Source organism: Nomascus leucogenys, chromosome 21 (assembly GCF_006542625.1).
Source record: "Nomascus leucogenys isolate Asia chromosome 21, Asia_NLE_v1, whole genome shotgun sequence".
NCBI classification, from domain to species: domain Eukaryota; kingdom Metazoa; phylum Chordata; class Mammalia; order Primates; family Hylobatidae; genus Nomascus; species Nomascus leucogenys.
In genome coordinates, this window is record NC_044401.1 from 47,885,813 (window position 1) to 48,007,708 (window position 121,896).

The following is a 121,896-nucleotide window of genomic DNA, read 5'->3' on the forward strand; positions in this document are numbered from 1 at the left end:
CTCCGAAAGTGCTGGGATTACAGGTGTGAGCCACCGCACCCAGACTTACAAGCTTAATTTTTTTGTACCAATATACCAGGTTTCATGCTTGAGCTGACTAAGCACAGTCCCGGATCAGGAATGTTTTTCAGGGGTCAGTCCTTTGAGTTCCTGACAGTCACCACTGATGAGAAGTGGCCGGGCAGGCAGCAGTGGATGAGGACCGCCTGTGGCACTACAGAGATCCCTCTGGTGGCAGGTGGGATGTTGACTGTGCACAGTTGCTGTGACTGAATCTGAAAGGTGACAGTGGTGCCAAAGTTACCTTCCAATAAAATTTCAACTGTTGCACATTTTTGAATGGTTGTGAAAAAATGATTTTGTAACTATAAAAATGTGTTACTACAAAGAATCTATAAGCTTCAGTGGCTGGCAGGTTAGGGTTGGAAAGCTGGGAGTTTGAGGGCTCCAGGGCCTGGGGTGCTGGGGCGTAGATCGGGAGGCAGGGGAGGAGCACATGGGGGCCATGCCAGAGGGGAGTCGAGGGAGGGGGCTGAGCCACCGAATAGATCTGTGTGTTTCAAAAGTCTCTGTGACTGAGTGTGCAAATGGAATAGGATGGGGCAGAATAGAAATGACAGTGTTGGCCTAGAGGAATGGGAATGGCAGCGTGGACCAGGCTGGCAGAGGTGGGAAGGGACAGGTAGATTGAAGCCACATTTTGGAAGTAAAATGCACACGACTTGGTGACAGAATGGATGTGGGGATGAGAGAGTAGGGGGTGTCACAAGAACTTCCAAGGCCGGGCTCCTGGAACTGGGCAGGCAGGCATCCCCATTGGAGTGGTAGCAGAGCCGCTTTCCTTACCCAGAAGCCAACTGGGGTGGGGGTGAGGGGTGTCACAGGTGAACGCACCTCCCAGTTTTCTGGGAACAGTCCTGGTTTATACCTATCATCCCTGAATATGTACCTATTGCCCCCTTCCACTCTCAAAAATGTCCCGGTTTTCCTCTGAATGATAAATAAAAATAAATGTAAATAAATTTTAAAATAAATGAATGGATGGGGAGAAAAGAATGCCCTTCCTAACAGTGGAAGCTAACCAGTAAATGTGGAAGGGGTGGAGTATGTAATCTGAAAGTCACTATTTGGCCGCCAGTTGGGGAACAATTGTTTCAGGCAAGAATCAAAGGATACTAAAACTGGCAAGTAAGGGCCAGGCACAGTGGCTCATGCCTGTAATCCAAGCACTTTGAGAGGCCAAGGCGGGTGGATCACTTGAGGTCAGGAGTTCGAGACCAGCCTGGCCAACATGGTGAAACCCCATCTCTACTACAGTAGAAAAATTAGCCAGGCATGGTGGCACATGCCTGTAATTCCAGTTATTTGGGAGGCTGAGATAGGAGAATTGCTTGAACCCAGGAGGCAGAGGTTGCAGTGATGAGCCGAGATCACGTCACTGTACTCTAGCCTGGACGACAGAGCGAGACTCTATCTCAATTAAAAAAAAAAAAAAAACTGGCAAATGGAAGGTGGAGGGAGAAGAGAGGATGCACCTGGGTTCAAAGCACTGCCTCCCCACAGAGGCATGTTACTCACAAAGGGGAAGAGCACATTTCCCACATTTACAGGGAAGAAGGCTCCTTCCATAATCAAGTGATAAGATGAATTGCCACTGTGGGCCCCAATAGGGTGCAGTGAGGAGAATGCAACATCCCTTCTGTGCCATCCCTCTGAAAACACAAAACCTGATGTAATCATTAGGAAGCAGCAGACGAACCCAAATTGAGGAGCATTCTATTTTTTTAAAAATGCTGGAGGAGGCCGGGCGTGGTGGCTCACGCCTGTGATCCCAGCACTTTGAGAGGCCAAGGCAGGTGGATCACGAGGTCAGAAGATCGAGACCATCCTGGCCAACTTGGTGAAACCCTGTCTCTACTAAAAAATACAAAAATTAGCTGGGCGTGGTGACACGTGCCTATAATCCCAGCTACTCGAGAGGCTGAGGCAGGAGAATCGCTTGAACCAGGGAGTCAGAGGTTGCAGTGAGCTGAGATTGCACCACTGCACTCCAGCCTGGGTGACAGAGGGAGACAGTCTCAAAATAAAAATGCTGGAGGATAACATTCAAAGGCATCCAATTGATGAATGTCAAGGAAAGACTGAAGAATGTCCCAAACTGAAGGAGACTCAGGAGATAGGATAACTCAGGGCACCGTGTGGTCCTGAACTGGATCCTTTTGTTGCAAAGGATATTCTACAATTGGCAAAACCTCAATGGGGTCTGGGGATCAGATACTGGTGTCCTCTCAGTGCTACTTTCCTGATTTGGATGGCTGTGTTGCAGAGAATGGTCTGTTGGAGGGAAAAACACACTAAAGGCTTCAGGGTGTTGGGCATCATGTCAGCAACTCTCAGATGGTCCAGGAGATAAAAGTTCTTTGTAGGCCGGGCGCAGTGGCTCACCCCTGTAATCCCAGCACTTTGGGAGGCCAGGGTGGGTGGATCACCTGAGGTCAGGAGTTCAAGACGAGCCTGATCAATATGGTGAAACTCCGTCTCCACTAAAAAAATACAAAAATTACCCAGGCATGGTGGCAGGTGCCTGTAATCCCAGCTACTACTTGGGAGGCTGAGACAGGAGAATTGCTTGAACCTGGGAGGTGGAGGTTGCAGTGAGCTGAGATCATGCTGCTGCACTCCAGCCTGGGCAACAGGGCAAGACTCTGTCTCAAAAAAAAAAAAAAAAAAAAAAAGTTCTTTGTAATATTTTTGTGCCTTTTCTATACATCTGAAATTATTTAAAAAATATATCTTTAATGTTACCCCAAAAAGGTGTGCTGGTGATTTGGACAATAAATTATATGGCCATCCAAACCACAAATACTACAACGCAGCCATCGCACCCCTTTGACCAGACTCTGCTGGGGACTGGAAGGGAATGGTCCCCAGAGGCCCTTTATATGATACTTGACATGGGAGGTCAGGAAGAGAACACTCCCCTTTCCTACCCCAGGCCCCTTACCTATGCCCACCTGCCCCAGAGCTCTAGCACTTCCTGAGGATGCACTATACCCTCAGGCATTGCCAGCTGGAGCATCTAATCAGGCCAGGCACATTCAGGATGGAATGCTCTGACCAGCCAGCCCTGGTCAGAGCATTGGCCCTTCTAGCCATCAGCGTGGCCTATCTCAAGCTGCCCCAGGTTGACATTCCTGGTCCTGGATCAGAATCTGTCTTCCCTGGGAGCCATCTCAGTGGCCTCAGCCCTGAGCTCCAGCCACACACCCCCAGCTATCAGGACTGTGCTGCTTGATTTCACTGTCAAACATCAGATATAGCCTCCCATTCTTCAGCATTCCCCACCCTACAGCACCCACAATTCATTCATCCATCCATTCCTTCAACAAAATTGCTATTGAGCACTCAATAAGACCAGTCACTATCCTAGGCACTGGGGAGAGAGCAGTAAACAAAGCATACCAAAATCCCTGCCTTCGTGGAACTTACACAATAAGGGAGATCAACAAAAACTGTGTTAACAAACAAGTTAGCACAGTTAATTTGTGAACAGGAGTCTCATGGGTAAAACAACAGCAGGACTCTATAGTTATCATTCCTGTGCACTTACTGTTTCCTCTGAACTTACAGTATCCTAGCACTTACTGTTCCACCATCACTTACTGTTCCCTGCACTTCCTGTGTCCCCAAACATCCTGTGCTTACACACCTCTGTTCCCCTGCACTTCCTGTTCCCTTGTACTATTTCCTCTGCACTTCCTGTTGCCCCTACACTTCCTGTTACCCCTGCATTTACTGTTCTCCCGCATTTGCTATTCACCTTTTGATTACTGTCCCCTCACTTACTGCTCCCCCTGCACTTACTCTTCCCGTGCACTCACTGTGCCTCCTTGCACTTGCTATTTGCCCCTCAGTTACCGTTCTCCTGCATATACTGTTTCCTGCACTTACTATTAATCCTGCACTTCCTGTTCCCCTACACTTCCTGTCCCCCTGCACTTCCTAATCCCCCTACAATTACTGTTACCCCTCAACTTACTCTTCCCCCATACTTACTGTTCACCTGCCCTTTTTGTGCCCCCACACTGCTGTTTCCCTGCTCTTCCTACTTCCCTGCCTTTACTATTCCCCCACTGTCCTTGTTCCCCTTGCCCTTCCTGTTCCCACTGTACTTCCTGTTTCCCTTACACTTATTATCCCCTTGCACTTACTGTTCCCCTGCACTTACTGTTCCGTGGTGATATATGTTCCCTCTATACTACTATATTCTCGGCTGCCCACTTCTTTCCCCAGATACCCACAATGGAGCCCCCTCACTTTCCTCATATCTTAACTCCGAAGTCACTTTTTCCTAAGTCTTTCCTGCACAGTTTATTCACACTTTCTGCTTCTTCTCCCCACTCCAACAATTCCCCTTCCCCTTCTCTGCTTGTTTTTCTTTCGAGCACTCACTGCTGTCTAAAGCTCTGCAGATTCTATGTGTGTCTCCTGGATAATCTACCTCCCACACCAGAATATCAGCCCCTTCAGGGCGGAGATTTTTGTCTGGTTTCTTCACTGCTGTTTACTCTGTGTGGATAAATGAACAACAAAAGGGGCTGTTTTCTAGTGTGGTTGTTCAGCTGTGTTGCTCTGGGAAGGTGATGCTGAGCAGAGAAGGAGGTAAAGAAGGAGAATCTGGCCGGGCGCAGTGGCTTGCGCCTGTAGTCCCAGCACTTTGGGAGGCCGAGACAGGCAGATCACAAGGTCAGGAGATCGAGACCATCCTGGCTAACACGGTGAAACCCCGTCTCTACTAAAAATACAAACAAATTAGCCGGGTGCCGTGGCGGGCACCTGTAGTCCCAGCTAGCTACTCAGGAGGCTGAGGCAGGAGAATGGCATGAACCCGGGAGGCAGAGCTTGCAGTGAGCCGAGATTGCACCACTGCACTCTGGCCTGGGCAACAGAGTGAGACTCCGTCAAAAAAAAAGGAGAATCTGCAGAAGGAGTGAGAATTCAGGTTCTGTGATGTCACCTCACCATTCCCAATGCAACGCTGATTTTCCCCTTAGATGTGCCTGCTCTGTGGAGCCACCACTGTCTATTACAGCTTTAGGAACCCAGCTGCTCCCCAGGCTGGCTGCAGCAGGCCCTGGAGTGGCAGACCAGACCTAACATGGCCATCACACTCCCCGCTGTCTCACAGCCAGGTGGAGCAGCCCCATATTCCCCACCCCCTGCTGCCTGTTCCATGGACTCACTGCCAGCTTGGGCCTTTCCATAGAACAAGTCAGCCTGTGACCACTTTGGACCCTCTTTCTTCACATAATATGCTCTATCGCCAAGTCTTCCCCATCCTGCAAGTCTTCCCCATCCTGGACAGATTGCTGACTTATTCTGGAAGAGAACTTCACCTGGGTCCCTGCCCCCTCAGCTGGCAGTGAGCAGAATCATTCCTAGCAGCCGAGGCCTGTGAATGTGATTCTAGCACCAGGATGTTGGGGAAATAAGCCAAGTTCTCAGTCTCTTTGGAGAACCCACAGTTCTCAAGAGCCTTCTGAGCAACGGCTATTTTATAGATCGGCTAATCCCCAACAGGAAGAGATGTTATTGTCCCTATTTTACAGAAGAGGAAACTGAGACCCAGAGGGTAAAATGACTCACCCAAGGTCACTCTTAGAAGTAGAGTCTAACTTGCAACCCAAGCATCTGACTTATTTCCCTCACACGGCTGCCTCCCTCTGCATAGTGCTGACCTTCCCAGCCGGTCTGTTCAGATCTGGCACTGTCCTTCTGGCCTGAAAATCACAGTTTTCCAAATTGGGATGGAATCAGAGAGGTTGGATCAATGACACACTGTTAGCAACCCCCAGGGGCCAAATGGGGTCGGTTGGAATGGCTCTGAGATAGGCCCAGAATGTGAGGAGTGCACCCCAGCAAAGTGGTTCCCAGAGCTCGAGTTGCCCCCTGAGGATCCATGCAGCACGGGCAGTCGACAGAACAAGGGCCTGTTTCCACCGGCTGCATTTGAAATCACTTTGTCTCAGCATTCCAAGAAGTAAACCCAGCAAGGAGGAACAGCAGCCCTGAAGCAACTCGCCCATGGACTGCTCCTCGTGCTCCCCAGCTCTATAGGTCTAAATGCCAAGGGTCTGTCCCTTGGCAACCCTAAAACTTTTTGGTCTCAGGACCCCTTTACACTCTTAAAAATTGAGGCCCTCAAAGAGGTTTTGTCAGGGAGAGTTTTATCGATCAACATTTACCATACTCATTAGAATGGAGAGCTTCAAAAGCACAAGAAGCCATGAGCATGCATCTCACTGGCTGTCAGAGCTGTGATGTCATCACATGCATGCCTGGAAAATTCCACCGTGCACTGTGATAGAATGAGTGAGAAAGGCAGATCATAGCTTATTGTGAAAATCATTTTGACCTCATAAACCCCATCAAAGAGTTTCAGAAATCCGTAGGGGCCAGGGCCCAAGTTTGAGAACCCCTGGTCTATGTCACATCCTTGTTTCAAAAGCTCCAGGGATTGCTATGACCACTTGGAAGAAAACTTTGGCAGCATCGAGTGAAGTTGAAGATGTGTATGCACATGACCCCAGAAAATTTGTTCCTCAAGATACACTAGGAAGGGCTTCAGAAAGTCAGACACCAGATCATGCATGGGGATGTTGTTTGCTGTCACAGTTTGCAAACAATCTGAATTGTCAGAAGAACTGACAAATAAATGATGCTGTATTTGTATAATGGAATACTATGCAGTAGCTGCAAGTATCAACATAGATGAGTCGCTAAAACAAAATGAAATGAAACATCAAGTTATGGAAGAAAGTGATCAGTATGAACTTATTTGATTAATTTAAATGCACACAAGACAATGCCACATACTGTCACAGATACATACTGCATGGATAAACACAAATTTTGAGAGAGTGGGAGAGTAGTTGCCTACTGTAGGGGTCAGAGGAGGGAAATAAGGAAGGATTACACATGGTGGGGGGTGAATTGTATCCATGATGGCTTAATTTATAAGGTAACATTGGAAAGACCTATCTGAATGACTGTGGGAAACTATGACAAGCCTGTCATAGTACAACACCACTACCACCAGCACTACTATCACTACCAGCACCACCACCACCACCATTACTACCACCATCCTACCAGCACCACCACCACCATCACCACCGCCAGCACCACCATCACCACCACCAGCACCACCACCAGCACCACCACCATCACTATCAATACCACCACCACCACCATCACCACCACTATCACTACCACCAAAACCACCAGCACCAGCACCACCACCATCCCATCACTACCACTACCACCACCAAAACCACCAGCACCACCACCACCACCACCACCATCACCACCACTACACTACCACCACCACCAAAACCACCAGCACCACCATCACCACCACTATCACTACCACCAAAACCACCAGCACCACCATCACCACCACCACCACCATCACCACCACTATCACTACCACTACCACCACCACCAAAACCACCAGCACCACCATCACCACCACTATCACTACCACTACCACCACCACCAAAACCACCAGCACCACCATCACCACCACCAGCACCACCACCAGCACCACCACCATCACTATCAATACCACCACCACCACCATCACCACCACTATCACTACCACTACCACCACCACCAAAACCACCAGCACCACTACCAGCAGCACCATCATCACCACTACCACTAGCACCACCATTAGCACCACCATCACCACGACCATCATCAGCACCAGCACCAGTTCATTAACTGATTCTTTGTATATCTTAGTACATGTAGCAGAGATTGCCAATTGCATATCTAATATCTGTTTTCTTTCTCTGTTACTGATTTATGGGAGACAGCATGTGCCCAACCCCTCAAAAAAGGAAAGCTTACTTTTTCCAACCTCCCTTGCAAACAGGGGTGACTTGATCAGCAATTTTTGGCCAACGAGGGGAAAGTGAGCGTTATTAAGTACAGCTGATGTGCCAGCTCCTCACATGGAAGGGCTGCTGGCCCAGAGCCCCAGGGACCTAGACAGAACAGGACAGCGGGAGCCACAGCTGCCATCCCAGGACTATGAGGCCACCTTTGGGATAGGAGCCAGGGCTGAGGCCAGCAGAGCACAAAGCCAGAGGGAGCCTGGGGCATGGACTGGTTGGCCTGCCCCCTTCTCACCTCAAGCTCCATCCCCTCTTTATTTAAGGTCCTCTGGTCCAGCTGTGTGTGTCCACAGCAGCGCACCCTCATACCCCCCTCACTGGCTGAGTTGAACAATTGCACCTCCCCAGGCACATTCAGGGGGCATGCCGCTCACCGACGGTGCAAATGGCGTGTGCCCCAATTCTCCTACTGACTCAGCCTAGCTTGCTCTTCGCCTTTCTGTAGTCTGAGTTGTAAGCTTGTTGAGCCTGCTTTTTTTTCTCCTTTTGGTGCCAAATAATGACATTTCAACAGTTAGCCTTGAGAACTCTAAGCCTTTCTTATCTCCAGTGAAAGAAATCTCAGCAAGATAAGAAGGAAGAAATGTCCCCCCTTCCCTAAAGCTGCAAAAACACAGGCGCTCTTTGGAATCATAAGGCTTCTGGTAACGTGGGGAATTGAAAATGTTATATACATATATATATATATATATATATATATTCTCTCTCTCTCTCTCTCTCTCTCTCCAGTGTGGAGACTGATGAGAAAATGTAAAATCCCATTCTATTTTCTGTTAGTATAAAAGTGTCTGCAGAAGGGTTATTTGGACAAAGGAGTCTTTAAGGTGCCTGGACTTTGGGCTTTGCCATCACGACCTGCGATGCTCTCCGGACTGCAAGACCCATGAGGAGGTGTCTTGTATGATCATTTCTTGCTCTGCTAAGAATATTTAATTTTACATCTGTCACTTTCTGAAATTTTTTGGTCAAACTATAAGAAGATCATTGCCATCTGCATGAAGGAAAAAATTAGTAAAAGCTAAGACGCTATTTCATTCCTTATTTGAACCAAGGTTCCAAGACTCCTGTCTTATTTCAATCCACACTGATCTAACAGTCTTGTGCTCATGGCTTCCCCAGACTAGAATGCCCTCCCTTTCCACTCCTCCCTTCATTTCCCTGACATCTGCTCACCCTTAAAGCTTGCCGTTTGGAAGGCCCCTGCCCTTAGCTTGGAGCTGGGTCTCCTCCCCATGCCCGCAGCCCCTGGGTATCCCTCTGCCTGGCTCTCCCCTCACCCACATAAGACAGGGCTCCTCTAGTTACAAGTGACAAGACCCAACTCAAGCTGGCTTAAGCCAAAAAGGAGCTGTGTTGGCTGCAATGCCTGGAAACCCCTGCCATGCCCCGCTCAGGCTCGGATGGGTCCAGGTGCTGGGCAGAGGGCTTGCTCCTGAGGCCTGCCCCTCTCCAAAGCTCTGCCATGGCCCTGATGGCCTCATCCTCAGAGGCTCTCATAAGGGAGCTAGAGCAGCTCCAGAACCACATTCCACCAGCTCTGCAAACCCTGCAGAAAGACACTTCTTGTTCTCAAGAATTCCAGAAGCAGCTCAGTGATTCCGATTGGCTCAGCCTGAGTCACATGCACGTTTCTCATTGGCTAGGCCTGAGCATGTTCCCACCAAGGAGCCCAGGCAAGGTCCTGTCCCCAGAAGGGAAGTTGGGGGCATCTTAGTAGTCTGGGCAGGCAGGCCGGGTATGATGGCTCACGCCTGTGATCCTAACACTTTGGGAGGCTGAGTCAAGAGGACCATTTGAGCTCAGGAATTCAAGACCAGCCTTGGCAACATAGAGACCCCATTTCTATTTTATTAAAAAAATTTTTTTTAAGAAGACTGGGCAGGCAAAAAAGACTGGACTCCATGGCAACACGAGGTTGTAATTTGTTTTATTGTCTGCCTTCTATATCTAGATCACCATAGAGCATGGCACAGGCATACTAGGTAGGTGCTCAGTAAACATGTGCAGAATGCTATGAGTGGGAAGGACAAGATGTAGCCTGGGAGAATCCTCCTGATTGATGACAGGGCCCAGGATTGCACGGATTTCTGAAACTCTGATATGTGCAGGAGCCAGGCAGGAGACACGATGGTCCATGCCAGGAAGACCGGTCAGAACTGGGGGCAAAATGTCCCAATCTGAGACTGTCACATCTTCTGATTTTTTTATGAGAAGCCTAATATTTGGACAATATATGAAATCTTGTAATATTTAAAATCTGACAACTAATATTTTAAACATTGTGCAAGCCCACAGGACACCTCCATTTATGAGGATGATGAGGGTCAGCATTTGGAATGGGGAAGAGCAGGAACCTTCTGGAAGGCCACCGTCACAAGGGCTGCATCAATGTCTAGAGGAGGGTGCTTGTCACCCACTCCAGTCTGTAGTCAAGGGTTTCAGAGCCAGTCCCCGAGGCAGCCCAGGTGCCCACAGTGGGGAGGCCAATGGTGTGAGGGGGTGTGCCCTGCAAGCCCATGGCCCAGCTCCAGCCCGGGCAAGCCCCAGCCCATGGGGAGGGCCAGCTCCTTGGAGTGGCTCTCACATTTTCCACCTCAAATTAGGCCCTGTCTTCCCCAGAATACCATTCGGCCCCAGTCAAGCAGAACTGATCTTGCATCCCAGAGCCTCCTGGAGCCAGCTTTAAACACTCTTCACAGCAGGTTTTTGGATCTTGATTTGAGGAATGCATTCAGCTGAGTCACCATCCCCAAACAATATGAGAAATAAATCGCTGGGCACGCTCCTGATCCCAGAGCCAATTACACGGGCCACTCCCCACAAGCAGCCCCTGCACCATCCGGAGAAGGTCCTGCTGAGAAACATAGCGTGGACAGTTCCCCAGACAGAGATGCTGCACTGGGCCAGGCCCTGCACGGGATGGGGTAGGGGCTTCATAGAAGCCAAGGAGGCACAATCAGCCCCACATTATAGGTGGGGAAACTGAAGCACAGAACACAGGAAGCCTGCCAGCTCACTTGAGGAAGTGGCAGAGCTAGGAGTGGAAACGAGTTAGTTCTATGCTCCAGAGGTGTGCACTCCAGACCCTGCTCTGCTATAACCGCCCCAGGCGGTCTCAGTCCCATCCTGGCAATCCTTTGGGCATTTTCTCTGCATCCTGCAGACTGGCTTTGGAGTGGCTGCAGGCTCCTCATTTTGATGCAATGGCCCAAGAGACAAGGCTCGGGGCCCTTCCAATGCTGAGGGTGTTTCTGTCAGATGTGACAGTGCGGTGCAGTGGTCAGAGGCCTGGACTCAGCCAGACTGCCTGGAGTCAAAACCCACCCTACCACCATGTATTTGGCCATGTGACCTCACTCCCTCAGGTTTCCCCGTCTGTAAAGTGGGGCTGTATAACCCACGGCGAGTGTTTAGAATGCTGCCAGAACATAGTGTTTAGAACTACTTTCATATCCCCCTAAATAATCAACCAAAAACATGTGCGGTGCCAGATGACCCTGCCTTCCTCTCCGATGTGACATGTGAAAGCCAGCTCCTCCCATTCACACCTTTCACATCTGATGTTGTTAAGGGGGGCAGTTTGGTAAAATTGCTCTCCCTGAACCCCTCCACTGACCTGGGTCCCCCTGAGAGGGGTATTGTGTCCCGGGTAAAGTCAGGCTGCAGATTCAGGCGGACCTGGGCTTAACACCCAGCTCTGCTTCCCATGAGGTCTAGGATCTTGGGCAAATAACTGCACCTCTCTGAGCCTCGGTGTCCTCATCTGTAAAATGAGATAGGTAAACCTGTCTTGCAGGATAATTACCAGGACTTTAGCAGAATGACCTCTTGTGGATGACCCATGGGTGTGAAACAGGATTGCCAGCTTTGAAGATGAGACTGTCCTCTGAGAGGCTGCAGCATGGGAAGTCCAGAAGACCTCACGTTTGCTGTGCCCGGGACTGAGCCTGAGTCCCAAGGCAGAACTTGTGCACGCATCCCCAGGGACATGGGAAGGTTGGAACCTACATCCTTTTGGCCTCACTCAGTTGTTGCAGCCCTGGAGAGTGTGGGTCCAGTCTCCAGCCCAGCTCTGTTACAAAGCCATGGGGAGAAGCAAGTGGCCACTCACTCTAGGCCACTCACATTAGGTCTATTCACCAGGCTCAGTGCTGAGCAGGTGCCTCTAACCCCTTGCAGCTCCCAAAAGGCATTTCTGAGATCGAGGAGAGGCATGCTCGTGGCTTAGCAACTGCTTCTCCAGGCTGGCTCTGCCGCATCTTGATCACCTGCCTGGGGCAGAGGGTGGGCTCAGGTCTCCAGGGAGCCCATCTGCCAATGGGTTCGGTGCCATGGTGTCTGACATCCAGGCACCAGGTGCAGGCCACCTGAGCATCTCTGGGACAGCCCATGAGGCCGGCTGGCTGCTCCAAGAGGTACCTACCCCATCGTCACTGGGAGAGGAGCAGGCTCACTCCTCCTGGGCTCGGGCACAGGCCTCTCTCCCAGGCCCGGCCCCTTGATCTGCAAGTGGCACAGCAGGAACAGTTGGTCAGAGAAGGGGACAGTGCTTCCTAGGCTGGCACTCCAGAAGGCAGCTCGGCGCTGGGTGCCCAGCACACACTTAGTACATGGCCTGTGCCATCACAGCACACTAGCTCCTCCCCAGATGCCTTCACCCCTCCACAGTCACCCCAAAGCACAGAGATGAGGCCACTGGAAGCTGAAGGGAGGTGGAAAGACTAGGGCATTCAGGTTATGACCCTGGCACAGGCATCCCTAAGGAAGCTATGAAGGGGAGGAGAAACTAACAGAATGATTCATGGAGTCTGAAAATGAGCCCAGGAGCTGTTTTCAGGGGCTGAGGGGTGACCCTTTGAGCCCAGGAGCTGTTACTTGTCCCTAGCCCAGGCCTTGCTCTCTCTACTTGGAAATCAAATTAATTGCAGCTACTGTAGCAGGTGTCCATCTCAGCTAACCCTTGGAGAGGTTGACACATGCCAGGATGTGCTGCAGTAACAAACAGCCCCCAGTCTTGGAGGCTTAAAGGGCAGGGTTCACTTCTTGTTCTGGTCACATGTTCAGTGCATGCTCAGCAGGGGGATTCTTCCCACTGAGCCCCCTCAGGAACCCAGGCTGGCAGAGGCTCTATCTTTACCACATGCTTCTGCCATCACCGTGGCTGGCTGGAGCAATGTACTGGCCAGTAAATTCTCCCACCTGGAAGTGACTGACGCATGCCACCTCTACTCACATCTCAGTAGCCAGTGTTAGTCACGTGGCCTCATCCCTCCTCTAACGGGGCAAGGCAGGGCGATGCTCCTCCAGCTGTCCAGAGGGAAACTGCAGAACCTGGGGCTGTCCTCGAGAAGACCCAGCCCCACACAGCGCCGGGAATCCCACCATAGCACACCAGGAATTTCCTAGAATGTTGCTGAGTTTCCACCATGGCCCCATTCTGCTGAGCAGGAGGAAGACGTAACCTCAGTTATGCTCAGGGCTTTTCTGCCTGTTCCATGGATCTGGAAAGGTCTCCGGACCTTGCACGGTGTCAGGAGGTCAGAGGGAGAGAGGCTTTAATGCCATCCACATCAAAAGTGGTTTGAACAAGATAGCCACTCATTTGTCTCATACGTTCCAAAAGTCATCTGAAGGTAGGACGTCTGAGGTCGTTACAGATGCACTACAGTGTCCATGACACGGGCTCTCTCTATCCTGTCACACTGCAATGAAAAACTTCCATTCCCCAGATTACCCTATGGTTCAAGATGGCTGCTGTCACTCCAGCCATTATAAGCACATTCCAGTCAGCAGGAAAGAAAGGCCACCTCTTAACCCTAAGGAAGTTGCATGCGTACTTATATCCATTGGCCAGAACCCACCTGCAAGGAAGGCTAGAAAAGGCAGTCTTTATTCTAGACAGCTGTGTATCCAGCTAAAAATCAGGGATTCTCTTCCAAAGGAGAACAACAACATATATTGGAGGACAACTATTAATCTCTGCAGAAGACTAATAAGAGTAATTAAAACTAATTAAGACTGTGTCCTCCAGCAATTCTACTTGCATGAGTTACCAAAAGCAAATTTATAAGGATTGTTGATGTTGCCTTGTTTGTTGTTGCAAAATCTTTCAGAAACAAAAGAGAAGTGGTTTATAAATTGCCATATATCCATATATATGTAGCTGCAGGGGTGAAGCAGTCCTCCACTTGATATGGAATGATCTCCAAGATCCACTGGAGCAAGCTACAGGACATTAGCATTACAGAAAGAGGGATGATATACACATCTGTTGGTGTGAACACAGGATGGCTCTGGAAGGTTATGGAGACCCTGGGTGCTTCAGGAGGGGGATGGAGGAATTCAGTGCCACATAGGGAGATTTATCGTTCACCAAAATACCCTCCTGTACTGCATGAACCTTTTTTTTTCTTGCCATGTACATATATGACCTATTTTTTAAAAACAAACTTAAAAATTATAAAAATGGTCTCTTTTCTTCTGTTGATGCCTCTCTGCTCATTCACTGCGCCCAGCAAACTTCGGCTGACACTGTGCCGTCTTGAACTGCATGTGGATTTGATGGTCAAATCCCTGCTGGCCCCCAACCCTTACCCTGCTCACTCAGAATGCCATAAGCTTGCCCTCCCTGATTACCAGGCTTTTACATGAGCTGAGAGGCCCCAATAAAGTATGCCATTCAGGGGCACCCTGCAGTCCCCCCTGCAGCCCAGCAGTCCAGCTCACTGTCCGTACTGTCGGCCCTGCCCACTACCAGCCCTCCGGGCCCTGGATCCCAGAGAGCCTAATACATTGGCCCCACAGACATGAGCTGTATTGGAGCTGGTGCCCTCGGCACCCCATTCCCCCCTAAAAAAAAAGGTTGATCATGGAGGTGGCAACAGCCTGATCCTCAGGGTCCCCAGGGCCAGGGCTGAGACCTCCCCAGGCTCTGAAGCATGCAGTTGGCTGTGTCCTGAGTGGGCTCCTCCTCTCCAACACTGGGGATTACATAACTGGCAGCAACTCCCTTTTGCTCTGGCTGCCAAAAAGCTCAAAGCCGAACTCAGGTACAAGGGCAGTGGCAGGGACACGTGGGCCCCTCTCCCCTACTCACGCCTTATGATCCCAGGGCTTTGCTCTGATTTACTCTCATTTTCAGCTAACCACACCCATCCTTATGACAAACATCAGTCCCCGTGTCCTGTCTGCTGAGGGCCTACTATGCACCAAGCACTGTTCTTGAGGCTAAAAATAAGAGCTATCCTTATCGTTCATTACTGTGCGCCAGCCACTTGCACTTAGTGCTTTCCAATCCTTACAAAAGGCCCTGCGGGATGGGTCTTCTCCGCATTTTACAGATGGCAATAGTAAGTCCATTCTGAGTTTTACTGGAGCTGAGCAGAGAGAACCGGCTGCCCAAGACAACAGTGTGTGTCTCTGACAAAGCGAGAGGGGCTGGCTCACAAAACATAGTTCTCCTCTCTCTCCATGTCTGTCCCCCCTACTCAGATGGGCCCAGGGGCAGGGGCAGCTGGGATCCTGTTTCTCTCCACCTCCTCAGCAGCCAGCCCAGGGCTTGGGCACTAGGGACTGTTCCTTGGTTGAGCAAACAGAGGCCCCCTGAGCCTCCCAGCCCCTCACCCAGCCCTCAGGCTCCTGAAAGGAACCAGTCCCGGTATTCCTGCAAAATCTCCACATTAGCACCTTCTGCTCCTTTCTTTTTATTAAAAAATAGATCAAGAAAATATACACACTTCAGTCCATCCACCATGGTGGATGCTTTGAGGAGGCCAAAGCACCATGGGGATGGCATGGAGGCATTGGGAGAGCCAGCCCTGCCCTCGTGCCAAGGGTGCAGAGAAGGAGGGTGCCCTCAGCCAACCTTGCCAAGCATGGCCCTGGAAGGAAAGCCTGAGCCATGTCACTGAGCAGTATGAGAACAGGTGGGAAGGGGAGGAGGGTCCCCAGTGACAGCAGAGATGGCGAAGGGGATTGGGAGCCCCAGGGAGGTGGGGCCTCCAGACTCACGGTGGGAACAGGGCCACACAAGGCTTTCGCCCGCAGAAGGTCCCTTGACTTGGTCCTCCTCCCCCGGGAACTCTGGGCCCGCTGGCCTCCTCTCTGGCCTGTCCTCCACAGGCCCTGGCAGCCGCTCTCAGGCATTGATGGCCTTCCAGCGCTCGCTGTCTGTGCTGTTGATGCTGCCAGTGTGGCAGGGCATAGAAGCGATGTCATCCAGGTAGGCCACCCCCCCAGCAGAGTCAAACTGCGTGCTCGAGTAGCTGGCAGCTGAGGCCCCAGCAGCCCCTGCAGCCTCCAGGCCCTCCCGCCGGGCCACAGCGTAGGGCTGGGGTAGGTGTACATCTGGCTCCTCTGTCTCGTCCACTTGGCATTTGTAGGAGAAGAGGATCTTGGGCTCCGAGCTGATAAAAGGAAGAGAGGGGCACAGGAGCCTCACTGAGTGATTCAGGAAGAGCCTTCCCCTCCAGGCCGATGGGGCCACCACATAAGGAAGGAATCGACCAACAGTTGCCTGACACTCACCCCGAGTGGGCCTGTGAGCTGGACCCCAGAGCCCATCTAGACTTGTTTTGGAACCCAGCCCTCCTCCCCCTGGCTGTGGGAGCTCAGGCAGGGGGCATCTGTGCCTACTTCCTCATGGTGAAATGGGTGCGTGGACACCGTGTGGAGGAAGAACGGACATAAATCATAAGCCTTCAACAGTGCCTGCCCAAGCACTCAGGAGACATTGGCTGTGGCCTCCATCCCCACTCCTGTGACCCCTGCTGCTCATGTTACCACCCACTCCACTCTGACCTGGTCCCTCAGCCCTCAGGGCAACTCTCCAAGGGGGACACACTACACCCAATTTACAAAAAGGAGCCTGAGGCTCAGGGGAGAAATTGTGTGCACAGATCCAAGCTGGGGCCATGCACCAGTCTGGCCCTCTCCCAGCTTCACCCAGATGGGAGGCTGATCCCCTCCCCGCAAGACCTGGCAGGTGAGAAAGGGGGGACAAAACACCCACATTCCGACCACATTAGAGGCCTCGAGTGGGACCCCCAATCCCACGACTTCAGCATCCCATCTCGCAGATGCTTCTGTAGATACACATGTGCACAGCAGTGTACTCACCCCCAGAGAATCCAACTGACTTCCCACCCCAAACCTGCTCCCCACTTAAGTCTTCCCCCAGCAGGGTACAAGCTCCGTGAGGACAGGGATTTGCATTCGCTGTGGGCCTCGCATCTTCTGGCTCTAGCAGTGTCTGGCACACAGTAGGTGCTCAATGAATGCTTTCGAATGAATGAGTTAATATATTATTAAATAAAAACCAGCAATGTAGAACAACGTGCATAGTCTCTCTCTCGTGGGGAGAGTATGTCTGTGTGTACTGTACATACAATGTGCATACATATGTATATGTGTATATATGCATATATCTACGTGTATGTATATGTTGAGCACGTGTTCATGTGTGTATGCATGCATGCGGGTGTGCATGTGCATGTGCCCGTGTGTATCTGTATGTGCATGTTTGTGTGTGCATGTGCATGTGTGCATGCTTGTGCATCCGTGTGTGCATGTGCACGTGTCCATGCACATGCGGGTGGGTGTGAGTATATCTGTGTACATGTGCATGTGTATCTGTATGCTTGTGCCCATGTGCATGTACGTATGTGCGTGCGCATGCGCATTGTATGCATACACAGCCTCTCCGCTTCAATCCTCACATCCATGCTGGAAGAGGGCGCAGTTCCGACAGCAGCCACGCGGGGGCGCCGGCGGCCACAGACTCACCCGAAGAAGCCCCGGAGGAAAGCCACGTAGATGAGCGGAGCGAAGAAGCTGAAGTACAGGAAGGTTGTGGCATCTACACAGCTGCGGAGAAGGCGGGTCAGCGCGGGGCCTCCCAGCCTCATGCTGACTCACACCTCCCCATGCCCCCAGTGGGTGGACACCCTGCCGCCCACTTCCCATGCCCCCACGAGGTAGATACCCTGCGGCCCCCACGCACCAGAGCCCCTCAATGATGTCGAAGCACAGCAGCACACTCCCCAGCCCCTGCAGTAGGTTGAGCAGTGCCAGGATGCCCGCATACACGTAGAAGCTCCTCCGAGCTGGGGGCCGGACAGGGTGGATCGTGAGGTCCCACCCTGGACAGGCCAGGCTCTGCCTCCAGCACCTACCACCCTCAAGCCTGGTGTGTCCCCCGGGGCCCCTCTAGGCCTCCCTCTCACCCAGGGCTCTCCAGCTTCCAGCCACAGTGGCCCAAATAGACCCCCTCCCATCCCCGCCTGTCCCAGAGCCGCCAGCCAGCTGCTCACAAGGCAGGGAGATGCGCTCCTTCAGCGGGGTCTTGGGAAGGACGACCACCAGAGAGTAGACCTACAGAGACAGGCAGGGCTGAGAAGGTGCTGGGGGCGCCAGCCCAGACCCACAGCCAGAAACCCAGGAATCCAATCCCTACCTGGCCCTGAGGTCCCAGCCCCCCCAGCTACCCCAGCCTGAACCTCACCAGGAAGAAGAAGCAGGAGCTGACCAGCCAGAACTGGCGGCCCCCATGGCCATAGATATTAAAGTCCTCAGCTGAGAGATGGGCATCAGGGTACAGGATCTCCAGGGTCCCCTGCAGGGGCAAGCAGAAAGGGATGAAGGGAGAGGATCTCAAGGCTTCTTTCTCCCAGGGGCTTTCCCTGATGCAAAGCCCCCTAAGCTGTCCACCACACCAAGTCCAGCCTCTTGGCCTGACCCTCAACTCACCTGCCCCAGCCTGCTCCCTGGCCGTGCCCTGCCCAACTGATTGCAGCATCCAGAGCCGGCCCAGTCTTGGGCTGAGGCACATGGGGAAGGGGGTAGAGATGGACAAGGTGCAGTCCCTGCCCCCAATCTAAGAAAGGGGCCTCTAGATGCATGCCTCTCAGGGGGGTCTGCAGACCTGCACTGTCCCTACCTGAACTCCTTATTAAAACGGCAAGTCCTGAGCCTCCCACCCTGGCGCCCTGGCCCACTGGATCCAAATCTCCAGGGGACCCCAGAATGTGCCTCAGTAACAAGCACCCCATGTGATTTCTCAGGTGCAAAGTTTTGAGAACTCTGAAGGTGATAAAGACTGGAAACCTGACCCAGACCCAGAAGCAGTGGGTGCCTGGTGCCCTGACTCCTGGCATCCCCTGCCCCCACCCACCCTCTTACCTGGGTGACAGAGTAGGCCAGGGACAGCACTGTGGTGATGGCCAGCACCCGCTTGATGCTGGACTTGCTCTCCAGGTGGCCTGGAAGAAACATGCTGGTCAGTAGGCAGAAGCCAGCCCAGATGACCACGCCTGAGTCAGCCCACAGCCAGGGAGGGGCAGGGGAGAGCTTCGCCAGGGCCCAAGAGCCCAGCGGTACACACACCAAAGGCCAGGCCCAGGATGATCACACTCAGCTCGATGGCCAGCAGGAAGAAGCGAGTGATCTCCCACAGGATCTGCACGCAGAGTGGGTACAGCGTCAGCCCGGGCCAGCATCCCCAGCCCACCCCAGGCCAGGCCTCCCCGGCCTCCCTCAGAGGGCCCAGCCACACCTTATCAGCAACAGTTGCAGCGTTCGAGGTGCTCACCGTCATGGATACCACGGCCCGGGCAATGCCCACCAGCGCCACCACAAACACCTGGTGGGCAAGGGAGTGGCGTGGCAGTCAGGGAACAAGAGCCTCTGCGTCGGCAGGGGCAGCAAAGCCCACCCCCATATCTACAGGAGCCTTTGATTCCTGAGGTCGAAAAGGAGGAAGGGGCAAGTCAGGGTGGGACACAGGGAGGTGGGGATCAGGCTCCGGGAAGCAAGGCTCACAGAGTTGTAGACCCTCAACTTCGGGTGACTTCCAGCCTGGCCCTCCCCTCTTGGGGCCCCAGTTTCCTGGCTAGCACCAACAGCCTTGGGCTGGTGAGTAGGAGTGAGCACGGTGGAGCCAGATGGGCCAGATTCACATCACAAGCAGCAGGCTGCTGCTTCCTGGCTCTGTACCTTAGCTTTCTCATCTATAAAATGGGGGCAGAAACAAAACCTACTGTGTTTGATTGTTGGGTCAAATGGGTTAACAGATGCAGCAGAAGCCTGCCTGGCACCCAGGAAGGACCAAGTATACATTTGCTGTTATTATCGTATTCATGGTTTTAATTCTGAGGCATGCGGGACCAGGCGAAAGATCACCGAGAAGAGGTGCGGAGACCTCCAGGGAAGCCACCGGCCCAGCAGGTTTCGCAAAAGTGCCTGCTCAGCATCTGTGGCACTTATTGGCCTGGTATATCCATCCCCTTGCTCTCCCTCCTCACCCCCACTTCGGTGGTTCCAGGTGAGGCTGAGTCCACCGATCCTGGCTTCAGGGATGGGCCTGGGACGCAGCACTGGCCAGTGGTGTGTGCCATTCCCCTGGCCTCAGGGCTGGTTCAGGGAAGGGCATAGGACCCAAGGGAGCCTCATGAGAGAGACCCAGGATGTCAGGTACAGCTGCTGGGAAAGGCAGACGGAGGGCATGCAAGCCTGGCACCATGGACACCACCCTGCTGCCACAAGGGCAGATGGCGAGCGAGCAGGGCCATCGGGGAGATCCCAGGCTGAGTGGGAGATGGAGATGGTGCCCCAGCAGCACTGCTGTGCCCCCAAATCCTGCTGTGCCTGAGGCCCAGGAACTGCCCAGTTTCTCAGTCAGAAACCGGCTTCTGTGAGTCTCAGTTGGGTTTTCTGACACATGCCCAGATCCATATACACTCTGTCTTTTGTGCCATGAGAAATTGTGTCAGCAGGGCAGGCAGCAAAAGCAACAAACTGCCACACGCCTACTGTATGCCAGGCTCCCACTGGGCTGCAGCTACGCAGACGACTTCATAGGTGCTCACGTGAACACCATAGCTAAAGCACATCAACATGTTACGCAGAAGGGCACTGGGGCACAGAGGACAAAGCCACTGGCCCCAGGTCACACAGCAGCATGACTGGGGTTCAAAGCTGGACTTCCTGAGTCCACTCTTAACACTGCCTCCTGAACTCTTTAGGACAAAGTCCCCAAAAGTTGATGGGCTGGGCCCTGTTATATGTTCCTGGACATTTAGCCCTGGCTCTTTCTCCCTGCCTGCACTCCCCCTTACCCGACAAAAGGACATCTGCCTAGCATACAGTAGGTGTTTAATATCTGTTGAATAAATACACAAATGAATAAATGGTGAGAGAAGCAATGGGAGAGAAGCAGAGAAGAAAGCAGGCCTCAGTTCCCAGTCCTGTCCACCACCATCTTGCAGGTGTGAGGGACATCACACCACTACAGCCTCCAGGCTTCCTCAGCCCCTTGTCTGTCTCTCTGCCTGCCCACAGCCCACTCCTCTGACTGGGAAATTCTGGGCTAGACCACAAAGAGGGGACCAGGGAGCCACTCAGCTCTCATGTGGTGGTATCTGAGGGCCACAGACAAGGGAGGACTCCAGTCAGGCAGGCCCTGCAGGTAGGCGAAGGGCGCCCTGAAGGAAGGGAGCTGGACAGCCCACACCCGAAGCCCACACCTGGACAGCCCGTACCCGAAGCCCACCTGAGGACAGCCCGCACCCGAAGCCCACCTGAGGACAGCCCGCACCCAAAGCCCACCTGAGGACAGCCCACACCCGAAGCCCACACCTGGAGAGCCCACACCTGAAGCCCACACCTGGACAGGCTGCACCTGGACAGCCCTGAAGCCCACACCTGGATAGCCTGTCCCTGAACAGCCCATATCTGAAGCCTACACCTGACAGCCCCCACCTAGACAGCCTGCACCTGGGCAGCCCCCACCTGAAGCCCACACCTAGACAGCCCATACGTGAAGCCCGCACCTGGACAGCCCATACCTGGATAGTCCACACCTGAAGCCGTCTGCAGCCCACACCTGCACAGCCCAGACCTGCAGCCCATACCTGGAACTTGCACCGAGACCGCCCACACCTGGAGCCTATACCGGACAGCCCACACCTGGAGCCCACACCTGGAGCCTATGCTGGGACAGCCCACATTTGGAGCCCACACCTGGAGCCTATGCTGGGACAGCCCACATTTGGAGCTGCCTTCTCAACCACAGCCCTGACACCTCTCCCCAGGCAACATGTGCCAGGACCACCAAGTGGTGAGAATGCAGGCTCTCCCAGCAAGTAAGATGTCTTCTCCAAAGTGGCTTCACAGAATGGACAGATGGGGGATGAAAGGATGGAGGATGCAGTGGGCATTTTCCCCACCCAGCATCCATTCCCCTCCCCTCTAGTACCAGCTCCCCAATTCTGATGTGGGCTCCCTCAGTCCATATGGTCCGGCTGAGCTGATGCTGCCCTCCCAGCTTCACAGTGCCCCTTTCCTTGCTAGCCACAGTGCTTGGCTCAGGGATGAGGATGGGATCCTAGGTGGGCCAGTCAGAGGAAATCCCAGGTCTACGCTGGCACTATCAGCAAACAGGCACTGTCTGCCTGAGTTGTAGAGGCAGGATGTTAGCTCAAAGTTGCTCTTGGCCATCTTTGACACCATATGAGGAGAACTCATCTGAGATAAGTCCCAAAGAGAGCAGAGATGCAGAAACAGATCCTAACGATATCACTTAACTGCCTGGATCCAGCCATACCTGAAGCTTACTTATTTTCATTCTAGAAGCAGTTAATTCCCTTTTGTTTAACCCAGTTGGAGTTGGCTTTTCTGTCAACTGCAGTGAACTCACCAGGATGTAGAAGGTGATAAAAATGGGGCTGGAGGTGATGCGGATCTTCGCCCGAGCAGATGGAAGCTTCCAGAGCAGGAAGATGAGGAAGAGCACATTGGGGATGAGCAGCAAGAGGTCCCAGTACCGGACCCTGGCGGATGGGCACAGGAGCTGGCTCACTGGCGAGGCCACATATGCACCCCCTCTCCAGCACAGAATCTGCCCCACCCTCACCACTCCCCTACACCAGGAAAAGCCACTGACACTCAGCGAGCCTGCCCAGCGTTGTGACTGCCTCACCTGGAGGTGCCAATGTCTTCGTAGAGCAGCAGCAGGCAGCGATGAGGCACACTGATGTTTGGTGCCAGGGGTGGGGGTAGCGCTGTGCTCCCATTGGCCCAAGTCGCCTCCTCCAGCGTGTCCATCCCGCCAGCAGCCAGCCCTGGGGGAGTGAGAGCCGCCCGGTGAGCTGTGTGGCCTGGGCCACTGTCCTCCTTCGTCTGGACCTGGGACTCCCAGGGGAAAATCAGAGGGGCTGCACAGAGCATCCCTGTAAACCACCCTCCCCACCCACTGCAGCTCAGTGTGGGGCTCCGCACAGGTCACGACCCAATCCCCCAGGCAGGGGCCCAGTCCCCCATCTCAGGCTCTATCTCACAACCTGCAAACAGTAACAAAGCCACCCCCTCAGCTGAGCATCTCCATGTGCAAGGCACAGCCACTTGGCTCCTTTCAGTCCTGAGGGCCCATGAGAGCAGCATAGGTGAGAGCATAGGCTCTGGGTTCACAGCCCAGCCCTGCCCCTTCCTTCCTGTCCTCTCCGTGCCTGTGACCCCCCACCATGGAATGGGTGTAACAAGTGAGGCTGTGGTGATGCTGAGTGCCTCAAACAAGGCACACACGTGGGGAGTTCTTGGTAGCGGTCAGCCATAGTTCCGACCCGCCACACCATGCAGAACTCAGAGGCCACTGACTCGTGTGAGGCCACAGCGCTGCTGAGGGCCAGAACTAGGGCACCATGCCCTCCTCAGTTGCACCCTCTGGCCCGGCCCTTGTCTCCCTCTGCCACCACAGACAAAGATGGAGGGGACAATGAGCTGTACCTGGGAGATGCACAGGAGGTCTCCAAGTGGAGATGGCCATGGGGGAAGAGGCTGTACCACAGAGGGGCAGAGCAAGTGTGTCTGCAATGGCCAGGCTGCAGGATGAAGCCACGGACAGGGTGGGCCCACAGGCCAGGGGCCCACATGACACTCTGAGCACAAGAGGTCGAGTCTAGCCTGGAAGATAGGAGAGCTGGTGGTCTGGGATCCTGGGAACCACTCTGGGGTTGGGGGACTGAGGGTCTGGTCGGAAAACCAAGACTTCTAAGCTAAAGGACTCTCAGGGGACAGCAACAGGTGTTCGGGGTGATCCAGATGTGGCCTGGGGCACCAGAACATAACAGATGCCAACATTTAGAATGATTTGAACAGATTGGGCCAGATGCCTGTGACTCCGCTTCACCAGGAATGCTTGTAAAGGCCGTGGATGACAGCCCCAGGCGGGGAGCAGCCCCACAGCATGGGCATAAATGGTGGCAGGTTCCTACAGTTGACACTGCGCAGCATAAAAAGAATGACCCACTGCTACAGGCAACATGAATGACTCTCAGAAGTGATATAGCGTGAAGCCAGGCACAAGGGCCAACAAGCGTACGATCTGTGGAGAAATGCAGACAGGGAACCTTTGGAGAGATGAAGAGCATGGTAATTGGGGGAGGCCTGCCAGCTTCTGGGTGTCAGATCCAGGTGGTGGGTACACAGGTGTGTTCACTGTGTGGTAATTCATCGAGCCACATACCGATGACTCCTAAGTCGTAGGTGCACTTCAGTAAATTTTACAAAGTAAAAAAGATGTGGCCAGGCATGGTGGCTCACGCCTGTAATCCCAGCACTTTGGAAGGCCGAGGTGGGCAGATTGCCTGAGCTCAGGAGTTCGGGACCAGCCTGGGCAACATGGTGAAACCCCATCTCTACTAAAATACAAAAAAAAAAAAAAATTAGCTGGGCATGGTGGCATGTGCCTATAGTCCCAGCTACTTGGGAGGCTGAGGCAGGAGAATTGCTTGAAACCAGGTGGCGGAGCTTGCAGTGAGCCGAGATGGTGCCACTGTGCTCCAGCCTGGGCGACAAAGCAAGACTCCATCTCAAAAAAAAAAAAAAGATGTGTCCCGACAACACATCAAGGGCCCAGGCCTCCCCTTCAGCAAGGAGCCACCCAGTGAGCTGCGTGCCTGACAGCAAGGTCTGCAGAAACACAACAGGAGCCCTGCTTGTGTTGTCGCCAAAGCTATCCCTAAACAACAGCAGCCCAAGATAGGGCTGGGGGACTTAGGAATATTCCCATTGCTGGTCCAAGCCCTTAAATACCAGAATACCTCTGGATGAAAGGGAGGGAAGACTCCAAAGGGGCAGGCCATGGGCTGGGGCTCAGGTTGCTCCAGTGGGCCACTCACTGGCTCTGGGATCACGTCCCCATCTAAACAATAAGGACAGCAGGGTGCAGTGACTCACACCTGCAATCCCAACATTTTGGGAGGCTGAGGAGGGAGGACTGCTTGAGCTCAAGAGTTCCAGACCAGCCTGGGCAATATAGCAAGACCTCATCTCTACAAAAAATACAAAAATTGGCCGGGCGCGGAGGCTCATGTCAGTAATCCCAGCACTTTGGGAGGCCAAGGCAGGCGGATCACTTGCAGTCAGGAGTTCAAGACAAGCCTGGCCAACATGCCAAAACCCCATCTCTACTAAAAAATACAAAAATTAGCCGGGCATGGTGGCATGCAGCTGTAATGCCAGATACTTGGAAGGCTGAGGCAGGAGAATGGCTCGAACCTGGGAGGTGGAGGTTGCAGTGAGCTGAGATCGTGCCACTGCATTCCAGCCTGGGCGACAGGGCAAGACTCTGTCTCAAAATAAAAAAAAGGCTGGGCGCAGTGGCTCACACCTGTAATCCCAGCACTTTGGGAGGCTGAGGTAGGAGGATCACCTGAGGTTGGGAGTTTGAGGCCAGACTGACCAACATGGAGAAACCCCGCCTCTACTAAAAAAAAAAAAATACAAAATTAGGGCCAGGCACCGTGGCTCACACCTGTAATTCCAGCACTTTGGGAGGCCAAGGCGGGTGGATCACCTGAGGTCGGGAGTTTGAGACCACCCTGACCAACATGGAAAAACCCTGTCTCTACTAAAAATACAAAAAAATTAGCCAGGCATGGTGGCATATGCCTGTAATCCCAGCTACTTGGGAGGCTGAAGCAGGAGAATCCCTTGAACTCGGGAGGCGTAGGTTGCATTTAGCTGAGATCACACCATTGCTCTCCAGCCTGGGTGACAGAGCAAGACTCCGTCTCAAAAAAAAAAAAATTAGCCAGGCATGGTGGTTCATTTCTGTAATCCCAGCTACTCAGGAGGCTGAGGCAGGAGAATCACTTGAACCCAGGAGGCAGAGGTTGCAATGAGCCAAGATCGCACCATTGCTCTCCAGCCTGGGCAACAAGAGTGAAACTCCATCTCAGGAAAAAAAAAAAAGAAACAAACAAATACAAAAATTAGCCAGGTATAGTGGTGCATACCTGTAGTCCCAGCTAATAGGAAGGCTGAGGCGGGAGGATGGCTTGAGCCCAGGAGTTCAAGGCTGCAGTGAGCTATGATTGTGCCACTGCACTCCAGCCTGGGTGACAGAGTGGGACCCTGCCTCAAAAAAAAATAAATAAATTAATTAAAAATAAAAAATGAGGCCATAGCTGCAATGTTCAAGTGATGGGGAATATTAAAGCGAACAAATGCCTGACACCTAGTAGATCCTAAGAAAGAAGATGGCTCCTTCCATACTGTTGGCAAGGGGGCAAAGAAGCCCACCCTGCATTCGCACATGGTTTTGTTTTTTTTTTTTTTTTGAGACATTGTCTTGCTCTGTCACCAGGCTAGAGTGCAGTGGCGTGATCTTGGCTCACTTCAACCTCTGCCTCCCAGGTTCAAGCGATTCCCCTGCCTCAGCCTCCTGAGTAGCTGGGGCTACAGGCACGTGCCACTATACCCGGCTAATTTTTTGTATTTTAGTAGAGATGGGGTTTCATCATCTCGGCCAGGATGGTCTCAATCTCCTGACCTCGTGATCCACCCACCTCAGCCTCCCAAAGTGCTGGGATTACAGGCATGAGCCACCATGCCCAGCCCACACATGCTTTCATTTGTTCGGCAGACCTTAACTAGCACCTACTGGGTGCCAGGCACAAGTCTAGGTGGTTGGACATGGCAGGGAACAGAGCAGACAAGGCCCTGCCCTCACAGCGAGGTGAAGCCAACAATGAGCATGAAAACCCTATTTAAAAAGCAAACTTGACAGGGCACGGTGGCTCACGCCATGATCCCAACACTTTTGGGAGGCTGAGGTGGGAGGATCACTTGAGCTCAGGAGTTTGAGACCAGCCTGCACAACACAGCAAGATGCTATTTCTACAAAAAATTTTAAAAACTAGCCAGGTATGGTGGTGCATACCAGTAGTCTTAGCTACTCGGGGGGGCCGAGGTGGGAGGATCACTTGAGCCCAGGAAATCCAGGCAGCAGCAAGCTATGATCACACCACTGCACTCCAGGCTGGGCCACAGAGTGAGACTCTGTCTCAAAAAAAAAAAAAAAAAAACAAAGCAAACTTCTAGAGATAAATGCTAAGTGAAGAAAACAGAGAATGACAAGAAACACAGCAGAGACTGCTGGGGTCCCCCAACATCTACCCTTCCCTTTAGTGATGGAACCCATGGAGTTTAGCTTACACATCGCTTCCCAGCACAATGGGGACCTTTCCCAGCTTCCCGGCAACTGGGTGTGGCCATGTGGCTGAGTTTTATCCAACTGGACACAAGCTCAGACAGGCTGACAGTCCTTCAGCCTGTCATTTGATCTAATCCCATGGTGTGAAGATGTAAACTCTACAACAGAGGCCCAACAAAGATAAAAACCCTGACTTGTCTTTAAAAAGAACTGTTTTTTGTGATAAAAATATGACACGAGCAGAGTGAGGTCTGCTAATTTCAGGTCATGCCCTCCTCCCTTCCAGGTGGCTGGAATATAGATAAGACAGTGGGAGCAAGAGCAGCCTCCTCAGACCACGAGGCAGAAACCTTGTATGAGGGTAACAGAGCAATGAGAAAGAAGGTGTCTGGGTCCCCAGCACAATGAGGGCTCTCTGTGCATGTACTGAACAGCTTGCACAGAGGCTGTAATGCATAGATAAAAATAATCTATTTTATTATCCTAGCCTTTGTTTCAACAGCTAGCCCAAATCCCAATGAATATAAAGGTATTGCTTGGACTGGGTGGTCAAACAAGGTGACATTTTTTTTTTTTTTTTTTTGAGAGGAGTCTCGCTCTGTCGCCCAGGCTGGAGTGCAGTGGCGCAATCTCGGCTCACTGCAAGCTCCGCCTCCCGGGTTCACGCCATCCTCCTGCCTCAGCCTCTCCGAGTAGCTGGGACTACAGGCGCCCGCCACCACGCCCGGCTAATTTTTTTGTATTTTTAGTAGAGACGGGGTTTCACCGTGGTCTCGATCTCCTGACCTCGTGATCTGCCCGCCTCAGCCTCCCAAAGTGCATTTTGAGCCGAGATCTCAATAAATAAGTAGGAGCCAGCCTTGGAAAGATCGAGATAAAAAACATTCCAGGGAGAATCACCTGAGAACCAGATGCACAGGTCCAGAGGTAGAAACAGGTTTGGCCTGCCCAGCATCCAGGCTCCTGCCAGTTGGTAAGAGCACCATTTTCCTGAGGTGGAAACTCAGCTCCCAGACTCTAGACTCTCTGGAAGTTTAGGGATGCCTGACTCTAACCCTTCACAACCCAGGGAATGCACCTGTGATCTAAGTCTGGCTAGTCAGGATGTTCTATCACCCTGGCCAATGAAAATCTGCCCTGAGGCTTTTGATCTAAATTATTATTAGAATAAATTATTAGAGTAAAAGTCTCAGGGCAGATTCTCATTGACAATTGAGGAAACACTCTCTGCTGAGCTCAGTAAGTCAGGGCTATACCACCTTGACCTCACGCTCAGGGACCTGCCTCAGAGTAAAGCCGACACAGAGGAGTGAACAGCTGAGACACAGCTGGAGACAGATCTTGATGAGCTCACTGGAGCCCCTGGATTCAGCCACCCCTAAAGCCAGTCCTACCCGCTTGGACTTTTCAGTTATAAAACCCAATAAATTCCCTTTTCTGCCTAGGCCAGTTTGAGTCTGATTTCTCTAATTCACCACTGAAAAACCTCCAGCTAACACAGGTGATGGAGTCAACAAGACAGGGCTGCACTGCTGGTTCTGCCACATGCTTGCTGTGTGACCTGGGGTGAGTCACTCCCCCTCCAAGTATCATGGGGACAACATCTGCCTAATAAGGGTGCCGTAAGGATCAAACAAAACCAGGGAGGTAAACATCTACAAAAGTGACACATGTACAAAGGTGGTTGCTGCTTTTCTTTTTTTTTTTTTTTTTTTTTGAGACGGAGTCTTGCTCTGTCGCCCAGGCTGGAGTGCAGTGGCACGATCTCGGCTCACTGCAACCTCTACCTCCTGGGTTCAAGCAATTCTCCCACTCCAGCCTCCCAAGTTGCTGGGATTACCAGAGAAGGGACTGAAGGGCAAGGAGAGAAAGGAATTGGTTCCCAGGTCCATGGACCCCTTGTGAAGCCCCCATTGCTGTGGGGTCTGAGGAGAGACAGAGGAGGTGTCAGCTGCTCTCCCTGCCCCCACTCCCCTGCCAACAATGTAGCAACCTCTGTGCCCAACCTCTGCTCCCTGACCTCCAACCCTGGGAGGGAGGTACTTATGTTATCCGCATTGTGCACGTGGAGCTCAGAGGGGCAGCCACTTGCCAGGCTGGCAATCCAGGCTGCCTGTCTCCAGAGCCCAGGCCCCCAGTCAACAACTTGCCAGGTGCCCCTCTCCGGGCCTTGGTTTCTCCACCTGTGGGTCAAGAGCACCAGGCTTGTTCTAGAGCTATCTTCTCAGACCTGATGTGGGAAATACCCTGGTGTTGTTAACATGCAGATGCTGTTCCCAACGGCAGGGGTAGGGCTGACAGTCTGTGTTTCCCACGGGCTCCCAGGTGGTGTCCCTGATGCTGCTGCTTGATCCAGCAACCACACTGGGGTTATGGGGCTGCTGGCCATACCAGGATTGCCATTACGTATCAAAGCTTATGAAATAACTGAAGCACTGACTTTTTTTTTTTTTTTTTTTTTTTTTGAGACAGTCTCACTTTGTCACCTAGGCTGGAGTGCAATGGTGCATCTCGGCTCACTACAACCTCCGCCTCCTGGATTCAAGAGATTCTCCTGCCTCAGCCTCCTGAGTAGCTGAGATTACAGGTGTGCACCACCACACCCAGCTAATTTTTGTATTTTTAGTAGAGATGGGGTTTTGCCATGTTGGCCAAGCTGGTCTCAAACTCCTGACCTCAGATTATCCACCCACCTCGGCCTCCCAAAGTGCTAGGATTACAGGAGTGAGCCACCGTGCCTGGCTAGCACTGACTTTTAGTTAATAGGATGCACACTTCCTATGTGCAGACACGGTGCTCAGTGCTTTACACGTGGTGACACACTTAACGATGGCATCGCCCTCTAAGGGAGAGAGGACAATTACTGTCCCCTTATACAGAGGAGAGGAGAGGCAGAGAAAGGGTCAGTCCTCAGGCTTCTCTACTTAGTTCTCTTAGACTCATGCTCCCAAGCACTGACAAGGAAGTGGGAGGGGTTGGTCAGCTCACGATAGGGGCCTAAGGGTGGTGAGAAGGGGTGGAGCCCAGGGGTGATTCCCAGAGGAGGAATTCCTGGGGTGCAGAGCACCCTGGGCAAACCCAGGCCTCCCAGGAACAGGGAAACTGGGACAGACTGTTTCTTCCACCTGGGAGGAGTCTCCCAGCCTCACAACATTCCAGGGGCCTCTGCCTTCTTCCCTCCCACCCAGTTGGGGGACAGGATGCTAGGCTCAGGTCATGGTCATGAAATGCAGGACCCGCTGAGAACGCCTGGATAAGGCCTTCTCTTTCCTCTCTGGGACTCAGCTTTCCCTGCTCTCATCTGTGCAACAGGATTGACCAAACCGCACCCACGGCTACCGGATGGGAAACCCTGGGGAGAGGGGCCCTCAATGCTTCCCACACCAACGGGTTGTTGAGCTTACAAACCCTGGGGCCTAAGGGTGGTGAGAAGGGGTGGAGTCCAGGGGTGACAAGGTGGGGAAGGCTCCATAGGGCAGAAGCCAAGTTACTTTGCTCTCCCCTGCTGTCTTTCGGCCTTGGGGCTGGCAGGCGTATGGTCCCTGTCCTAAGCCGGAGACCCCAGTAAGATGGGGAGGCCTGGGCCCAATCTGACCTACACCGTGCCCTCCCTGGTTGCCTTCCACCTGCTGAGCTGGTCCGTTCCTCAGGGCCTTTGTGCCGGCTCTCCCCCACCTCTCTCCTGACACCTCCTCTGAGAAGCCTTCCCTTCTCAGCTGTCTCCAGCGCCCGAGCCGCGTTTGGGTGTTTACTACTTTCTATCCCGGGAGTGCTCAGGACTCGGTCCCCTAGAACACGGCCTGGCACGACACGAGCCCTCAACAGGTTGTTATGATGGGAACAACTGAATCTCCAGCACCGCCAAGCCCCGCTGGGGACTGGACGACCCCGCGGCCCCTCCTCACTGCAGAGAGGAGGGCAAAGCCAGCCCCCACCCGCCTTCCCCGAGTTCAGCGGGAGCGCAGGCTTCGACACGGCCCCTCGTGGGGCAGCGAAGCCCCGAACCGGCGGCAGGCTTGGCTCAGGAGCACCTCGGCCGCTGCGGGCGGCCACCGTGGGGCTGGAGCCCGTGCCACCACCCCGCGCCGGACCGGGTCGCCGAGGTCCGGATCTCCGCCTGCACTGCCTCCAGCCAGGGCCGAGCCCGATGCCGCTGCGTGCGGCTCCCTCCCGGGCCTCGCGTGCCCCCGCGCCCCGAGCGACTCCCGACTGCCCGGCGCTCCTCCTGTGGGTTCCCACATCCAGGCCCTTCCTTCTCAAACGCCGCCTTGGCCGTCCGAGCTGCGCCCGAGCGGGAATGGGCCGCTCGCGGAGCAAGGAGGCGGACGGCGGCTGGGCTTCCCGCCGGGGCGAGGGACGGGGCTCCCCCTCTAGCTGCGGCAGGAGACGGGGAGAAAGCCCCTCCTTACCTGACAGCCCGGGCCGCGCTCAGGCCCCGCCGTCCCGGCCGCCCATCCGCCGCCGCTGAGTGTGCGCGGACAGCACAGGCCGCGAGACTCCGGCCTCCAGGGCCAGACCAGGCGGCCGGGGCCGGGGAGCGTCGCGCAAGGACCGCGCGCGACCGGCTCCGCGGAATGAGCGCTACGCAGGAAAGGAGAGGCGGGGTCAGCTCGCCGGGCCGCAGGTCTCGCGGACACCCTGCAGCCCCTCCTGACAGCGGCGACCCGGAAAGCAGGACCGTTTTTTCCGTCCAGCCCAAACTGCGAAAACGGCCACAGTCCCACAAGTCCCAGAGTCCCTGTTATCACTCGGGGCCGCCCTCCAACCTCCAGCAGCCTATAGGAATAAGCCATCACTGGGGAAAAAAAAAAAAAAGTGGGAGAGACCAATCAAATTCCCAAGAGGCGGGGCAGCCCACTGACCTCTTAAAGAGACAGCACAGAGGAGGTGCGGAAGAGAAGACGCTGTTTCACGGAAGAGAGGCCTGCGTTTCTCACTCGGAAAGTGGGCGGAATAGAAGACTGGAAAGTTGAGGACGCGCCACTTCTCGCCCTGTGCGCCTTCCAGCTGGCAGCAGTTGTCAGTGGACCAGCTGGCGGCAGCCGCGCTCCACCTCCCGGCCTGGGCCGCGGCCGGACCGTCGGGGCGGAGCCTCTGGGGACCGCCCCTTCGCGTGCGGGCGCTTCGGGCGCCCAGCAGGGGTGACCTGGGGTCAGCTTGGGGGAAGGCAGGCAGGTCGGGGACCGTCTCGGCGCCACGCGCTCCCGCCGCGCCACGCCGCAGGGCCGCCGCCTCCCAGCGCGCTGCTCCACGCGGCGCCGCCAGGCCTCGGGCACTCCTCTTAATAACCCTGCTGGGCAGTCATTATAGTCACGTTTTACAGGGCCACCTGAGGCTTGGAGAGGTCAAATAACTTGCCCAAAGCCGCGCAATGAGGAAGCGACACAGCCAGGACGCCTCTCCCCAACTCTAACTTCCACAGTTCGTCAGGCCTCTTCCTCTGGAAAGCCCTCCCTGATTGCGCCTGTCTTATCCCCTGGCATCGATGCTGCATTCACCATACTCAAGCCATGCGGGTCTCTGTTTCTATCCCTCGGCTATTCCAAGCTTGTTCCTGCTCCTGGCTCTAGGCCTGATCCCCTGCCGAGCTGGCTCCTTGCCATATCATGTCCTTAAGAGGGTTTTGTGGGCACCCTCGCTGGAACGGCTGTCCAGTCTCATTTCCTTCCAAGCATCTTAATTCTCGCCCGATTGTCTTCATTTACCTGCCTCCCCGTACAGTCTCCCCACCCTATTATAGAATTCCAGCGTCATGAGGATGGAGCCAAGAGAGCCAAGCTGCAGGATGTCCCCTGCAGCATCCTGAGGCTGACTCAGAGCCTGGTGCAGATTGTAGGCACCCAGTTATTCCAGGCACCCCAAGACTCACACCTCATGACAGCACCGCTGGGCTGGAATGAGATTGGGTCCCATTCTCCTCCTTACTCCTGTCCTAAAAACACAGGGAGATTGGGGAAGAAACCACCTTGTGACCTCTGGGAATTTATCTGGGACTTTCCCAGCCTGGACCACACCCAAATGTGCATAGCCTAAGTTTCGGCTTCTGTATTCGCCAGAGAGGCTGGGCAATCACGAATTGTATTCTGTATTCGCCAGAGGGCCGGCCTGCGTAATCACGAATGACCATAGCTACAATGAGCTGTGGGGAATCAAGTGGCTCCTCAAGTTCCTGCCAGAAAGTTATACACATCACTCACATTCACATTCACATTCAATTGGCCACCGCTTCTAGCCTCGAGGGCAGGAAACTGCCACCCTACCATATGCCAGGAAGTAGAAGTCATGGGACATGTGTGACCAGGCCTAATAACTACCCTCTGTAAGGTTCTTGTATCGGTTCGAACCCTGAGAGCGCGCCGACACACAACACGAGTTGGTGTGGAGCAACATGCTGTTTTAATGAGCGCCTGGGTGCAGGTGGGCTGAGGCCTAAAATGGCATCAGCCCCAAGTGAGGATGGGGCAAAGGTTTTATAGTCTCTTGTAAACAGGAAGTGTCCTAGTGTGGCATAACTGCTACATTGTACCCGGATGGCCTCTTTCTTGATCTTCACGGGTACGTGTCTTCCCTCCAGGGTAGGTGTCTTCCGGCCAGCTCTTGTCCTGCTTCTGCTATCTTGCTGGCACAAGTAGCCTTGCGACTTGGAACTGGGCCTGAGAAGGGAGGAGTTATTCATCTCCTTAAGCTTTCAGGCCCCAGGAAGAATCTCAAACCTTCTATTTTTCTTTTTCTGCCTTTTGAGACTTGGAGAATTCTGCATTTTCTTCTCTTGAGTTTTGAACCCCATATCTAGGTTTCTGTGGGATTTTGTTGTATTTGTGAAATAACTGAAGGTATCTCCATTTGAGAGCTGAGGCAGTGGCTAATTCACTGCGGTATCCACTACACACAGGACAGAGCATAGCATCTGCAACATTAAATGAATAGTAGCTTAATAAACAGATCTGACTCTCAGGTTCTTCATCGCCCTACAGCAGGCTCAGGGGTGGCCATGGCTGACAGTAGGAGATGCTGTTACAGAACTGGGCTCCCTGATAGCCATGGGGATGACAACAATCCCCAGATAACAGAAGCCAGATGGTAGTGCTTAGGCGTGAGAAGCAAAGTGGGTACGACTGTCATAGGACCATCAAGATCAAGCTCAATATATCACTGGGATAGACATCCTGTGTAGTAAACAAAATGCCCGCACTGGTTCCTTGGCCTATGGGGTGAGAGTGATAGTAGTAAAAGTCAAGTGAAAGCCTCTGAGACCCCACTATCACCACCACCCACCCTGGCCAAAAGAGCAAGCACATAAACAACATCACACACCAGAGAAAATAGCAGAGATTGGTGCCACCCTTGAAGACCAAAGACGTGTGGGAGGGTATCCCCCATGTACCTATTTAATCATCAGTCCGACCTTATAAAAATAAACAGAATGGCAATGGACTGTTGCAGATTCAGCCAAGTGGTAGCCCTGACCACAGGTGCCGTGCAGGTGTCATTGCTAGCACAGACAGATCAGCACGGCCTCCGCTTCTCAGGGTATAGCCTTCCATCTGATCACCATACATTTTCATCCCTATCAGGGACCATTTGCATTCATAGGAAGGGCCAAAAATACACACATATGGTCTTGCCCCAGGCCAATGGTACCTTTCCCATCCTTTGTCACCACAGTCTGAAGGGGACTGGGCCATCTGAACATTTTGCAGAACACTGCACTGGTTCACGGTGTCAATGACGATGTGCTAATCAGGATAGATGAGCAAGAAGTGACAAGTGCATGGAAAACTTGATGAGACATATGTGCCCCAGCGGGCAGAAGATTAAACCCTGTAAGAATTAGGGGCTTGCCACATCAGTGAGGTTTGTAGGGGTCTGGTGGTCTGGGGCACACCAGAACATCCCCCCGCACACTCCATCACAGAAGAGCCAAGCACAATGCTTAGAGGCCTCTTTGGGTTCTGGAGGTAGCAGATTCCACACCTGGGAGTGCTGCTCTGACCCACATATCTCTGGGTCACATGACATCAAAGGCTGTCCCTCAGGCTATGGGACCCACAGACCCCATGATACTAGAAGCATACATGGTGGGAAGACATACTCTGTGAAGCTTACGGCAAGCTCTGATGGGAAAACCACAAAGTAGACCCCCTAGGGTTCTGGAGCAAGACCAGGCCATCTATAGTAGAGAACTAGACACCATTCACAAAGCAGCTCTGCCAGGCTACTGGACCCTGGTAGAGATGACTGGGGGACATCAAGTGACCATGAGGCCAGAGCTGCCCCTCGTGAACTGGGTTCTGTCAGGCGCTCTAATATGTAAATTCAGGTGGGTGGGCCCAGCAGCAATCCACTGTGAGACTGTAAGCAATCCATTGTAGATCCACATCACCTACCACTGCCACAGCAGCTCCTCTGCCTCAGTTCACAACCACACCAATGGGTGGTTCTTACGGAGGAAAAAGGCTGCGCTTGATCACAGCTGAGCTGGCTCAATACATGGGTCAGATGCAGTACCTGGATGTGCAGCGGTCGCATGGAGCCCTTGAGGATGAAAGCCACAGGCTACAGATGGTGGAAGCAGAGTGGGGAGGAGACTTATCCTCGGTGATGTCCTGAAGCAGCTGCCCCAGTGCTGGATGCTTACTGATGTGGGAAGAGCAAACCCCAAGGTGATGTGTCCTGGAGCAAGTCCAGCATGACTGTTGGCCGGGGTCCCAGCTCCTCACTCACCAAGCCTGTCCCAGACTGCCTGAGTGTCCTCAAGACATGGATGCTGCCTTCTCTCAGAGTGAGCAAGGCTGCAGTCTTTTTGTAACCGAATCTCCAAAGTAACATCCAACCACATCTGTCCTATGCTGTTGGGAGGAGATCACACAAGGGTGTGAATACCAGAAGGCAAGGGCCATCAGGGCCATAATAGAGGCAGCCTACTCACCCCACCCACCTTTCCATCTCTCCTACCCTACCCGCTGACCAGTGTTTAAACATGCCCAAGAACCTCTCATCTGAGAAAAAGCCATATCCCACTCCAGTGCCTGTCCAAGCTCTCACAGTCCATTCCACACCTGGGAATGCCTCTCTTACCCATACATCTCTGGGTGACATAAAAGCGCTCCAGCCTCCAACTAGTACCTCACATTCACCCTTCTCACTTCTCTGCATCCTACCTGTCAACACACTTCAATGTGGTGCCTGACTCCAGTCACACCAGCCAGCCCAGATCTGCTATCGCCAGGGCCACCAACAGCTCCTAGTCCTTACCAGATGACCTCTGGGCAGCCAGCTGACCCCATCTACCATCTTGACTGCTCTCTTCAGTGGCGTTTGGGAGGGCTCCTGATAATCCCCAGCCCTGCTAGGATCTCCTCTCCTTCAGTGTAGGCCGGACCTCAGGACTCACTTCTAGCTAAGAGAATATGGCAAAAGTAATGGAATATCACTTCCAAGACATGGCATCTGTCTTGTGTGGCCTCTCTCTCTTGTTCGCTTGCTCTGAAAGAAACCAGCTGCCAGGTTGTAAGCCGCCCTGTAGAGAGGCCCCCACCCAAGAGCCAGTGGGAAACTAAGTCTTCAGTCCAATAGCCTGTGAAGACCTGAATCCTATCATGCGAAGAAGCTTGGAAGGGGATCCTCCTCAAGATGAGCCTTCAGATGAGACAGCAGCCCTGGCCAATACCTTGCCTGCAGCCTTGAAAGACCTTGAAGAAGAGGCACCCAGCCGCATCATGCCCAGATCCCTGACCCACAGCCACCGAGATAATGGGTGCTAATTGCTTCAAGGTGCTAAATCCCAGGATAATTTTTTTTTTTTTTTTTTTTTGAGACGGAGTTTCGCTCTTGTTGCCCAGGCTGGAGTGCAATGGCACAATCTCAGCTCATCGCAACCTCCGCCTCCAGTGTTCAAGTGATTCTCCTGCCTCAGCCTCCTGAGTAGCTGGGATTACAGGCACGCACCACCACACCTGGCTAATTTTGGATTTTTAGTAGAGACAAGGTTTATCCATGTTGGTCAGGCTGGTCTTGAACCCCTGACCTCAGGTGATCCGCCCGCCTCAGCCTCCCAAAGTGCTGGGATTAGAGGTGTGAGCCACCATGCCTGGCCATCCCAGGATAATTTTTTATGCAGCAATAGATAACACAAGCCCATGCAGAGTCTCTTCAGCTTTCCTGTCAGCAGCTCCCAGCATCCAAGGTGCATCCTTCACATCCTTTGTTGGTGTCTCTTAACTGTTGGGGTTTCTCAGGTCCCAGGCTTAGACCTCATCTCCCTGCGCTCACTCTGGATTATACAAACACTCCCAAGGCAATCTACAGCTGCAGGCCAAACTCCCCCTCGAGTCCCACACATGGATATCCAACAGCTTCCTGGATATGTCCCCTCGGCCCAAATTCAGCACGGCCAGAAACAAACTCATCTTCTTCCCCCTTAAATTGCTGGTCTTCCTGTGCGCTCCTATCTCAGCTATCATCCACCTAGCTAAGCCAGGATCCTGGTGTCATCCTGCATGCCTCTTGTGCTGTCCTCAATCGCCAACACCAATAGACCCCACCTCCTGGCCGGGCAAGGTGGCTCATGCCTGTAATCCTAGCACTTTGGGAGACCAAGGCAGTCGGATCCACTTGTCAGGAGTTGGAGACCAGCCTAGCTAACAATGGTGAAATCCCATCTCTACTAAAAATACAAAAATTAACCGGGCATGATGGCTTGCATCTGTAATCCCAGCTACTAGGGAGGCTAAGGCACAAGAATCACTTGAACTTGGGAGGTGGAGGTTGCAGTGAGCTGAGGTCGCGCCACTGCACTCCAGCCTGGGTGACAGAGTGACTCTGTCTCAAAAAAAAAAAAAAAAAAAAGAAAAGAAAAAAAAGATCCCACCTCCTAAACATCTTGTATTTCCAGTTCTTTCCATCACTCCTGCCTCCCTACCCTGGGTCCCATGCAAAGATGCTTGTTCACTGCACAAAGTGCCTGGCTAAGAGGGCTGCGATTCAGCCCTGCCTCTGCTCACTAAGGCTGCCTGGAACCAGACAAGAACCACAGCAACCTCCTCATTTGCTGCCTTCAACCTCGTTCAATCCACTTCCACCTGGTAGCAGCCGGAGGGATTCTAAAACCCACACTAGTTCACGTCTCACCCTGCTCAAAATGCTTCCATGGCCTTCCATTACCTTCAGAATACAGAATAGTCAAACTCTCTAGAAAAACATCTAGCTCTTTTTTGATCCGGATTTTCTCTCCCTCAAGTCTTGTCCGTTGCCGGGCATCATAAGCTCCTAGCGTTAGTTCTTAGAGAGGGGCTTGCACATCCGGGCCCTGCCATGACCTCTGCGGCTTTGCACATGGCATCCTTCTATCTGTAACATCCTCCCTGCGTCTTCGCTCCCCTGGGCAAGGATAACTCCTACTAAAGCCTCAGATGTGACCTCCTACAAAATCTGAGTTGTCCAGCTGCTTGAAGCATTGAGGCTTTGAGCTTTGGGAGAAGTTAAAACATTCCGCTCCTAAGACGGTAAGAAGCGTCAGAAAACCAGGCTCTGAACCTCTGTTGTCTTGTCAGCAAAATGGCCCTGGTGTGACCGAGGTCACGCAGCCAACAAGTGTCGTCGGGGCCCCTGAAGCCTCAGCTCCTACCTCCGCTCCAGCTCCCACAACAGAGCAGGCGAGCGCAGGCGTACAGCGCCCGGCCGCACACCTCCGGGCTCTGGGCGGAGCGCCTCGGGCGTTGTGGGCGGAACCTCCGGACCGCGTGGGCGGGACCGGACCCTCTGGCCCGCCCCTCCGTGTCCCTGCTGGTCGCCAGTGGACGCCGACGTCATGACGTCGCGTTCCGTAGGGCTCTTCCCGGGCTTTGGTGGGTCACGTGAGCCACTTTTCGCGCGAAACCTGGTTGTTGCTGTAGTGGCGGAGAGGATCGTGGTGTACTGCTATGGCGGTGAGCGCGCTGGCGCGGGGCGGGCGGTCGCCGGGGACATGGGTGCGGAGGCTGCGCGCTTCCCGTACTCTGGCCCCGGCCCGGGGCGGCGCTCTGGGTGAGGCTGGGCCCCAGGCTCTGGGGCGCAGCTCCTTTCTGGCCTGCACCCTGCGTGAGGCGACTCGCCTACCTACCACTGACCTGGGGCCCTGGGCTCCCTAAGGCGAGCCCGGCCCGCTCAGCCGGTGTCCTTTATTCACCCCACAAATGCTTATTGGGCGCCATCTATGGCGCTGAGCGTACAAAAGACAGGCCCCCATTTCACTACACTCCTTTAAACTTTTTTTTTTTTTAATTTCCCAATGATCTTTGTTCCGAACACTACACTTACTTTTGTATTACCTTCTTGTCCCTTTGTCTTGTATACTGTCTGTTCCACATCTGAGTTCCAGACCTCTTGTTTTGGTGGCTCTAATTGCCATCTCTATCACAATACCTTGCCCACTGTGTGTGCTGAAATAGGTCTAATGCTTAAGGGGGAGATAATGACAGTAAACAGGTAAATAGGCAAATGACATAACCTCAGTGGTTTTTCATGGAGAAAGCACGGTGATGTGGGTGACCCCGTATTTGAGCTGGCTTCTATTTGTTTGGAGGCCACTGACTCAGATTGCTCAGCAGAGAGCATTCCAGATGAGAGAACAGCAAGGGCAAAGATCTGGAGGCTGGAAGGGGTTTGGTGTGTTGGAGGACAAGAGTCACAGGTGGAGAGAGAGGAGGGAGGGCCCTGATGGTAAAAAGGAAGCTGTATCATGCCTCACCAGCTTCCTATGTTTCTGACAGCGGCACCTTCTCTTGCAGGAATCATCAGAGTCCTTCACCATGGCATCCAGCCCGGCCCAGCGTCGGCGAGGCAATGATCCTCTCACCTCCAGCCCTGGCCGAAGCTCCCGGCGTACTGATGCCCTCACCTCCAGCCCTGGCCGTGACCTTCCACCCTTTGAGGATGAGTCTGAGGGGCTCCTAGGCACAGAGGGGCCCCTGGAGGAAGAAGAGGATGGAGAGGAGCTCATTGGAGATGGCATGGAAAGGTAATTTCATTCAAGGCCCCAGACTCAGCAGATAGTTTTGCAGAGAGCCCATTGTGTGTCTGGTGGCCTGGCTTTGGGAGCTGGGGGCAGATAAATCTGATGGCATTCGTGCCTTTGAGCACAGCTTGTTCCAGGGTTCTGGGGAGACAGGTTTACAGAGTCATGACATAGGTCTCTTTAACTTACTGTATGTAACTTGGAAAGACTAGACCCTAAGCTGAGGATAAGCCCCAACTCCATAAGCACCCCAGAGAATGCAGGGATCTCTAATCTGGAATACTCCAACTCAAAAAGACAGGAGGCAAGAAGCCCAGTGTTTCACAGTAACTTTTCAAAGGAAAGGTGCATGAGGGAGGAGGGATCTGATAAAGTTTCAGAGTCAATCAGCAAACATTTATTGTACCTAATGTGCACCATGCCCTTTGTTAGGAATGGTCTTGTTTATTAGTAAACGTGTTGGCCGGGCATGGTGGCTCACACCTGTAATCCCAGCACTTTGGGAGGCCAAGGTGGGCAGATCACCTGAGGTCAGGAGTTTGAAACCAGCCTGGTCAACATGGTGAAACCTCGTCTCTACTAAAAATACAAAAAATTAGCTGGGCGTGGTGGTGCGTGCTTGTAGTCCTAGCTACTTGGGAGGCTGAGGCAGGAGAATCGCTTGAACCCAGGAGGCGAAGGTTGCAGTGAGCTGAGATCACGCCACTGCACTCCAGCCTGGGCGACAAGAGCAAAACTCTGTCTCAAAATTAAATAAATAAATAAATAGGTTATCAAGACTTAATGCTAGGAGAGTGGAGTAAGCTCTGCGCGTCAGCAAGGCTAGATTTCTACTCCTGCCTTACTTGCGTTTCCAGCTGAGATCTGGTAGATATGTCAGTAGTGGAATTGTGTGAATGTCCAGGAGCCTCGTGGAGATGCTCCTTTTGTGCCTTTCCAGCCTTAGCGTGTGTGACAGTACTGTGCAGGGCATCCTGCGGTCCCTAGGATGTCAGACAGCTGAGGGGCTTTCAAGGGCACTCCAGACTGGATGGATCTTTGCTGTTATCAGTACCACCCCCAACGATGAGACTGCATGTGCTCTAGACTGTAGAAGGAATGAGGAGTGTTTGGATAAATCCGCCCTGGACTTGGGGTCAGGGCATGGGGCCTGGACAGCTTCCCTGTTCTCCCTGGTGGAGTTGTTCAGGCCAGATGCTGCTCCTCTGCTGCATCCCCTCCCTGTCTTGACCCTTTCTCTTTGCTTCTCTTTTCCTTCAGAGAGTGAGAGACCCTTGGCAGGGGGCTTCTGGGTAGAGGTATCTGAGGGATAGCTAAGCCCAATTACATTTGTTTTTGTGGTTTTATAAAAAAAAAACTTTATTGGGCTATAGTTTTTTAGAGTTTACCCCTTATGAAAATACAATTCCATGCAAATTCAGAGTAAATTTCCTGAGTTACGCAGCCTTCACCACAATCCAGTGTTAGAACAGGGCTATTGTCTCATTGAGGTCCCTTCTGCCTGCTTATAGTTCATTCTCAGTTCTTACCCGACCCATGGGTAAGAATAAAAGACCTGTCTCTAGATTTTCCAATCTGGTCATTTCATGTAAATTGAATCATATAATATATGCCCTTCTGTAATGGGCTTTTTTCTCTTAGTGTGGTTTTAAGGTCTTTCTGTGTTCTTGCATGTGCAGCACTCCATTCCTTTTTGTGGCTGAATCATATTTCTTTGTATGGAGATACCACATCCATTCAGCAGTTGATGGACGTTGGGTTCCTCAAGCTTTTTGGCGATTATGAATAATGTTGCTATGAACATTCATTACAAGTGGGTTTGTTTTTTTTTTTTTTTTTTTTTTTTTTAGTTTTGCTCTTTCACCTAGGCTGCAGAGTAGTGGCACAATCTCAGCTCACTGCAACCTCCGCCTCCCAGGTTCAAGCAATTCTCCTGCCTCAGCCTCCCAAGTAGCTGGGATCACAGGTGTTTGCCACCACACCTGGCTAATTTTTGTATTTTTAGTAGAGACGCAGTTTCAGTTTTGCCATGTTGGCCAGGCTGATCTTGAACCCCTGACCTCAGGTGATCCACCTGCTTCTGTCTCACAAAGTGCTGGGATTACAAGGTGTGTGTGAGCCACCGCACTCAGCCCGTTACAGGTTTTTATGTGAACAGGTCTTTAATTCTGTTGGCTATGTAGGAGTGAGATTGTTGGTCTTGTGTTTAATCTTTTGAGGAACTGCCAGACTGTTTCCAAAAGCAGCTGCACCATTTTGCATTCCCACCAGCAACACGCGAGGGTTCCACTCCTCCGTGTTCTTGCCAACACTGGTCTTTTTGATTCTGGCCATCCCTGCAGGTGTGAAGTGGCATCTCATCCCTGATGGCTAATGATGTTGACATCTTTTCGTACACTTGATTGGCTATCTGTGTATCCTCTTCAGAGAAATCCTGGACTCACTTTTTTTTTTTTTTTTTTTTTTTTTTTTTTGAGATAGAGTCTCACTGTGTTGCCCAGGCTGGAGTGCAGTGGCATGATCTCGGCTCACTGCAAGCTCCGCCTCCCGGGTTCACGCCATTCTCCTGCCTCAGCCTCCCGAGTAGCTGGGACTACAGGCACCCACCACCACACCTGGCTAATTTTTTGTATTTTTAGTAGAGACGGGGTTTCACCATGTTGGCCAGGATGGTGTTGATCTCCTGACCTCGTGATCCGCCCACCTCAGCCTCCCAAAGTGCTGGGATTACAGGCTTGAGCCACTGCACCCGGCCCTGGACTCACTTTTTAATTGGGTTGCTTGGCTTTTTATTATTGAGTTGTAAGAGGTTTTTTATGTATTCTGAATATAAGTCCTCTATCAGGTATGTAATTTGAGGTTATTTTCTCAGTCTGGCTTATCTTTTTCATGGTTTTAATGTTTTCTTTTGAGGTGCAAAAATTTTGAAGTTTGATGAAGTCCAGTTTACCTTTTTTTTTTTTTTGTATGAACCAATTAGAAGTTTGCTAAGGGCATTTTGTGTGACTTGAGATCCAGGGAGAATTGGACCGATACCTTTTCCCCGAGAACATGGAAGAAATCAGACCTGGTCAACTCTGATATCTACCTGGCTGGGTTCTGCTTGGGGCATCAATAGCATAAAAAGATTTGTTCTGACAGTAGTTTGACAATGTTTATTGCAGAAAAATAGTAGCAGTTTCTCTCATCACCATTTAACCTGAAAAAAGGAGAATTCAAGGTGATTGTCTTGGGGAGGCAGTATGGCATGGGGGAAGGAGCTCTGGGCTTGGACTATATTTTGACACCCAGGTCTGCAGAGTGACCATAGGCAAAAATTACATCTTCCCCTCAACTACCCATTTCCTCATCTTTCAGATGGAATGACAGTGTCTCCCTCTCAGGGAAGAGAGGACTGCAGGGAAGAGAGCAGAGTGCTTTGCACTCACTGGGTGCCCTTTTATTTTTTTTGAGACAGAGTCTCGCTGTCGCCCAGGCTGGAGTGCAGTGGCGCGATCTCGGCTCACTGCAGGCTCCACCCCCTGGGGTTCACCCCATTCTCCTGCCTCAGCCTCTTGAGTAGCTGGGACTACAGGCGCCCGCCACCTCGCCCGGCTAATTTTTGTATTTTTAGTAGAGACGGGGTTTCACTGTGTTAGCCAGGATGGTCTCGATATTCTGGCCTTGTGATCCACCCACTTTGGCCTCCCAAAGTGCTGGGATTACAGGCATGAGCTACCGCCCTGGCCCAGCATTTACCATCTTAACCTTTTTTGTTTGTTTGTTTGAGATGGAGTTTCACTCTTGTTGCCCAGGCTGGAGTACAGTGACGCTATCTCGGCTCACTGCAACCTCTGCCTCCCTGGTTCAAAGTGCTAGGATTACAGGCATGAGCCACCGTGCTCAGCCGTTTTGTTTGTTTGTTTTGTTTGTTTGTTTTGTTTTGTTTGTTTGTTTGTTTGTTGAGACAGGGTCTTACTCTGTCACCCAGGCTGGAATGCAGTGGCACGAACATGGCTCACTGCAGCCTTGAACTCCTGCGCTCAAGCAATCCTCCCACCTCAGCCTCCTGAGTAGCTAGGACTATAGGCATGTGCCACCAGGCCTGGGTTTTCTTTTTTTCTTTTTGTTTTTTTGAGATGGAGTCTCGCTCTGTCGCCACCAGGCTGGAGTGCAGTGGCACAGTCTCTGCTTGCTGCAACCTCTGCCTCCCAGGTTCAAACGATTCTCCTGCCTCAGCCTCTCGAGTAGCTGGGACTAGAGGCACATGCCACTACGCCCAGCTAATTTTTGTATTTTTAGTAGAGATGGGGTTTTACCATGTTTGCCAGGATGGTCTCGATCTCTTGACCTCGTGATTCATCCTCCTCAGCTTCCCAAAGTGCTGGGACTACAGGCATGAGCCACTGTGCCGGGCTATTTTATATTTTTTTTTTTTTTTTTTTTTTTTTTTTTGAGACGGAGTCTCACTCTGTCACCCAGGCTGGAGTGCAGTGGCGCAATCTCGGCTCACTGCAAGCTCCGCCTCCCGGGTTCACGCTATTCTCCTGCCTCAGCCTCTCCGAGTAGCTGGGACTACAGGCGCCCACCACAACGCCCGGCTAATTTTTTTGTATTTTTTAGTAGAGATGGGGTTTCAGCGTGGTCTTGATCTCCTGACCTCGTGATCCGCCCGCCTCGGCCTCCCAAAGTGCCGGGATTACAAGCTTGAGCCACCGCGCCCGGCCTATTTTCTATTTTTATAGAGATGGGGTCTCACTATGTTAAGGCTGTTCTTGAACTCCTGGGCTCAAGTGATCCTCCTGCCTTGGCCTCCCAAAGTGCTGGGATTATAGGCATTCGCCACCGCGCCCAGCCATCTTAACCATTTTTATGTGTATGGTTCAGTGGCATTAAGTACTTTCATATTGTTGCGCAGCCATCACCGCCATCCATCCACAAAAGTCTTTTCAGTTTGAAAACTGAAACTCTGTCTCGGTTAAACACTAAGTCCCCATTCTTCCCAGCACCTAGCAACCATCATTTTACTTTCTGTTTCTGTAAATTTGACCACTCAATGAGTGGAACCATACAGGATTTGTCCTTTTGTGCTTGGCTTCTTTCACTCAGAATCATGTCCTCAAGGTTCATCCACATGCCAGCATGTGGCAGAGTTTCCTTCTATTTTAAGGCTGCATCGTCCATCATATGGACAGATCCTGTTTTTGTTCATCCATTGGAGATCTTTTCTGAGCCTTCTGTGTTTCTGACATGGAAGCGCTGAGCCTACCCACATTGGAGCTCCTGAACCTCAGGGAACAGGCCCAGTTCCTGGATGGGGTTTGGTGCTTTGGGTTTTTCTTTTCAGCAGTAACCACATCTGTTTTGGTGCTCCCTCAGGGACTACCGCGCCATCCCAGAGCTGGACGCCTATGAGGCCGAGGGACTGGCTCTGGATGATGAGGACGTAGAGGAGCTGACGGCCAGTCAGAGGGAGGCAGCAGAGCGGGCCATGCGGCAGCGCGACCGGGAGGCTGGCCGGGGCCTGGGCCGCATGCGCCGTGGGCTCCTGTATGGTAGGTCCAGTTGTCTGCCTGCCCGAGGGGCTGGGAAGCTGGGAAGGAGTCTGGGATGGGAGTAGAAGGTGCTGGGGATGACTGCAGTAGCAGGTGTCTCTTGCCTCCCCAGACAGCGATGAGGAGGACGAGGAGCGCCCTGCCCGCAAGCGCCGCCAGGTGGAGCGGGCCACGGAGGAGGGCGAGGAGGACGAGGAGATGATTGAGAGCATCGAAAACCTGGAGGACCTCAAGGGCCACTCTGTGCGCGAGTGGGTGAGCATGGCGGGCCCCCGGCTGGAGATCCACCACCGCTTCAAGAACTTCCTGCGCACTCACGTCGACAGCCACGGCCACAACGTCTTCAAGGAGCGCATCAGTGACATGTGCAAAGGTGTGGCTTCCCTGCACCCCCGCCTCAGCCCCTATAGCGCCTCCATAAATCCTCCCCAGAAAGTTGTCCCAGCCCGAGTGAACACGTGAAGCACAGGGCATGTGGCTGAGAGGTTTGTCAGAGAAACCAAAAGTATTGAGTTTTGCACCAGGGCTCTCCTGCTGGCTGTGCAGTGACCACATCTGGGCCACCAAAGCGTTTTTTGACAAGCTTGAAATTAGACAGATTTTATATAAAAATCTGGATTACTACTTTGATCTTTGTAATAGGAATTGACTCTTTTTTTTTTTTTTTTTGAGACGGAGTTTTGTTCTTGTTTCCCAGGCTGGAGTGCAATGGCGCGGACTTGGCTCACTGCAACCTCTGCCTCCTGGGTTCAAGCAATTCTCATGCCTCAGCCTCCTGAGTAGCTGGAATTACAGGCATGCGCCACCATGCCTGATTAATTTTGTATTTTTAGTAGAGATGGGGTTTCTCCATGTTGGTCAGACTGGTCTCGAACTCCTGACCTCAGGTGATTTGCCTGCCTTGGCCTCCCAGAGTGTTGGGATTACAGGCGTGAGCCACCGTCCCCAGCCAGGAATTGACTTTTAAAAGGGACATGTAGATCTTGATTCCTGCAATTCATTCCACTGCTTTTTGTCCTATGTTTGACAGTTTATTCATAGGTTTTCTTCCTGGCTCTTGTAAGGCATTTCATGTTTGTAGCTCTGTAGGCACTCTGCTCATATTTAATTTAACCCCCCCAGCAACTTTGTACACTGTGTGACAGGCCCATTTTATGGAGTGGGGAGTTGAAGCTCAGGCTGTGTCACAGCTGAAGTGTGGTAGACCTAGAAGTGAAAGCTGGGCTTTCTAGGTCAAAGTCAGTGGTCGGGGTGGGGTGGGTAGGCCTTGCTTCTCACACAGGCATTGTTGCAGTCCAGCCCGGGCCTCACGCTTAGTTAACTCTCTTCCCACCATGTCCCCGTCTAGAGAACCGTGAGAGCCTGGTGGTGAACTATGAGGACTTGGCAGCCAGGGAGCACGTGCTGGCCTACTTCCTGCCTGAGGCGCCGGCAGAGCTGCTGCAGATCTTTGACGAGGCTGCCCTGGAGGTGGTACTGGCCATGTACCCCAAGTACGACCGCATCACCAACCACATCCATGTCCGCATCTCCCACCTGCCTCTGGTGGAGGAGCTGCGCTCGCTGAGGTGAGCTGAGGGCAGGTGGGGATGGCAGGTCCGAGCTCAGTGCTGGGTGACAGAGCGGTCACGGTGTGGGCGGGGAGGGTGCAGCCAGCAGCATTCTCATCGCAGGTGAGTTGTGGTTGCACAGGAGTGTGATGGGAGGGATCTTCCCGGCCTGGGGGCTGGGCCCAGTTTCCAGGACAGTGTGTTGGGACACTCGTCTGCAGCCTGGCCTCACCCTGGCTCACGGCTTCTGATGCACCCTCTGCCTCTGCAGGCAGCTGCATCTGAACCAGCTGATCCGCACCAGTGGGGTGGTGACCAGCTGCACTGGCGTCCTGCCCCAGCTCAGCATGGTCAAGTACAACTGCAACAAGTGCAATTTCGTCCTGGGTCCTTTCTGCCAGTCCCAGAACCAGGAGGTGAAACCAGGCTCCTGTCCTGAGTGCCAGTCAGCCGGCCCCTTTGAGGTCAACATGGAAGAGGTGAGAGAGGACACAGGGCCTGCTGCCGGCTGTCCTTAGGGGTGCCCAGTATGCAGGGCCTGACTGGCCTCTCAGGCTGTGGAAGACCAGTGTGGGCAGCCGCAAGAAGCAAGATAGAATTGTGTGTTGGCCACACCCTGGGGTGGACCCAATCTGTCTGGCCAGTGGGCTTAGTTTGGCCCACATGACGTTTTTAGGAATTCAAGTCAATATTTAAGTCAGGCGATTTTGTTTAAACAATACAAGTTTATGGCTCCTCTTGAAACATGGGAAGATCTGGCAAACAGGGCCCGCTTCTTGCCGGGTCACTCCTTCAGGATGTGTGCTTACCAGTCTCCATGGCGCCATCACTCACGTGAGGCAGCTGCAGTCCCATCAGGACTTCCCCTCGGCTTGTTTCTGGGACCTGCCTGGCCCATGTGGGGCCCCTGGACCATACCAACCTCCTGCACCATATTCAGGAGATGCTGCCAAAGCCTCTGGCGTTAAGGTCTTAGGCACATGTAATGTGCCTTTGTACTTGAGCGTCCCTGTAAATGGGCTCGTCGCAGTCCCTGTGGTGGCACCCAGGCACCTTGACTGCCCTGTTGCTGTGGCTGTTGGCTGTCCTCTTCTCACCACTCTACAGTTCTGAGAACTGTCCCAGCTGGAGCCACCTTGCCAGAAAATGCCTCAGAGGTTCCACCTGTGGCCACCTACAGTCAAAGGCTGACCCCTGTCTCAGGTGGGGCAGCTGCAGGCCAGATGCCGGCTGAGCCACATCTTTGCTCACTCTTCCCATGGCCTGTCTGTCTCCCTCAGGCCTTGCTTCTAGGGACCTGAGATAGTACCTGGTAGAGGGTTAACAGTTACAGCTATCATTCATGGAGTACTTATCAGTGCCAGGTGGTGGGTGGTTTATTACCTGGTCCTTTTTCACAGCTCATGAGGCAGGAACTTACTGGCCCCACTTTGCCGAGTGTTTAGAGAACTAGCTGAGGTCACCCAGCCAGAATGTGGGTCAGAGGTCCACAGCTCAGGCATCTTGATCTAGGGCATGTGCTTTTAACTGCAGTGCCGTGTTGTGAGATAATGGGCACGAAATGACATGGCACAGTGCTGGCCTGTGATACTTGACAGTGACAGCCAAAACTTCCTGTAACTTAACATTTATCAGATGCTGGATTAGGTTGATGTATGTATGACTTGCTTTAATTCTCATTGGGAGGTTGCAGAGAAGGCATAAAGAGAGGAAGTCCGTTGCCCAAGATCACACAGCTTAGACACAGAACCCAGGCAGCCTGGTTCCAGCATCAGTACTCAAGATAGCTCAGCTGTACAGCATAGAGCAGGTGCTGAGTCTGGCAGTCAGAAGGCATCCCAGAGGGATGGTGGCAGGAGTGGGGACTGTCCACTGATGTGCTGAGTCGCCATGAACTCATTCCTTGCTGTCTTTGGCTCTCCATTTGCCACTCAGGTGTCAGAATCCTGCCTGTTCTCCCTCCTGGTCGGGGGTCAAGGTTGGGTGACATAGTAAGTCAGTGCTTTGAGGCCTTCTGTGTGTCCCTCGCAGACCATCTATCAGAACTACCAGCGTATCCGAATCCAGGAGAGTCCAGGCAAAGTGGCGGCTGGCCGGCTGCCCCGCTCCAAGGATGCCATTCTCCTCGCGGATCTGGTAGACAGCTGCAAGCCAGGAGACGAGATAGTAAGTGGCCAGGGGCAGGCTGGGAGGGAGCCAAGTTGCAGAGGGAATTGGCAGAAGCAGTTGTGGTTGGGCCAGTGGGGGTGTCTGTGGTCACAGGGGCACTCGAGCTAGGGTCTGTTTTTGCATGGCTGAGGCAAAGAACTTTCTTCTGGTGGATGGGTTGTTGGAATGGTGGGTTTAGGAGGGGTTTTACTGAGTTACTTATCTTGGTGTCTGTAGTGTGGAGCACTTGCAATAGGAGAAATTGGAGGAAGGCAGCACGGAGGTGGGCACCCACTCCGCCTGTGGCCCCTGGGTTAGGCTCTGACTTCTTGGCCCCTCCCTTTCCCCAGGAGCTGACTGGCATCTATCACAACAACTATGATGGCTCCCTCAACACTGCCAATGGCTTCCCTGTCTTTGCCACTGTCATCCTGGCCAACCACGTGGCCAAGAAGGACAACAAGGTCGCTGTAGGGGAACTGACCGATGAAGATGTGAAGATGATCACTAGCCTCTCCAAGGATCAGCAGATCGGGGAGAAGGCAGGTGGAAGGCAGGGGCAGGGGCTGTCAGGATGCTGTGAGGGGATATGGAGGGTTGCTGTGGCTGTGGTAGGCACCTAGGGCTCACTGCTCAAACCTTGCCTTATTCCCCTGGAACTCAGTAAGCTTCTCTGGAAGGGAGGCCCCGTGCTCCAGGGGAAGAGGTAAACTGGCACTGGGGATGGGTGAACCTAGCTCTGGCTCCACCATGGGCCAGCGAGGTAGTGGGATAACTTGGATGACCTCTCTGAGTCTGTGTGGTGGGGAGGAGTCCTGCTGAGGACAGGGTTGCAACGAGAAGAGCTCTTCCTTTAGCAGATCATTTTGAGCTGTGGTTTGAAATTGGAACAGAGGCAGGGCAATAGGATAACTTGTGTCATGAGGGATTCCTAGGGATCCAGCTGTGGCCAAAGGGAATTTCTTCAGAAAAACAACCCAGAATGGTGGTGTTTTTTTTTTTTTTTAATAGAGATGGGGTCTCACTATGTTGTCCAGGCTGGTCTCAAACTCCTGGCTCAAGATCCTCTCACATTGGCCTCCCAAAGTGCTGGGCTTACAGGTGTGAGCCCTTGTGCCCAGGCAGTTGGGCAGTTGGTTTTCGGTGTAGACATTCTTACTGAAGGATGAGGAGTTGGGGATTTATGTTGCAGAAATATGGATTACTTAAACAGAACATTAAATTTCTGTTGATAAAAATCCTTTGCTGTTTTTCTCACAGTACCTCCATCCTGCCCCCAGAGCACCGTGTGTTCTCAAGCTCACTGCACTCCCCTTTCTCTTCCTTCCTTCCTCTCTTTCTCAGTCAACTTCCTTTTTTTTTTGAGATGGAGTCTCTCTCTGTCACCCAGGCTGGAGTGCAGTGGCACGATCTCAGCTCACTGCAACCTCTGCCTCCTGGGTTCAAGCAATTCTTGTGCGTCAGCCTCCTGAGTAGCTGGGATTACAGGCACGCATCACCGCACCTAATTTTTGTATTTTTAGTAGAGATGGGTTTCACCGTGTTGGCCAGGCTGGTCTGAACTCCTGACCTCAGGTGATCCACTTGCCTGGGCCTCCCAAAGTGCTGGGATTACAGGCATGAGCCACCACGCCTGGCCTTCAAGTCAACTTGCAGTTCAGTTTTTAATGCAGAGCAGTTTAGTTCGCCCTTTAGCCTCCACTCTTCTGCTACCCTCTGGCAACATAAAATTCAGATCCCATTTGGCTTCTTTGGTGAACTGGGTGATTTCCTTCTGATGTATGTAAACCCCCCAGGGACAGGAGCCATGACTGGCTTAATCACCTCTGTCCCCAGGGCCTGGCTGCAGGAGGCCCTGAGTAATTTTGAAGGAATGGATGGTGGGGTAAGGAGAGCTGCGTCCAGGCTGCAGGTTAGCTGATTTGTTTTGGTTGTTTCTCCATCCACCTTCCCCTGAAGCCTGTGGAGCCCCCTTTCTTGGTTCCTCTGAGGCACGGCTGTGGTTGCCCCTTCCTTTTCCTCGTCACCCATCACATTTACCCATGTCTGCCTGCCACTTAATATTCCTACATATGCATGGTTTGTTCTGTTCCTTTCTTTACTCCTTGAGGCGTGTTCTCCAAATAGGCAGAGTAGTTTTATGTCTTGGTTCCTTTTCTCAAGTGTATTGTGTGTCTTTGCATCCACCATGAGAAGCTGCTGCAGGCTAGATGCAAACCCAGTAGGGGCGAAGCATCCAGCATTTGTGGGCTTATACATTACTGTCATTGTTCAGGAAAGCTTCAGAAATGCATCCCTGGCAGAGGCTGGTATTGGTGCCATTCCTTCCCAGCTCTTGGCCATCTAACCGAGTCTGCGAAGATTTGGGGTTCCCATAGGAGAGGTGGGTGTTTCTCAGCCTCAGGAGGCCAGGAGCTTCAGTTCAGCCAACACACATTCGTTCCTGGAAGACCTCCTAGGGCCAAGTTCTAGGGATACAATGGTAAGTCAGACATGACCCTTGCCCTCAGAGCTCATATTTTACTAGGGTTCCCAATAATAGGAAATAGACAAGATCTTTTCATGTAGTTTTACATGCGAGGAAGACAGTCACACGGGCAAAGAAAGCCAGGACCTCCCAGCCTTCTACCCTCACCACCTGTAGAGGCTTATGAGTGCTACCACGGTGGACACCTTTGCAGAATTTCATCCAGATGCTTGAGCCAATTTCTTCAGGCTTGGGTGGACTTGGCCCTGCTGGGGTCTTGCACTCCCTAAGCAGCCGGGCCACCTGTGTCCCACATGCTTATCTGTGTCTGTGCCTACCATGCCAAAGGAGCTGCATGCTTCAGGAACTCTCTTCTGGCACCTTCTCTTCCTTTGCCTTGAGCTTCAGCCACTAATCTCCCACTCTATTGATTGAAGAGGTGAGAGACCCATAGGTGAGCGTGTGGCGGGCATGGCATGCCTGGGCACTAATAAGGCATCTGCCCGGGCCATTCCCATGTGCTTCTGGAGCCCCAGGTTCCAGAATGACTTGTTCCCCAAATGGAGGCAGCCCTGCCCCACTCCCGTGTCTTGATGCCTGCTATTTGTGTCTATATTGAGCACCTTCCTCCCTCACTTGTCCCCAGCTGACTTCTGTCTTCTGCAGATTCCACCTCCAGCAGGAAGCCCTGCAGGCTTCTGCAGCTGACTTTTCATATTTGTTTTTATTTTGAGTTAGTTATCATCCTTGAGGGATCCGGAGACTTCACATAGAAATCCGGATGCTTTTTGAAAATCCAAGATCTGTGGGTGCTGGCTCTGTGTTCCTCTCTGGTAATGCTGACGGAGCCGAGGCATAGCTGCCCTTGCAGGCAGGACCTGTGTCCCCAGGTTTGCCCCGTCCCCTACTCTGTCAGTTTCATGGTCCTGCCTGCTTTCTGTGGGCCTGGACACTGATTGGGTAAAGTATTAAAGAGATTAGGGTTATGCCCGACACTTAGATTTTAAAGAACTAACAGAAGCAGCATGCAGTCTGAAGCCAGACTTTTTAGGTTTGAATTTTGGCCTAATCCTTAGGATGGTCAGATGAGTCACCCTTATCTATAGAAATGAGAGGATGAGAGTAAACACTTATGGAGTTGTTATAAAGATCAAATAAATTAGTGCATATAAAGTACTTGGCTGTTGGCGAGTGCTCAGTATCTAGCTGTTACTGCACGTGGCTACAAAAGTTAAACTATTTTTACAAAAAATGGATGGAAGAGCCTGTGACAGGCATGTAGAAAGCATAAGCAGCCAGTAGGTAGGACAAAAATAGCTTTGAGCCTGGTGCTTTAGGCATTTTACACACATTATCTCAGGCTCATGGTACCCATGCAGGTGGGTGCTTTCTCTCCGTTTGCTGGGTGGAGCTCACAGTACCCACTCAGGCGGGCGCTCTCTCTCTGTTTGCTGGGTGTGGAGACTGAGGAGTGCTAGGAAGCAGCACACCTACAGCCATGAGGAGCATGAGCTTTGGATTCAGATTCATCTGGGGTCGAGTCTTGCCTCTCCTCTAGGAGAAAATGTTTTGACCTGAGCCTTGGTTTCCTCTGTAGGATTGAGGGAAACAAGGTTATTATGAGGATTACATGAGGTAATTCATGGAAAGCACTGTTATTCCCTGGCAGGTCTGGGACTTGATTCTGCCCCACTTTCCAGCCACTAAATTAGCCTGTTACTCTCTCCTGGAGTAACTGGGTCAGCAGTGGAAGGCACAGCAGGCAGTGTAGGCATTCGCACATTTGCGCCGCTTGCCCTCCAGTCCCACGGGGAAGTCCCCCTGGATGCAGTGGTTGCTTTAGAGGAGGGGGATTGAGTTGGGCAGTCTGCCCTGCATAGCAAGCAGGAAGCTCTTGGCCCTGGAGGGAGACATTACCTCATCCTGCAAGGTTGCTCGCTACAAAAACTACACAGGGAAATGAGCTGGGTTAAGAGGAGTCAAGGACTGGCAGTCTTGGCACATCCAGCACGAGGTGTGTTGGGACGTGAGAGGTCCGTGGAGGGGTCTGCCCAGCATCCGCAGCACAAAGTAAGGGTTTCATAAGGGAGTCATGAGGACCTAGTATCTGCTTGGCATTGTCTAGGTAATTTCTAGATAGCAATGGTCCTATGAGGTTTCATCTCTGCCTGTTTTACTGATGAATAAACTAAGGCACAAGAGGTTAGATAAGTTGGCCTTAGTCACATAGCAAGTGGCAGAGTCAGCCTGGCTTGAGTCCATGCTCCCAGTGACTGTATTGTGCCAACAGTTGGTGAGTTTATTTGGTTATTGTGGGTTCCATGGGCACTCCGTGTTGCATAAGGCCTGGCCAACATTTTAAAACATTGTTACAGAAAATTTCAAACAGGTATGTGGAATGATGTAATGAACTTCGACTATTTGTCTTAGTCCATTTTCTGCTGCTACAACGGAATACCATAGACTGGGTAATTTATAATGAACATAAATTTATTGGCTTATGGTTCTGGAGGCTGGGAAGTCCAAAATTGAGGGCTGGCATCTGGCGAGGGCCTTCTTGACGTGTCATCCCATGGCAAAAAGGTGAGAGTTAAAGAGGCAGAGTGAGAGCCCAGAGGGGGCCAGACTCATCCTTTTACAAGGACCTACTCCCTGGATAGCAGGGCTTTTATCCTCCATTCATGAGAGCAGATCCCTCATGGCCTGATAACCCCTTAAAGGTCCCACCTTTTAATACTGTTAAATGGAGGATTAAGATGCCAACACATGTTTTCTGGGGGGTACATTCAAACCGTAGCACTCTACCCAGCTTCCCCAGCTGTCATAGCCACAGCCAATCGAGTTTTCTTAATACACCACCCATTCACCCTTAGTATATTTCAAGGCAAATTCCAGGCATGCCGTTTTTTCTGTAACTACATCAGTATGTATATGAAAAAGAAAAGGCTCTTTTTGAATAAACCTAGCCACAATACCATTATCTCACTTTAAGAGGTAATTAACAGTTCCTTAATATCCAATATTCTGTTGGTGTTCACATTTCCCTGATTATCTTACCCCTTCCCCCTGTTTTTTACAGCTTGTTGGAGTCATTATCCAAATAAGGTCCATAAATTGTGATTGGTTGATATCTCTTAAGTCTCATAATCTTTAGATCTTTTCTCCATCTCTTTTTTTCCTTGTAATTTTTTGTGGAAGAAACTGGGTCATTTTTTCTGTTGAGCCTTGCAGTCGAGATGTTGCTAATTATGTCCCCATTAGACACACACCTCTGTCACCTGTGTTTTCTGTAATTTGGCAGTCAGGCCCTGGAGCCTAGTCAAATAAATGCCTGCTTATTTTTCTTTGACTTACTAGTTTTAAAAATAATGAATTGGTTCCCAGGTGACCTGGGTATCATAACAGACAAATAGGCCCGCCGGGTGTTGAGGTTTCCACACTGCAGGTGTCATCCCTATGATGCTCAAGTGCCCCCCTTTTTTGCCAGCGTGAACCTATTCATGTTGGCTCCCGAGTTCTGTTGACATGACCCTAGTTGTCTTTGAGTGTTTTTTTGCTTTCTGGTAGAAGATATTGCAGGCTCCTCTTGTATATTTCCTGCCCCGGACCTGGAATTGGCCATTTCTCCAAGAAGCCCTGTGGGAAGTGTTACTTCCTTTCAGAGGGAGATTTGTAGTTAGAGATACCTCTAAAGCTGCATGACTTTGGTGGTGCAGGCAGGACATACAGGATGCAGCCTGATGGAGGTGTCTCCCCTCCACCTTCAGGGCTGGTTTTCCTGCCTTAGTGCCCTCTCCCCAGGGGAGGGCCAGTGCTTTCTGAGCTCCTTTGTCTGTCCTGTAAGGAGGGAAGGATGTGGGTGTGGCCAGTGCAGGGGGGTATGAAGGTTGAAAGCCATCAAAACACTGCTGTGCTGCAGGTGGAGTTGGAAGCAGTCTCCTACAAGCAAGAAATGTCTTTGCTGTCTCTGATTCTATCTTTAAAATTCATGAAGATTTTGCTCTCTCCCTGTCTCTTTCTTTCTCTCACACACACTGAAATAGAAATGTTCCAGTGACTCACCAGTTGGAATTACTTCCTGGTGGACACATCTCCCAGATGTGCCACATTTATTGCATTGACGAGGCAGGCACTTGCATGAAGTGTCGCATTTGTACCCACCCTTCTGTGAGTTGGGTGTTGCCATCTCTCTTTCCCATATGAAGAAACTGAGGCTTGGGGTAGGCCAGTGCCATGACAGACATGGTTCTGGTCTTATTTCTGCTCTTGGTCTGTGATCTTGGGAAAGGCCTTTCTGAAATATGTCAAGATTAGGGGTTCAGATGCAGGTTCTTCTAAACTCCAAAGTTCTGTGATTCTTGGGAAGAGCCAACTCATGAAAAGCTTTAGAGTCGGGCACGGCTTGATACCAGGGCCTGATGCAGTTGCAGCAGCTGTGGAAGTGGGTGTCTTTGAGCTGGGGATGTCCTGGTTCCCTGATGCCAGAGCATGTGGGTGACCTACTCTGTGAGTATCTTTTCCCATTCCTGTCGGTCTCTCTCCCTTTCTCAGATCTTTGCCAGCATTGCTCCTTCCATCTATGGTCATGAAGACATCAAGAGAGGCCTGGCTCTGGCCCTGTTCGGAGGGGAGCCCAAAAACCCAGGTGAGTACCCACCTTTCCTCTGCAGGCGTGTTAGCAGCTTTCTCTTTGGGGAGCCAGCATTCAAAGAAGGACACAGTGTTTTTAAAGCCTGGGTGCTGGGGAGAAAGAATGCATTAAAAGATGGTCTGGCTGGGCGTGACTTGTTCTTCAAGGGAGAGGGTGGCCCTGAGTTGGGCATTCTGGGTGTCGGGCTGTTGGTCAGGGAGCCAGTGTCTGCCTGCTTTTGTGATTTAAGCAAATGAGTCTTTGCTTCTCTTCTATTTAAAAAATACTTCTAAAAAACTGTTTTAAGTACAGAAATACTATTGACACATGAGTATGTACTTATGTTACACTTTTATAGAACACTAAAAGTCATGGGTGAGGCTGATTTCCCCACTGACCCCCACTTCTCTTCCTAGTCCCTCCCTTTGTGGCCATTTACAATTACACAGCAAACACAGGGTTTCATGACTACACGTGTTTATTTGTACAAGCACAGCATCCCCTGTGTGTGCCCAGTGCTGTGTCTATGTGCAGTGCACCCCACCGAGCTCTCCCGCTCAATGCCACACTGCGGCATCTTTTCTTGTTAGTGTATACAGAGCAATTGCGTTCTTTTAAATGACTGTATCATGGCACCGGATAACGCAGTTTATTTAGCTCTCCCTTTGGAGAACACTTAGATTGTTTCTGGTATTTCACATTCGCCAAGGACATCTCGTGCATCCCTCCTCTGCACCCTTGTGTGTTTCCCTGGGAGTGCCCAGAGTGGGACTGCATGGCGTAGGGCATTGTATCCCTTTCTAGAGGGACTGTGCCTTACCATTCCTAACAAGTAGGTTGAGGAATTGGTGGGGGATGCAACTGTGCCCTCCTCCTCTTACTTCCCACTCTCCCCTTCCCCTGCTTCTACTCGTCCCCTCCAGGTGGCAAGCACAAGGTACGTGGTGATATCAATGTGCTCTTGTGCGGAGACCCTGGCACGGCGAAGTCGCAGTTTCTCAAGTATGTTGAGAAAGTGTCCAGCCGAGCCATCTTCACCACCGGCCAGGGGGCGTCGGCTGTGGGCCTCACGGCGTATGTCCAGCGGCACCCTGTCAGCAGGGAGTGGACCTTGGAGGCTGGGGCCCTGGTTCTGGCTGACCGAGGAGTGTGTCTCATTGATGAATTTGACAAGGTGGGTCCCTGGGTCACAGAGGCTGGTGGAACTCAGGGTGTGTGTGTGGGCTTGGGCCATAGCGAGGGGAATGGTGTTAAGGGATCCATTGGGACCTCATCGGAGACTTAGTAGTAGGGTCATGAACCATGCTAAAGGCTGGCCATTTTAATCTTGCAGATGAATGACCAGGACAGAACCAGCATCCATGAGGCCATGGAGCAACAGAGCATCTCCATCTCGAAGGCTGGCATCGTCACCTCCCTGCAGGCTCGCTGCACGGTCATTGCTGCCGCCAACCCCATAGGTGCAGCAGGCACCCTGACTGCTGGGGCTGGGGTGGGACACAGGGAGGTCCCGCCTGCTTGAATCGGGAGCCCACGGGGTCCCCAGGAGCCGATCTGAGGAAGTCATTGGGCAGCAGAGGGTTCCCCTCTTCTGCATATCCTGCCAGAGTGGGGAACAGTGAAAGTGGGAACTGGGACACCTGGGTTTCCTGTTGAGTCATGTTCCTGGAATCACCTTGGATGTTCTCAGAAGGCATGGGAGGAGAGCCCAGTGCCCCTCTGGCCAGGATGGAGTTGGCTGTTGGTCTCAACAGCAAATGCTTAAAAGAACCCAGGCTCTGTCACCCACTGTGTTCTTGGTTTTTCCTCCTGGGGAAGCAGTTATGCTTTCTGTCTAAATTAGGCTATTTTGGGCACTGGTTGGGGTAAGCTCTTTGCTGTCTCAGACAGCAGGTGCTAAGTACCCACCCATGTCTTCCTCTTCCACTGCCCTCATCCCCTTCTGCCATCAGAGCGGCCTGGGGTCGCTGAGATGGGAGGATAGGGGAATCCACCCTGATGGAGGTGCTCCTCTGTGTTTCAGGAGGGCGCTACGACCCCTCGCTGACTTTCTCTGAGAACGTGGACCTCACAGAGCCCATCATCTCACGCTTTGATATCCTATGTGTGGTGAGGGACACCGTGGACCCAGTCCAGGTACAGCTCGCATGTGCCCAGTTTCCATGAACTGTGGTTTGGGGACCTCAGGTGAGGCTTGGGGTCATATAGTATGCCCAACACAGGTGCTGCAGGGACCATAGGCTGTTTTCTAGGCCTGTTCCCTCGGTCTCTTCTCATGTCCAGAAGTTGCCCTGATTTCTCTTTCCTTCACAGCCCCCCGACCCCCACCCTACATAACCTACAATCCACCAAATCCTGTTGTCCCAACTCCTGAGCCTGCCCACCTCCCTCACTTCTGCCTCTGACCTGAGGCACTACCATCATCTGAACTGGCCTCCTGGCACCCATGTAGACTGTCTTCCAGTTGAAGGCATAAATCAGATCGGCCCCATCCTTAAGAACTGCTCGAGGCTTTCTGCTGTCATCAGAATAGAATCTACAGTCCTCCCCTCCGGCCCGCACCCGCCATCTCTGCAGCTACCTCCTCCTCGCTCCCTTCCCTCACCTGCACCTGCACCTGCACCTGCCCTCTCTCTCAAAAGGGCCGAGCCTTGGGGCTTGCATGCGCTCCTTGCTCCTGGCAGGCACTCTCCCACACTGTCACGTGACTTACACCTCATCATCGTCATCTCAGCTCCCTGTCTTTCAGGGAGGGGCTTTGCCGGGCACCCTTAGCTAGAGGCATCTCCTTGGTCCCTTGATCCCATCACTCTATTTTTCTTCTGAGCATTACTTTCCATAATTAATTTTTTTAAGACTGTTTGTCTCCTGTCCCCTTGTGGAGGTGAGCCCTGTAGGGACTCTGTCCCACTGTCTGGTTTGCCACCCACACCCAGAACTGCCCGGCACATGGTCAGTGTAGTCAGTCTTGTTGAAAGAGCGCCACCCTTGTAGGGCACACACGCAGCCCTTCTCCAGCCACTGACCTCCCCAAAGCCATGCACAGCCACAATCAGACCCACCCTCTCGTGGCTTATCTTAGGACGAGATGCTGGCCCGCTTCGTGGTGGGCAGCCACGTCAGACACCACCCCAGCAACAAGGAGGAGGAGGGGCTGGCCAACGGCAGCGCCGCTGAGCCCGCCATGCCCAACACGTATGGCGTGGAGCCCCTGCCCCAGGAGGTCCTGAAGAAGTACATCATCTATGCCAAGGAGAGGGTCCACCCGAAGCTCAACCAGATGGACCAGGACAAGGTGGCCAAGATGTACAGTGACCTGAGGAAAGAATCTATGGTGAGAGCCCAGGCAGAGCCGGGAAGTGCTATGCAGAGAAGGAAGTGCAGTGTGAGCCTTGTGGCCGATGCAGCGGGGTCAGTGGTCAGTCAGGCCGAAAGGTGCCAGAGCAGGCAGACATTAAAAAAAAATGAAGGTGCCAGGCGCAGTGGCTCACACCTGTAATCCCAGCACTTTGGGAGGCCGAGGCAGGAGGATCATGATGTCAGGAGTTTGAGACCAGCCTGACCAACATGGTGAAACCCAAAAATTAGCTGGGCGTGGTGGCACATGCCTGTAATCCCAGCTTCTCGGGAGGCTGAGGCAGGAGAATCGCTTGAACCCGGGAGGCAGAGGTTGCAGTGAGCTGAGATCATGCCACCACACTCCAGCCTGGGTGACAGAGTGAGACTCCATCTCAAAAACAAAAACAAAAAATGAAAGTTGAGTACAGTGATTCATGCCTGTAATCCCAGCAGTTTGGGAGGCCAAGGCAGGAAGATTGCTTGAGGTGACTTCAAGACCAGGCTGGGCAACATAGTGAGGCCCTTTCTCTACAAAAAATGTTTTGAAACTTAGCTGGGCCTGGTGGTTTGTGCCTGTAGTCCCAGCTACTCAGGAAGCTAAGGAAGGAGGATCTACTTGAGCCCAGGAGTTTGAGGCTACAGTGAGCTATGATGGCACCACTGCACTCTAGCCTTGGTGACACAGTGAGACCCTGTTTCAAAAAAAAAAAATTGAAAAAAAAAAAGGTATTAATGTATACCTTAACCATTTTGTTTTAGATGAAATTTAAATGTGCATTCCTTTGTCTTGGTGTAGGGCCAGAGCCTTAATTGTTGATGTGCTTATTAAGTTCCATATTGACTTTGTGTAAATTTCACGTAAATGAACACAAGGTCTTTGGCTCATTCATAGTGGAATGGAAACTTAAAGGCAGCTTGCAAGCCATGGGAATGCCAAGTCCGTGTAGACTCCTGCCTGAGCCACACCCAGTCAACACAGCAGCTTTTTAGATTTCTGCCTTTTAACTTTACCAAGTTTTTTCAGATCATTCAATTTAGTTTTCCTACAAACAACGACCTTTTTTTGCATTTACATTGCACAGGATTATTCAATATTTAGTGTGTGACAATAACCAATACTGCTGGCCACAAATACAACAGCCTCTGAGATGCACAGAAGTCAGCTGGTGGGAGCAGAACTGTGCAGATGTGATGGTGACAGGCTGTAAGCATGCAGCGTCCAATGGCATCGTCCGATTTCCAGGAGGGATTGGAAGTGTGCATTCACTGGGCAGTGCAGTCAAGCATTCTGCATTTCTGCTGGGGCGCTGTCAGATGGGTCTTCTTGGCTCTGGGTGCTAACAGCGCCGCTGCTTTATTTTCCTTGCCTCTCTTTCCTGCCCCTTAAAGACCTGACATTGCTTCTCTCCAGGCGACAGGCAGCATCCCCATTACGGTGCGGCACATCGAGTCCATGATCCGCATGGCAGAGGCCCACGCGCGCATCCATCTGCGGGACTATGTGATCGAAGACGATGTCAACATGGCCATCCGCGTGATGCTGGAGAGCTTCATAGACACACAGAAGTTCAGCGTCATGCGCAGCATGCGCAAGGTGGGTGTGCTCTGAGGTTGGGGCCTGATGGGCAAGCTCAGTGAAGGAGGCCACACGTGGGTATCCAAGGCTCTGGCCTGGACGTGCACCCAGGAGCAGCAGCCTGTCTGACCTGGGTGCTGGCACGTAGGGTAAAGGGAGTGTGGCAGGCATAGTGGGAGCGGGTGTTTGACTGAGGCTTTTTTCCTGCAGACTTTTGCCCGCTACCTTTCATTCCGTCGTGACAACAATGAGCTGTTGCTCTTCATACTGAAGCAGTTAGTGGCAGAGCAGGTGACATATCAGCGCAACCGCTTTGGGGCCCAGCAGGACACTATTGAGGTCCCTGAGAAGGACTTGGTGGATAAGGTATGGGCCTGGAAGGGAGGTGAGGGTCGGGGTTTGCTGCCTTGGGAGCTGCCAGTCTCCTGACGGGGGCTCCATCATAATGGGTCCAGGAAGTAGGTGGGCCTTGGTTGACAGCCATTTATTGAATGCTTACAGTCTGTTGAGTCCAGTTCTGTGCCTATAGTCTGACAGCAGGGGAGTGAGGTGAGTCCTGTTACTGCCTTCCTGTTGTACAGAGGTGGAGACAGATACAGGACAGCCAAGTAACTTGTCTCAGTTTACACGCACAGCTTACACAGCAGAGATTTGAAGCCCCTTAATCGGCCTCTCCACCCCTGGATATTTTCCTCCTATAAATGGAGGTGATGGTGTCTGAAAGTGCACTGTAACTGGGGTGCTCTGGAAACAGCCTGTTCTCACACCACTGATGGCTCACCGGACACTTCCTCCTTGCAGGCTCGTCAGATCAACATCCACAACCTCTCTGCATTTTATGACAGTGAGCTCTTCAGGATGAACAAGTTCAGCCACGACCTGAAAAGGAAAATGATCCTGCAGCAGTTCTGAGGCCCTACACCATCCATAAGGATTCCCTAGGATTCTGGTTTGGGGTGGTCAGACTGAGTGGTCAGTGCTCTCTGTGCTTTATGGACACAAAACCAGAGCACTTGATGAACTCGGGGTGCTAGGGTCAGGGCCTATAGCAGGATGTCTGGCTGCACCTGGCATGACTGTTTGTTTCTCCAAGCCTGCTTTGTGCTTCTCACCTTCTGGGTGGGATGCCTTGCCAGTGTGTCTTACTTGGTTGCTGAACATCTTGCCACCCGAGTGCTTTGTCTCCACTCGGTACCTTGGATCAGAGCTGCTGAGTTCAGGATGCCTGCATGTGGTTTAGGTGTTAGCCTTCTTACGTGGATGTCAAGAGAGCTGCTGCCCTCTTGGCGTGAGTTTTGTATTCTGGCTGCTTCTGCTGCCTTTGGCCAGAGAGCTGGTTGAAGATGTTTGTAATCATTTTCAGTCTCCTGCAGGTTTCTGTGCCCCTGTGGTGGAAGAGGGCACAACAGTGCCGGTGCAGCGGCCTGGGCTCCTCAGTCGCAGGGGTGGGATGTGAGTCATGCGGATTATCCACTCGCCACAATTATCAGCTGCCATTGCTGCCTGTCTGTTTCCCCACTCTCATTTGTGCATTCAGTTTGGTTTCTGTAGTTTTAATTTTTAATAAAGTTGAATAAAATATAAACACTGGTATCTGTTAGCTTCCATTCCGCTTTAGTAAGTAACCTGGACTTCCTCTGAAGGCCCTTTCCACCTTCTCCGTTTAGAGTTCTGTAGGAGGTAGGTCGGGTTAAAAAAGCTGTTTGGTTTGTGGATGTAGAGAAAGCAAAAGTGATATGGATCTCCCCGTTGAACTTGGTTTGCAGTCACTGCCTCTGTGATATCTAAGTGGAATCCGTGGAAATCCTAGTTAGACATGTGTATAGAAAGACTACAGGTGGTGTAGCCCACCCCCCAGTGGGGCAGTACCATCCACCACCTCACCCAGAGATGCTGATGGGCTGCCGGAGGGATTGCCGTTCCCAGATGGGATTCTGACATGTCTTGTCCAAGTTTTCCCTTCTTAAAACTTTTTTTTTTTTTTTTTTTTTTGAAGTAAGTTCTCAGTTGCCCAGGCTAGAGTGCAGTGGTGCAATCATAGCTCACTGCAGCATCGACCTCCCGGGCTCAAGCAATCGTCCTGAGTAGCCTGGAATACGGGCACGCACCACTACGCCTGGCTAATTTAAGTTTTTGGTAGAGATGAGGTCTCACTGTGTTGCCCAGGCTGGTCTTGAACGGGGCTCAAGCGATCCTCCCATCTTGGTCTCCCAAAGTGCTGGGATTACAAGCCTGCGCCACCATGCTCAGCCTGGAGTTACTTTTTAAAGAAAAAGGTGCCGGCCACAGGAAAACGGGCTGAAGCACAGGGCGGGGCAAGGATTGAGGCCAGAGTCAGGCAAGTCACACAGGACTTGTGCTCTAAGGAGGCTCTAGTCTGCCACAGCAGGCAGCCAGCAAGAGGGTGTTCAGGACAGCAGCGGTCCAGCGGTCTTGGAGAGCTGGCTGGCCACCAAATCATACTGAGAGGAGAAAGGATGGAAGAGTGGAGACGGGTGATGGAGATGGGGGAAAGTGGAAATAGATGTATTTTGCAGGTAGATTAGACGAGGTAGTGATGAGTAAAATCACTCATCACTGGATGAGGAGTGGGGCAAAAAGGAAAAACCCTGGATGACCAGGTCTGTGGCTGGGGAAGTAGGTTGAAGTTTAGTAGAGAAAGCCAGGAGTTTCATTTCAGACATGTTGGCTAGACAGGCCTTTTAGGCATCCAAGTAGAAATGTGAAGTCTGCAGGCAGGTTGAGTCGACCACTGAGCAGAGGTGTGGGCATGAGGTACAGTCATCACAGCTGCCACTGTGGGGCTAAGTGCCATCACCCCCAGAGTGCATAGAGAAATGATCCGGGCTGGGTGCAGTGGCTCACACCTGTAATCCCAGCACTTTGAGAGGCTGAGGTGGGCGGATCACAAGGTCAGGAGTTCAAGACCAGCCTGGTCAACATGGTGAAACCCCGTCTCTACTAAAAAAATAAAAAAATTAGCTGGGCGTGGTGGTGTGCACCTGTAATCCCAGCTATTTGGGAGGCTGAGGCAGGAGAATTGCTTGAACCTGGGAGGCAGAGGGTGCAGTGAGCCGAGATCACGCCACTGCACTCCAGCCTGGGCGACGGAGCAAGACTCCATCTCAAAAAAAAAAAAAAAAAAAAAAAAGAAAAGATCTGGAAGGCTATGTGACACCTATCATTTGAAATAGCAAAGGAGACAGGAGGAAAATGTGGCAGAAAAGCCAGGGGAGAAGGGTGTCTGGAAGCCAGGAGAAGAAGAAATTTCCAGAAGATTGAGGTCAGTTGGCCCAATGTAGCTGAAAGATCAGGTGAAATGACAAACCTGCCCACTACCATGCCACTGAAGATAAGAAGCACCATTTTTTGTGCTTCTGAGGAAAAAATGTAAACATTTATAATGATGTCATCAACCTTCAGACGTCCTTATTTTTATTTATTTATCTATTTATGTATTTATTTATTTATTTATTTATTTAGAGACGGAGTCTTGCTCTGTCGCCCAGGCTTGCTCTGTTGCCCAGGAGTGCAGTGGCACGATCTCAGCTCACAGCAACCTCTGCCTCCCGGGTTCAAGCAATTCTCCTGCCTCAGCCTCCTGAGTAGCTTGGATTATAGGCCTGTGCCACCATGCCCAGCTAATTTTTTCTTTTTTTTTTGTATTTTTAGTAGAGACGGGGTTTCACCATGTTGGCCAGGCTGGTCTCAAACTCCTGACCTCAGGTGATCCACCCACCTCTGCCTCCCAGAGTGCTGGGATTACAGGTGTGAGCCACTGTGCCCGGCCAGACATCCCAGTTTAGATGTGCACCTTTGAAATGTAAGCTTTGTGGTAATGTGGGAGTTGCTGTGGCCTCGTCCAGCAGTTTCAATCCCTTGGTGACAGTGGAAGCCAGGTTGGAGTGCGGGTAGAATAAACGGGAGGTGAGGAGGTAGAAACTGCACATGGAGAAAACGCGTGAGAAGTTTGGCTCCAAGGGGCGTGTGAAATGGGACAGCCAACAAGGTATACAGGACCACAGTGAGGCTTTTCCATTGGTGTTTACTCTAAGACTGGAAAATTAGATTTTTTTATTCATGCGATAGAATTTATTAATGGATTAATTTGAAAGATAATTATGAGTGAAAAAACAAGATTCTAAAGGATGTGATACATATATTAAACATTTAAAATATAACGATATTACATAATGTGTGTGTGTGTGTGTGTGTTTGTATGTTAAAGATAATATATGCCAGCGAGTTGGCTCATGCCTATAATCCTAGCACTTTGGGGGGCCAGTGTGGGCGGATCACTGGAGCCCAGCCTGGGAAACATAGTGAGATCCCATCTCTACAAAAAATACAACAGTTAGCTGGGCATGGTGGCACAAACCTGTAATCCCAGCTACTCCAGGAGCTGAAGCAGGAGCATCACTTGAGCCTGGGAGATCGAGGCTGCAGTGAGCTATGATGGTGCCCTGGCACTCCAGCCTTGGTGACAGATCCAGACCCTGTCTCAAAGAAAAAAAAAAACCCCAAGATAAAATGCGAGCTTGGGTCTTGTGTTTTTTACAGGTTTATTGAGATATAGTTTACATACCACATAATTTAAAATGTACAACTTGGCCGGGTGTGGCAGGTTTATTGAGATATAGTTTACATACCACATAATTTAAAATGCACAACTTGGCCGGGTGTGGCAGCACACACCTGTAATCCCAGCTACTCAGGAGTCTGAGGCAGGAGAATCGCTTGAACCTGGGAGGCAGAGGTTGTAGTGAGCCAAGATCACATGACTGCACTCCAGCCTGGGCAACAGAGCGAGACTCCGTCTCAAAAATAAATTAATTAATTAATTAAAAAATGTACAACTCAATGGTTTTAGCGTATTTGCAGTTGTGCAAATTATCACACTTTTAAAACATTTTCATCACTCCCCTCCTTCCCCCCAAAAAACATACCCATTAGCAGTTACTCCTCTTCCTCCCTTCCCCACCAGCCCTAGGCAACCACTAATCTGCTTTCTATTGCTAAAGATTTACGTATTCTAGACATTTCACAAAAATTGAATCATATAACATGTAGTCTTTTGTGATGGGCTTCTTTCACTTAGAATAATGTTTTCAAGATTTATCCATGTTGTAGCATGTGTCAGTACTTTATTTCTTTGTATTGCTGACCAACATTCCATTGTATGGGTATGCTACATTTTATTTATGCATTCATCAGTTGATGAGAATTTGGGTTGTTTCCACCTTTTGATTATTATGACTAATGCTGCTATGAACATTCCTGTAATGTATTTGACTAGACATATGTTTTCTATGCTCTTAGGTATGTATTAGGAGTGGAATTATGAGGTCATATGGTAACTCTATGCTTAATCTTTTGAGAAACTGCCTACGTCCAAAGCAGCTGCACCATTTTACATTCCCATCAGCAGTGCACGAGGAGGGTTCTTTCTCCATATCCTATATAACACGTGGTCTCTCTTTTTAATTCTAGCCACCCACCTTAGTGAGACGCGAAGTGGTTTCCTTTTTTTTGAGACAGTCTCATTTTGTCACCCAGGCTGGAGTGCAGTGGTGCGATCTCAGCTCACTGCAACCTCCGCCCCCTGGGTTCAAGCAATTCTCATGCCTCAGCCTCCTGAGTAGCTGGGATTACAGTCATGCACCACCATGCCTGAGTAATTTTTGTATTTTTGGTAGAGATGGGGTTTTGCCATGTTAGCAAGGCTGGTATCCAACTCCTGACCGCAAGCTATTCACCCGGCCCAGCCTCCCAAAGTGCTGGGATTACAGGCGTGAACCACCGTAACCAGCCTGAGAAGTGGTTTCTTATTGTGATTTTGATTTGCATTTATCTGATGGTTAATGAGGTTGAGCATGTTTTCATGTGCTTATTGACATTTGGAGGAATGTATATTCAGATTTTTGTCTATTTTAAAAAATTGAGTTGTCTTTATTACTGACTTGTAAAAATTCTTTGTATATTCTAGATACATGATTTCCAAACGTTTCTTCTCATTCTGAGGATTGCCTTCAGTTAATTTTTTTTTTCTTTTTTTGAGACAGAGTCTCACTCTGTCACCTAGGCTGAAGTGCAGTGGCACAGTCATAGCTCACTGCAGCCTTGAACTTCTGTGCTCAAGTGATCCTCCCACCTCAGCCTCCTATGTAGCTAGGACTACAGGTGTGTGCCACCATGCCTGGCTAATTTTAAAATTTTTCATAGAGATGGCGTCTTGCTTTGTTGCCCAGGTTGGTCTTGAATTCTTGGGCTCAAGTGATCCTCCCACCTCAGCCTCCCAAGTAGGTAGGACTACAGACATGCACCACCACACCTGGCTAATTGATTTACTTAGAGATGGGGGTCTCACCATGTTGCCAAAGCCCTAGCCTCAAGTGATCCGTCCTCCTACCTCAGTCTCCCCCAAGTAGCTGGGATTCCAGGCACATGCCACCACCCCTGGCAGTTTTAGAGTTTTCTTCATTTGGAGCTTACATATCTGGTTTGGTTTATTCCAGTTTTTAATAATTGTTGCTGTGATTGCGATCTTTTCTCCTACTACATTTTCTAAGTGGTTATTGAGGATACACAGAAAAGCTATTGATTTCTGTATGTTATCTTGTATCCAGCAATCTTGCTGAACTCATTGGTTTTCAATTATTTTGCCAACTGATGATCTTGCATTTTGTAGATAAACCTGCAAATAATGAGTTTTACCAAGTTTTCCCCCAATATTTTCATCCCATTTCTTCTATCAGGCCTTGTTGCAGTGTCCCTTATAGAATATTCAATCATTGTGGGGGTAGTGAGGATTCTTTTGTTCCATTCACTGAAAAGAGAATGTTTCTAACGTTTCATCATTAAGTATGGTTTCACCATTAAGTATGATAATAAAGGTTTCTGGGAGATACCCTTAATGGAATTGAGGACATTTCCTTCCATTTCTTGTTTGCTTCTGAGATCTTTGTTTCTTGTAACAGAAAAACAAAACAAAACAAAACAAAAAAACAAAGGGATGCTCCTTTCATCCTCAGAGGAGGAAAGAGGAGGGAAGCTGAGTCTAGACAAACCCTGGATTTCTCTTTTCCAAGCCCAGCTGACAGCCACTTTTCTAATACCCCTAACACCCATCAAATAAAAGGTGCTACATTTTGCTCATGTTCTTTCTTTTGCCTGGAACCCATTTCTTCCCTATGCTCCTCCACCCAAACTCCTGTTTCTCCTAAGTATTAATATTCAGTCTGGAAGAGTCCCGTGGGATCATCTCCAATGTCTGATGCTATACCCCTGCATAGGGGGGTGAGGATATACTTTGAAAAAGCATATTCAAATAACGATTTGTTATTTTAAAGAAGTGTTTTCCTAATATGCTATATATAAAGTAACATTCCACAAAATTGTGGTTGCTGTATATTTAAGCTGCAGTAATTCTAAAAGGGTAGTTGGGGTTTTTCTCTCCTTTAAAGAGGCTGAGTTTCTTTCTAACTCAGGAACTCTATCAGTGGGCTTTTCCCTCTGCCTTGTACGTTCTCTCCCAAACCTAATCTCCTACCTAATACCCACTCATCCTTCCAGATGCCAGCCAGCTTACCTTAAACGCTGTTTCTTGAGGAAGGCAAGCATAAGGTTCACCTCTGTGCTGTCTCCCAGCCCCTTATACTCCTTAACAGACCGACTACCAATTGCAATCATAGGACCGTATGTGTGTCCATTTTGTTTTTCAGTCTGTTTTCTCTACTAGCCTAAACTATGAGGACGAGGGATGTGCCTGTTTTATTTACCACTACAGTGCGTGGCATATTAAGGATCTTCAGTTGCCAAAAGGGAGCACATGTTAGAGAAGTCAGCACCTCTCTCATAATCTAAAACCCCCCAGTTAGCAAATGGGGCAAGTGGGGCCCACAGGTGAGAAGAAATTTACTCAAGGTCTCGGAACCAATCTGATCCTGAACCAGACTGCCTGGCTCTAAAGTCCAGTTCTTTGCTCTCAGGTTCTCCTTCAGGGCTCACCCAATCTAAGTACCCTGAGAAGTCTTTCCTTACCCCAGGCCTCTGTCCACCCTCACAGTCATTTCCACGCGTCGTCCTCGTCCCATCAGTCCCATCTGCCGCAGCTGCCCACTCTGCTTCCCAGGGAACGGGTGACCGCGCAGGGAGAAAGCGGCACCCGGGCGCGAGGTGCGAGGCCCAGGTCTGCGGGCGGCCGGGCCAAGCCCCCGAGCCTCGGCGGTGCTGATTGGCCGGCCTGGCGCGGGGGACGGGCGGAGGGGCGGCCGCCCGCGCGTCCGCTTCGTCTCCGCGGGGGCGCGCCCGCGGCACGCGGCCGGGTGGGGCCGGGCGTGAGTGACGGCCACGCGGACCAATGGGGCGGGCGCGCGCCGCCGCCGCCGCCCGCGCGGCCCCTGACGCGGGCCCGGGCGCCTCGCCGCTGCGGCTGCGGGCGGCGACGGCTGCACCATGGGCCAGCTGCTGCGGGCCGCCCGGCTGCCGCCGGTGCTGCCGCCGCTGCTGCTTCTGCTGGCTGGGGGTGAGTGCGCTCCGGTCCCGGGCGCGGGCGGGCGGGCGGGCGGCGGCGTGGGCGCGGTGCTGGACAGCTCCCCGGGCCGCCAACAAAGGGGCCAGCGTGTGGCGCCGCCGGGAGCGCGCGTGTCCTGGCCGGGCCGCGGCGCCGCCCCGACACACGCGCACGAGAAGTGGGTGCGTGGGGGCAGCGGCGGGCGCCTGGCGTGCGGGGCGACCCCCGACCGAGGCGTGGCGGTGAAGCTGGGACACAGCACGGTGGCCCCCACGCCGCGGCTCGCAGGGGCAGGTGCGCAGGCTGCTGCCTCGCGGGCCGGGGGGGGCGCGCACGTGTGGGTGTGCATGTGTGTGCGTGTGCATGTGTGTGTGCGAGTGCATTGTGTGCCTGCGCACTCGGGGGAGGAGGCGTGTGTGACAGCCACGCGGGGAGGAGGCCGCATTGTGAAGGTCCCAGGGGCCGCCTGCGGAGTGTGGGGCGGGTACGCTGAGGCGCGGGTGGCTGTTTACGCGTGGCGTTGCCGGGAGGGAGTGTGAGTGTGTCACGGTGAATGGGTATTCTCCACTGTTCTGGGCGACTCTATTAGGAGCTGACAAAAACGGGCGTACAGCCACGGAAGGCCCGTGACAGCACACGGCGGGAGGCTCCCACGCAGCTCACACACGAGGGAGGTGTGAGACTCAGATGTGTGGTTTCCATTCAGCAGCCACGCCGGGCGGCGGGCTGTGTGGGTGCGTGGCGGGCTGGGGGTGTGGCACAGGTGTGAAAGGGATGTGTCTGCCTGAGAGAGAAAGAGACGGGCCTCCTGATGGCTTCCAGCGCAGACCGGGATTTAGTGGAGGGAGTGTGTAGGGAGATGGGCATGGGGTGTGACAGCCCATGAGGCAGGCGGCCACTATGAAAATGGCGGGGAGAAGGGCTGTCTGCAAAGGTGGGTCAAATAAGGTCATAGCTGAGCGGCTCCTGCACACACTGGCACAGCAGAGGGAGTGTGTTACGGTGTATGTTAAGGTGTGACTGGTGCTGCTGGATGAATACCCTGATGAGCAAGTGTGCATGTGTGCCTGTGCACACTCAGCCAGCTGTAACTTCACTTCTGATGCACACGTCAAAATAGCTCCCTAGTATGATGTGTGTATGTGCATGTAGGAGTGTGCACAGGACATTTCCCACGCAGCTGGCCCATGGAGACACAGGCACTTTGTGTCCAGATGTGTGTGAGTGAAAGAGAAACTAATGAAAGGTCTTTATGGGAAGCGAGGAACAGTCTTTGCCTGAGGTGGGCCATGAACCTGGGACTCAGAGTGGCAGAATCCCAGGGTAAATGGCTGGGAGGAGAAAGTGGTCCCTCACACGTTCCTGTGCATGTCATGGGAAGGCTCAGATCAGGGAGGGTACATTTTCTCCACAGTCAGTCTAGGGATGAAGAAAGGCCCTAGGTGGTGTGCACAGAAAAACATGTCCATCAGTGTTGGCTCAGACACTCACACAAACCCACCTGTATTCTTTCACGCCTTAAATCCTGTTTGGAAGAAGGCGACATTCAACAAATAAACATCAATTGATTGGTCTGCTGTTTCTTCGTGTGACAGTCGTAAACCAGAACTGGCCAGCAACGTCCTCATGGACCCAGGCCCTGCTGTAACTGCCCATGTGCTTATGTGACCAGCTGTGAGGACTGTGGGCAGCCTGCCTCCCCGCTTCTCTCTCCAGTGCATGCTCTTCATGACGCACTTCTTACCCCGTGCTTGGAGGGCATGTGCGTGTGTCTAGCAGTGTGTCTCTTTCTTACACACCTTTGTGTGGAAGCCCTTCAGGGACCTGTCAGCATTGTTACTCAGGTGCTTACAGAGTGGAGGTAGCGTGACTGTGCTCAGCAGTTCCTGTTGTTGCTGACACTCAAGGGTGAGGGGCTGTGTGACAGATGCTGCAGGGCCCCTCCCATGTTGGTGTCTGCCAAGGGCTTAGGGAGACTGGACTTCAAAGCCCCTGCTTAAGGGAGAGGTGGGGTGTAGCTGATGGTGGAAATCAGAAAGGAGGTTTGCACCGGGAGCAGATCACAGGGACTGATTTGGAAAGGTAAGATAAAACATGAGGATCGCTGGGGTCTTGTTTTTTTCACCTCCCCAAATGTCAGCCTGCTTCCTTTCCCTCTTTCTGTGTTTGTTTGGGTCAGATTTTCAGTTCTTTGAGGCTGATCCCCTAATCCTTTTCATGTGCCATCTTTTTCTCTCTCCTCTGTTGGGTGTGATGATGTAACAGAAAATTATAGGTGCTAGAGAGAAAAAGGAAATCAATCACACGCAGAGTGTAATTCCCAAATTTAAAGTCAGGTGGGGTCTCAGTTAAGGCAGATTAATTATTAAGTGCAAAACTAATTATACACAGAATAGCTAGGTCTCAGCTACTATTTTGGTGTCATCTTATGGTGGGCAAGTTTGAAAAGAAGTAACCTCTTGTAATTACTTAAATAAATACCCATTGCCAAGGCCTTTGAAAATACCAAGGTCTATGTAAAGACAAAACAGTCATTAGAGGGAAAAATAACTTTAAGAAAATGAAACTGTTTACTGGAAAAGGAATGAAAAACCGGGAAAATACCAGATTCCTTTTTCTTCAGTAGGGTTTTCAAAATCTTTGCCAATTCCTATTGGACCATAGGGAAGGGAAGACAAAGAAGGAAAGGGAGAGATGTTAGAGGAAGGTTGTGGGTTCCTGGCTTGACAGGTGGGAGAGCTCAGAGCGGTGGGGGCTGACTGGAGCCATGGAAATGACAGGGAAGAGGCCTAGCAAACACACCAGAGCACAGGCCTGTGCACAGAGAGCTGGACTGACTAGAAAGTGTTTTATCCCCCAGAGTGGGGAAGGAAACAGGCTCCTCTGGGCACACTGATCTGGAGAGGGCAGAGTAGTCTTCTTGAGTTCCAAGCCACTCCGAGGAGCCAGAGTAGGGTGTAGACGGCAGCAGCCTCCCCTTGCCATGCCACGGTCTCTCCCTGCCATGCCACAGTTCAGCTCCGAGAGAGAGTGCCAAGGTTTGAGAGACAACCCGTGTTTAATCCTTCAGTGGTTTTGTAGAGAATGAATTTCAAAATTCTTACGGAGAATCAGTTTACCCTTTTCTAACAAGGCTGAAGTAATATCTTTCCCAGCATACCTGCTGGAGGTTGGAGCATGCAGATAAATATCTCCAGTTCAGGGACCTCTCAAAGGCAGGCTGCCCGGGTGCCCCGGGAACCTATACAATGTGTATTATTTAATTATTATAAACATTTTCCATCAGTTGACTTTTTTCTTCCTAGAATGCATGAATGAGTTTTTCCAGATTTGTTTCTTGTATTTTGGCTCCCTGCCAGCCCTGGGGATCCTGCTTTTGCAAAGCAGTCTGCTACATCGGCTCATATCCCCTAAAGAACATAGGGTTCCACTTCCCAAGAGTTGGTAATTTTCCTGAGGGCAAAGCCTGTCTCTTATTCATCTGTCTCTTGTTGCACCTCCAGGAAGGGGCTAACACACTGTTTGGCACAGAATAGGAGCTCAGGAGTGACTATATTTTTCTTTGTAATCGAGAGCCGAATAGAAATTTTACCTCTAATAAGAGCACAGCCCACCTGAAACCAAAGTTCAATTATAATTGGTATCACATCTGATTGGCAGTACTACATGATTCTGATTCACTTTTCAAAAATTAGAAAATAACTATTAAATAAGTACAGTTTATAGATGAAACATTTTCAAAAACAGGGGCCACATGTAAATGTAAATAAAGGGATTCTTGTTCATGAAAACATTGCGAATCACTTTACTAATTTGGTCTTTTTCAAGAGAAGAGTTTCCTTCAGTTGACTGGATTGGTTGTGGGGACCCTGGGCAGAGTGTTTGGAAAGGGGTATCTTCTAGTTTTTAGCTCTGGCTTCTTTCCCTGGCCCTTAAAGCGCATGAAATATTTAAGCTGTTTCACATATTCTCTTCCTTCACGTATCCTTTGGAGGAAGGAAGGTACCCAGCTCCACAAGTAATTGCTTTCCATTCTTCCTCCTGGAGCATCCACAAGACGTTTTTGTGGGGGAGAAACCAGCTAATTTCAGCTCCTCTATTAACTAGCTGTTTGACCTTAATCCCACTAGGCCTCAGTTATTTCATTTGTAAAACAAGAGGGGTGAATTAGACTACTAATTATTTATTCAAACCTTTATTGAGTCCCCATTGTGTGTAAAAGGTTGTACTAGGCACTGGAATTCCAGGGTGGAATTGACACAAGGGACTCCTCATTTACAATGGAGGCTATATGAAGGTCTGTTACAATTTGGTGAGAAAAGTGGAGTGAGAGTAGTTTGTTGAGAAGGCTGTGATAGAGAGGAGTGGTGTCTCGTCCAGACTTGGAGTGGCCACAGAAAGCTTCTCGGAAGCTGAGACTGGAGGCAGGAGTGAGAATTAGCAGGTGGGTGGTGGGACAGGACAGAGATGGGGAGATACGGATGTTCAAGCAGAAGAGCATGTGCAAAGACCCAGAAGGCGAAAGAGGTGGCTTTGTTCTGGAAATTGTGGGTAGTCAGTTTGTCTGAAGCATAAGAGTATGTTTGGGGAAGGTGGGTACAGAGAGGGGAGGGGAGGTAATGGTCAGTTTATGAGAGCCTTCTCGCCTTTTCAAAGGATCTGACCTGTATGATAGAATGATAGAACCAGATTTGCATTTTAAAAAGACCTCTCGGCCTGGCGCAGTGGCTCACACCTGTAATCCCAGCACTCTGGGAGGCAGAGGTGGGCAGATCACCTGATGTCAGGAGTTTGAGACCAGCCTGGCCAACATGGCGACACCCCGTCTCCACTAAAAATACAAAATTAGCTGGTCGTGGTGGCACATGCCTGTAATCCCTGCTACTCGGGAGGCTGAGGCAGGAGAATCGCTTGAACTCAGCAGGCGAAGGTTGCAGTGAGCCGAGATCGGGCCATTGCACTCCAGCCTGGGCAACGAGAGAAACTCCATCTCAAAAAAAAAAAAAAAGTTGACTGGGCACAGTGACACACCTGTAATCCCAGCACTTTGGGAGGCTGAGGCAGGCGGATCACCTGAGGTCAGGAATTCAAGACCAGCCTGGAGTTTCAACATGGTGAAACTCTGTCTCTACTAAAAATACAAAAAAAAATTAGTTGGGCATGGTGGCAGGCGCCTGTAATCCCAGCTACTCGGGAGGCTGAGGCAGGATAATCGCTTGAACCTGAGAGGCAGAGGTTGCAGTGAGCCAAGAACGTGCCATTGCACTCCAGCCTGGGCGACGAGTGAAACTGTCTGAAAAAATAAATAAAAATAAAAAATAAATAAAAAGACCTCTCTGAGCTTTGTCACTCAAAGTGTGGTCTGCAGACCAGCAGCATCAGTCACACCTACTGTGTCAGCAGACTCAGGTGACACACACATTTCAGTCTGAGAAGCGATGATTAGAGGGCAGTGTGCAGGACAGATGGGTCCAGGGGGAATTGCTAGGGGTTTGTAAAAGAGCTCTCTTTTTCTTCCAGTGGTGAAGCACTATGAGGACTGTAATTCTAATGGAGGTGTCTCTCATGTCTACACACGTATGTTTCTGTATCATCCCTGCTGTTTTGCTTTATCGTGAAGTGTGGGGCATTTCGGCCATGTGCCCCTCTGAGTGGCATGGTTGTCTATCCTAGAGAAAGGGAAACTGAACACATGTTCCTGAGATCCCGGTGTTGTTATTTCCTCCAGCCTCCTTTCTCCTTCACAGTGTACTGAGCACAGTTAGTACAGTGCCATGAGCAGTTCTGTTAGTAGCTACCTTTGAGATCTCTTTCCCTGCCCTACTAACCCTGTGGCTCAAACAGAGTTATATGGTCACTGTTACACAATTCCATAATGATTTGTTTCTTGCTGGTCTCTGTAGTAGAAACTGACCCTTTTGGGGCAGGGACCCTATCTTTCTTTCTTATTTCTGTACCAACATAGCCTTGGATCTTGCCTAGTCCAAATAAGCATTTAATAAAGGCTTTTTGGTTGAAGAATGAATGAATGGATGGATGAATGAATGGAATTTAACCATTCAAACACTACTCTGATCCAAAAGGAGAACTTGATTTATAATTTTTCTTAATGTATCAGTTGGCTATTTCTGTGTAATAAATCACCCCAAAATTTAGTGGTTTCAGATTCTCAATTCTCAAGATCTGATCCCTGGACCAGAAGCATCACCTGGGAACTTGCTAGAAATGCAAATTGTTAGGCCCCGTCACAGACCAGCTGGATTCAGAACTCTAGGGTGGGCTTAAAATCTCTATTTTAACAAGCCCTCATGGTGATTCCATGCTGGTTCAAGTTTGAAAGCACTGGATTAAAACGGTAGCCATTTATTTGGCTCATGATTCTGTAATTTGGCAATTTAGGCTGCAATCAACTGGGTGGTTCTGATCTCAGCTGAACTCCTTCAAGTTTGTCATCAGCTGTTTATCACCTTTGCTAATCTTGTCTGGCTCTCTCACTTTGGGACTTCAGCTAGGACACTGAGCTGACCTGGCTCTCTTCTGCATGGGCTCCTCTTTTCCTGCAGGCTAGCCTTGAGCAGAATCCTGAGAGAATGGAAGCATGCAAGGTATCTTGAGGCCTAGCCTTGGAAATGGCACATCATCACTTCTGCATAGTCTTGTGTAGCAACGCACAAAGGTAGCTCAAATTCAAGGAGTGGAGAATTAGATTTCATCTCTTGATGGGAGGAGCTACAAAGTCTTGTTGCAAAGATGTGTGTTATTAATTGGGGTGTCATTGGATAACCCCTCTCAGGAAGAACCTTAAGAAGGTACTGTTTTGGGGTAGGACATGGCACTCTGTCTCTTTCCCATCTACCTAGTAGGGGATAGATACTGCTTTCTTCTATAATATTCGGGCTAGGAAAAAATCCAAGAGTAACTTAGGGTCCCCCTATGATGTGAAGGGGAATTAGAGTGGAAGAGGTCATGGGAAAGTCTGAGCTAGAGAGAGTCCAAGATCCTTAATTCATCCTCTCCCAGGAACAAAGGGGAACTTCAAGGGGAGTGGACCCCAAATTGATTGTCTTGGCTTTCTCTGGCTTTTAAATACCTTTGGCTCAAAGAAACCACAAAATATGAGATGGCTGTTTCTCTGTTTGAGTCAGGGATTCAGACACAGGCTCTGGGAATATGGCTTCAGCTTCGTGGAGCCAGGCCCTGCCTGGAAGCAGAATCTTTGTCCGTGGACATGGTGCCTAGGACAGCAGAAGACATTCCGGATGGGGCGTGATAGCTTCCTGGTTTGGACTTGGCAGAAGGCATTCTCCTGTGAGCAGTCCTCAGGGGCATTGGCAACACAGCAGTGCCATTGGCTCCCACCTGCCCAGGGTCACAGCGTGCCCACCCTTTAGGTATTTTTTTATTTTTATTTTTTTGAGACAGAGTCTCACTGTGTCACCCAGGCTGGAGTGCAATGGCACCATCTTGGTTCACTGCAACCTCCGCCTCCCGGGTTCAAGCGATTCTCCTGCCTTAGCCTACCAAGTAGCTGGAGACTACATGCGTGTGCCACCATGCCCAGCTAGTTTTTGTGTTTTAGTAGAGACTAGTTTTGCCACATTGGCCAGGGCTGTCTCGACCTGTTGACCTCAAGTGATCCGCCCGCCTTGGCCTCCCGAAGTACTGGGATTTACAGGTGTGAGCCACCACACCCAGCCCCACCCTCTAGTTACGATGATACTTTCTAAAGCTGAGAGTTGGGCCTGTGAATTATCTTACTGAGAGACAGAGCTTCATGGGATCTTAGAGGTTGGCACAGACGTTTACTAGCCCTGGTCAGATGCTAAGGTTCTGATGCCTCCTTAGCCCCGGCGTTGGCTTTGAGGCCACGTAGAATCACTCTGATATTCTTATTCACACCAACCTTTTGTTTTAATGTATTTGAAGATACCATGGTCTCTTTTAAATATTTTTTTCCCCAGGCCATGAACTTTGCAGATCTCTGTTTTTTATATAGGATAATAACACAATATTTGTAGAATATTTTGGTTTGTGAAGCTCTTTGTAGAGCAGCTTTCACACATGGCTCAGGAATTACCTCATTTGGTGCCCCTCACACTGGAGGCATGGTAGGAATTGCTGTCCTTATTACACAGAGGAGGAGAGCAAGGCTGGTGGTGGTGAAGTCGCTCAGCCAGAGAAGCCAGAGTGTAACCTATTTCCTGGTACCAGGCTTTCTCTCCTGTTATAGAACATCCTTCTGTCTCTGACCTCAGGGCCTGTCTCTCTTCCCCTGGAGTCTCTACTTCCCGTCCCCCATCCATACAACCCAGAATACACCCCTGTGGCTGGATGTGGCGTTATTGGCTGTGAGTTGTCTGGGTGGTGCACGGTGTGCACAGACTCCCTCATACCCAGACTCACAGGACAGTCTGAAATGCTCATTTTTTTCAGTGGCCAGTCACAGTATTGGCACATATCAAGCTTAGGGCCTGCTCAGCAAAGCACATGGCACCAATAATATTAGCCCTATTTTTATTATAAGCATCACTAAAAATTGCCATGTACTATAGTCAAGTCAGGTCACAGTACATATCTGGTGGAGAGCAAGAGGAAGACTGTGAAATTCCCTCTTCCCTAGATCCTTAAGTGTTAGTCTTAGAAAAGAATTCAGAGGTCATTTCATTTAGCTTCCTTGTCTTTCTGGTGAGGAGACTGAGACCCAGAGGTCTTGAGCAGCTTTCCGGGAGCCTCACAGCAAGTTAGTAATTTGTGTGGTTAGGTCATTAAGTTAGAGGTTAAGTTGTGAAACTGGCAAATAGGGCTATATTCCTGTCCTTAAAGAAGAGGAAAAAGGCCTCCTTTAATTTGTTTTCCTGTCCATTTATTTGCTTGTTTTGGTAAATTAGGAGAGAGAGAGAATCCAAGATTCTAAACACATATGTCAAATTACCAGCACTGGGTTGAGTTTGAACCGTGACCTCACGTGGTTTTTTAAAAGACTATGTTCAGAGGCTGGGCTCAGTGGTGCATGCCTGTAATGCCAGCACTTTGGGAGGCCGAGGAGGGCAGATCAGTTGAGGTCAGGAGTTCAAAACCAGCCTGACCAACATGGCGAAACCCTGTCTCTACTAAAAATACAAAAATTAGCCAGGCGTGATGGTGGGCACCTGTAATCCAAGCTACTTGGGGGGCTGAGGCAGGAGAATCGCTTGAACCTGGGAGGCGGAGATTGCAGTGAGCCAAGATTGCACCACTGTACTCCAGCCTGGGCGACAGAGCAAGACTCCATCTCAAAAAAATAAAAAAAAATAAAAAAACTGAAGACTATGTTCAGGATACTGTATTGCTGAAATACAAATCATATTCTTAATGCAGTTTTGGAGAAATTTCAGCCAAGGATGGAAGCCTGGGGAACACCGTGTTCATCCAATCATACATACAGCTAGGTCCTTAAAAGCATGGGCCCTGTCTTCACTTCTGTTTGTAGCTCCAACACCCAGCACAATTGCCAGCAGAGAGGGAGTACTCAGGAGGCGCTTTCTGAGTGAGCACATGAGCAGTGGAACGCTGACTCAGTGATTCCTCTCTCTCCACTGCCTGTCTCCATCTGTCTCCCCTTGCCCCTGCCATAGGGAAGTCTAAGCAATTTGGCCTTTTTGAAATGAAAACAGTGTCAAAGAATCCCCGCGAAGCCTCTGGGTGTTCAGGAGTGTCCACTGAAGTCCCCCCCTCTCCAGGACCTTTGTCATTTGAGACATGCTCTAACCTGGCACCAGTCTTTGTCTTCTCTAGCCTCCCCTGACTGTCTGGCTTTTATGTCTGCACAGGAGCGTTCCTGGGTGCCTGTGTGGCTGGGTCGGATGAGCCTGGCCCAGAGGGCCTCACCTCAACCTCCCTGCTAGACCTCCTGCTGCCCACTGGCTTGGAGCCACTGGATTCAGAGGAGCCTAGTGAGACCATGGGCCTGGGAGCTGGGCTGGGAGCCCCTGGCTCAGGCTTCCCCAGTGAAGAGAGTGAAGAGTCTCGGATTCTGCAGCCACCACAGTACTTCTGGGAAGAGGAGGAAGAGCTAAATGACTCAAGTCTGGACCTGGGACCCACTGCAGGTAGCTCTTCTTACCTACAGAGCATGTGTTGAGTGCCAGCCAAGTGTCTAGGCAAAACACCAGGTGACCATTTCCTTGCCAGAAGCATCTCTTCTTTCTCCCTACAGTTTTTACCATGCTGCTGCTGTTTACCTGCACATCAGAGCTAAGGCTCTGGGACCCTGAGTGTCTCACAGGCCCAGGAGGCCCTTTCTCTTTAATATTAACCACTGTTTAGGGAGCCTTTATTCTGTGCTCATTTAATTCAATCCGATGCTTATAACCTGAGAGATAAGTAATATGACCCCCCTTGTAGACAAGAAAACACTGAGACTGAGAGGTTAAAAGCTGGCCTGAGGTCAAACAGCGGCTCAGATGCTCAGTCGTGATTCAGACCTATGGCTTTCCGAGCCCTGGGGCTCATTGTTTTGTTTTTCCCTACTGCTCTATGCTGTCTCTGTTGAAGAGTGCCACGAGGTCAGCTGATCCGTGTTTCCTTGAGTCTATCCGACCTGCAATTGAGGCATTCTAACCGCCCTTCCCTCAGTCATGCACCAGAGCTAGAGCTGGTGTTTGGGTTTACAGAGCCCAGCTGGTGAACATTTGGGTCCGGGAGAAAACCTGAGGCCTAGGGCTCCAGGTTTGAATGCCCGCCGCCGTGAGCTGACATTGATACAGATGTGCGGGAGCGTACAGGTAGCGCTGCCAGCCATAGCCGCTCCACCAATGTCCTGGGCCAGCAGGGGCCCATCTCTCAGCAGGGACTGAGGAATTGGTGTGATTGTGTGTGCACGTGGGGCAAGGTGTTACAGAACTTAACCTTAATTTTTCTTTTTAAAATAGATAATATTTATTGGATTTACCATTTCTAATTATAAAAGAACACATGAACATTGTAGAAAATCTAAAACACACAAAAATAATACAAAGAAGAAAATAATGCTGGGTGTGGTGGCTCATGTCTGTAATCCCAGCACTTTGGGAGGCTGAGGCGGTGGATCACTTGGGGTCAGGAGTTTGAGAACAGCCTGGCCAACAGGGTGAAACCCTGTCTCCACTAAAAATACAAAAATTAGCTGGGCATGGTTGTGGGCACCTGTAATCCCATCTACTCGGGAGGCTGAGGCAGGAGAATGGCTTGAACCCGGGAGGTGGAGGTTACACTGCTCTCCAGCCTGGGCGACAAGAACAAAACTCTGTCTCAAAAATAAAATAAAATAAAATAAAAAAATAAAAACTACCTATAACCTGATAATCGCAAGATAATTACTATTAGTAGTTTGGGGATACATCATTCTAGTCACTTTTATGTGCAAAATTGGAATCATAGGGACGGACATTTTGTTTTCACTCAAAATATTTCATAAGTATATTTCCGCATTGTTAAATATCCATTTATAACCTGATTTTTAAACATGTTATTATTTATTTATTTATTTTTTTGAGATGGAGTCTTGCTCTGTCACCTGGGCTAGAGTGCAGTGGCGTGACCTCGGCTCACTGCAACCTTCATCTCCTGAGTTCAAGTGATTCTCCTGCCTCAGCCTCCCGAGTAGCTGGGATTACAGGCATGCGCCACCACACCCAGCTAATTTTTGTATTTTTAGTAAAGACAGGGTTTCACCATGTTAGCCAGACTGGTCTCTAACTCCTGACCTCAAGTGATCTGCCCGCCTCGGCCTCCCAAAGTGCTGGGATTACAGGTGTGAGCCACCGCACCCGGACAACATGTTATTATTTATTTATTTATGTTTAGAGTTGAGGTTTTGCTCCATTGTTCAGGTGTGATCATAGTTCACTGTAACCTCGAACTCCTGGGCTCAAGCGATCCTCCCACCTCAGCCTTGTAGGTAGCAGGGACCAAAAACGTGCCACCATGCCTGACTAATTTTTTCATTTTTTTGTAGTGATGGGGTCTTGCTATGTTGACCAGGCTGGTCTTGAACTCCTGGGCTCAAGCGATCCTCCTCCCTTGGCCTCCCAAAGTGCTAAGATTATAGCTGTGAGCCACTGTGCCCGGCTTATAACCTGATTTTTATTTTTTTTCTTGAGACGGAGTTTTGCTCTTGTTGCCCAGGCTGGAGTGCAATGGTGCCATCTTGGCTCACCGCAACCTCTGCCTCCCAGGTTCAAGCGATTGTCCTGCCTCAGCCTCCTGAGTAGCTGGGATTATAGGCATGTGCCACCATGCCCGAATAATTTTGTATTTTTTTTAGTAGAGACAGGGTTTCTCCATGTTTGTTAGGCTAGTCTCGAACTCCCGACCTTAGGTGATCTGCCCGCCTCGGCCTCCCAAAATGCTGGGATTACAGGTGTGAGCCACCGTGCCCAGCCCTGATTTTTAACAACTACATAGTATTTCATCATGTGGGTCATCAGATGTATTAAACTGGTTCCCTACTGTTAAATACTTAGGTTGTCTTCAGTTTTAATGCTGCTACAAATATCCTTATACATTTTTGCACCTTCCTGGTGGTTTCCTTAGGATAAATGTCTAGAATAAAATTGATAGGTCAAAAGATGTATCAGGGCCGGGCACGGTGGCTCATGCCTGTAATCCCAGCACTTTGGGAGTTCGAGGCGGGCAGATCATGAGGTCCGGAGTTCGAGACCAGCCTGGCCAACGTGGTGTAACTCTGTCTCTACTAAAAATACAAAAATTAGCCAGGTGTCGTGGTGGACGCCTGTAATCCTAGCTACTCAGGAGGCTGAGGCAGGAGAGTTGCTTGAACCTGGGAGGTGGAGGTTGCAGTGAGCTGAGATTGCACCACTGCACTCCAGCCTGGGGGACAGAGCGAGACTCTATCTCAGAAAAAAAAAAAAAAAGATGTATCAGTCAGCATCCCACGCGGAAACAGAAGACACAATCAAATTAAAACAATCTAAGGAGAGTTTGTTTATGAAGCAGCAGATTTATGAAGGTATGGGCTGGATATGGGTGAACTACCAAAGGATCTGTGGCTAAGGATCTGTGGCTAGCAGCAGCTGAGTGCTTACCATCTGTAGGCACAGGGAGACCAGGGAAGGGATGAAGATGGGAGCCTGCAGGGAAAGTGGTGTAGAGAGGTGGCCAGATATGGGAGGAGACCAAGAAATGAACGCCGCACCCCCCACCAAGTGTTCTCTCTTTCCCTTGTCAGTTTGACAGGAAAAATTATAATGGCCTTTGATTACTAGTAAATTTTAACTCATATATGTACAAAATATATAGGTACATTCATTATATATAGAATATGTGTATTCTATAGAATATACATATACATAAAAATAGTGACCACTTGTCACTCCTTTTTTATTTGAAGCACAGTGTAGTTAAGAGAACAGACTTTGGAGTCAGGAAGGCTCCAGTGCTGTCATTTAACAGTGATGCAGTTTTTGGCGAGTAACTCGCCCTAAGCCTCAGTTTCCCATCTAGGAAATGGAGATAATTATATACCTACCTCACAGGGTTGTGAGGTTCACACACCATCATACATTTCGAGCACTTACCTCAGTGCTTGGCACGTTGTTAAGTGCTCTGTGACTATTAGCTATTATTATTACTTTTCTGTTTTTTTCTATTGAGTCTTTAATTTTTTCTTATCCCTGTACAAATCTGAAAAAGGATACTAACTTTCCTCTGACATACATAGAAAACATTTTTCCAGTTTGTCAACTGCTTTTATTTTTATTATAATTTTTGGCATAAAGAAATTAAATATTTTATGAGTGAGCTTAAAATTACTTTTTTTTTCTTTGAGATGGAGTTTTGCTCTAGTCACCCAGGCTGGAGTGCAATGGTGTGATCTCAGCTCACTGCAACCTCTGCCTCCCAAGTTCAAGCAATTCTCCTACCTCAGCTTGCCAAGTAGCTGGGATTATAGGCACGTGCCACCACGCCCAGCTAATTTTGTATTTTTAGTAGAGATGGGGTTTCACCATGTTGGCCAGGCTGGTTTCAAACTCCTGACCTCAAATGATCCACCCGCCTCAGCTTCCCAAAGTGTTGGGATTACAGGCGTGAGCCACTGCACCCAGCAAAACTGCTTCTTTTAAAATGTTTTTATGTGTTTTTCTTTACTTTATGATTAGAAAATACTTTCTGCCCTTGAGATACATGCACCTTTCTTCCTTCTATTCTTTTTTTTTAATGTAAATTCTTTTTTTAAAATTATTTTTATTTTTTGGACACAGGGTCTTGCTCTGTACCTCAGGCTGGAGTGCAGCAGCACAATCTCAGCTCACTGCAGCCTTGACCTCCTGGGCTCAATCGATCCTCCTGCTTCAGCCTCCCAAGTAGCTGGGACTACTGGTGTACCCCACCACGCCTGGTTAATTTTTCTGTTTTTTGTACAGACAGGGTTTTGCCATGTTGCCCAGGCTGGTCTTGAACTCCTGGGCTCAAGCAATCCACCTGCCTCAACCTCCCAAAGTGCCGGGATTACAGGTGTGAGCCACCACGCCTGGCCCCTTCTATTCTTTAGCTTACTTTTTTACATGTAAATCCAATCTAGCTGTAATTTATTTTTGTGTGTGGTGTAAGATAAGGATCTAATTTTATTTTCTCCATATAGATCATCTGTTGTCATGGTGGCATCCATTGATAAATCTGTCCTCTTATCATTTTAAAGAAATGGTAGTTTGTTGCTATTGTTGTTTTGAGATGGAGTCTCACTCTGTTGCCCAGGCTGGAGTGCAGTGGTGTGATCTTGGCTTACTGCAACCTCTGCCTCCGAGGTTCAGGTGATCCTCCTGCCTCAGACTCCCTGGTAACTGGGATTACAGGCATGCCACCACGCCCAGCTAATTTTTGTAATTTTAGTAGAGATGGGTTTTACCGTGTTGCTCAGGCTGACCGAACTCCTGACCTCAAGTGATCCACCCACCTCAGCCTCCCAAAGTATTGTGATTACAGGTGTGAGCTGCTGTGCCTAGCCAAGAAATGATTTAAAAGAAACTTTTACATTGTACCAGACAATTATTGGGTCTTTTTCTGGCCTTTCCCTTTTGTTGAGACTATTGAGCCTCCAATGTGAGGTAAGCAGTCACGCAGAGAGCATTGGCCTCAGGACCACAGTGGAGGGCCCTGAAGCCTTGATGAGCTTGATTTGTTGTCCTCCCCGCTCCCCAGGAGATTCGTTTCCCTTTCTTTTTGTTTCAGTTCATGTCTCTTCCTCTCCCATTGGCTTCCCTAGGTCTCATAAGAATAAAAATAGCTCTCATTCATTGAATACCGGCTGTGCATAGGCCTTTGCCTCCACTGTCTCTAGTCCTCACCATAGCTGCATATGGCATGGCTGTGAGGTGGAGATACCAATCACCCTACCCAGGATGGGCAGGAGGCCAGGCAGGTGCAGGGAGGAGAGTTTCAGTCCTGTTCCTCATTGCTCCTCTCTTGACTTGTCCCCTCGCCCACGGCTCTTACGTTTCCTCAGATCAGTCTCTTGTCTATGCTACCTGACCATGATCCTGTGAAAAAACTGGAGTTGCCCATCTTTTTCTCAAACAAACTAGCAAACAAACCCCTTCTCAAACCCCAAAGCCCACAGGTTAAAGGCTGAACTTTTTAGCATGGCAGAAAATGCTCTTGATAGTCTGGCCCCAGCCTTCCTCAGCCTCTTCTCCTTCCTTGCTCCAGCATGCATCTGATTAGCTCATTATCAGCTTGTTCTCTTCCCTGCTTGGCAGAGTTGAACTGAGGCATGGGGAAGTAGGGTGCTTTGCCCAAGGACACATAGTTTGGATGTAATGGAGCTGGATCTAGAGTCAGTGTCTTCTCACTGACAACAGCCTGGCCTATTCCCTAAGCCTATGATGCACTTGTTCCTCTTGTCCCATCTGCTGGGAAGCTCTTCTCCATCCCGATGTCCTAGTGGACATGTATTCGACCTTCAGCACCTAGCTCAAGAGGACTAGCTTCAAGAGGCTTTTGCCAGCTCTGACCAATGAGCAGGACCGGTGCATGTGGTTATGCTGGTGGTGCCCTGTCCAGGGCTCCTGACCGAGCATGGGAGTCGGAGCTGAAGTCCAGCATACGCCCTGCCAACCAGGCCATGGGCTGGGTGGGAGGAGCACCTTTTTCTAATTCATTTGCCCAGAGGGGACATCTCTGTGTACTGGCAGTGGCCCTGAAATCAGGCTAGTCACCCCTGCTTCTGTTTTCTTGCAGCACCTTGATGGCATATGATTAGAACATGACAGAGAAAAGAAAGTGGCTAAGGTGGCAGGCTGACAGCGAATAGTCAGGCTGGTGTAGGAGGCAGCCCAGGGGACAGTGCCCCCCATTCTCGTCTGCTCTTGTACCCCAAAGTCACAGGCTTCTGTCTAGGGGTTCCTGGGGAGAAGGAGGTGGATGGATCACCTCTCGGGGGTTGGAGGAGTGCAAAAGAACCTTGAGAGGGCCTGCTGGGTCGGGAGTCCTGCAGAGTCCAAAGTGACTGTGCCAAGTGCTATCCTAACATGGCCATTAGGGACATTGAACTCCATGCAACAGTAGCAGGGACTGCTGAAAACCATGCTGCAGACAGGCCAATCTCAGATCAAGTACAAGTACATCAGTCCATGTATTCAACACCCAGTATGTGCCCAGCACTATGTTAGGGGTTGTGGGTTCTCATTTAACCTCCACTGAAAAATGTAAGTATATATTTTTACTTCCATTTAGCCGATAAGCATACCTGAGGCTTAGGGAGTTTGAATTTACAGTCCAGCAAATAAATGTAAGAATCAGGATTCAAACCCAAGTTGTTAGACTCCAAAGCCTCTCTGCCCTGTCATGTCACCTCTCAGCACCGTGATTTTACTGGAGACTAGCACTAATGTCATATTCTGTGTGGTACTTATCACCATTTTTCCATAGTTTTTTTTTTTTTTTAGTCGAAGTCTCACTCTGTTGCCCAGGCTGGAGTACAGTGGTGCAACAATCTTGGCTCACTGCAACCTCCGCCTCCCAGGTTCAAGTGATTCTCCTGCCTCAGCCTCTCGAGTAGCTGGGTTTACAGGGGTGCGCCACTATGCCTAGCTTATTTTTGTATTTTTAGTGGAAACGGGATTTCACCATGTTGGCCAGGCTGGTCTCGAACTCCTGACCTCGTGATCTGCCTGTCTCGGCTGCCCAAAGTGCTGGGATTGCAGACGTGAGCCACCACACCTGGCTCCATAGAATTTTGAGTTAACTCATTTGGACTTCACAACCACTCTGTGAGCTCAGCCAGGTGGCAGTTATTCTCTTTGCTTGACAAATGGTGAGCTGGGCCAAGGGAGGTTCAGACCTTTGCCCAAGGCCACACAGCTTGTGTGTGGCAGAGCCAAATCTGGAGTCGGTGTCCCTGAGCACTGATGCCCTGGGCCTGGCTTCTTGCCAAGGGAGCACATTGATCGCACATGTGAGACAGGAAACCAGTCCATTCTGTCACTAGGACTTTGTCATACATCCCATTTCTAGTGTGTTGGGCCTCAGGTAGAGCTGATGCCTTCCTTCTCCATCTGTAGTGATGGTTCCCAGGCCCAGTGGGAAAAACAGCTGGTAGAGTTTCTGCTTGGTGGATAATGAGCAGTGTGACCTTCAGTGGGTTGCTTTTCTAATGTTGGCTTCAGTCTCTTCATCTGCAAAATGAGACCTGGGAATAATAGATTGAAGTCTTTGCAGCTTGAAAATATTATGATTCTGTTACATTTCAAGTGAAAAGAGCAACCTCAACAAAGCAGGGAAAAAGACATGGAATGCGAATTGCTGCTCCACCAGCTAGCATCAAGTGAAGTTACAGCCTGACCAGTTAATTCATGCACAATTGTTAATGATTAGGAGCAGTCTCTCAGGTTACCTACTCATTCGAGACTGTCCCCACTGACCCTTCCAGCCCTTTCATTTTCTAAGCTCCTTAAGGAAATTGTCTTGCATGTAGTTTTAATTTTCCTAGTGAGTGAGCAAATTAAAGTGTTCTGCAAGAAACACTTTAATCTTTGGGGTTGGCAAGTCCTAGATACACAACTCGGACAGGCTCACGGGCCTGTGTGATAAAAGGGGACTTTATTGGCTGAAGAACGGGGGTCCAGGAACAGGCTTCCTGCTCCAGCACTCGGCGTGCTGCCCTCAACGTGCTGGAGCCTGCCCTGCTCCATCAGTCATGCTCAGCTTTCCCTTGCTGGCTTCGTTCTCAGGCAGGCTGGTCCTGGGCACCGGCTTGGAGAGCCCCAGTAGCTCCACACTGTCGTCTCATCACTCAGCACCCCGCAGAAAGGGAGCTCTGCCTTTCCAGCACTTCAGGAACAGTCTCTGGATGGTCTCCCTGGGTCCCAAGCTTGGGGATGGAATTTGACTGTCCAGGCCCATGTTGAGCTGCCCCTGAAGCCAGGGGACATTCCAGACCAAAAAGAGAGGAAGAGTGTCCCCCAGAGTAGAATTGAGGTGCTATTAACAGAAAGAGAGCATGAGACAACAGTACTGCGCTTGAGTGGGGAACGCTCATAAAGTGCCTATATGTCATATGTCATTTTCACTTGGATTTTTTTTAACCTCACAGCAACCTGATGAAATCTGTAAAATCAGGCGTGATTAGATCACTGTTTTACAGCTAAAGAAGCTGGCTTACAGAGATTTAAAAGTGGCTCTAAATGACACAGTGGCAGACCTAAATCTCAAGTCTGAGAGTTCTACTTCAAGACCTGCTGCTCCCCTCAATACAAAGTCCTTCATTAGGCTACTTTAATTATCATTGCTGTAATCAATTTTGGAGAAAGCAGACCGACAGAGCAGCTGTCTGCTGGGACCTGGAACTGGTTCCTGTACAGCGAAGCCTTGTTGTGATTGTGTCTGCTGTAGAATGATTTGACCTTCTGGGTCATTGCCCACACATCAGGCGTATCCATGTCCTTAGGATGGGCTGATAGCTGTGGAGCCTGTGGACAGAGCAACAAAGAGAGCACTTTTACTTAGACACCAAAACAAAAGCCTTGTCATTCTTGTTCTATGCTAGTAGTAAATATCAACATATAAAAATTTAAAACTGCAACTAAAAGAAGAAAATAAAAATAACCTGTAATCCAGTCATTCAGAATCAGTGAATGTTAACGTTTTGGACTATCTCTTTCTGGACTTTTTTTTGAGACAGTCTCACTCTTTGCCCAGACTGGAGTGCAGTGGTGTGATCTTGGCTCACTGCAACCTCCGCTGCCTGGGTTCAAGCGATTCTTAGTCTCCTGAGTAGCTGAGATTACAGGCGTGTGCCCCTACGCCCAGCTAATTTTTGTATTTCTTTTTTTTTTTTTTTTTTTTTGAGACGGAGTCTTGCTCTGTCGACCAGGCTGAAGTGCACTGGTGCAATCTCAGCTCACTGCAATCTCTGTCTCCCGGATTCAAGCAATTCTCCTGCCTCAGCCTCCTGAGAACTGGGGCTGCAGGCAGGTGCCACCACCCCCGGCTAATTTTTGTATTTTCAGTAGAGACGGGGTTTTGTCATGTTGGCCAGGCTCGTCTTGAACTCCAAACCTCAGGAGATCCACCTGCCTTGGTCTCCCAAAGTGCTGGGATTACAGGCGTGAGCCATTGCACCCAGCTCTTTCTGGACTTTTTTTTTTCCTTTATAGTACATATATAAAAATATACTTTTATAAAAAATGGACAATAGTGGACACTGTGGTGTACACATCTTGCTGTTTCACTTAGAAACCTCTTTCCAAGCCAGCACACACAGCTCTGCAGCCTGTTCAAGGCTGCCATGGTCTCCCAGTATAAGGCGGGTCTGTCATTTCTTTGGGCAGTCCCCTGCAGTGTGGGTGCTGGACCCCAGTCTTCTGTTACATGGACTGTGCCATGATGGGGATCTATAAAGCCACATGACTGTGAGCGTCCCTAATCGTCTCCTTAGGGTACCTTTCCAGAAGTGAGATTGTTGGTTCAGAATATTTGTCTTTAAAGCTTCTCATTCCTGTGACTCAGTAGCCCTCCAGAAATGTGGCCTGCTTTCCTTCCCATCCCGCACCCTTCCAATACAAGGCATGAATGACCTTGAATGTATACATATACTTGTCAGGTTGGTAGTCCAAAGACTTTGGCATTTTGCAGTTTACTTTATATTCCTTTGATGACTATTGAAGTTGACTATCAAAAAGTAGTTTTAAGCCAGGTATGGTGGCTTACGCCTGTAATTCCAGCACTTTGGGAGGCTGAGGTGGGTGGATCACCTGAGGTCAGGAGTTTGAGACCAGCTTGGCCAACATGGTGAAACCCCGTCTCTACCAAAAATACAAAAATTAGCTGGGGGTGGTGGTGGGTGCCTGTAATCCCAGCTACTCGGGAGGCCGAAGCAGGAGAATTGCTTGAACCCAGGAGACAGAGGCTGCAGTAAGCCCAGATCACACCGCTGCACTGCAGCCTGGACAGCAGAACAAGACTGTCTCAAATAAAAAAAGTAGTTTTAAGTTATACTAAAACGTCTTCCCTTGCACCTCTGTTTTAGACATTTATTTTTAATTTTGAGTGTTTTTGTATTAACACTCAGTTGGATAACTGGCTTGAGAGTTGTAGTGAGGGGACAATTTTCAGTGACTTGACATTAACTTAAAGGGACATTTAAAGTGATCTTTCAAGGGCTCTGGCCCTTATGCCTGTTTTAATTCTGTCTCTTGAATAGAAGAATCAGTTCATTGATAGTTCAGCCTGTGCTGAAGTTCATCCCTGGGATTATGGCTGCCCTGAGAGACAGAAGAAAAGTCCAGAGTGACTTCGATAAACTGGGGAAAGAAACCTATACAGAACTGTGATGAAATATAGGAGGGAAAAATGATCTATTTAGGGAACAAAGCCAGCACCATAATGAGTTTAAAAGAAAGGGGAGAAATAAGGCCTGGGGGATCCAGGCCTGGGGCTTCATCAGGGTGAGCTGGAGCTGCATCTGAGCCAGCACTGACCCATCACAGGGGGCGCGGGAGAGCTCAGCTTACCAGCTGTGATAAATGACAGTAGTGCCACTGGAGTGGAGAAACCCCTTTACATTTTGCATCAGTTAGTCTCAAGTTAGTGAATCTTGTTCAGTTTTCAATAGTTCATTCAGCAAATATTTATTGTGTACCCTCTGTGCTGATTTTGTAACACTCTTTTGTTGTTGTTGTTGTTGTTGTTGTTGAGAGGGAGTCTCGCTCTGTCGCCCAGGATGGAGTGCAGTGGCGTGATCTCGGCTCACTGCAAGCCCCGCCTCCTGGGTTCACACCGTTCTCCTGCCTCAGCCTCCCGAGTAGCTGGGACTACAGGCACCCACCACCACGCCCAGCTAATTTTTTTTTGTATTTTTAGTAGAGACGGGGTTTCACCGTGTTAGCCAGGATTGTCTCCATCTCCTGACCTCGTTATCCACCCACCGCAGCCTCCCAAAGTGCTGGGATTACAGGCGTGAGCCACCGCGCCCGGCTATAATACTCTTAAAACTGTGGTGAGGCTGGGCACGGTGGCCCACACCCGTAATCCCAACAATTTGGGAGGCCAAGACGGGTGGATCACCTGAGGTCAGGAGTTCAAGACCAGCCTGACCAACATGGTGAAACCCCATCTCTACTAAAATACAAAAATTAGCCAGATGTGGTTGCGGGCACTTTAATCCCAGCTACTCGGGAGGCTGAGGCAGGCGAATCGCCTGAACCCAGGAGGTGGAGGTTGCAGTGAGCTGAGATCACGCCATTGCACTCCATCCTGGGCAATAGACTAAGACTCCATCTCAAAACAAACAAACTAAAAACACTGGGGTGAATCCAGAGTTTTCACAAGAGAAGGATGAAAACAGGAAGGTTGAGAATAAAGAATCATTACAGTTGTTTAGCCCCAGGAAAAGAGGCTAGGTTTAGGGGCAACTAAGACACTATGTACATTGTTTGCTCTGAAGGCGATGCTAGCAGGTGCTGCTTACTTACCAGATGAAACAGAGACGGACTTGAGTTGTAAAGGAACCATCACAGCTGGGTTTAGGCAAATGGGGGTGTAGGGGTAAGTCAATAACACAGAAATGCCTCTCTAAAGAGACATCTTTAAAGACATCTTCAAAGATCTTGAAGATAATTGCCAGCCCGTCTTCTCTAGACTCGCCAGTGTCTGCCAGAGGGCTGAGGCCTCATCAGGTAGCCTCCTGTGGTCCCTTCCCGTGTTAGGACCCTGACCCTGACCATGGATACACCTGCTGTGAGCTGGGGTGTGTGGATGCTGAGAGGAGCAGAGAACATGGAGTGTGACAGAAGGAAAGTGTGCCTTTTGTGGGCTGGGTGTTTTGCATTCCTGATGCCACTTCATCTTTGTAACAACTGGAGGTATTAGCCTCACATCATGGAGGGGTGGGTGTGTGGCACACAAAGGCAACTGGCCACCCAGAATTCCAGCTTGTGCCTGCAGAACCCTGAAGCTTGGCCTGGGGCTCTTAATGCCAGCCACTCTTGTGATTCAAGCCCAGCTTTAAGGAGGTTGGCTGTGGCCACAAAGGTACGGGCAGACTGGGGAGATGTCATGATTCTGCTTGTCAGCTTGCTCCTGTCCGGCATGCCAAGCCAAGCCCGGGTGCTGGACTAAATGACCAGGATGTGTCAAAAGACACTGGCTTTAACCACACAAGAGTCTAAGAGTCTTACAACTTTACAACTGTGACAAGTCTAGCATTCACAACTTAGAGCAAGCATCCTCCTCTCCTGGGCTCCCTCATCTGGAAAAGGCAAGAGATGGGCCCTTTGCTCTTGCAGGGCCTCTGTCTACCTGTAAAATCCCGAAGTCTGGGATTTGGAGACCCAACTGTTCTGAGGGCTCTGGAGAACATGTGGTTTCTGTTTAGAGCCACCAGAGGGGGCTGTGACTTCACAGTGCCATTCCCAGCAGTTCTGGGAGGGTGGGGAGCCCAGGAGCCTAAGTGTTATCCTGCAATCAATCCAGGAGGTGCTCCAGGGCTCTCCTGTGCAATGAGGGGGTCTGCCCCAGGTGTCTTCCGAGCTGCAACTTAGACATTCCTGGCCTCCCATGCTCCAAGGCCCAGCCCGAGCCTCTCCCTGGAGGGCTTGAGCCTTGGACGACCTTTCTCATCCTTCAGTGCCCCAGCTCTTCCTGAAGACAGGGACAAATCCATGGAGCCAGCCCTTAGACTTCCACGTGTCTCCAGTGTGTCTCCCAGGCGGCTCTGCTTCCTCACACCTGTGTCCAGGTGTGGGGCTCTGGAGGTACACCTTGGTCCCAGACACGCTTTTGGGGTTTGGCTACAAACTAAAAGGGCTTAGTGGAGGGACCCTTCTCCTGAGCCTGAAGTGGATGGGGTAGGAAGGCATTCCCTGGAGCGCTCAGATGATCAGACCCTCCCTCTGGAATCAGAGCTGTCCACGGCAGCAGGGCTGAGGGTGCGGGCGTCAAGGACTTGCCCTGGGTCACTGAGGGCGGGCTGGGAGGGCAGGGAGCCCTGTCGTGTGTCCCCTCTCTCCTCCCTCTCCCCTTGCCTCTCCCCTCTCTTTACGTTCCTCATCTCCATCTCCCTCCTTTTCCTGCTCAGCTTCACTTCTTTGTTTCTCTTCTTCTATTCCCAATTTGATCCTTTTTCATCTCCAAAGTGCCTGCTGAGGCTTCCTCTCCCCTCTCAACGCAGCGAGTCCCTAGAAGCCTGTTCTGTATTCCTTGGACACCTGAGTGGGAAAAGCACCTTCCTCCCTGTCTCTCAAGACTGTCTCACTTGCTTCAGGGCGGTGTGGCTCCTTCCTGCCACGAGGCTCTGTGCTCTCAGCCAGGATAGCCTGCCCTGTCCCTTGCCATGTTTCTATTCCCCTCTTGACAGCTCAAGCATGTTCGCTGGCCTGTAGTGAAAGTCAGTGTCTCAGGCCGGGTGCGGGGCTCTCTCCTGTAAGCCCAGTACTTTGGGAGGCCAAGGCAGGCAGATCACGAGGTCAAGAGATCAAGACCAGCCTGGCCAACAAGGTGAAACCCCGTCTCTACTAAAAACACAAAAAATTAGCTGGGTGTAGTGGCATGTGCCTATAGTCCCAGCTACTCAGGAGGCTGAGACAGGAGAATTGCTTGAACCCGGGAGGTGAAGGTTTCAGTCAGCCAAGATCGTGCCACTGCACTCCAGCCTGGGCGACAGAGCAAGACTCCGTCTCAAAAAAAAAAAAAAAAAAAAAAAAAAGTGTCTCTCACATGTGCACGCTCTCTCTGTTACTCCTTATTTTAAAAAATTTTCAATTTACAGAAAAGTTGCAAGAATAATTCCGCCCACCCCTTGCTCGGATTCCGCCATTATTAATGCTTTGCCACATTTGCTTTATCAGTGTGTATGTGTACATGTATGCATATGGAGACGCAGATCTGTACTTCTTGCTAAACCATTTAATGGTTAAGTTGCAGACATGACACTCCTTTGGTCCAAATACTTCAGTGTGCAATTCTTAGGAACAAAGCATTCTCCTAAAAACCACAGCAGGATGATCAAAATCAGGAAATTAACACTGATACAATATGCTTCTGTAATTACAAACTTTATTCAAACTTTGCCAGTTTTCCCAGTAGTGTCTTTTATAGCAAAAGAAAAAAAGAGCAGGGTTTCATAGTCCACTATCCAGTCCAGAATCATATACTGCATTTAGTCAGCATGTCTCTTTTGTCTCTTTTATTCTGGAAAACCCTCTAGTCTTTCTTTGTCTTTCATGACCTTGACATTGTTGGGGTGTAGGCCAGTTATTTTGTAGATTGCCCCTCAATTTCAGTTTGTCTCAAATTTCCCCATGGTCAGATTCAGGCTCTGCATTTTTGGCAGGCATATTGTGGACGTGATGCTGTATCTTCTTAGTGAATCGTACTGTGGTTCTGCTCTTGGGTAAAGCCTGGCTTCTTCACTCTTTATTCTCAACTCACATTTGGATCCAGTCTCATGGGCCCTCTCCTGGTGCTTTCACACTGCTGGTGTTTGCCTTGCAGCTGCCCACACAGATGCCCCTCACCGCACTGGTTCCTAGTGTGTGCTCCCATCAGGCCTCCCAGTAATTCTGTTTCTGTTTTAGGAGACATTTGTAATACTAAAGTCATATTTACACTTGCCAACAGATGACTAATCCACTCCTGCCCTGCCCTTTTTCCTGGATTTTCTTTGACTTAAAACTCAAGTGCTTAGGCTTTAGTTACATTCAGTATAAAAAAATGAAAAATAAAAACTCAAGTGCTTATCCTGCTCCTCATTCTATGGAGACACTTCCACTTTTCCTGTTATTATTTTACCAGGTAGTAACTCCTTTAATAATAATAATGGCAGGCGGATGGCCAGGTACGGTGGCTTACGCCTATAATCCCAGCACTTTGGAGGGCCAAGGTGGGCGAATCCAACTGAAGTCAGGAGTTTGAGACCAGCCTGGCCAACATGGCAAAACCCCATCTCTACTAAAAATTCAAATTTTTCTTTCTTTTTTTTTTTTTTTGTGTGTGTGAGACAGTCTCACTCTGTCACCCAGGCTGGAGTGCAGTGGTGCAATCTCGGCTCACTGGAACCTCCGCCTCCCGGGTTCAAGCGACTCTCATGCCTCAGCCTCCCGAACAGCTGGGATTACAGGCACCTACCACCACACCTGGCTGATTTTTGTATTTTTAGTAGAGACGAGAGTTCACCATGTTGGCCAGGCTGGTCTTGAACTCCTGACCTCAGGTGATCCACCCCCTTGGCCTCCCAAAGTGCTGGGATTACAGGCGTGAGCCACCATGCCCAGCCATAATACAAAAATTAGCTGGGCTTGGTGGCAGGTGCCTGTAATTCCAGCTTCTCTAGAGGCTGAGGCAGGAGAATTGCTTGAACCTGGGAGGTGGAGGTTGGAGTGAGCCGAGATCACACCACTACACTTCAGCCTGTGCAACAGAGTGAGACTCTTGTCTCAAATAATAATAATAACAACAACAACAATAATAATAGCAGGAGGAGGTGGAGGACTCCCCCCAGTTAACCGAGTGTTTACTCTGCACTGCGGACTGTGCACAGGGTCACCTCACTGAACCCTGACCACAGCCCTGTGTGGTAGGTACTATTTTTATTTTACACTTAAGGAAAAGGAGACACATGGAGGTTAAGCAACATGTCCAAGATCATACAGCTGATAAGCAGTGGAACTGAGACCACACTGTAAAAAGAAAAGGAATAATTTTAGATCTTGAGAGCTGGTAAGGAAGTAGGAAAGGACTGCTGATTCCAAGTGCCAGTGAGCAAGCGTTCAGTGATTTGTCAAGTCACTGGAGTGAGAGGCTGGAAAAAAGCAAGGAGCTCTGGAGAAGATGTAAATTTGGGAGCCTTTAGCATAGAGAAAATAGATGCAGACTGTGGAATAAGCACTGACCAAGGAAGAAGTGTGGAAATGATGAGTCAGAGGCTGACCCTGGAAGGGACTGCATTTTGGGAGGCAGGAGAGGAACTCATAGAGACAGTAAAGAAGTCTGTGTAGTGACGGGAGGGCCTCTTACCCCCTGGAGGCACGGGCCCTGGTTTTTAGGAGGCAGAAGAATTCAACAAACACACGGTGCTCTCCTTTCTACTCTGGGCCAGGCACTATGTTAGGTGCTGGGAATGTAGGGATGAAGAAAATTACTTTGCTTGGCATCAAAAATTTGTAATCTAGTGAATCCTATTTTGTTCTTATTTAAGACAGTAGAGTTGTTTATAATGCCATTGGTGTATAAGACACATTTATCAGAACTATATCCAAAGCTTAAAGTATCAGTGATATGAAGAACCTTAGAAATCGTATATACCATCATCCTCATTCCGCATAAAAACTGAAGCCCAGGCCAGGTGCAGTGGCTCATGCCTGTAATCTTGGACCTTTGGCAGGCCAAGGCAGGAGGATCACTTGAGCCCAGGAGTTCAAGACCAGCCTGGGCAACACAGGGAGACCCCATCTCTACAAATAATAATTTTAAAGAATTAGCCAGGTGTCGGGCACAGTGGCTCACGCCTGTAATACCAGCACTCTGGGGGGCTTTGGTGGGTGGATCATGAGGTCAGGAGTTCAAGACCAGCCTGGCTAACATGGTGAAACCCTGTCTCTACTAAAAATACAAAAATTAGCCGGGCGTGGTGGCGCATGCCTATAGTCCCAGCTACTCGGGAGGCTGAGGCAGGAGAATTGCTTGAACCCGGGAGACAGAGGTTGCAGTGAGCCAAGATCATGCCACTGCACTCCAGCCTGGGTGACAGAGCAAGACTCCATCTCAAAAAAAAAAAAAAAAATAGCCAGGTGTGGTGATGTGTGCCAGTAAGTCCCAGCTACTCAGGAGGCTGAGGCAGGAGAATTGCTTGAGCTCAGGAGTTCGAGATCAGCCTGGGCAGTGTAGAGAGACCCTATCTCTACAAATAATAGAAAAAATTAGCTGGGTGTGGTGGTACATGCCTGTGGTCCCAGCTGCTTGGGAGGCTGAGGTGGGAGGATCACTTGAGTCTCGGAGTTTGAGGCTGTAGTGAGCTGTGATTGCACCACTGCACTCCAGCCTGGGTGACAGAGTGAGACCCTGTCTCAAAAACAAAACAAAACCTGAAGCCCAGAGAAGTTGAGGGACTTACCACTGCGTGTGCAGGTAAGTTAGTGGCTGAGTCCCAGATCATGCTGCCAACAGCGTGACTAATGATGCCTCTCTGAGGAGGCTGTACACAGTTTAGGGAGTTCTGTTGGTGCCCTCTGGAGATGTTGGTGCTGTCTCTGACTTTTGGAAAATCAGCACCAAATTGAGTAGAGGGATTGTTTTAGTCAGCTTGCCCTCCCAGGACCTCCCCACCCCATGAGATTCTGCTGATGGGTGTGTCACCGTCTACCATATTCCTGCCATATCCTAGGCTTCATTGAATCCATCAGCTATTTTAAGTGCATCCTGAAGGTTTCCAATACGCCTTTCCTCTGAACTTCACCATCTCTATTAATGGCTTGGCTACTCCTGCAGCTTCTCCCTGTTGGCCATCCAGCTCACACATCTGATTACTTCTCTTTCAGAGTCATCTCTTGAATCTGCTCTTTTCTCATCATCTCCAGTGTCATCACCGCCATGCATCTCTCCCGAATCACTGCAGCAACTCCCTGACTCTTCTTTGCACTTTTGTTCATCTACTCCTTCATCTAATCTTGTAAATTGCTGTCAGATTAATCTTCCAATAATGAAATATTATGCTTGTAAGTGATTTCATATATTGTATTTCCTAGGCACCCATCTGACTCCTATTCTGTTACTCAGTATTCCTATCAAGTAATCATCCAGCCCATTTCAGTTATGTTTTCATGCATTATATTTTAATTTTGAATAGATCTGGCTGTTATAAAGTTCTTACTTACATTGAGGTAAAATATATTTATTCTTCTATATACTTGTTTTATGGGTGTGATTTCCTCCTGAATCTTTCTGAAGATATTAACAAGAAACTTTCCTGAATTCTCTTTTGTTAACTAGACTAACTCTTCCTAGAGGTCAGTTGCTTTATGGTCCCACCCTTATGCTTCTTCATCAGGCTGGCTTTCTTAAAATGTCTTGTGAATTTTGGTTGTTCTTTCTTTCTTATTTATTTATTTATTTATTTATTTATCTGTAGTGACTTCACTACAGAGTGTGTGCAGTAGGTGGAAGAGGGGGAGGATCTGCTACTCAAAAAGTCTAATTAACAGAAGTGGACTGGATAGAATATTCTAATTATTGATTTAAATACTATAGTGGGCTTTCAGTTGTCACTAGGATTGTTCAGCTTCTAAGTCATACTTTTTATTACAGGGAATCAATTTTTCTTTTTGAAATAATCCTTCTCAGAGCTCTCTCTCTGTGTTCTAATTTTAACCAATTGCTTTCCAGGCTTACTGCACAGTTTCCATCCTGAGATACATTTTCATTACAGTCCTCTCATGTTTCTTGATTTCCCATGTCTTCTTTTTTTGGTTTCTGAAATAACTTACTTAAATCTCTTGGAATCTGTGGATAGTAACACTTTTAAATCTTTGCATATATGAGAATGTCTTTATTTTGCAATCACACTCGAGTAGTCATTTATTTGGGTATAAAATTTCAGGTTCAAAATAAACATCCCTCAGATTTTTCAATGCATTTTTAAATTCTTCCTCTAGGCTACCGATATTAATTAGAAGCTTCATGATAATTTGGCAATCTGTTTCTTGTTCCTTTACAGATAACCTGTTCTTTCTCTGAGAGCTGTTAAGATTTTCTCTTGCTCCTTGTAATTCTAAAATGACATGAGAATGAGGCTAGGTGTGAGTCTTTTACCATTCACCTTGATGATATAAGCTTTCAATGCAAAGATTCATGTTGCCAGCTCTGAAAATTTTTTTTCTTTGTTTCTCTCCATTATTCTCCATTTTATTGGTTCTATCTTTCCAGAAATCATATTAGCTAGGTATTAGATCTCCTACATTGGTTGTCTGTATCTTTTAACTCTTCTCTGTTGTCTTTTCACTTTTGCCCTAGAGGCTTTTCCTGACTTTTTTTTTCCAGCCATTAAAAATTTGAATTTTCAATCTGTTGAATTTTTAAATATCAACTATTGACTTTCAATATCCAAGAAATTTTTCTTATTTAAAGATTAATTGATTTTCTGAGTGGCCTCTTATTTTAGGGATGCAATATTTTTTAATCTTTCTGAGGATACTAATTAGACTTTTAAAAATTACCTTCTGTTCTCTGAATTTTCTGTGTTCTACATCCTCGCTCCCACAGTCGTGCCTCTTCCTAACTCTGGATAAGAAAGCCTGTCTCCTCCCCTGCTATTTTTTCCTGTGTTTATTTTGGCTGAGGGGTTATCTGTTCCTATAATCTCATCTGCTTTCCACGTTCCCAGAAATTTCTCTAAAATGTTTTTATCTTCATTTTGACAGTTAAAATTGTTTTTGTCATTTGATAAAAGTTTTGGAGGAGGAGGTAAATGAATACACTTAGTTCGCTATCTTAAAGTGTTCCCACCACTCTCCTTTCTAAAGAGTATTTTAAAACTACGATATTTATTATTTTGAAACAAAATGGCATCCAATAAAAGTTGCTTCCTAGATACAGCTTCTGATATTTTGAATGAATTTCCAAAAAACTTGTTGTATAACTTTCATACATAGTTATTCGGAAGAGGCCTAGGGTTCATTGAAAAGCCAGAAAACAATCTGATCTCCAGGAAGTCTCCTAACTTCTCTGCTTCAAAATGTAATTCCCAAGAATGGCAGGGAGAATAAAATCCCCTCTACCATTGCCAGCAATGACCCTGAACATTCTGGGAGGCTCTGGAAACCTCTGGGCTTAGCCCCTGGCCTCTCTCTGGCTCTCCCTACATCTTTTTCATTTCCTATCAGGGCCTAAATTACAGAAAAAGAGCACAGTTGAGGAACAATGGTCATAATTGAGGGGTCTCACTTCCTGCAGTGCTGAGAGGGCTCTCAGACCTCCTTCGGGGACTCCATCAAGAAGACTCTTATAACAACTCACTAGAAAAGGAGTAGGGGGACCCTTCCTAGTAGGTTGTTTTGGGATCTTCTTGGTGAAATCCCCAGATGAGGACAAGCAAGCACATTACAAACACAGTGGAGAATATATACCTCAAACTACTCATGGCTCTTTCGGAGCAATATACAAAACTTTCTACATTCCTGTGTTCATTGAGTTTTGGTGATAAATTTGTATTATTTTATCATCATAAAGGAAACAGTGACTAGCCTTGTCCCTGTGTCCCTCCACAGTCTGCTCCCCCGGCCTCACCTCTCACTCCTCTCCATCATGACCTGATGACCCCTTTCCCGTCAGTGTATTGTGGTTCTTTTATGCCATCTGCCCAGTAAATACTGAGTAAAGCAATGAATGATGAAACAAGTGAATGAACTTTTCATCTCTGTCCTTAGATTATGTTTTTCCTGACTTAACTGAGAAGGCAGGTTCCATTGAAGACACCAGCCAGGCTCAAGAGCTGCCAAACCTCCCCTCTCCCTTGCCCAAGATGAATCTGGTTGAGCCTCCCTGGCATATGTCTCCCGGAGAGGAAGAAGAAGAGGAAGAGGAGGAGGGGGAGAAGGAAGAGGTAGAGAAACAAGAGGAGGAGGAAGAGGAGGAGCTGCTCCCTGTGAATGGATCCCAAGAAGAAGCCAAGCCTCAGGTCCGTGACTTTTCTCTCACCAGCAGCAGCCAGACCCCAGGGGCCACCAAAAGCAGGCATGAAGACTCCGGGGACCAGGCCTCATCAGGTGTGGAGGTGGAGAGCAGCATGGGGCCCAGCTTGCTGCCGCCTTCAGTCACCCCAACTACAGTGACTCTGGGGGACCAGGACTCCACCAGCCAATTGCTGCCAGCTGGAGGGCTTGGGGTAGAGTTCGAGGCTCCTCAGGAAGCAAGCGAGGAAGCCACTGTGGGAGCAGCTGGTTTGTCTGGCCAGCATGAGGAGGTGCCGGCCTTGCCTTCATTCCCTCAAACCGCAGCTCCCAGTGGGGCCGAGCACCCAGATGAAGATCCCCTTGGCTCTAGAACCTCAGCCTCTTTCCCACTGGCCCCTGGAGACATGGAACTGACACCTTCCTCTGCTACCTTGGGACAAGAAGATCTCAACCAGCAGCTCCTAGAAGGGCAGGCAGCTGAAGCTCAATCCAGAATACCCTGGGATTCTACGCAGGTAAAGTGAGAGGCATGTGGGCCACCACCCTGCACCTTCTTCACAGAGCCTGGCCATCCCCACGGCTGGTGTGGCATGGGGGCAGGATCTGCCAGGTTGAGGAGGGAGGCCCTTTCCACAGCACGTAGAACACTATGAAACTTATGGGGATGCAAACCTCAGGGCCAACAATGGGTGTTCTCCCCACACTTCTGTGCAAAGGCCTTTGGAGAAGCTTGGTGGCCTGGCCTGGGTTTCATTTGTTCATGTGTTACCATTGCCACCCTTAGACTTCTTTTTTTTTTTTTCCCGAGATGGAGTCTCACTCTGTTGCCCAGGCTGGAGTGAAGTGGGCATGATCTCGGTTCACTGCAACCTCTACCTCCCAGGTTCAAGCAATTCTCGTACCTCAGCCCCCTGAGTAGCTGGGATTACAGGCATGTGCCACCATGCCTGGCTAATTTTTGTATTTTTAATGGAGACAGGGTTTCACCATGTTGGCCAGGCTGGTCGGGAACTCCTGACTTCAAGTGATCCACCCGCTGTGGCCTCCTAAAGTGCTGGGATTACAGGCATTAGCTACCGCGCCCAGCCTACACTTAGACTTCGGCACTGATTCTACCAGCAGCTAGAGCTGGTGGCTGACCTGTGCTTTCCCCATCCCATCTCACCACCCTCCTCCTCCTCACCAACACCCATGTGCACAGCAGGCACAAGTCAGTGTTCACACCCACTGACACCGCAAGGAAAAGAAAGGAGCCCCAGAATATTAACGATAAACTTGCCCTTGAAAGCCAGCATGTGGGGCAAGCTCTCTGCAGCCTGGCCCCTTTGATATAGTCCCCTACTTCCTGGGAATAATGCCTGGCCTCCTCCTCTCACTCAACATATTCCCTGCTTGGTCCCCAAAGACTTTCGAGTTTGTACTCCTTGGCATGGTGCCTTACAGAGGCTGTCAGCAGCCCCCTCGCTATAATACGCCTCCACTGGCCTCCACCTTCCAGCTTCCCAAAAGGCCTCCGACTAGGGCTCTCTCCCTGTCCCTTTCCTATGCCTTCGTAACTGTCACCCTGCTTTCTGTCTCCTCCCACAGGTGATCTGCAAGGACTGGAGCAATCTGGCTGGGAAAAACTACATCATTCTGAACATGACAGAGAACATAGATTGTGTGAGTGCCAAGCCAGGCTCCGAACCACAGGGAAAGGCTGCAGGCAGTGGACAGGGTGGGGCAGAGGGCGGGCTGGGGGGACAAGCAGTGCACGGGAGGAGGCTTAGTCCTTCAGTTGGTGGCCCTGGGATATACCAGCAGCCATCAGCATTACACACAGAGTGCTTTCGTATTTTAAAATGTCCAAAGGCTCTTTGGTTCTTGCTTCCCTCTCTTTTTAATTTAAATGAATACTTTGTTCATGTGTGCACCATCTTACCCCTCCGGTGATATTGAAACCTTTCTGTCTTTTTTAGAGTTGTTTTCTCCCTGTATAGGTTGCTTTTCTCTGTTTTGGGTCTCAGCCTTTTCATATATATACATGCTCTCCACACATGTCTGGTGGAGTTTGTTCACAGCTCTCTCTATCAAAAAACTGGCTGGAAGCTTTGAGCATGGCGCTAGGGTTGTCAGCCATGGCTTCTCATGAGAGTGGTCTGGCTGGGCCGTATCACTTAGAAATTTGCAATGGCAGCATTGTTAGATCCTTCCTCCTGAGGTGATTAGAGTCTTTTTGAAAAGGGAACTTCTGTTCTGTTGCAAGTATAACAAGTTGGTTGTCAGTGTTCTGGGAGCTGGGGTGGAGAGAGAGGGCTGGGTGTTTCAGTGTTACAAATATGTATCCATAAATATCAATATTCATGTACTGTCTCTTCCTGTTTGCAGAGTGACCTTCTCCCTCCCCAAAACACACACTTGTGTCTGATGCCCTCTAGGTCAGAGACCCTCTGTTTTATCTTTTTTAAAGAATAAACTTCCAGTCTTCTGTCAGGGAGAAGGGACATTTCTTGGCTGTGCAGCACTGCGGGAAGAACGAGGGACCCAGTCGTTTCTTAAGCAAACTTTCGACCAGCTCATATTTTTAGTAGCATTTTCATCCAAAGGTAACCAGGGCCCCTATTCCGGGGCATCTGGGGAGTGTCAATCAGTATGCATCTGACTGCTTCTCAGCTTTCCTCATTTTGGCTTAGGGTTTGGCTCTTTAGAGTTTGCTAAATTAGGAAATTCTAACTCACCATCTGCTTCCAGTGTCTAGATTTTGTTGCTCTTGTCTCCTCTTCTGTTTTGCTTTGTCTCACTGGTTTTAGGCCTTAAATTCTTTACTCTTGTTAGTGGGCCTGGGCAAGACTGAAGGGACATGCATGCGTTGAATCCAAAAGTCCCCAGCAAGGTTGGTTTCCCTCACCATCACTATACTGATGGATCTTCACCTAAGTGATGTGTGTTTTCATCCATTGCAGTTATTATTTTTATTGATGCTCAATACCTCATCTTTGGCCAGGGAAAGCCTCTTTGAGTTGGCCTCTGAGTCCTTTTGACCAATCTATTAAGTGTCTGATTGCCTCCTTGCTTTCTGGTATAATAAAACATTCCAGGCTCACCTTCCTCCGCTAGACATGGAGCCCTCATGCCCTTCATTGGGAAATGGTACATAAAGACCACAGATGGGTACTTGGGACCCTTGAACTTTTGGTGCGCATACTTGAACAATACAGCCTCAAGTTCATATCTTTTTTCCAATCAATACCTAGATATTAGGCATTAGCTACCGTGGACAGCTGCATGGATAAATAATATGTGGATTTTATTCTGTTTTCCCTGTTTTTGTCTTCTGTATTATTCTAATATGTGACCTCCACTCAATTAGTCATCATTATTTTTTATGGTAGTTTTTTTTATTGTAGTAAAGAACATAAAATTTTCCACTTCACCCTTTGTAAATATAAGTTCAGTTGTGTTAAGTATATGCACATTGTTGTGGAACAGAGCCCCAGAACTTTTTCATTTTCAAAGCTGAAACTCTGTACCCATTAAATGACTACCTGTTCCCCAGTCCCGGCACCCACTATTCTCCTTTTGGTTTCTATGAATGGGACTACTCTGGATACCTAATAGAAGTGGAATTAGACAGCATTTGTCATTTTTACATCTGGCTCATTTCACTTAGCATAATGTCCTCAGGGTTCATCCATTTGGTAGCATGTGGCAGAAATTTCTTTTTTTTTAAGGCTGAAAAATATTCCATTGTATGTATATACCACATATTATTTATCCATGCAGCTGTCCACGGACACTTGGGTTGCTTCCATCTTTTGGCTGTTGTGAATAGTGCTGCTGGGAACGTGCTGTGCAAATATATCTTCAGGACTCTGTTTTTAATTATTTTGGGTATATACCCAGAAGTGGGGTTGCTGGATCATATGGTAATTCTATTTTTAATTTTTTTGAGGAATCTCCATACTGTTTATCGCTATGACTATACCATTTTACATTTTCGCCAGCACTAGGGTTCCAATGTTTCCACATCCTCATAAACACTTGTTCTTTTCTGTTTTTTTTTTTTAAACAGTGGGCATCCTGAGAGAAGTGAGGTATTTGGTTGGTGCAAAGGTAATTGCGGTTTTTGCCATTGAAAGTAATGACAAAACCCGCAATTACCTTTGCACCAACCTAAATGGTATCTCATTGTGGTTTTGATTTGCATTTTCCCTGATGATTGGTGATGTTGAGCATTAGTCATTATTATTAACAGTCAATGCTTACTATATTTTATCAACATACTTATTAGTTTCTTTGTCAGATTCACTTGTTAGAATTTTTTCAAACCATTTGAGAAAAAGTTGAAGACATTATTTCCTTTTGCCCCTACCCCCAAATACATTAGTTTGTATTTCCTCAGAACAAGAATATTCTTTCAGATAACCACAATGCAATGGTCAAAATCAGGAATTAGCACTGCTACAAAACTATTATCTGATTACCTACCTTATTTCAATTTCACCATGGTTCCAATAATGTCCTTTATAGCCTTCTTCCCTCCCAGTCCAGGATATAATCCATGGTCATGCATCACATTATTTGTCTTGTCTCTTTAGTCTCCTTTAATCTGGAATAGTTCCTCTGCCTTTCTTTGCATTTAATGACCTTGACTTATTTGAAAAATGATAGGAATAAATGTGCATAAAAAACGATGGGCTATACAGAGACTACACATTCAGAAAAAGACAGGGAGAAAAGTGCTGGCAGTCTCTTGTGGAAAGTTTTACACGATAGAACTACAGGAGTTCCAGGAGTTCAGCCCTCAAGATCTAGAGAAAGTGATGCAGACTCAGTGGCTTCTATTTTACCTAGATGTCACAGGTAACACAGAAGAAACTGGAAAGAAGTCTAAGAAGGAAACGTATGAGAGGAGGAAGAAAGATAAATCAGTAAATCCAGAGGTGTTGTTTTTGAGTCCTAGAAGGCAAAAGAAATCCTTACTGTAGAGATGCAAGGATCTGATCCTTTGTCTAGCACAGCAGAGAGAAGTGCTAGAGGACAGGACAAGGAGGAGAAATATGTGGATCATCCTTTAGTGAAAATCCTGAAAGAGAGCTTCCATGCAAAGTGCTGGATCATCAAGATCTGGATAAAGAAGCAGCGCTGACACAGAGTGATGAGGCGCCAGTCCTTTGCCTGAGGCTGCAGAGTTTCTCAGTGCATGCCACACACATGCTTACAAGATGTTCCAGGCTGCACGGGACTTTCCTTGCCCCAGCCCCCAATTTAGCCATTTCTGCAAGGAGCCCTGCTTCCTTTTAATGAGGAAAAGTATTTAGAAACCAAGATCTGGGCCCCAGGTGTGCTCATGGCTACTGGGGTGTCTCTACTTCTAGGCCCTTCTAGAAGAACTGAGCAATGTGGATCTTTATTTCTGTCTCTCTCTAGGGCATAGATATACATATATCATGTATAATGCATGTACACATATTAAAAGTATGAATTCAATATTTCTAATTCTAATCCATCACCACTGGATGATGTCCTTCTGTGCTTACTGCTACAAACTTTAGATCTGTAGTCCATCTGGAATTAGTTTTGGTAAATGATGTCAGGTATGAATCAAGGAACTTTTTTTGTTTTCCATGGGATATCCAGTTGTCCCAGCACCTGTGACTGAATAAGTACTTTACTTATTCACAGTAAGGTAGGGTGTCAGGACCATTGCCCATGTTTTTAAATAGGGAAACTGAGGCTCAGAGAGGTACTTTTTTTTTTTTTTTTGCTCACATCACAGCTGACAAATGGCAGAAGCAGGATTTGAACCAATGTATTTATTTATTTTTGTCACCCAGGCTGGAGTACAGTGGCACAATGTCAGCTTACTGCAGCCTCAACCACCCAGGCTCAAGTGATCCTCCCACCTCAGCCTCCCAAGTAGCTGGGACCACAGATGTGCACCACCACGCTTCATTAATTTTTTTGCATTTTTTGTAGAGACAGGGTTTGCCATGTTGTCTGTGCAGGAGTTGGAACTCCTGGGCCCAAGTGATCCACCTCCCTTGGCCTCCCAAATGTTGGGATTACATGAGCCACTGCACCTGGCCAGAACCCAGATTTATTTGATTCCAAAGTCAGGGCTTTTCCCCCTTGCCATGGACATTCAGTTTTCCTGTCTACATAATAAGTGGTATGAAATCTGCAGTCATCAGATCCTCCCACACTGACATTGTGGGTCTCTGGGCTTAAGCCAGGCAGACATATGTACCCAGGAAAACGTGGGGCGTGCAAACACAGCAGAGCACAGAGCCGCGGCACAGAGGGCAGGCACTTCATGTGGCAGGAGAGTGCTTGTTTTGTAACCAGGGGTCTGTGGGTCATGGTGCATGTACCCTTGCTCTGGCAGGGGTGGGCATGCACCCCCTCTCCCCCCATACTCAATCAGTGAATAAGGTAAGAACCATCACGGAACTAGGGCTTTCCTAGCTGCTCTATGGCCATCTCCAGGTACCCATCTTCTCCCACATTTAAAACTCAGTTGGCTGGCTGTTAGAACAGTGAGTGCCAAGGCTTGAGCCTGAGCCTGGCATTTGACATGGTAACAAAGAACAGAGGCCCAGCACTTCAATCCCCCTGGTAGCCTTTAGGTTGGCATGACAACTACGGAACAGCTCATTAGCCTGGGCTCTAGCAGAAGGGAGATTTGGAGTGGCAGGGGATCCTGCAGGGCTGGCCTGGTGAGATGCCTGTGCCTCCCAGTGGCGCTGGCTCTCAGCTGCATAGCAGGGCACTGTGAGAGAGCTGAGCACCTGGGAGAGGGGTTATCTGCAGCAGGCTGTGGAGGCTATGAGCAGGGAATGTGCAACTGTGCATGTTCAGGAGGGAGAAGGCTGCTGGGGAGGAGCCGGAGCGAGGAGTGGCCACAGGGCCAAAGGAGGGTATCTTCCAAATGGGGCTGGGCAGGGACAAATGGCAGGATGTGAACCAGGAGGCAGGGTTCTGGCCTGTGCCCCAGCCTGGGCTCTTGCCACTCGTTGAGTTTCTGTTTAAGGCCAGGCTCTTGTTTTTGTTTTAAATTGTGGAATTACACGTACACATGGTCAAGAAAACCTCACAATACAAGCGAGTGCACGATGAGAAAAGGTCTCCTTACGCCCCTCCCTCTGTTCCAGCCCAGCTCCAGGGGCTGCAGTTCCCATCTCTGTGTTTGCTCTTCTGGCCTCCACCACCTACACAAGAGCACACAGATGGCTTCCCCACTCACCAGCTTGGGGCTGCATCTCTGCGATGACAGGCGAGAGGAGAGCCGGGTTCTGCCACTTCTGGCCCCTCCCCGATTTTTGGTAGTTACATGGTGCACACCTCTTTTGTCCATCACCAGTCCCACCCGCCCCTGTGTTCATCCCCAGCACCATGCACTTGAGCACTAAGCACAGGGAGCAGTTCTCCCATAGGCCTTACCACTCTGTGTACCCAGTCTCTGGGCTTGTCACTGTACATGGCGTGTGTGTGTGTGTGTGTGTGTGTGTGTGTGTGTGTGTGTCCCCAGCCCCCGCCCCGCTCAACTGCATGTGTCTCTGGGACAGGCCCCCTTGACTTTCTTATGGCTAGAGGCCAGGGCAGGAAGGAGCACCTGGTGTAAGTGAACAAATGGGTGTACATCTTGGGGTTCCCACATTCCCTGGCTTGCAGCTCTCAGAGGGTCTCCAGAGTTGACCAGAGCTGCCTCTCTGGGAACAGCCAGAGGGTTGAGGGTGAGTACGGGGCTCGGCCTAGAGGCAGAGGGCTCAACTGAGCCCCTCTCCTTCATTGAACACGGGGGGCTCTTTCTGCCCTTGTAGGAGGTGTTCCGGCAGCACCGGGGGCCACAGCTCCTGGCCCTGGTGGAAGAGGTGCTGCCCCGCCATGGCAGCGGCCACCACGGGGCCTGGCACATCTCTCTGAGCAAGCCCAGCGAGAAGGAGCAGCACCTTCTCATGACACTGGTGGGCGAGCAGGGTGAGCGAGGGCAGATGATGGGAGGGCCCAAGAGGGCAGTGGGAGGCAGGCGGCCCCTGAGGGTCATGGGAAAAAAGTGCACGCATAAGGGCTTTGAAACTTGGAACTCCAGGACAGTAGTTTGAGCTACTTAGCTTAGTGGTCAAGGCGTACCCCCCAGCTTGGGTACAAGGAGGAGGGTGTGAGAATTAAGGATGGGGAACAGGAGGCAGGGGAACAGGTGTGGTCCAGCACAGGTGGGAGATGAATGGACACTGGACCTGGTGTGGCAGGGGAGAAGGGGTGTGTTCAGAAGGCGGTGTGTGGGCTTCGCAAGTGGCTGGCTGGTGTTACACAAATCGATGTTCTAACAAATCGATGCAGTGGCAAGCATGGCTAAGAGATGGGGAGGCATGTGCCTTGAGGATCTGTGTGCAATTTGAGCCAGGAAGGGAGGCAGAGGCTCAGGCCAGCTGTTGGAGAGCGAGGCCAGAGCCCTTGGAGGGGCACACACCTTGGCCATGGTTGCACTGATAGTGGTGTTTCTTACCCCCCAGGGGTGGTGCCCACTCAAGATGTCCTTTCCATGCTGGGTGACATCCGCAGGAGCCTGGAGGAGGTAAGAGTGCAGGGACCTGGACCTGTTAGCTTCTAATATGCTCCCTCCTGTGTCTGTTCCTCAAAGTCCCAGGAGTCTGCCCACATCGTGAGGTTCAAAGGAGTATAAGACAGAGCATGCTCTGGGCAGGTCCCTTGCTTCAGGCCTTCCTTAGACATGGTTTTGTGGGAAAGATGGTGCACGTGTATGCTACCAACCAATGGTCCAATACAGGCAATGGCCAGGGGCAGAAAGGGGCCATGGGGGTGTGGGGATTGTGCTAAGAGGCTGACAGGAGAGGGCCCAGAGAGGAAGGGTCTGGGGAGCAATGAGGGTTAACTGGGAGTTTTCTGAGTAGACAGTGGCAGGGACACCATGCAGCCTGGTGGGAGGGGAGAGCGTGATGGGTTCCAGAAACCAAAAGAGCAAGCCTGGGAGACCTGGACATGTGACTTGGCGTGGACGTGTGAGTCTGCTGGTGCTTGCACGGCCAGGCCCTGTGCTCCTGCTGCAGTGAGATGCGGCGCCTGGGGGCCAGGAGGCAGCCCTGCCATCTTGGGAGGTGCCCCCACCCAGTGCAATCTGCTGGCTGCCTGGCCCATCCCGGTAAACCTCTCCTACCCAGCTGCCACACAAGCTTGGATGGGATGGCAGGGTCCCCCAGTCCTCCTGCTCCTCACACCACCTTGCCTGTGGGGTCCTTTTGTTCCTCATCTCACTTCTTGAGGACAGCCACCATCTCCACCAAAACTACCTTTGCTCATCAGCCAGTGCCCTGTGCCCTGTCCAGTGCCCTGTCATCAGCCCTCTCCACTGCCGAAGGTGCTGCCACTTTTGGCAGGAGAGATGAGTGGTATAATGCTGGCCGCCTCTTCATCCTTGCGTGCTAGGGGAGCAGAGGCCCTGGTGGTGGTGCTTTTCTGGTGAGCATGTCGAATGCCCACTGAGCACCACACTGTGCAAGGCTGTCTCCCTCAGTCCTCGCCACCACCCCATGGGGTTGTGAGGGTTAAGTGAGGCACCTGTTGAGTACCGATGGTGTCCCCATGGAAGATGAGAGCTGAAGCGGGAGAGGTTAGGTGACCTGTCTGAGATGGCACCACCAGTAAGCGGTAGAGCCAGGCTTTGCAGGAAGCCTGATTCTGGAGCCCGGGCCTTTTACCGCACTGCTGTACTGCCTGGAGGGCCACTGAGGCTCTTCCCAGTTCTGGAATCGTAGGTCCATGAACAGTGGGGCTGCTGGTGGAAGTGTGGGCTAACCTTGACCTTTTATACAGTCCTCCCCCTGCTTGTCGCTGCCCCTGAGTATTCTGGCCTTACTAGTCACTTAATTCAGACTGACTTGGCCAAAAGTCATGCTGAGTCTTTGGAAATATACTCAGGTGAATCTAGCAAGAAAAACTGACCCTTGATAATAAAAAATTAAGAAAAGTACTAGAGATACATAGGTGGTTCACAGAAACCAGGGAAGAGCTGCAACCTGAACTCAGAAAGGGGGCCTGGTGCAACCTAGGCCTCAGCACTGGGAACTGCCCTGATCCCTCACCTGAGGAGCCCCTGGTGGTGCTCGTCCTCCTGCTTCTCTCTGCTAAGATGCTGATCTGTGGAGACAGCACCTGCCAGGCCCCTGACGCCGATCTCCTTGGCCAGAGAAGGCAGGACTGACCATGACAACCTGCAGTGTGGAGGGGTGCAGGCAGCTACATGCCAGCAGTGAACACGCCATGGGAAGGGAGGAAGCTGGGCAGCCAGGGTGGCCCCCCATGTGGCCTGCATGCCCTCAGTATCCCTCCCTGCACTGGCCCTGGCATCAGGAAGCTGACTGGTCCACCCCTCCCCACCGAGGTGGAAGCGGTTGTATGGTGGAGGACGTGTTGGGGGCTCAGATCTCTTGTCTCTCTTAACTGCTTAGGATAGGTGTAGGGGCTCTCTCTAGTTGGATGGTGTCCAGCAGCATGGGTCCACTGTCACTGGGGGGCTAGGGCCACAGTGAGCTCAGACTCAGCGGCTGGGGCAGAAGTTATGGTGGGATGTGAAGGAGGCTGGGAACATGGGCATGGGGTGGAGAGGCCTGCAGCTGTGCTGAGGCAAACAGGACGGGCAGGGGGTAGAGGTGAGCCCAGGCTCCAGGGAACTTCAGTAGCCAGGAGTGCGAGCACCTTCTAAGCCTGCTCCCCCATCCCCACCCGAGCCCAATGCAACCACCCCAGAGGAGCCATGGCACCACAGGACCTCAGCTGAGGAAACTGGCCCCTCCTACCCCTAGATTGGCATCCAGAACTATTCCACAACCAGCAGCTGCCAGGCACGGGCAAGCCAGGTGCGCAGCGACTACGGCACGCTCTTCGTGGTGCTGGTGGTCATTGGGGCCATCTGCATCATCATCATTGCGCTTGGCCTGCTCTACAACTGCTGGCAGCGCCGGCTGCCCAAGCTCAAGCACGTGGTGAGTGTGGGGACAGGTGGGGCTGGGGGCCAGTGGAGAGGAGAGTGCCCATCGATAGGTGTCCTCATCTGCAAGGGGAGGCAATGACTCTCCTGGGCGCACAGGGTCCCGTGGGTGAAGCTGCTGGTCAGCCTAGCACTGCTGACTGCTCTGCAAGGCACCGGCCCCAGGACAGGTGCTGGAAGTGCAGGGAGTGAGGGGGCTGCTGGACCCACCAGGGGGCCCCTCCCTGGCACCACCAGCCCCTTTGCACCGCAGGCACTGCAGGGCCTGAGCACCTGAATACCTCACCAGAGGCAGGCCCTGCGTTGGTGGTGCCCAAGGATCAAGGAGAGGCTCCAGCAGCCTGGAGGCCTCCCCAGGAGGAAGCGAGCAGAGCCCTAGCGATGCTCCCTGCCCACCTCGCAAGTGGAGTCTTCTTAGGGGGCTGTTGGGGGATCGATGACGTCAGGGAGGCCACGGGGCTTTGTAGTGCCAACGATTAGTAGATTTATTTTGAGAAAGGAGTTGAGCTGCAGCAACAGAAAAGAAGCATCTGGCACCTGTGGAGGGTGCCGCGGGGACCCCCTGGGTGGGGTTGCACAGACGGCCTCGGGCCTGGCGGTCCGGGGTCGGCTCGCTCGCCCACGGCCTCTCCCCACCCCGCCGCAGTCGCACGGCGAGGAGCTGCGCTTCGTGGAGAACGGCTGCCACGACAACCCCACGCTGGACGTGGCCAGCGACAGCCAGTCAGAAATGCAGGAGAAGCACCCCAGCCTGAACGGCGGCGGGGCCCTCAACGGCCCGGGGAGCTGGGGGGCGCTCATGGGGGGCAAGCGGGACCCCGAGGACTCGGACGTGTTCGAGGAGGACACGCACCTGTGAGCGCATTCGAGGCGCAGGCCGAGTGGGCCGCCAGGAGCAAGCGAGGTGGACCCCGAAACGGACGGCCCGGAGCCCGCACCAGCCCCGCGCCTGCCCGGGCCGCTCCCGCAGCCTGGCCCTCGGCGCGGGCTCCTCCCTGCTTCCCCCGACTTCACACGGCGGCGGCCTCGGACCAACTCCCTCACTCCCGCCCGAGGGGCCGTCCTCAGAGCCCGCCTCGGCCCCGCTTTCCTGCCCCTGAACCCCAGCCCCGCGGGCGGCGGGCGGCGCTCCCTGCGCCCCAGGACTACATTAAACCCGCCCGGAGACCACACCGGGCCCAGCGCGTCTGCCTTCTCGACTCGTTCTTATTACCGGGGTTGGGGCGGGCGGGGGACCCCGCGGCAGGGGCGGGGCAGCGGGGCGGGGCGTGGTGGGCGGGTCCTCCGGACGCCGCTGCGGAGCGGGGCGGGGCGGGGCGGAGCGGGGCTGAGCGTGTTTACATCCGCTGGGTGCGCAGCGTCGCCGCCCGAGGTCGTTCGGCTCGGGTACGAGCCTCTGCGCCATGGACACCAGCGACCTGTTCGCCAGCTGCAGGAAGGGGGATGTGGGCCGAGTGCGGTGAGGACCCCGAAGTCCCGGGGAGGGTGCGGGAGGTGGGGCGCCCTCGGAACGCCTCGGGCCCTGGGACGGGCGGCTGGACGGCCGCGGAGAGGCGGGCGCCTCGGCCGGGTCACAGCCTTCGGAGCGCCCCCGCGGGGCAGACCACCTGGACCCCCGCCGCAACCCCCCGGCGGAAGCGCGCTGGGGCGGGGACACTGATGGCCAATGACCTCTGGAGGGCTTCCTGGAAGAAGGGACTGCTCCGCGGAGGCCCGAAGGCGCAGAAGTGGGCGGAGAGAAAGGCGGACCACTGTTCGCCCTGATAGGGCCCGGATGTCAGACACCTCGGGCGCGGGGCTCGGGTATAGGCCTGGGACTCCAGAAGTTGCCCCTTTCTCTCATGCTCTCTGGACCTGGCGCGGGGAACACCTAGAGCCCATAATCGGCCTCCGGTCCCTGAGGATTCGGAAACTCCTGACGCAGCTAAAGTGAATCTGGCGCTGAGATGCCGCCTCCATGGGCCGGACGCGGAGGGAAGGGGTGCCCAGTTGGGTTTTGGGGCCCTTCCCCTCCTTGGCCTTCCACTATCCCGTTTGACCTCCTTTTTTCTTGGCCCTTCCTCCCCCTTGACCTGGTGCTGACTGACTGCTTCCACCTCCCCTGGGCTGGCGCCGGGCTGCTGTACTCCCGTAGCCTCCCTGGGCCCCTCCCCGACATCCCGTGCCACTCAAGAGTTAGTGCATAGTGTCAACGCTGAGTGGGTTCACAGCACTTCCAGGTGCAGCCTGGAGGCCTCTCTCGGGCTGCCCCCGCCTCAGTGGGGCTACATTAGCATTGGCGACTCGCCTCGCTCACCTTCCGCATCCCATCAGTTGCTGTATCCCGCGACTCCTGCGTCCTAGAATTGTGTGCCCTCCACACCACCAGGAGGCCTGCAGCAGCTTTTCCCCGGGCTCCCTGCTTCTAACAGGGTCAGCTTCTTCCTGCAGTAGAGAGCTCTGGTGGGAGTGAAGGCTCCATCACCTCCTCTCCCAAACGCTGAAAGGCCAAAGGTCCAGCCTCGGCACTGGCGCTGGCCTCTGTCCCTGTAGCCCATCGTCCCCCAGCACTGATAGCACACAGTGTCTGCCTGTCCGACCCCACCTCCACACCCTTGCCTGCACTTTGCCTTGAGTGCCTCTCCTGCTCTGGTCTGCCTGTCACCTGCCCTCACCTGGGGGAGGCTTCCCCAGACCAAAAGGGATGTTTTCCCTCCGTTTCTTTCCACGGGCCTTCTTTCTCAGACCATGAACCCATCCTGACCCAGGCTCTGACCTCCTTCCTGCCCAGGTACCTACTGGAGCAGCGAGACGTGGAGGTGAATGTGCGGGACAAGTGGGACAGCACCCCCTTGTGAGTGCTGGGGAGAGGGGTGGGGAGGGTGGGGGTTGGTGTACCCCTTCAGCGCTGAGGACTGCCTCCTGTACTTCCTTCCTCCCTTCAGGTACTATGCCTGCTTGTGTGGGCACGAGGAGCTGGTACTCTACCTTCTGGCCAATGGTGAGAGCAGGGAGCCCGGCTCAGGGGTTTGCGTGGGTGCATGCATGTGTGTGCGCATTCAAAGGCCTTCATACACATTTGCAAAGCACCACGATTCCTCTCTTACCACCCAGTCGAATCAGCAAGTACTATTATTGCTACTTTAAAACCTTTTCTTTGTCCACCCTCCCCATCTCTACTACGACCTGGGCCCAGTCATCAGCATTTCTCCCCAGACACAGTGCCTGCCTCTCCTCTTGCCATTGCAGCCAAGTTGATCTTTTCACAATGAATCTGATCGGCTAAAAATCCTCCAGCGAGTTCCCACTGCCTGTAGGATACAGTGAGCCTGCTTGGCCATGCCCAAGGCTCCACAGGGTCTGCCCTCCCACTGGCCTCACTCCCTCAGCTCTCCCTGCTTGCTTGCTGCTACACTGGCCTCGCTGGGGCTCCACTGTGCTATTCATGTGCCTGTTCCTGCCCCAGGGCCTTTGCACCTGCAGTTCCTGCTGCATGGACTGCCCTTCTGCAAACGTTCACATGGCCCACTCCCCCACTTCATTCAGGTCTCTGCATGCCGCCACCATCACAGAGTGACCTTTCATGACTTCCCTTCATCCAGTGCCATTCTTCATCCTATTTTGGTTTTCTTTTTCTTTTTTTTTGGAGACAGAGTCTTGCTGTGTCACCCAGGCTGGAGTGTAGTAGTGTGATCTTGGTTCACTGCAGCCTTAACCTCCCAGGCTCAAGTGATCCTCCTGCCTCAGCCCTTTCAAATCTTCAAATAGCTGAGACTACAGGCGTGCACCACCATGCCTGGCAAGTTTTTGTATTTTTTTTGCAGAGATGGGGTCTCACTATGTTGCCCAGGTTGGTCTCAAACTCCTGAGCTCAAGTGATCCACCTACCTTGGCCTCGCAAAGTGCCTGGATTATAGGTGTGAGCCGCTACACCCGGCCTTGTTTTTCTTAATAGTCCCTGCCATCGTTAGGTAGTGCGTTGATTGTCCTGCCTCACCAGAGTATAAGTTCAGCAGGACAGGGAACTGTCTCATTCACTGCTGTGCTCCAGTGTGTGGGACAAGCCCAGCCACTGAGTCTGCTCTCCATTCTGTGTTGTCTGTCTTCCGTGTGAGTATGTGCCTGTGTGAGTGCACACAGACGTGCCCATTCGCCTAGCCCTTGACTGGGAGGGTGTTGGGGTCAGAGTGGGCCCAGGGTAATTTGGGAAGGCATCGCTAGAGATTCGGAGCCCCATGTGTGGGAAGGTGGGGAGGAGGGACAGGGAGATTAGAATTTCCCCCAGGCCCCTTCCCTGCTAACTGGTGAGCCCTGCCTCCCCCAGGAGCCCGCTGTGAAGCCAACACCTTCGATGGTGAGCGCTGCCTCTATGGGGCACTGAGTGACCCCATCCGTCGGGCTCTACGCGATTACAAGCAGGTCACGGCTTCCTGCAGGAGGCGGGATTACTATGATGACTTCTTACAGCGGTGAGCCAGGGCATGGGAGGGGTGCAGCATGGGGTGCGGTGGCCCTGGTGGGTGTGGCGGGTCTGCTCTGACTGTGGCCTGCACTGGGTTCTGAGTGCTCCGAGGAATGGGGTGGGGGCTGTGCCAAGTATCCTCCCTCCTGGCTTGTCCCTCCCCAGGCTTCTGGAGCAGGGCATCCACAGTGACGTGGTCTTTGTAGTACACGGGAAGCCATTCCGGGTGCATCGCTGCGTCCTGGGTGCACGTAGTGCCTACTTTGCTAATATGCTGGACACCAAATGGAAGGGCAAGAGTGTCGTGGTTCTCAGGCACCCACTGGTATGTCCCTTCAGGGTGGAAGAGGGGCATGAACTGTCCGGGAACGGCAGGGGGTTGTGCTGGGTGGCTGCCTCTGACGTTCCTTTCTGGCTTTCTGCCCACAGATCAACCCCGTGGCCTTTGGGGCCCTGCTGCAGTACCTGTACACAGGTGACCCCCTGGGTCCAGGGTAGGAGGAGAGGGAGTGGGCCGTCCTTCTGGACAGCAGTACACCTAGGTGTGGCTGGGCTGACCTTTCACCTCTAGACACTTCATGGTCCCCCCGGGGTTGTTCCAGCTACCTCTCGGGTTGGGTTGCAAGAGAGAGGACTAGTGTGCCTGCTCAGGAAGAGCTTGTCCCACCCACATGCTGAGGCCCTCCCGTCTGTTCCCTGGGGCCTATAGAACAGCTTTTGATGGGGAAACCATGGTGGCAAGTGGGCCCAGGAGTCCTAGCCCTGCAGCCAGGTGGCCAGGTGGGAGGGGATCACCCTTTTTCTGTGGGCCTGATGACAGCTGAGGTCCCGCAGGCCCTCATCCTCCCCACTGCCCCCAGGCCGCCTGGACATTGGCGTAGAGCATGTGAGTGACTGTGAGCGCCTGGCCAAGCAATGCCAGCTGTGGGACCTGCTCAGCGACCTGGAGGCCAAGTGCGAGAAGGTGTCTGAGTTTGGTGCGAGCAGGGTTTGGGGCCCAGGGCCATGGGTGCGGCCTGGCAGGGCTGGCCTGGCTCCCTGAAGTTGTTCTTCCCCTGTAGTGGCGTCTAAGCCAGGCACGTGTGTGAAGGTGCTGACCATCGAGCCCCCCCCTGCAGACCCCCGCCTCCGGGAGGACATGGCGCTGCTAGCCGATTGTGCCCTGCCCCCCGAGCTCCGAGTAAGTGCGGGGCTGGGGGGCAGGAGGGGCGTTTTGGGATGGCAGGCTGTGACAGGCAGCCCAGATACTTGGGCTCAATTCCTTGTGTGGCCCTGGACCAGTTACTTCCCTTTTCTGAACCTAGTCGTTCACTTCTGTGAACAACTGCTCTGATGGGGTCACCTCTTCTGTACCCCAGGGTGATCTTTGGGAGCTGCCCTTCCCTTGTCCTGATGGCTTCAACAGCTGCCCTGACATCTGCTTCCGAGTGGCCGGCTGCAGCTTCCTCTGCCACAAGGTGCCTGTGCCCTCCTGTTGCCCCTGGCCCCAACCCGTTGCCCTGAGCCCCAGTCTAGCTCCTCAGGAGACAGACCCTGGCCCTCACACTTCCTGAGCCTGGCCTCCCCCAGGCCTTTTTCTGTGGCCGCAGTGACTACTTCCGGGCCCTGCTGGATGACCACTTCCGAGAGAGCGAGGAGCCAGTGACCTCAGGGGGCCCCCCAGCCGTCACCTTGCATGGCATCTCACCCGACGTCTTCACTCACGTGCTCTACTACGTGTACAGCGACCACACTGAGGTGGGGGCTCAGGCAGAGCTGGGGACGGCACACAGCCTGTGCTGCCGTGGGCTGAGAGGGAGCACCAGGGCCCTGGGGGTCTGTGGAAGGGCCCAGTTGGCCCCATGGTTGACGTTTTGAGAAGGCTGGAGGGGAAGGCTGTGGGACTTTGGATTTTTCTTTCAGGTAGAGGAAGCCTTGTTAGGCTCCAGAGAGAGGATGAGTGACGAGGCCTATGTCACAGGCACTCCACACTTGTCAGCCACTTGGGGTCCTCAGCTTCTCTAGCAGGAGGGTGGAGGGTGGGTGGGGACAGCCTCCTCCCTCTGTGGTGCTGCAGATCCCTGGGGTTCGGGGTTCCCAGTCTCCTCTTCCCTTGCTGCCTCCCTGTGTCTCCAGCTGCCCCAAGGTGTCCGTAAGCCAAGGCTGCAGGGCAGCAGCAGAGTGCTGAAGGTTTGCTCTGCCAGGGTGTGTGTGAGAGAGAGAGAGAGAGTGTGTGTGTGTGTCCACACGCACTATAAAGAGATCCCCATATCTGGTGGCTTAAAGAAGAGGGGAGTTTGTTTCTCCTTCACTTCTGACTGAGGTGGGTGCCCCAGGGCAGGTGGCTTGCGGAAGATCAGGTCATCCCTCCATCTTGCCCCTGTATGCCTAAGGGTGAAGGTCAAAAACCTTTACTCTAAAGGTAAGTGTTTCAGGTTCTGTGGGCCATGCGGCCCTGTTGTAGCTACTCAACTCTAGCGCAAAGGCAGCCAGAGACAGTACAGAGATGAGTGGGTGAGGCTGCATTCCAATAAAACTTTATTTGCACAAACAGGCTGTATTTGGTCCACAGGCTGTAGCTTACCCATCCTGCCTGGGGCATCGCCTTTGGCCATGGAGATTGGGTCCTAGGCAAACTCATGCTCTAGCAGGAAGAGGAAGGCAGGGCAAGCAATGTTTTTGTAGAAGCCACCGGAAATTGCACCACTTCTCATGTTCCCCTGGAGAGAACTTCGTGCCTACCTGCCAACAAGGGAGGCTTGGAAAGTCATTCTGTGGCCAGGGCCCTGTTTTGTGGGGGAAGGGGAGGAAGCATGCTGGGGGACAGAGGGCAGTCCCTACTGCTGCTCTACCTCCAGTGGCAGCTCCCTTGTCTGTCCCTCCCCACGGCCTGACAGCCCCTCAGCCTCCATCTTTCCCACCCCCTCTACTGGGCAGCTCCTGCAGCTCAGCCCAGCTCTCTGGCCACTGTACCAGGGGTTACCTTTGCCCACCCTGGAGAAGCTCTCTCCTCAAGGAGCCTCGCCACCCCAAGGGCACTTTGTTTCAGAGTGTGGCTTGGGCTCCTAACCTGGGTTGATACTGGTTGAGCTGTGTGACACTGGGTGAGCTTTATCTTGGGCCAGTTACTTAACTGCTCTGTGCCTCTAGAACATGGGGATAGCGCTCGTCATCACTTCCTAAGGCCTTGTGCAGATGCATGGGTTACCCAGGTAAAGGAGGTGGCATGGCACATGGCACGTGGCCTGTAATGTGGTCACAGAGCTCCCCTTGTCTCTGTCTGCAGCTTGTTCCCTGTGCCACCCAGGCTCTGGCCCGAATCTGAGGGCTTCAGTCTTGCCCAGCACAGGATGTACCTGTAGGTGGGCTCTGTGTCCCCACAGCCTCTTGAGAGGGAGGGAGCTGGTAGATAGTCTCCCACCCCTGGCAGGGTCCCTGCATGGGCATGGGTCTTGACTAGCTACCTCTGTCCCACCATTCTGACAGCCCCCGCAGGTAGGCGTTGTTATCTATACCTCATGGACCAGGAACTAGAGGCACAGGGAAGTGCAGTGACTTGCCCAGGGCCCCACAGCTACAAGTGTCAGACCCAGGTCTCTGTAACTCGGAGCTCAGACCCTGGCTCCTGCGAGGGCCCTGCCTCCCACCTACCCTGTCAGTCTGCTCAGGGCGTGGGAGCACCCCACCAGTCTTCTGCCCCCTAGCGGTCCTGCAGATCCCTGTGGGAATCTGGGCCAGCCCCCAACCCCCGACCCCGTACATGCACAGGGAGCTCCTACTCCCACTGGAAGCCTTCCTGCTAGCGCCCCCCAACCACCGCAGGCCCTAGCCTTGGCTGTTGTGCCCTGGGAGCCCTTGGTGACCTCGGGGGGCACCTTCATCCCTGTCTTCACTGCAGCTGTCCCCTGAGGCAGCCTACGACGTGCTGAGCGTCGCCGACATGTACCTGCTGCCAGGCCTGAAGAGGCTCTGCGGCCGCAGCCTGGCTCAGGTGCTAGACGAGGACACTGTGGTGGGTGTGTGGCGCGTGGCCAAGCTCTTCCGCCTGGCGCGGCTTGAGGACCAGTGCACTGAGTACATGGCCAAGGTCATTGAGAAGGTGGGCCAGTGGGCTGCAGTGGGCGGGAGGGAGGGGTGAGAGGGCGGGCACCCCTCCACTGAGCTGGCCCTTCCCGCTCATAGCTGGTGGAGCGGGAGGACTTCGTGGAGGCGGTGAAGGAGGAGGCAGCGGCTGTGGCGGCCCGGCAGGAGACGGACTCTATCCCGCTGGTGGACGACATCCGCTTCCATGTGGCCAGCACGGTGCAGACCTACAGTGCCATAGAGGAGGCGCAGCAGCGGCTGCAGGCACTGGAGGACCTGCTCGTGTCTATCGGCCTGGACTGTTGAGCCCTGGCTGGGCAGCCCCAGGGGCCAGGAGCTCTCTTGGAGACAAGCATGTGTATGCGTTTGTGTGCAGCTCTTCTTCCTGCTCCCTGCACATTGAGGGCTTCATGGGGGGTGCAGGGGGCTCAGTGGGGCTTCTCTTCCCTCCCTGAGCCTGGAGACCCCAGGGGAGGATCCGTTTGGGATGAGCCCCCTCCCCCCAATGCACAATCCAGCCCCCAAGACCCTGGGGGTGGGCACCACTCAGGGAAACCTGGGGTGGGGGTGGGCTTTGGTCTTGGCACTCTCCTTCTCCAGATCCCCCCTCCCCACCCCAGTCCCAAATCCAGTCCTCTGGCTCTCGCCTGGCCCTGAGTTGCTTCTCTAAGCCGGTGTTCCCATGCACAGGGCCATTCAGGAAGGGCTGGGGGAGTGTGTGTGGCAATAAAGCTTGAAGGCACTGTGGGAGCTTGAGCCTGTGTCCTGGGGTACAGCTTGGGAAGGGTGGGGTCTTCTGGAGCCAATGGAGCTGGTGGGACCAAGGAAAGAAGCTCTAGAGTTGGGGGCTCCCAGCAGAGGCTGGCCCAGAGCCCAAGGGCCAGGGTACCTGGCTGAGCAGACCGAGAGATCTGCCACTGACCCCAGTGTGGCCTGGGCCCAGCCTGGCTCCCTGCCTCCCTGTCTCCATGGACGTTGGTTGTGGTGGGCCTCATTCCAGGAGAGGGCCAGGACCAAAATGACCATTTTCTTTCAGCCCAGTGCCAGTCCTTTCCCCAGGGAGGCCCTTG

At 51.2% G+C, this 121,896-nt stretch overlaps 4 protein-coding genes across 13 annotated transcripts; 3 read left to right on the plus strand and 1 right to left on the minus strand.

Moving 5' to 3' along the window:
* Positions 1 to 15,648: 15,648 nt before the first annotated feature.
* TPRA1 (transmembrane protein adipocyte associated 1) lies at positions 15,649 to 32,188 on the minus strand. 3 transcript variants are annotated; one of them, XM_030801826.1, is made up of 11 exons: positions 31,860 to 32,188; positions 22,936 to 23,077; positions 22,654 to 22,786; positions 19,513 to 19,599; positions 19,344 to 19,416; positions 19,140 to 19,219; positions 18,463 to 18,573; positions 18,272 to 18,332; positions 17,962 to 18,064; positions 17,745 to 17,825; positions 15,649 to 16,366 (listed from the first exon to the last, which is right to left on the minus strand). In XM_030801826.1, exons 2-11 carry the CDS (start codon positions 23,058 to 23,060, stop codon positions 16,099 to 16,101), a joined length of 1,122 nt encoding a protein of 373 aa, XP_030657686.1. In that variant the 5' UTR covers positions 23,061 to 23,077; positions 31,860 to 32,188; the 3' UTR covers positions 15,649 to 16,098. The 3 variants fall into 3 exon arrangements, with proteins under 3 accessions (XP_030657686.1, XP_030657684.1, XP_030657685.1); XM_030801824.1 differs by lacking the exon at positions 31,860 to 32,188 and adding an exon at positions 23,739 to 23,868; XM_030801825.1 differs by lacking the exons at positions 19,344 to 19,416; positions 19,513 to 19,599; positions 31,860 to 32,188 and adding an exon at positions 23,739 to 24,464.
* A 7,049-nt stretch (positions 32,189 to 39,237) lies between these two features.
* On the plus strand, positions 39,238 to 63,273 carry MCM2 (minichromosome maintenance complex component 2). Its single transcript, XM_030802157.1, has 16 exons — positions 39,238 to 39,377; positions 40,218 to 40,447; positions 45,803 to 45,978; positions 46,091 to 46,351; positions 47,327 to 47,546; positions 47,800 to 48,007; positions 49,560 to 49,694; positions 50,027 to 50,218; positions 56,695 to 56,788; positions 57,697 to 57,947; positions 58,107 to 58,233; positions 58,797 to 58,909; positions 59,856 to 60,107; positions 61,524 to 61,706; positions 61,899 to 62,054; positions 62,490 to 63,273. The coding sequence occupies exons 1-16, from the start codon at positions 39,372 to 39,374 to the stop codon at positions 62,598 to 62,600; spliced, it is 2,715 nt and encodes a 904-aa protein (XP_030658017.1). The 5' UTR covers positions 39,238 to 39,371; the 3' UTR covers positions 62,601 to 63,273.
* Positions 63,274 to 70,083: 6,810 nt separating this feature from the next.
* On the plus strand, positions 70,084 to 113,508 carry PODXL2 (podocalyxin like 2). Its single transcript, XM_030802158.1, has 8 exons — positions 70,084 to 70,212; positions 80,010 to 80,288; positions 101,091 to 101,851; positions 102,924 to 102,998; positions 109,139 to 109,295; positions 109,832 to 109,893; positions 112,139 to 112,318; positions 112,970 to 113,508. The coding sequence occupies exons 1-8, from the start codon at positions 70,143 to 70,145 to the stop codon at positions 113,180 to 113,182; spliced, it is 1,797 nt and encodes a 598-aa protein (XP_030658018.1). The 5' UTR covers positions 70,084 to 70,142; the 3' UTR covers positions 113,183 to 113,508.
* A 130-nt stretch (positions 113,509 to 113,638) lies between these two features.
* On the plus strand, positions 113,639 to 121,582 carry ABTB1 (ankyrin repeat and BTB domain containing 1). 8 transcript variants are annotated; one of them, XM_030802164.1, is made up of 12 exons: positions 113,639 to 113,782; positions 115,048 to 115,121; positions 115,248 to 115,303; positions 116,627 to 116,771; positions 116,930 to 117,089; positions 117,194 to 117,239; positions 117,625 to 117,741; positions 117,826 to 117,944; positions 118,123 to 118,221; positions 118,334 to 118,501; positions 120,642 to 120,842; positions 120,926 to 121,582. In XM_030802164.1, the coding sequence occupies exons 5-12, from the start codon at positions 117,036 to 117,038 to the stop codon at positions 121,130 to 121,132; spliced, it is 1,011 nt and encodes a 336-aa protein (XP_030658024.1). In that variant the 5' UTR covers positions 113,639 to 113,782; positions 115,048 to 115,121; positions 115,248 to 115,303; positions 116,627 to 116,771; positions 116,930 to 117,035; the 3' UTR covers positions 121,133 to 121,582. The 8 variants fall into 8 exon arrangements, with proteins under 8 accessions (XP_030658024.1, XP_003279928.1, XP_003279929.1 ...); XM_003279880.2 differs by having other exon boundaries at positions 115,094 to 115,156; positions 120,926 to 121,578; XM_003279881.4 differs by having other exon boundaries at positions 113,643 to 113,782; positions 115,094 to 115,121.
* Positions 121,583 to 121,896: the final 314 nt, after the last annotated feature.

What these genes read in the sequence shown, in the direction of transcription:
- TPRA1 (XM_030801824.1), bottom strand. Translation starts at nt 23,778, where the DNA reads ATGGCCATCTCCACTTGGAGACCTCCTGTGCATCTCCCAG. An exon ending in CTGCAACTGTTGCTGATAAG is followed by an intron (nt 19,417 to 19,512) that starts GTGTGGCTGGGC and finishes CTCTGCGTGCAG; the next exon opens with ATCCTGTGGGAGATCACTCG. An exon ending in CATCCTGGGCCTGGCCTTTG is followed by an intron (nt 19,220 to 19,343) that starts GTGTGTGTACCG and finishes TGTTTCTTCCAG; the next exon opens with GCCACCTGGAGAGCAAGTCC.
- MCM2 (XM_030802157.1), top strand. An exon ending in GCGCCGTGGGCTCCTGTATG is followed by an intron (nt 45,979 to 46,090) that starts GTAGGTCCAGTT and finishes TTGCCTCCCCAG; the next exon opens with ACAGCGATGAGGAGGACGAG. An exon ending in CATCAGTGACATGTGCAAAG is followed by an intron (nt 46,352 to 47,326) that starts GTGTGGCTTCCC and finishes GTCCCCGTCTAG; the next exon opens with AGAACCGTGAGAGCCTGGTG.
- PODXL2 (XM_030802158.1), top strand. Translation starts at nt 70,143, where the DNA reads ATGGGCCAGCTGCTGCGGGCCGCCCGGCTGCCGCCGGTGCTGCCGCCG. An exon ending in TACCCTGGGATTCTACGCAG is followed by an intron (nt 101,852 to 102,923) that starts GTAAAGTGAGAG and finishes CTCCTCCCACAG; the next exon opens with GTGATCTGCAAGGACTGGAG. An exon ending in TGCCCAAGCTCAAGCACGTG is followed by an intron (nt 112,319 to 112,969) that starts GTGAGTGTGGGG and finishes ACCCCGCCGCAG; the next exon opens with TCGCACGGCGAGGAGCTGCG.
- ABTB1 (XM_030802159.1), top strand. An exon ending in ACTCTACCTTCTGGCCAATG is followed by an intron (nt 115,304 to 116,626) that starts GTGAGAGCAGGG and finishes TGCCTCCCCCAG; the next exon opens with GAGCCCGCTGTGAAGCCAAC. An exon ending in TGGCCAAGGTCATTGAGAAG is followed by an intron (nt 120,843 to 120,925) that starts GTGGGCCAGTGG and finishes TCCCGCTCATAG; the next exon opens with CTGGTGGAGCGGGAGGACTT.